The 144179-nt window shown below is 36.9% G+C and overlaps 2 protein-coding genes across 6 annotated transcripts; both read left to right on the forward strand.

The window, feature by feature from the left end:
* Positions 1-12698: 12698 nt before the first annotated feature.
* LOC144469471 (uncharacterized) lies at positions 12699-43330 on the forward strand. 4 transcript variants are annotated; one of them, XM_078179808.1, is made up of 5 exons: positions 12699-12852; positions 14688-14772; positions 23343-23474; positions 26165-26257; positions 40157-43330. In XM_078179808.1, the coding sequence occupies exons 2-5, from the start codon at positions 14691-14693 to the stop codon at positions 41560-41562; spliced, it is 1713 nt and encodes a 570-aa protein (XP_078035934.1). In that variant the 5' UTR covers positions 12699-12852; positions 14688-14690; the 3' UTR covers positions 41563-43330. The 4 variants fall into 4 exon arrangements, with proteins under 4 accessions (XP_078035934.1, XP_078035931.1, XP_078035932.1 ...); XM_078179805.1 differs by having other exon boundaries at positions 12700-12852; positions 40139-43330; XM_078179806.1 differs by lacking the exon at positions 12699-12852 and adding an exon at positions 12943-13283 and having other exon boundaries at positions 40139-43330.
* An 856-nt stretch (positions 43331-44186) lies between these two features.
* Asta-r1 (allatostatin A receptor 1) lies at positions 44187-118227 on the forward strand. Of its 2 annotated transcripts, none has more exons than XM_078179107.1 (6): positions 44187-45379; positions 51853-52661; positions 56951-57080; positions 63710-63982; positions 71266-71511; positions 117327-118227. In XM_078179107.1, the coding sequence occupies exons 2-5, from the start codon at positions 52243-52245 to the stop codon at positions 71509-71511; spliced, it is 1068 nt and encodes a 355-aa protein (XP_078035233.1). In that variant the 5' UTR covers positions 44187-45379; positions 51853-52242; the 3' UTR covers positions 117327-118227. The 2 variants fall into 2 exon arrangements, with proteins under 2 accessions (XP_078035233.1, XP_078035235.1); XM_078179109.1 differs by lacking the exon at positions 44187-45379 and adding an exon at positions 46504-46554.
* Positions 118228-144179: the final 25952 nt, after the last annotated feature.

Genomic DNA, 144179 nt, shown 5'->3' on the forward strand with positions numbered 1-144179 from the left:
TTTGCGAGAGGGGAACCGTGCGAGGACGCGACGGATTCCTCGACGAATCCTCGTTACACTCGATTTTTCCTCGCGTCTTCGACTGTCGAGTATCTATCGACTCACTCTCGTCGAAATTACGCGAGTAAATCGAAGACTCCGCGGGACTTTCATCGCGATGTCACGGTGAATGTTAGAGAGTTTTATTGCCGAGGAAATGCGCGAACTGAGGGAAGAAAGAGCGGAGTTTGGTGTAGCCTCGTGAATTTTAACCTGTTAACATGAAATATTTCGTCATACATAAAAGCGATCATCAGCGACCATCACGGAAATATTCAAGCGGCTAAAAGAGAGGTTACGACACGTTTTGGCGATGCAATTAACGAGAATGTCGATAGAGGTTGTCAAACAGATTTCTCCAATGTTTGAAACCTAATTATCAAATAAGTGCCTCATGTTCAGGTTCTAAAAATAATAAATAGATCAACAATATCTTTATTTTTTCATGTAATAGTATAATAATATAGAATATATTAAATTAGAATAGAATATATCTCAAAGACTATTTCAATATGATACCACAATTTAAAAAAGAATTTATTTGACAAACTCTATATTACAATAGAAGATAAGAACATTTATAATCTATTTATTATTTCGAAAATCCATTTTTTCCTAGCCCTGATAATAACGTACGAGACATTTCAAATTTTATATTAACAATTTCGTTACACTCGTCTCGTTGTAGTGGTATCGTTAACCTATTAACCGTGTACAACGAAATATTTCGCATAACTCGAATGCCATCATAGAACCATAATTCCCGGAAAATGGCCAGAAATTTTACGGTAAAATCGTGCTTAAAAATCGCTCGTTACGTTATTTATCCGCCAATAGCATTCAATTTTTGATTTTTCGAGCATGACGCGAAAGCATTGTCTCTTTGTTTCGTCTTTCCCAGATCGTTATCGACGTCGCAAGCCGAACACTTTTCATTATCAACCGCGACGACAGCGAAACCGTCAAGGGGCGTAAATAAATTTTATTTCAGGCCCGCCGCCGTTCTAATTCCGTGGTACAAATAACTCTCCGACGACAAATGGAATAATGAGAGCCGCGGTCGCCGATTTTCCTAGGCTAAAAGCACGGTTGACTTTCTGGCACGCCATTTACGCTACACCTATTCGCACACATGCCGAACGCGGTCGCGCGATCCTATGTACGTGCATCTACACGCAATTTGCCGGCTGGTGGAAATGTTTCAAACTAATATCGCGTTAGGTCGCAATCCTCTGAGCGCAGAGAGACAGACGAAGTAATTCGCTTCTTCCGCGGCGTTTTTTCGACGGTTACACTTTCGGCGTTTGCGACGGGGGTAAATGAACTAGGGCTCGCGCGTTTGTTTAATAATGGAGTTAGGCGGCGGTGAGACCAATTGTTTTATATTGGTTTATGGAAGTGACAATGAGACATTTTTTCTGATTTTTAACGACCGGTGTTGTAATATTTACTGGAATATAACGGGTAGGTTAAATATGTAATTTATAAATGCATCTTCACGATCTGAATAATCGTAAATTGAAAAAATTGTTGATCGTTATTTTGACGGGTTCGATAAATCGAATGTTCATACTGAAATGGTTGAGACTGAGTCCAGTTGGACCCAATTATAAATATTGTTATTTGATTATGTAGTTTCTTACAATTAATTAAAATTTCTGCATACGTCATTAATTGTCATAAAACTAGTTTGCCTAAAAAGAAATACGATATCAAAATTTATAAATAAAATGATAAATGATTCTAGCTATGATAAGATCTATTTTACATAGGAACACTTGTACATATGCATGTAATAGAAAAATCGTGATAATACCTGCAGTAAGAAATGCATACATTCGTATGATAAAGTTTTGAAAAAATTGTGCTAATTTAAACAGTGACGCAACACTTTCGTTATCCACTGTCTGTTATTTATTCCTCAATTAAAAATATCTTTTCCTGTTATTTCATATTTTTGAAATATTATATATTAAACAAGAGCAAATAGGAAATATTCGATGCAACCCATAAATAGCATGGAAAAGATATCGTTTCATGTATTAATTGAAGAACTGACAATGCTCTCAGGTTGTCATACTAGTCAATAATAAAAATGAATATAAAATGATTGATCAGTGACAATTAAACTTCGAATTCTATGCATTTCAACAAAAATGACTGGATCAATAATGAAACTGTATAGCCGCCAGAATTTCAGAATATTTATATGTCACAGACAATTAATTAAAATGATTAAAAGAGGAAAACTTTCATCTAACTTGCATATATTACAATTCATTTCGACCTTTTCGTTTTGCATAGAAATCCGCAATCTAGCTATAATTATCACCGGACACTAGTCGTCCGTATGTTAATTAATTATTCGCAATACGTTCGTACGAAATCGCATGCCCCGACGTTTCATCCGCCAATTTCCCTCGTAAAGTGCATATCACGGAGCCGGAATTTCGCGAGGTTCACGAGATCAGTATAGCGATACAAGAATCGTCGTGCGAACGTTATCCCGCGTCGAGTGGCTCTCCTGATTAAAATCGTGGTGCTTATATCATCGTTAGCGAACGTCCGATGCACCGCCGCGCCTGCATACTTTCGTTTCACCTCTGTCTTATAAAATACTTTCGTAGATTCCCGGCCACGTGCCGTAGTTTCATTGGTTCTACTTTAACGAACGAAGCTAATTCAATTCGGGATCGCATTATGTTGCCCCGACGTCGACTACGGTTCTTCCGCCAGTTCCGATCGCGTCGCTGCTTTATTAAAATCCACCTCCTCGGCTTTCGAATTTTCCTTCATCCGCCGTGAAAGGAGCGCACGCACGATAAATCAAGAGCCGGTTTTTCCCGGCGGTTAGATCTTGCGCACTGCAGTGGCAATTAAATGTCCCCGCGAAGTGCGGGAAGCGGCGGAGACAAAACGGGAGATGTTATTGCCGGCGAATCGCTCCAGGAAAATGGAAATCATCGCCCCGGACAGCCGGCCGTTTCTCTCGATCGAGCAGATTACGTCGGGGAGTTCTCCCCATCGAAAAATGCGACCGTGCGAACGCTCCGTCACCTCCGCTTCATTTTTACCAATTCCACGGCAGAACACGCGCGCCCGTACGGTAAACAGTATTTATTTCCGCGAGATCCATTCGCGTCGATTTAAATGTACGCTGAAGCATCGCGCCGCGCAAAGAGTCACGGCTCTCCGGGAAAAACGTCGTGTGCTGCACACTTTAACGAGGGGAGCCATTGCCGAGTAGTGCCGGGAACACCGGGATTTAATGCAAACTTACGAATAAAAACGGTGTAAAAAGCGGGGGCGACCGAGCGAAATGAGAATTTTACAATTTCAAAAGCGCGATCGCGAGCGTTACAACGCCCTCTCGAAACCTCGTATATTTTTAAACCGACGCGGACTGCAAATATATACCTAGCCAAGCCCGGCGTGTTCCATCCCACGGTTACATCCGTATACGGCATAATGTTTCACTTCCAATAAGTTGCTTCGACAAATGAAAGCTTTAACGATCCAGCTCGTTCGGTTCTGGTTAACACTCTGTTCTGAATGGTCCGACGATACGGTGTTAAATAAACCTCCGCGAACCTCGAACGGATTATTTTCCACCCGGTTCGACTATCGTTTACATCGAGTACAACCTAGCTCGCGTACATTCTTGAAATTCTGTCTCGCGACACCTTCGTTATCCGAATCGTTCGAGTGTCTAAAACGACGCGTACGCGATACACAGTTTATTATGCAAATCGCTGGGGATTTTATTTTAACGACTGTTCGCCGTCGAGTATAACGGCGTGAATGAGAAGCGGTTCGCGCGATATTGCAGCATTCCATGAAACTCCGCGGCACAAAAGAAAACTTCTTAACAAGCTCCTGAACCCTCATCGATCAAGATCGTATAATAGTATCGAAGAAACGGGATGAATGCGTCTTCATCGTTCTAAAAGATCGAATTCCCCGGGAAGAGTCGGCGCCGTCACCCCGTTCAAACGATTCCGAAGATTATTAATTTTGACAGACGGCTCGGAAACGAACTTCATCGCCGGCGCGATGACAAAAAGGAGGAGCTGTCATTGGACGGCGGGGAAAAAAAGAGGGCGGAGGAGCGGGGCGGAAGGAACCACCTGTGAGTGACATGGAAAACCGAACTTCAACAATTGGCAAGTTTTCGAAAGCCGGCCTCCGTCCGGTAATACCCATCGAAATACCTCGACGAAAATCCATTTGCAGTATATCATGGGGCTCACATATCACGCGAAAATTATCGACACCGGGGGGGCTGCTTGATTTACTGGGACTTTAACGGCGACCGGCAGCAGCAGGAACTTGCCGCGAGATGATTCAAGAAAAACACGCCGACCCGGAAACCACCCCGGTGTCGTCGACGAAAAACCGATTCGTCGATGCGCCGTGATTCGTTAGGGCCCGACGGAATACGATCAAACGATAGGATCGAATGCTGGTACGAACGCGGAGTGACGGAACCGCAACGACAAAAGTTCAACGTAAAACGGGACACCGCCTCGACAGCCCAGGACCGCATAAAAGACGGAATAAAATTCCACAGAGGAACGAATATACAGCGAACGACGAATATACGGTGAACGACGAATATACGTGGATACACACTGAAATGGTTTAATCTTCTTAAAACGACTAAAATCGCTTGAATTTTGTTCAATGTTAAAGGGACTGGTTTACTGTACCATGACAGAAATACTTTTCTCAATACTTTACTATTGCTTCGAATTGCAACAAGAAATAAAATCTCGGGTTTTATATATTTTTTTATCTGAGTCTGTGACTGAAATTTCAAAATGCGACTCGTATTCGTGCTGAAAATTCCATCGAAACCGGTTAACGCAGAGTCGTGCTACGAGCGTCGAAAAATGTTTAAAACTGCAGATGTCTGACGGTTATTGGTCGATAATATCAAAAATCGGGGCAAAACTGCGATCCTTGCGATCTTTAATTATTTGTAGCCCGTAACAACGTCAACCGATTTCGATGAAATTTTCTGCGTGCAAACAAAAGTTATCGAAATCTATGAAACGTATTTTTAGAATTTTTGAATGTGAGAAAACGTAGGATTTTTTCATTTTTTTGACACTCCAAGTGAAATTACAAAAAAGTATTTAATTTAGTCAATTTAGTCTTTTTAGAAAGAATTCTTTACGTGACTCGAAGGCTGATCAAAAGGGCTTACGAAGACAGCAGTAAAATCTCTAATAAAATTACCGCATCTGTTGCTTTCTTCTCATCCGTTTACTATGACATAATATTATTTTAAGGAAAAGATAAAACCTAATGAATTGAAACGAAAACCTGGCGAAAACTGAAATCTTTGATAAATGAAGAATTTCCATTTCGTAGATAAATGAGCCGGCTTAGACTTTCTTAAATCTTTAGTCATGCTACGCTCAAAGAGCGTCCACATATATTTACTTCTCACTGTAGACGACGAATTATAATTCTCTAATCCGTCTCCGTCGCTAAATACCTCCGTTGCCGAGGCGACGTCAATGCAACCGCAGAAGAAGAATATAATAGAACCACTTGGCGTCCTTTCGAATAAAGTATCGAGCCTAAACATTCGGCGCAAGATGTTGTTTGTTCCGCGGCTGAGTCAAGACGATAACCCCGGTGGCGAAACAAGTGGAGTAGAATCGATGTAATTCGAGTGATCCTGTGCACACAACGAGACAAACGACGGATGCGAAAGCTCCGCTGGTAGGAAGAGGAGAACGGTAGGTAAAGATCAACAGGGGCCGCGTAGGATCGAAGATTCGTTGACTGGCAAAGGCAGTGTTCTTCAAACATACCTGAAGTCTCTCGACGGGCCTTGTAACGCTGTCCCCGGTGTTCCTTCCTCAGGAAACAATCCTCTCGGCGAGGAGCGGTGCGACGGTCTGTCTCGCGCGCGCACCTACGATCATCCCCTTTCTTTCACCCCGTACGCTCTCTCGGCACCCTCCACGATCACTGACTGCAGCAGAGTCCACACGGCGCTGCGACACTCGCAGTACCGCGCTTCCTCGATCGTTAACGCGAACTCGTGCACCGAGAAGCAACACTGAATGCTCGGCCGAGAAGAAACCAGGGGTGGCACACACCCCCTCCACCCGTCGCCACCCTAGAACCTCCGAGAGGCGAAGAGGAGCGTCGTCGGCGCCGGCTTCCGCTGGCAACTTCGACCTCAACTTCGGTGATTCAACTTCGGGCTTCGGTGTCGGCTTTCGTTCCCGCGAGGAACGGACGTGCACCTGCCTGGAGGAAGCTACAAATTCGACTACCGGTCGACGCCCGTCGGCCGCGCAGCACCCTCTCGAAAGCGCGGCGAGACGCGCGCGCATTCACGCGGGAGAAACGCACCGATGCGATGCCAGGACGAGGATAAAGGGCCGAGCAACGGCCACCGAAAGCGGACGCCTGCTTGGCTACCAAAGTGGACCGAACTCGATGGCCCGGAATAAGCAAGCAGGATTTTCGAAGCAACGATTGCTGAACGCTTAAGGCGGTTGCACTCGGACGTGATTTATTTAAGAATTTCTTGGAATTATGCTAGCACGTTAATACGTCTTGCGTTTTTAAGAAACTTCCCTCTCTCAAATTCGATATGATCGACTGCAAAATTTCAAACTTTAACATTAGATTTACCAAATCCGCCAAAATCATCGAATCCCTAATCCTTATAATTTATTAAGTTATTTATTCTTATTTTTGTAAACTAGTATAATACAGATGCTTCCATTATTTCGTAAATCTTGTGCCAACACGTAATTTCTCTACGAAGGTAGAGAAGGTAGGTATCGTCTAAATATAGATTCTTTAACCTGTAAAAATTTACGTAACGAAGGGTTGAAGAGTGAAACTTTGATGAAAAATATAGCGAATTTGAGATGGCGACATCCATTAAAGTTTAAGAAATTTTAAGTAAGACGTAGATGACACTTATATCAATGCTAATCCTGTTAACCCTTGGGTCACATTTAATCTCGGAAGTATGTTACGCTCACTGAACGCGGTTCCTATCATTATTCACCGTAAGGGCGATGTGCTGCCTTAAAAAGTACTATTACGTGTATATACGTTGTGAAAATGACGAACAAAAAATAATTTTCCTGTGTTCTGTATTCATTGTATTACGTTACATATATAATAACTAATTAGCGGATTTTGTGCATTGATGAGCATAATGAAGATATGCAACATGGAAGCATGGAAATAGTTGAAGATTTCAAAGATACTACTATACTATTTTTAACTTGCTAAATGTATTAACAAAGGAAATATATATCTTCCTAATAATAGAAAATAATTATAACAGAAACACTATTTTTAAAGTATGAACTATTATGGGTTGAACTATTAAGGCCAGAATTAGCCTTCTACGTTCTGACAGAACCTCGCCCTTCCAAAAGTTAGCACACACCAGCAGAATTTCAAAATGTTTCTAAACAAATCGCTTCTGGTTGCAGCTACCTTAATGCGGTATGATGCGCCTAGATCGTTTCACAGAGACTGGCTCGCGATGATAGGGGTCGAGGATGCAGGCTCTAAGAATGAGATCAAAGGGTCGCGGAATAGGGGGGAGGGGGGATGGAAAAATCGAAAAGGAGGAAATTATTTCATGCGGATCGATTATGTCCTGCCGTGCGGCGCGCTTAGGGTAGGCGATGGAGTCGTCGAGCGTTGCCGGTCGTTCCTTGAAGGAAGAGATCGCGAGAGAACGGCGGTGTACGGTCGTTCATAGCTTTTATGCATTCATGCGAGTATACGGGACACGATACACGCAGTGGGCTCTGAAATATGGAATACATTGGATGGAAGAATGCTGATGGAGGGAGCGTGCAGTGTGCAAATGTGAAACTGAAAGGAAACAACGGGGAAAGATGTATATTAGAAGCATGCGTAAGCATGTGGGTGTAGAAGGGGTTCGGCGGCGGCGGCGGCGGCGGTGGTGGTAGGGAAATGACTCCAGTGCGCGTGACTGTGAGACTAACCACTACCAAACGCTCATCCAGCGAAACCGTCTCTGCGAAAATTCCCCCGCGCAATCCCCTCTCCCTCTCTCTCTCTCTCTCTCTCTGTCTCTCCATCCCACCCCGTCTCCGTTCCCTACCATCCGAGGTTTCCATCCCCGGTGTCGAACCACCGAAGACCTTTGCGCAGTCTCCAGATCGAACATCCTGCCATTGAAAGCACGAAAAGCCCACGTCGTCGACGTCGTCGTGCCAACCGACGCGGGCCTTTCCGCAGGGATGAAACGTTCTGACACGTGAGAGTTTGACGGAACTCCTCGCCGATGAGATTCCACGGCAGACGTGACTGCGGCAACCGTGCGGGATAGTTTGCCAACGGAGTGGACACACTCCGACCGAAAGTTTCACGGGGGAAACGTTTCCGATCTACCCCTGAATCATTACCCGTACTCCCGGCCTTTTTTTTATGGTAACTGCGGAACATTCCGAGCCAGTCAAAATATTTGTCGGGAAATATCTCGGATCATCGCTGGAAATTTCGAGCGCACTTTTTCCGATCTTTTCTTTGAGCGGACTTTTTCCGATCTTTCCTTCGAGCAGTTTTTTCAACCCTTATTCGATCGCGGACCATAAGACTGACCCTTTGATCTCGAGTGGTGATCCTAGGTCACCTAGGTAACATTGATATATAATAATTCACGAGAACTGTTTGTATTTAATCCGCGTACTGCGGTTGCCGGATTATTTTGATCCGGGATATTTAAATCATTCAGTTGATTACTCGATTTTCGGAAATTGGATAAAATAAATCGAATAAAGTTTAAAATCAGAATGGTTGTAAGCATTGACATATAAACGAGCCGAAAACGATTATGTAGATTACGAGGGAAAATTTACCTTAAGTTTAACTTAATTTTGAAAATATCGATTCTTTCGTTACCAAAATATAAAAGTGAAAGTAAATGAATGCATACAAGAATCGAAGATTGTCTGGATTAATTGGAGAAATTATTAAGAACGTGAAAGTGTTAATTAACATAGCACTGAAACAAATCATAAATCACGAGGGAGTTATGAAATAAATCAATGCTTAGTACTAGGTATCTTTAGCGTCTAAGACCAGGTACACAGCCCACTAGTTAACTAGTAATTCGTAGTCTAAGTGCTTAGGGCGCAGAAGGTTAATTAACTCTTTCCTCTACGATTGTTCTTTTCCAGTGACAGCGAGTGCAACTTCTTTGTCACTCATAATTTGCTACATGGAAAAGGAAATTGATGTCTATTGTATACATTCTCTGATGGTTAAATATCAACTCCTTCCACCATAATACAGTCTCGAACTCGCTACAAACAATTTGAACATAATCTGCTAAGTGTACAATGTCGTTCACTTTGTTCAAACAACAGAATCAATTTCCTCTCATGTCGATGACAATTAATACATGCACATAGAGATTATAAGTATTCTACTCATATAAATGACGAATTTATTAAGAAAAAATAAGCGCTAATTAACTTAACTGCGAAAGGAGTCATACTACAAGAAATTAAACGAAATTAATGCATGTTTAGATTATTCTGCTTTTGAACTCTGGTACGACATTTTAAAGACCCAAGTTGTTTCTCGGAGTTAAATTGATATAGGTAATGATAAGGATTCCATTAATTTAATTAGAATTCGCATCCAAAGTGAGTCCGAGATAAGTTCGAAGTGGGGCTGCTTACATCATTTACAATCAATAGCGGAACACGCTGTTTATTCAGTACGTGCAGGAACTGTGTCGGATTAACTCGAGGGAGAGAGGCGAGAGTTAATTCTTAAACTATGTATATACAATGTCAATAGGTAGTTGAATGTTCGGTATTACTTTGCTTGAATAATCAACAAACATTCCGTACTGTACCAGCGGTGTATATCAGATTCTATCAAGTTTGAAGATTCTGGCTATTCACCCTCTTGGGGAACTCCATTAAATTGCGCTTTTCAAGTTTAATGTAACGGAGTTACTAGTCACGAACTTCACCGCTGAAATTTTCTTGTCAACTATTAACAAAGGCTGTAGAATAAATTATTCACGGATACGTCAATTAAGAAACCTTGTCTACGCAACGCGGTAGAATATCAAAATCTGATCAATGATTTGCAAGTTTTGCACTCTTACCTACACTTTTGTAAAATTTACTATAAAAAACAGTCGAATTTATAATAACATTTATTCCGTAATATTTAACGCAAGACTGTGAATATCGAAATAATAAATTGTTTGACAATTATTTAATTAACAATATATTATTTGCAGAGCTGCATAATATTCTCATTAGTATTCGGTGAAGAAATATTAGATTATGAAATATTAAATTATCGCGTAGACTAGAAAAGATTCGGTATCGAAAACGTCAACAAGGAATATTAACGAGGAATATCAAGCAATAAAAAATAAATTCAAACGAACAACGTTGGAAACTGCAGGGAAATGCGACGAATTACACGGAGCATGTGTTTCGCATTATTCTTCGAACGATCAATACAGTGTCATCTTTATGGATCCAGTTACGGTGAAAACATTCCGATCCAGTTTAAATTCCAGAATTTGTCATTGGAAATTGTTTAATCACACAGTTCTTCGGTCAAGAAAAACTGTGTCGGACGAATTGTTTAAACGACATTTTAAATGATATTTTCACGTACATGATCGCGAGAGAGAACCGAATGGCAGAAAATCATTTCAACGTTTGCAATAAACAACGCGTGACCTGTTGCATAATTTGCATGAATATAACAGATAGGAATGCTTCGAGCAATCTTTCCTACTGTACTTGAATGAGATATATCGGGATAGATAACGCGGCCTGTAGATGACACGTACAGAAAACTACGTTATTGAGGCACGTAATAGAATGAACTGTATAGCAGATTAATACGTAGTAAGTGCGTTTCATAGCGCACACGTGATCCTTTTGCAATGTAAGATTTCTACGTTGTAGGAAACAAGAAAGAATAATTACGTCGAGCAAAATAGGATTAATTAAGCTGCTGAAAATAAGATCAATTGTGTCAAGAGAAATAAGAGCAATTATATTAACAGAAATAAAATCAAACTGATGAAAATAAAAATCTCGAGCAAAAATAAAAATATATATCGCGAGCACAATTATTTGTAATAGTCTTTTTTAAAAAAATAATTTGATGCTCCTGTCATTCATCATCATAAATAGAATGACATCACGAATTTGCAATGCCGACAGCTCCATGATTCAACGTGTACTTTGGATTTCTCGTTGCGATTAATCATCAGATAATTATTTTTTATTATCGGAATGTTGAGGACAGTACAATGCAGGACAATTTTGGACAGCTTCAAAGTATTTGTTCAAAGTACTACTAGAAGTATATCAATTTAATATCAAATTAGTCAACTGGAGAAGATGCAGGATTGTCTTATAATTTTAATTATTAATTTAATTCCTTTTTAATTTTTAATTCTTTAATTATTTTATAATTGTCGAGCCGAAATAGTGGCGGATGAAATAATGCAGATCTGTATAATTATTATCTATATCATTACACTATATAATTATAATCTTCATAATTATAATTTATATCATTATAATCTATATAATTATAATCTTAAAAAAGCCTCGCTCCATAATTTTTAATCCATCGTGCACGGAAAAATATGTACACAAGGTTATCACTATTCGATTATAGCGATGAATAACTCAACGGTAAGATAACATTAAACAGATTTTGTCGGAGATAGAGAGGCATTAACTATCAAACGAGCGAGGGCAAGATTTTGAAATGCAAGTTGTAGATTCTAAGTACCCGAAGGAGTTATCGAACTATTAAAAATTCGACGGCTTTTAAAACTTCGAAGTTGCCGACGATAACTTCTAGGGCTTTGGAAGATCATTGGGAATTTAAAATAGCGATTATCGCTCGGGATTTTAAAGAGCGTATGCATCAAAGGGGATAAAAAAAGCTTGAATTTGAAAAAATATCTATCCTGAAAACCTTTTACAAAACTCTCGTTAAACGATCCGTAATAACAAAGCCTTACTTCAGACTCTAATAAATCGATCGATCTAAAATTGAAAACAGTACTTATATTCACTACGTATTTAACTAAAAAAAACCAACAATAATGCAAAAATGAATACAATTCCCGATAACATAATTGATTCAAAAAGAAAAAATTCATCCATCAACCACCATTTTACTTTTCATCTGCAATCAAAGTTGCACGGGGTATAGCGTACACGTTAAAAAAAAACCAATTCTCTTGAACTGTTACATCACCGCCATTATTCGAGCACGTCCAACAAATTGTTCAAACGGTTCCTGTTAAAAGTATACGCTTTCGAACGGTGTCCAGCGATTGTCCAACAAAATGCAATTCTACACGGCGGTAGAGAAAATTTCAAATATAACCCTACTTCTGTCTGGTTAAAAACGTCGGTCGAAAAGAGACCGGAATTCGGCGGTCTAACCGAAAATGGAAACGCATCCTACCGGCGGAAAAAAAAGCAAAAAAGATAACGGAAAAAAGACGAGATTTTTATTTTCATTTGAGGTCAGTAAAGCGATTATATGCACTCACCGCAGCGCGCGTTCAGCTTCCTTTTACGTCACGTTCGCGCCACATAGTTCTCGTTCTCGGTATAGTTCCCCACTCTTTCTTTCATGCGCGCCTTCATTGTCTATCTCGGTCGGGTGCACGGCAACGTCAGGCCAGTAACGACACTGAATTTCACCAAGTGTTCAGTGTTCCGCTGGCTACGTAGTGGAGTAGTTGTTTCATTATAAAGCGAGCAACAATTTTTTTCGGTAAGTACCGCAGCTGTCACCGCGATTATTATTACATTTTGTGGAAAGCAGCGACGGGACGTATACAATCGTGCGGGATACAGGATAGAAATAATACGTTGTCGGCCGTTCGCGACGAACGACGCAATTCTGTTGTATGTGCTGTTTGCCAAGGTCAATCGATTCGAGCATCACGTTTCCAATGCGATGATTCCGGACGGTTCTCTGCTAGCCGTTTAAATGGATGAGTGCTCCGATGTAGCTCGGGAACTGTTCTCGGGGAATTAGCGTGTAGCCTTGTTGTGTTGCTCGACGCGTTTGAGGTTAGGCGCACCTGCTCCAAGGATTGGGCGACAGTGTGAAGTTAGACGGTGTGAGTGAGACAAGGACGAATCCGGTGAAAGGAATTTGGCGGTCGAATTTGAATTTCGGAGCGGTGCTCTCGAACCTTGGTACAGCGTACCAGTTGGTGTTAATTTAAATAGACGATTCGCGACAGTACGTCGCGATGCTTTTGCATAATTCAATTTCATTGCTAATTTTAAAATTGCTCTTTTCCTTGCAATTTTGTCAATATCTCTTTACATACAGCTGTTTCTGTTATTATCATTTATACGACGCAGTAGAGTATTTACTGTTAGTGTATAGATAATTTTAAAAAGTACTTTGTGAATTTTCTTTGTTTGTGTATAATTCACTTTCATTATTAATTTTTGAATTGTTATTCTTCCTCGTAATTTTTATAATTTCTTTATATCTGTTTTCCTTACTATTATATTTATTTAGCACGGTATAGAATTTAGTGTCAGTTGGAATCAACTAGTTTAAGCAGTAATTTATCAGCTGTCTTCGATTAATCAATGTTATTAATAGCCTGCATATTTTTATTTTGCTTGTAATTTTGTCAATTTCGGTACGGCTATTTTGGCTATTGTTACGATTATAACTATTTACGTTAGATGCATCTCCAAAGTGGAAAATTAAAGTGTGATTCAGTTTCACTATAATTGCACTTGTTTATGCGATTGATCCTTCAAAATAAAAATTCGCTGTATTTAATATTTCATTTTAAAGTCATTGAAAGCTCGCAACGTTCAATATTCGTTTCTATCATTTATACTGCGTAGCGAAAACTCGCAACATTAAATGTTCAACGTACAAATCGATACTAAATGTTTCCCGGTTCGGTAACACGCCTATTGTATATTTACGAAAGGCGCCGTACTCTATGTTATGATTTCCGTTAAATGCGATGTTTTGCGTGTTGCTTTTGGAATATAAATTTAATAATTGCAGTTTTGTTTGCGGCGACCTGGAGTTTGCGGATGTCGCGGTTGTATTGGCTTTCCGATGTTTACTTGCGCATTATCAATACGCTTCTTTATCGCTATTTAAATATTCACATTTCTGATCTGTGCATACGTTTATTAAGAGAGATTTATCCCCCGCCCACCATGACTCGAGTTCTTTATTAGATATTAAATTATTGAACCCGATGTTCCAGACATCCACTCCATTTTCGTTACTTAAATATTATGCATACCATTCGCATATTACAACTGCAAATATTCTCAAATTCGCCCCGAATTGTTATCGTTTCATAATTGCTTTGCGCGCGAAGTTTATGGTAATAACACAATATGATATTACTAATAACATGTTAGTAATACCTCTGGTAGTTAGTTATATCGATTAATATTTATAAAGCGCAGCATCGATTATTCAGGAGCAGACTGTAAACGCTTTCGCTGTCGCTGCTCGTTTCGATGATAATCTTTGCGGTCGTGAAAGATGAAATTAATTTAATGAAAATATACAAACTGTTTGTTATTAAGTGGACCATTTCTCTTTTTCAGAAAATGTTCTCCAGTTCAACGCTGGGTGCCCTGTTGGGGGTGATGATTACTATCTCTTCCATTCCAAATGCTACATCTTACACCAGTAAGTAAATAATATTATATTTATATTTATGTCTATATTTATTCCTTTTTATTATCTCCATCTATACGGTATTTTATTCATTTATTTCCTTGTTCTTTTATAAAGGCAAATATATTGTCTTAAATAGACTTATCTGATTATTTAATTATCAGAATGAACTGATTTAATAATAAAGGATTTGTAATTAAAATTCAGACGTACATTTTTTTATTCATTCATACATTTTTTCTCATAGAGAAAAATTATTATTTGAAATACAATTTATCGAAATTTTCGTGAATTCATATGCAAAATATCTCATTTAAAATCAGCAGTTTAGAAGTCAGTCATAAATTTAATGAAACTATTCAAAAGATTTAATAGATTTTGCTTATAATTATTTATACAGTAACAAACAAGCAGATTTAAATATTGTGCAATACTGAACATTTGTGGCTATCGCAACACAGTTTGGTTTCAAGAGTAAAGTTCTTGGACAATATAAGTCTATCGACCTTGTCATAAATGCTGTCCTCATCCTCTTCCGCTTCCTAATCTTGTTGAACAAGGAAAAGGAAACCGCTGGAGAAACCGACAGATATGGGATCAGTATTGTGCAATGTCAAATATCACTTGAAGACGTTTCCTTGTGACACGGGTAATGTTCTTGCTTTCCGTTCACCTTCTCAAAAAGAAAACCTCGATCTTCAACTATTCCAAGATTTATTAAACGGAAATCTAAAATTTGTATAGAGCTCTCTTTAAATTTCACAATTCATTTGCAATTTTATTGTTCGTTTGTATAATTTACTGTAGCCAGTGCATAGAGACATATAGCAATTTTTTATTCTACAATGAAAAATGTCTTTCTCCACAGAATACTATTAACAATAAACTGACGCTTGCAAAATAAAGTTAACGAATTTAGTGACAAATTGACGAAGAATAAAATTAAAATATATTCACTGATTAAAATATATTTCAATTGTATCAGTAAAATATAATATTAGTTGCATTGCTGAAATATATTATAGTGGTATCACTAAAATACAATATTAATTGCATTGCTGAAATATATTATAATCGTATCGCTACAATATTAATTGTAATTAATCACGCGGCTAAAAAATCGTGCATAACGCCGAACAGATATATTCCTCGACGCGTCGTGCTCCCTCGCGAAACATCCGCGACAGGGTTGTGCACGCACGGTGGCGTTAATTTTCTTCTTTGTTCCGACCGCCCGTATTTTTTCACGTAAGAATTGTGCTGGAGCATCAGGGGTTTTACGTAATCAAGCATCGTTTGTTTGAAGGCCGCGTACGGAGACACCTTTTTTCAGACGTATTCAAACTCGCTTTAACGGCAGAGGAATCTCGTTAATCGCTTCCACCGAGTTAACAATTATTGCTCCACCCTTTTCGTGCTATCATGCGATTTATACGCCGGGTTTGCGCAACACCAATAAAACTCCCCGTCTCCGTTTTTGTTTCTGTTTTATGCGCCGTGAATCTTCCGCGTGCTTTTTGTCTACGGGTAATTGTTTTTAAGTTCAATACCTGTGATTTATCCAGCCGGCTGTAAAACTCGAAATTCCAGCCGAAATAATTCAAATCATCTATAGTGAGACGCGATCGTGCGTGCACGGTTATAGCGATCTCTAGATTCACGTTGGCAAACATGCTATCTTGTTTTTGAGACAGTTTATTGGTTATATTTATTACAATAAATTAAAATGTCTTATTTATTTCGCCAAAATCGGAACAGAATTTTATTATCATTATAGTTAATCAAATAATTAATTGATGTGATTATAATCGTGGTCGGCATATTAAAATTAATTATTAGAAAATAAAGAATTGTTTCAATTATATTAACAATAATTTTCTTAATTTCATTGTAACTTAAAGAGGATATTTTTCGATTTTTATTTAATGTTGGTATTACTGTATTAAAATATTTTATTACAAATGATACAGCGTCCACATTTATAGGATATACTGAATAAAAACAGAAAAATTTTAGTTTCATCTCGCGATAATTCCTGGGATAGAGTTGCGCTAAATTAAACTGTCCGCGCGGGCATGTTCCTCTGAAAAATAAATCGTAATACAAAAGGTTAAATCGAGCGATAGAATTTTCCGAGAATAGAGCAAAATGTTTAGCGAATTTTTCGTCGATGCCGGCGATGATCGACGGATACCTGAAAATAATCGCTTCTAGATAAAGCGTCCCGTTTAATAATATGATCTGGGCGCATCTGTTAGCTCCGGTGTAAATTTGATGGCGTTAATGCGATATAAAAGATTAGAGGAAGTTTCGCCGGCGTGAATTAGTTGGCTTGGACCCCTCTTCCGTCGGAATCGTATTAAGTTCCCACACATCGGCTTTAATCTTGATCCTAATTAGCTTTTGTGAGGGGAACCAGGGGTGTTCCGTTGATCGCGAAAAAGCCCTTTCAAATGCAATCAAAACTTTGACCGAATAATTATTGGAGGTTGTACGGGTTACTGTATCGAGTTTCAAAAACTTCGTGCTCGCTCGTATGCAAATTATAAATGTACTGGCGGGATTCTGCTTGAATGAAATATGATGGAAATTGAATATGCTAATTACGTCGTACTTGAAGTGCTTCGACGCCTTTTTAACGGTCTCGTGTATCTTTTCTTTTTTTTTGCCGGACAGATCGGCGAATTTGTGCGAAATAAAAATTTTTCCGCGTCGGTTGCAAGAAGCGTTTCATCGATTCAAAAATGATACTGACATCTTTGTGTTTTCATTATATTTATTCGGAAATTGAAATATATTTCAAAAAAATGGGAAACAGTGAGCAATTATTCTAAATTTTAAAATAATTATAATTTCTGAAAATCTGTTTAACTTTAATCGCCCCTGCTCGTCTTTTATTATTCACGCATATAATGCGTAGTTTATAAATCATTCACCAAGTCAGATTACTGAAAGTTGAATTAATAATAATATTGGAATGTGTACAGTCGATCCGTGAGCATGTGTACGCAAATTTTCACGGTTTGTTAAAGTATTACGTTCAGCAACGAACGAGGTTATACGGCTCGAAACGGATTATTAAATGCAAATTTGTTTTGTACTAATATGCATAACTAGCATTTGCACGATATCCAAGAAATCGTATTATCTCTCGGCAACGCAGGTAACGAGAATGTATCTTGATTACAGGTTAATTAAAATTACGTAACTCATGCGATTCTCACAATGCCGCCATCGTTACTGTTAGCATAAACAAAGTGCTAATCCTTCCAAGGATCTTTTATTTGTCGTGTACCGTTCGCGCCGTTATCGTTTCGTTTCTTTCGATAAATTTGTTATTTAATTCGTTATAATTACCACAAAATTATGGAATCGAAATCGCGGTGTGTTTGAGTAATTGCATGCAATTAATTGCTTGACCTTAATTATGACAGCTAAATCAATATTGGCGCAAAATGTTACGATCGTAATGGCGTTTAGACATAACGACCGTATTGACAATAAATAATGGTATTGTGTTTTTAGGCGATAAATTGAATCTCCAACATAGAAGTTAATTGGCTGGCCGCGGATTTCATGCATTTGTAACAATAATGGTTGGGTGAAATTTCAAACTATGAAAATATTAAAAGAATTTTAGAACAGCTACGTATTGTGTTCAGTTTAATAAAACTATTAAAAGAGCAGAGGAATTTTTATTATCTTTTTTTTAATTTAGTATGCAAATACAATTTCGTTTTAGGCGTTTTTTATGCGTTTAACTATACCATTATCAAGAATTTCATTTTCTAGTTAATAATTTTGATACTGCTTTTGCAGTACTTATTTTTATGATAATTATTTTTACGATACTTTTTTTAATAGCATTTATTTTTACTATACATGGTAATACTTAATATTGTGTTCACTTCTACGTCACATTGGAACTGATCAATCTACGTGTAGACAGTTGCATTTTCGCAACTGCATATGGGATTAACTCGAAAGTTTTCTTGTCTCCATTCAAATGTAATATTTCCATTTTGATACTGTGAAACATGTCCAAATACAGCAGTATATAGACAATGCATTGCAAAATAATGAAACATGACGAACTATAACATATTTTAATTTCCCTCAGAATTAATCGTAAGACCATTAATCAATTCTATTGTCTAAATTAGGCGCCGGAAACCTATAACGTGAATTATTAAGTGACACATTTGATAATTTGACAATTATATTTGTTTTTCATAATAACTAGAACTAGAATTTGGAATGTCTATATTTAAAATTCAAAAGAATATTGTAACTATTTTCCCAATAAAATCTATCATATTATTCACTGAAAAACGAAATTGAAATACCAGTGATTCTATACGTTTTTAAAGTAATTATAATTTATTTAATTATAACCTGCAGCCAGAACAGATTGCCGACGCCAGGCCAATATTAATTTCACATCGTTCGAATGAAACTCTTCAAAAGTGCATTCGAAAAAGAAACTTTTAATATCGAGCGAACGATACAAATTTATTGCATTGAAACGATCGTCAAAGGTTATTTTTAATCTTTTATTCGTTAACACCTATGAATTGTCTCATGTATTACAAATTCTCATTATTAGCCCGCACAATGGGGCAGCATTGTGCGCATGAACGGCGCCGACAAAATTTTCAACGCGTAAATATGGAAATCTGTTTATGTCACATAGGCATCGCTGGATATTTGGACACCCTTTGTACACGCCTTCACGCCGGATTAACCCGGGCCGATTGTTCTCACCTTTTGTTGTCCCCGTATAGGATGAACCTAAAAGAGCTGTTCACGAGGGAATCATTAGACTAGCTTTTAATACACCTTCTTCGTATTCACACCCTTTTCTGCCTTCTTTGCCCGGCCGTCCCTAGTCGTGGGCGGTTATGGGTAATACGATGATGGGCGTTAACTCAGCGACTGCTCTATTCCTCTCCCTCTCTCATTCTCTCTCTCTCTCGCTCTATCTTCCTTTCTCATTCCCTCTCGCTCTCCCTTACTCTCCCTTCTTGACTCCTCTCCTTGCGACCTTCTCCTTCTCCTACTGGTTAGATAATTGAGAATCGATGGGGTTATATGGGGATGACACTGCGGTGCTCGAATAGAATTACGATTAGCGGCGTTACAGCGATGCGAGGATAACGCCAGCTAAATGCACAATAGATGCATCCAATCCGGTGTAAGAACTCTTCATCCTGACCGATACCAAATCGTTATTTAACTGCGTCGTTATCCGAGAAATATTTGCAGAAAGAACCTACTGAGATTGTTCTCTTAAGCCTTTTTATGGCTGTGATAAAGACCGAAGAAACGTCGTAAAATTAAATTCAATTAAAATCGCAGAGCGAAGTTATATGACATCAATTACTTTTTCAATATTTTTACTTGTGTTTTGTAACAAAATTTATATATTATTATTATTATTATTTAGATATTGTTTAAATTATTTTGGCACCCACGTTAGAGGCGACGACAGTGCTAATAATGTTAATTATGACACACTTTTTAACGGTGCAATTATGAAATATTTTATTAATAACATAAGTAATTGCAGTCTTCTTCTTTAAAAATAAGTAAATATTGCACTTTTTATTTCAACTCTACAAAAAACTGAATAACATTCATTCTTATCCTTAGAAATATCCATCACGAGTCATTTGAGATAGGTCAAAGGGTTAACAATCTTCTAATACGAGGTGGGAAGATCAGATGTTGTTAATAAAAGCTAAGCAAGCGTTTAATCACACGATCAGTAGTATTAGTTGGTAACGTTGACATCCGAGCTGTAATTCGAGTAACATGCGGATCATTAGTTGAGGTCGGGTATCGTATCCAGTAGTTCATAGAGTTACATTTCACTCGCTAAACAACAGGTTCATGTATATCAGTTACATTAGGCTCGTCGGATGCCGCCGCGACACTGCCTGACATTTTGCTCGGATCCTGCGTGGGCGAGGGTTCTTCATTTAATGTCACCGGAATGTAAACATATTTACCGCGACCAACAGTTTTACGTTACCGGGTCAATTAGCCGTACCTGTGCACTCGTGATTAGAAGTACGTACAAGTAGAATACCAACAATCCGGCACACGGTAATTCGGAAAACCCGATAATCCGGTGCGTGTAGGCTTTTCTTTGGTCACGTATTTGCTTTCGCTGCGAGCATGAAATCACTAGCTTGTTCTACCTTACATAGAGTCGTGTGCATAATTATAGATTCGATGTTACTTTTGTTAGCAATGTCTAAACGAAAACTTAATCTAAATATCATATTTGTGTATTTTTATTTTGTAGTTTTTCTAATGCATGTATATTAAAAGAAAAACTTAATTTAAGTATATTTCTATATTAGGAGTAATAGAAGATCGAAACATAGAAATATGCTATTTTGTCAACTTTTCTTTCATATATCAGATTTATCTCTCTATTTAAATCTCTAACTTTTTCATCATAGATTTATTTTCATTATTACCAACTTTTCGATTCGATTAAAATCTACAGATTAAAAAACGATTAGAAATAGGCGATGGAAAGAAACCATCGTGCATTAATTTAATAATAAATCTTCATGATCAAGTAATTTTTTAAACAAACAATCGAATTCTACGGAGCAGACGACTGTACATACATTATTTGGAAAAACTTGAATTACGTTGGACGTGTAATACATACGTTATTCTGTTGAAGAAATTGCATGTGCAATTGTAATCTGTATCCAATTGTTTTCATCGTTGCAGCCTGATCGACAAATGTAGCCCAGTAATCCGGAATATTCGATGATCCGGCGACGTTGAAGTCCCCAAGCACGCTGGTTAATTGAAATTTTACCGTATCATGGTGTCCTGTGCATACGAAGAAAGTGCGATACTAAACGACTGCATACTTTCCACTACATTCGCTCTCGTATCTTCGTGTACCAAACCAAACTTTGACAGTTTCTGCTCAACACTTGAACGTCACATGTTCGAACATCGCTTTCAAGTGTTTTCGGGTTACCGTACTAATAAAATGTTACATTAGCATCGCAATTAACTCGTTTATCATTCCCGACACTCCGCGCAATTTGTGTAATCGAGTTTTTCGCCGGTTCGCAGGTGTTTGACTCTGCAGCATAGACTCTAGTGGAAAATGGAGCTATAGCTCATTCCCTGCACTCTTTTTCTCTAGAACTCCTTCTAGAGAGCATAATGAAAAAGAAAATTTGAATATTTCAGACATATTTCACTAGCACGATAATCGATCAACGCGAGTCGATTTATTTTTACAGCTCTTCTTGTTAGTTTCATCCTGTCCCTTATAGTTCACCTGTGTGCACAGGATACGTCCAAAGGTTATACTTAATATTACACAATTTATAACGCGATCACGGTGGCGTGCCTTTTCTTTGAAAAGCTTCTACGACGTCGCACAAAATAATTCTTGAGCACTTATACCAAAATTCTTGCTTAAATGGCGGTTGCCTTAATCGCACTCGATTTAATTAAACTGCTAAGCTTTAGAGACTAATAATCGTTATAGCCATAATAGCTGAAAATGCTGAAATAGACGGTTCAAAAGCTAATCAGTGTGAGTCCACCTTTCTTTAAAAATGAGTTACGCGATAAATCAATACAGTCGGTTTCTTCATAAATAAACAATGAAATGGCAACATTTATACCGACCACGGAATAACTAAACAAGATTGTCCAGGCGGTATATTCCCCACAAAAAAATTGATATTTTTCTGTTATTTCTCTTCTGGTTAAGTTCACTCGTGCGTGATCTCAGGATAAAAATTCTGCTTTACATTTTCAGCGACGTTGTTATCTTTTTACAATGTATTTGCAAATTCCTTGTTTATCTGAAATTTAGGATCAAGAATAGATTAACTTCTGTAGCCGTTCGAATAATTAATACAGTAATATTCTCCAATGGTGTATTCACGCGAAAAGTTACAACAATTCGCGGATCGACGTTGTAAACTACAATGATCGGAGGATGCTAGTCGGGCATTAAATATCCGTGACGCATCCGTTGGATTCGCTCGACGATTTAAGTATTCACGATGAGTTCTCGAGGCTTGTTTGTACGGGATCGATTACGCTCCTCACCGGCACGCATAACAACCCGCGACAATCGAGAAAACGTTTCGCGGGGTTCCGCCGTTTCTAATGCGGGGGCCCGGGAAATATGGCAGCGTTTTATCGCGGCTGTATAAAGCGTACGGGGGGGAGGGGGGGGGGGGGGGCTAACGGCGCACAAAAGTCCGGCAAACTGTGGCCGCGGCCGCGGCCTGTTCCGGAACTCCGGTATAAAACCGCGATCGTGTAAATATCGAACGCGGCCACTTTACCGAGGCGACGCGTCGTCCTGTTATAGTTGTCCCGGGCCCGATCCCGGATTAAGGTATCCGAATGATCGAGCGCCGAAGCCGCCGTGCTCCGGTATAAATTCCATTTATGACACGCGCCTCCGCGGTGCGGCCGAAGTTTTAATGAACCGTATCCAATCGCGGGCCGTCGCGGCAACGGAAACTTTCGCCACTAAACGCGAACTCAAAAACGAAATCGCTCCTTTCTGCTCGTAGAATACGGAAGGACATGCAAGGACATCGGCTGCTTGAGGGACGAGGTATGCGTGATGGCCGAGGATCCCTGCTCGATCTACCAGCGGGATAACTGCGGTCGTTATCCGACTTGCACGAAGACTCATCCAGGCGGTAAGAATGCAGTTTGACCTAGCCATGAATACCTTTTTCATAGAAGCCGATCGAGAATGAACGCCCCGGGGATCGATACCACGCGCGGGGCGACCCTTCGTTAACACACTCGCGATCAATCGCGTGTATTTTTATATACGGCCGGCGGATGACGCGATCACCGACCGCTTTTTATAGTCGAAATCGAAGACCGATGACGCGACCGTGCTTACTTTTACTTACGCCGTTGTCTCCTTTTACATACGATGACGCGGGACTATGTCGTCTTTTTTACCTGTTATGACCGCCGTCGTCGCGTCCTTTCGTTTAAACCTGGAAACCGATGACGCGCGCGTTGGAAGACGAGACGCTGATGACGTGCTGATACGTCATCTGCCTCTCGTAACGGAGAACCGATGACACGGTGCGTCGCGTCTACCTGGGTCTAATAATTATAGCTGGTGAACTACGGATTCCGGTGTCGTCAACATCGGAATCGGGAAACGGTGACGCACGTGTCCGCTTCGGGGTTCTAATTTTATTAACGTCCCTAGGCGAGATGAATGATTGAAACTATTTTTCGAACAGTGCAGTATACTCGCACGAAATTAGTTCTTTCGTAGATCGTGCTCATCTCTTTGCAAATAGAATGAATGATTTTATGGATTTAATTCTGCTGAAATTAAGTTCTTTTTTTTTTGTAAATGGAATTCACCCTGTTTTGCAAATAAAATCAACCCTTTCCGCAGACCATAATTGTTCTCGCTTCATTCGAAAATGTAATACGAATTTGTATGCATATTTATGAAATACCGCGAATGTCATTTCATATAATCAGTATGCAATATTTACTTGTAAAACGTCATTTAATAATTAAATTTAATATGAACTTTATTGAAAATCATTACTCTTCATTAATCTTCCGTATTTATTCACGATATGTCACGAAAGTTTTCAAATTTAATATAACTTGTGTCACAAATTATCCATCTTTTATTAACTCCGAAATGTCATTCAATTTTTAGATTTAATATGAATTTTCTGTGAACAATATAACTGTTCGTTTGATATTCTTTGTACAGTAATTACTGCGGGAATATTCATAGTTCGATATCTGGCGAACTTTTACTTTCGTAATTGCTAACCAATATAATGCATTAGCCGGCTGAAATTAATCATAGAGCGATTGGACCATTGTATTTTGCGAACGTTGCTTTTAGTGTATAAATTATTGATTGCTCGACTGCCCTTCAATCAATTACGAGCTTATTGAATGTTAAACCGGTGTGTAATAGTTAACGACTAACCGCATATGAAATTATTTGCTCTCTGATCGATAATACCGATAAATAACGCGTTAACGTTTCGGCGAACGTAAAATACAACGCGTCAATTGTCGTCTTTGATTGTGTCGCGACGTTTACGGCGAAATCGCGCGATTTATGACCGTTACGGTCGTGAAATTAGACAGTCGATAGTAAGTATTGCCCGATGACGATTTTACCGTGGTAATTTAATGGAATCACTGACGGCGGTAATTTACATTCCGCGTTACTTTCATAAATTATGCATTCAACGTTTCTGTTCTTTTTGATTAATATCGTTTATTTGTGAGCTGTATTGTGTCGGGGAGATGCATAATACATTGCACATTATAATAATAACGACAATATTTGTTTCCAACCTTAAGCATTACAATGGTTGTTCTTTCTTTTACATTTTTACTTCTACATTTGGTATGTAGACGTTAATTGAAACTTCCATTAGACTGCACACTTTATGCAGTTGTATGCAACATGGAAGAGTGAAAATATTAAAGCATTTTATTTGTTAAGTATTAAAATTGTTAAAGAGAAGTGTCAATCTTTACTGGGTCCATGGTTCTTATAATTAAAGAGCATTTTCAGTTTCCTAGAGATTCACAGTATAATATTAATAACGACATGGATTTAATCATATAATTTGCACTGAAAGACCCTTTAACGACTTCACTGTACCTTAATAATGTTTTTCAATAATGACTTCAAAATAAATTCTTGTTTCTTCAGAAATAAACCTATAGAAAAAATAGACACATATATTTTTTAACAAACTGTTTCGTCTATCTTCATTATCAAATGTAATTGGAACATCTAACATCTGTTTGCTTTTAACAATTTCATGGAAATAATATTCAAATAGAACATATTTATTTCATTTAAAAACAGAATGATTCCAATTAGGTGTTTCAGATCGATATCATAAATTATATATTCCAAATACTTACACATTTGTAATATCAATGTGTAATATCAATATTTCATTTAATGGAGAAACAAATTACCATTTCGAATGAAGCATACACATTTACCCAGGTCTGGTTAAAAAAAGAAATTTAATAAGAACTTGATATACAGCGAAGGATTAAACAACGGAAGACATTTTTAACCCTTTCAAACGACGACTTTTTTGATTTCGTGAGGTAACAGAACGAGAAAATGTTTAAAAATGTGTCGAGTGTCTTGTATACAAATTATTTTAGTTTGTATGTAATACATATATAATTTATATAGGATTATGTGCAATTATATAATTTATATACAATTACCTTAATTTACATATAATACAAATGTAATTCATCTACAATTATATGAGCGAAACGCTGTGGCGACCGAGAGTCGCCTCTCGTACGCAAAGGGTTATCATAAATGCACGATTCCTGTGATTCGCAGAGGCGAATTGCGCGAGCACCGTCTGCGGGGAGAACGAGTACTGCAGAACCGAGAACGGCGTGCCGAAATGCGTGAAGAAATCGACCGCGATCGGTGAGTCTTTTCAGCACGCTCTGTTTGTCAGTATCAAAATCCATTGATTGTGCATGCACGGGACCCGAACGCCATGGAAATCGAAGGGCACGGGCCGAGTGTCGTCGAGCGAAACGCATGAAACTAAATCACATGGGCACAGGGAGGCCTACAATAGCAACGAGAACCATTGTACAACTAGCCGAATACTCTATTGGCACGCGAATATTATATTAACTCGTGAATATTACATATTAACTCGTGAATATTGTATTAACCGGTGAATACTATTATTAACCAGCGAATACTATATTCGATACGGACGCATTAGGGCATCGAAGTATTCGGGGACTGAATCGCGCGATAATTTACAACGTTCGTAGCTCGCGCCCGGCTCGGATTCAATCATTTTCTAATTACATGTCCCCGCACAACAACCGTGCACGGTATAATGCATGCCCGGAATCGTTTCGAAATCAGACTCGGCTAATTGAATTTTAAGCTATTGTACGCCTCCGACACGGACAGCTCTGCGCTTTGCTTCCTGCTGTTTTAATTATTTCCTCGTTTTTACGTATCCGCGCCTCGTAAACCGTTCGCGGAACGTTACATTTTCGGAAAATTATGTTCTTGAGTGGACAGGGGCTTCGCGACACTTTCGCTATTCTTTTGAGTTATATATTCACGGTTAGCATGTCGAACAGGTTAAACGCGATTTCTACGGTCACGGTAGGCTCCGCGGCATTGAAGAAGCCTGAAAATCACGTTGAACGCGAATTACGCTGATACGTGCGCGCTTTATTGAAATTTCCGGTGCACTTGATCTTGTGGAATCGGGGGATTCCAGCTGCGTATCGGTCTCGACAGATTTTCTTCCTGGATATTTACTGTGATTCGCCAACAGACAGATTTAATACGATTATTGTCGTCGTTGTTGTAGAAATGAATTTTTATTACCCAGCAGTTTATTTACCGGAATTATGAATTAATTATTCGTGGACTTATGATTACATTATAATTCAATCACATTGTAATTCGTTGAGATATTCGTTGAATCGAATTACAATGTAATTTCGTAGTTGCAACTGGAGTACAATTATGGAATAATAAGTAATTGGATTATATACATTGCGAAGGCTAATTTAATTGAATTAAAATTACGATTTACGAATGGGCAGTAATAAAGAAGAAAATACAAAGAAGAGACAAAGAACGACTTGTAATTTGAAGAATTAAAGAACTTTATTTCAATAATTCTATTAAAATATAATTTTAAATTTAATTTTAAATTTATTTCAGTCATATTTTATTCTAATTATATTTTATTTCACTCACCTTGTATTATATTTCGGTCAAATTTTATTTTAATTCTATTTTCTTTCACTTACATCGTATTTCAATTAAATTGTATTTCAGTCACGTTATATTTTAATTAAATGAAAGATTTTAATTATCTATTTGAATTACAACATAGTTGAATTGCTATGTAATTCGAATGAATTAGGGACGAGATTGTTTTAGCTTTTTTAATTCTTAACTATCATTGGATTGTGTCACATACATTATAGGCAAAATAAATACTGCCTGCAATGGCAATTCCTTTTAAAATAATTTTAATCAAGTTGAATTTCTGTTTTCGACGGTAGACTAATTTCTCCAAATTTGTAAATATATGTTTCCGTTAGAAAGTAAATCTTCCAAATTTAGTAATCAGATTTTCTCGTATTTTGAATCGATCTGCATTAATGGGGATTTTTATGGCGAAGAAACGTTCAGCAACATTTTATCGGACCGATTGCTCAGCGTTTACAGGAACCATTCGGAAACGAACGAGCAGAATTTCCAGCCCCGTATTTTGCCATAAACTAGATTTCCTTTTCCGGTACCATAAGATCTGGCATCGTGGAGCCGATCAATAAAACTGAATACTTCGCACTATTGACCCAGTACGAGGAATTTAATTTGTATGTCGACTTTATCGATTAAATCATTTTATTGCTGAATTAGAAAGGAGGGTGAACTGTATCGATTGAGGAATTTAAATTCTTCAAATATATTACCTTCTTTTTCAAGACAGTTTTCTTGTATAATTAAATAACAAAGAGTTTAAGTATTTCTCTTCAATATTTCTTTTTATTTCATAACGAACAATGTACGAACAACAAATCTTCTTGAAACAATAATCAAATACAGGGGTTACGATACTGTTAAGCTTATTTTAGATTAAAATTATTAAATAATCTTCTAACAAATAACTATTATATTGTAGCTGATCATATAAATTTTCCAGTAAATGTGCTTTCATTCCTGAAATACAATTTTGCATATCGTGCATTTTCCAAATTATAAAACTAATTAGGAGTATCTGCTGCCAATATCGAGTTAGCCATCTCATTTAGCCGAGCGACCATCGATAATGTTGTCGATGAATATCGATATGTTACCGATAATTCCATATATCTCGGTGATCGACAGTCGCATCTCTAATCTGATCTCGAAAGAGTATCAAAAACTCCCATCAGAAACGATTTTAATAAGCTCATCCCGCGTATTCTGATAAATAGGCATAGAAAGAAACAAGACACCTGCTTTTCTGTTATCATTATCGGCTAATTGTCAAAATTTTATTCCATGGCTTCGTTAAATCTTTAATAAGCGTTCGTAGCATACGAAAACACAAGCAAATGGAAGAAGGAAGAAATATTTAAGAAATGGAAAAATTAGCTACTTATAGCTGCGATTAATGAACTAAATCTGATATACATATATTATACACATATATTAGATTTGTTTTATTAATTGTAAACAGAGATTTAAATGAAGTCACAACGTTTTTCTCTTCTAGAAAGTCATTACCAATATGATACCCAATAAAATAAAAAAACATTGAGAACTTATAAACTAATAGGGTTTAGACAATAATTATTTAAACTAGAGCAACTGAAAAGCAACAGGATTAAATATATAAAAAATGGTTTAAATACCAAAATTCTGAGTACGAACGCAGAGTTCATTTCTTTGCGTTTTCCTGTGCTGCGATTACTGATTAAAAATTTAACGAAGCTGTAGCACAAAATGTCGACAGTCAATTTTGGCCGACGATGTCCAAGAAAATAGATGTTTCGTTTCACCGTGAGGCGTCGCCTCTGTAGATTCTTTTCCTAGATTCTGCTGAAAAATGGATTAGCAAAGCCAAGGTGTAAAGCGGGTTGTAACGCGTCCTCAAGATTTCGAGGAGCTTGTACCGGCGTCGCATTTTTTCCTCTTCTCAACATTTGCGAACACGACCTTTCCATTATCGTCCACCGCCACTCGCCTGCGAGAGCGTGTGTGCAAGCACGCGTACACCCACGCGACCGTTATAGAATATCGGAGAAATTGCTCTCGAACGTATAAACTTTTAACATCCCGCCGATATGAAAGCAACAGCGTATCGCCCCGGTCGGAGATGGAATTAACTTTTCGCGAGTGCTTTATGTGGCGGGGAATTAAATTTCCTACGTTTGTACTTTCAATTTCCAACGTATTTCTTCGGGAAACATTGTCGGCGTCCCGATTATTCCGTATTTTCATCGCGATACACGTTTCATTTGTGCCACGTATTCACCGATTTTTACCTTGGCTGTACCGTCTACGCAATCACTCGTTGATTTCCTATGTGCAATTTTCCGCGGCGATTGCAAGAAGCTGGTGACAAAGTTTCTTCGTGTCACGTTTGAAAGTCATTTTAGTATTGTCACGTTTGTTTATATTTGAAAAAACTGTGAAAAGCAATTCTATATGTATAAAACGGGTTATTACATGAAATGGAAATAGTTTATGTCAGGAAGACTATTTTGGTTTTTGAGTTAAATTGGCTTCGACTGCTAATAGTTAGACTTTTTAATTTTACAGTCTATGATTTAATTGTCGCACGATAGGAATTAGTGTAAGTTCGTTCATGTAATGCTACAATAAGTACCATTTTTAGTATCTATTATCCACATATTGCTTGTGGAACATAGGATCGGCACATTCTTCACATTGTATATACTATATTATACAGAATTTTATGAAATATTTTCTGCTGGTAAAATTAATAATTAAAATAATGAATTTTAACGCGTTCGTTATCATGCATCACGTCCACGATTTAGTATTCCACACGAAGAACATCAAATCAATTCTGTAAATGTAATTATTATCATGATATTAAGAAAATTGTTTGTACGACGTATTTAATACAGTAAACACGACAAATACAACTACATTTTATTCTAATAAATGAAAACTGCTAAACTGGCTGGAACATTCGTTCCGGAAGAGAATCTGACGACCGAACCTCGGAAAATGGGAAGATCTAGAGAACTCGCAACGGGTCGTAATATTAAAGGATCGCATTACCGTGGCTGCCTATCCAAGGTCCCGACGCGCATCGAACAACATAATTTTCCGGCACCGCATCAAAGGCATGATCGCACGCAGCATGGTCTTTCTTCCCGCTCGCCCAGACGCTTGCTTCCAACTTTTGCACACGTAACACAGAACGAAGTAACCGCACAATTTCGCAGCCGCGGCCGCACCCTCATTAAGCTAACTCCATTAAAACGAGTCACTTTAAAATCTCCAATTTCCCGTGAAAGGTTTTCGGGCTGGTACACGCGCCCGCGCTCGCGCGTACCTGTATGTGTGTGTGTAGACGTAGTTCGGATCAAAATCAACTGGTCGCGTTGGACTGCTGCTTATCATCCTGCGATCTCGCTGCACGGTGTACGATTATCATGATAGAACAATAGCGGCGGAATTAAAAGTAGCCCGCAGCGGCGACCAGTCAATTTTCATCCGCCCTTAGCCAGGGCTCCTCTCTCTCTCTCTCTCTCTCTCTCTCTCTCTCGCTCCCTCTCTATTTGCCCCGAGAATGTGTTTTCCGCAGGGGTTGAAAACAGTTATGATACCGGTTTTGATTTTTGAATTTGGCGGAGTCGCATAACTTGGCTGATTTTATGCGTTTATGAGAGAAGTTGGCAAAGATAACATACGAAACGGTGGAGACATCAGAAGAATTCTTATTTATTATTTATTGAAGCTATTGACAGGGGTAGTATATTTTTATTTGACTCTTATGTTGCAGTTTTCATTTTGCTTTGATATGGTAATCTAGTCACAACTGTTATAAACAGATGGCTTTGTGCAAAATAAAAGATTTTTACCCTTTTCGCAACAAGGAGGAGTTAAATCAAGATTTATTAATATAAATTATTGTATTACTTATTTTAGCATTTTTAATCAGTTGACAATAATCGAGTAGCATTGTTAAACTTTTCCTATGCAATTACTACGTGTTCAATCTGGTCAGTTTTCTCGTAAATGCATCAAATGTACAGTCTAAGATCAAAAATAGCCTCCAGGAGTAACAGGTAGCCCACTTTAAAATACCATACGAAGATACACGAATGAAATAGAACAACTCTGACTGAACAACCTCATACAAAGAAACAGAATTTTTATGAAACTACAGCGGAGCAAAAATAATAGAAAATTTAACTAAAAATCATAAGAAACCAACGAACGATGTTCACTTCTTCATTAACCTTAAAGTGGGTTATCTCTCTGTCCCGGACTGTGTTTTGCAACCGTTGTTTTCGGAGCCTTTTCAATCCCTGATTCTCCGAGTCCTTGACGCCTTCGCGAGCAAAAGACGAAGCAGAAGAGAGGACAACTCGTTTCAGGATACGACTCCGCTGGCGTCTCGTACGTGAACGGCCAGCGTGCCAGCACCGACGATAAGACCAGCAACAGCGCTAGCAACGTGGATCCGTACGCGAACGCGAACGCACCCCCCGCCCCCGCAGACCCAGCAGGCGGCTATCGTCAGGTGAACTCGGACCGGAACTTGGGCTACCCGGCGTACCCAAGTAACATGGGTTCGAATAGCGGTCTCCCGCCTTATCCGGGCAACGCCGGCTCTAACAACGGATATCCACCTTACCCGAGTAACACCGGGAGCAAAAATGGATATCCACCGTACCCTAGCAACACAGGCACGAACAACGGATACCCACCGTACCCTACCAACAACCGAATGCCCATGCCTGGATATCCTGCGAACTATCCCGGGCAAGCCGGCTACCCGCCTCAGCAGTATCCGGGTTACCAGCCGCCTCAGTATCCAGGATACCCTAACTACCCTCAAAACCGACTGAACCATAACAACGTCTATTCCGTGTACCGCAAGAGCAACGCTGTGACGCAGCACGCGTCTTTGGTCACCGTTTGCCTGGTCAGTTTGATCGCGATCGTTGTCAACAGGTCGTGATCAGCAGCGCCTTGAACTCGGACGCTTCGTGTTGTCGTAAATGGATATTGTACGAACCCTCCATTGTTGTACGCGAACCCTGGAATATCGAGGCATTACGAGAAGATATTTGTGCGCCGAGCGCGGCAGAGAATAGTACGCGCAGGGTGGCTTGGAAACGATGTGCTGGCCGAAATGTTTGGCTGCGCCTAAGCAGGGCGATTTCGGTTTTTCTTTAGACGTGTTATCATTTTCGGGGGAGTGCCGGGTTTTAGTTCATTGTCCAGGTCGATGCGGTTTGTTGTTCGCTGTTGGGTAATTACGGGCGGTAAATAATCGGCGGGTTATCAGCGGCCTCTGGAGGATGGAATCTGGTTGCTTCTGGTTAGACGAACTATCGAATTTGCGGGTTTGAGCGCTGCAGTACCTGATAAATAGACTGCGGATCTGATTTATGACGTAACACGGTTGGCGGGGGTTAACTCTTTGCGCTCGATGAGTCTTCTCGGATCTGTTACCGAAAACTCGGACGTATTTATTCGCGAAATAGGGTAGTAAAGTGAAAAGTTAATAACGTAATATTGTTATTTACTCTAAAGAATTTTTCTTTTGCATAATGGTCCGCAGTCTATCGATAAATTTTGCAAGCTCGATTCCTAATTTCAGAGCCACGTTTGGAAAATGAGAGACCACTGTTTCACTTTGACGTGTCTGCTCCAAACGAGGACAAATTTGACGACTGAATTTCCGATGACAAATTTTCAGAAAAATTTGATGTACTAATATTACTTTCGAGATAACAAATGACGGTTTGCACAAAACAGTTGCAACAAATGACGATTGCACTTAGAATTTTTTTATCTTTGGAGCAGATGCCTATCGCCTATTACAATTATTTGATTTATTCTTTCTCGGTCCTGCCAACATTTTCAAGTCAACCTGTATACTAACTAGCAGAATACTTCGATGACGTTAAGAGGGAATTTATTTATTTTTATTTTTTTTTGTATCGATTATTGAAATCGAAGATTGATAGGGAGGAATTTAAGAAAGTAATTCGTTGGATGTATTCGATTACGGTCAAACTGCAATTTTTGGTGTATAAAACCGTTGTTTTGGATTTCAATATACTCATTAAATATTAAGGCGTTAATATAAAGACAATTTTACACGGATGTATCCAATTTAACACGATAGTATTACTCAAAATCGTATACGTTGTCTTACATGTAAATCTAATGTTAACATTGTTTAATGTATAGTAGAACATTGCCAATATATCGTGCACAAGACGATTCTAACAACTGGGACAAACTATAGCTCGTATAATATAATTGCATCGCAAAGTCTTCCATTGACAAATGACTGAGAAAGAGGAATTGAAAAATATTTGTTTCTTCGACAAATGTTTCAAATGGAAGATTCGAGCATTTACTAGTAGCTTTTTCACTGTGCTTGCAAAATATTTCATGCAAAAAGTATCTTTTTAAACAAATATATATAATTTTAATCGAATTCGACGAAGGTTCGTCCGTACCGTATGAATATGCAAGAATATTAGTCAGACCCAGTTGTTAAACAGAATCGCAGTGTAAAAATCACACATTCTGAAAGTTCCAACATATTTTCATAACAATGCTTTAGAAACGTTATTTTTGTGCAACGTATACACAATAATTAATGGCGCCAGATAACGTGTGCACCAGAGTTGGCCAGCAACCGGTTATGTCGTAACTACTTTTCTAATTACTCTCGAAAAATAGTCACGGTAGACTATGATATCATATTTGGTAATTTATAATCATTGCTCGGAAATCTGTAATCATTAATTGTTGATCAACTTACAAATAGACCGAATGATATATTTACTTTCTGTTGAAATCGCTACATTATAATACCAATCTTTTATATTAATCATGACGCCAGTCTCGACCAATGGGAATGTTTTCTTCGATTATTCAAGTTATTCATGAATTGGTAATCTTTAACTTGGTAATCTTTAATCATAAAAAATGATTTCACGATCATTTTAACCCTTTACATTCCGAATTTTATTTCAACTTCGTTACCAGCGGCTCCCAACGCTTTTAAATATTTTATTTGATATTTATATAAAAATAAGGCAATTTAAATAAATAATGGATGAAACAAATTCACTTAAACACCGGTATTATTTACACTATTGTCATATTTTGAAATTTTCAAGAGTATGATATCTTTAACCTCGACATCTATTTATTTGGACATGAAATAATGTCGAGTGGGGACTCGACAATGGAGCGCCTGAGATAAAAACCAATGTCGAGTCACACTCGACATAGGAGTGCAAAGGGTTAATCGTTAATCATTAATCGAACGATCGTCCAACTTCGGTGCGCGCGAGTTCATCAAGGTTCTACAAAAGATGAAAGGTTATATTAGACTCGCGATGCTTTGTCGAAGCAACTGCTACGGTAAACCTTCAATTTGCTATAGTCTTCCACTCGGTTACGACGTCTAATGAATTACGCGAGTCCGATGAATCGCGCGATCAGTCGCGACAGAGAAAGGGAAGCGGTATCGTAGTCGGCGCCGGCGCCGGCGCGAAACGCATCGGCCGGCTCTTTGAAAGGGTCCGATCGAAACGGAAAGGATAAAGAGAACCACTTCCATAAACCGTCTGATTTGGTAGCCTGATATCGCGGGCAAATTTTATGGAACAGCCATCGAGTTATTTTCTATTTTATAGCTAGTGCACTACTATATACCTCGACAAAGTGATTTCGTTACGAGCGAAACACTTTCTGCCGTCCGATAAATCATGTTTTTAGCGATAATGAAATGTTGCCCGAATATACCCACGCGCATGCATGCTAACTCTTATTTATACGTTACGATGCAACCACTGTCTCTGCACCGGCATACATGCGGCCAACGCAAACCGATACAATTATAAAGATTGTTCACTCGGAATAAAGATAATGTTTCTACCGATGAGTCGATTTTAATGCTCGTCACTTATTCCCGTAGACTCGAATTCGTAGGAATCGATAACGACGAGTTACGTAATGTCATGTAAAGTTTGCTAATCTAACCCTTTACCGACCGGTTATTCCGCCTTAAACATGTCCCTAACATCGACTCTGATTCGGCTTAGCCTTTCGCGCACGAATACTTATGTACGCCTAAAGTACTTTTTATAGTATTCGCTTTCTTTTATTATAGCATATCTAAATCTACTAACATTTTTATATATTCATAACATTAGCCTTAAACAATATTTATTTTATCTATTTTAAAAAGCCAATTACTAGGTTAGTAAAGTGTTTAAAAATAATGCTGTTTGTCATAATTTTCAAAGAAATTTGTGCTTTAGGATTCACCTATTTATCATGGCAACAAGTGACTCACAAAAATAATGCAATAATACAAACACTAATGATAAGGAGAGAGCCAATGATCGGAACGTTAACTTTGGACTTTACGTGGTCAGATAGCACTGAATATAATCGCAGCGATGAGCCACGATCGGTGTTATCAACGTTATCAGGATATCCGTCCGCGGATGATCCACGCGAAATCAGTTAATCGCCCGAAGATTAAGCAAAATCGACCAGACGTCCGGCGATTCTGCTTATCCTTTGGTGGAACGGTTACGCCGATGGCTCTTGTCCTTTACCGAACTCCGTGGACAGCCATGGAGACATTTTACCCCAGAGCTCGGTCCCTGGAGATCCGAGATAGTCCAATACGTACGGTAATCAAAATCCAAGATTGGTGGACCCAATGATAGTACCCTGAGGGTCGCCGTCCCCGAAGACACCTATCTAAGGCAAGCATACGAGTGCTCACGTGTATACCCACGGGGAACTTCCTTTTTCCTTTCCCACCATTAGGGTATCAAATATTGATGATCTTATAATCAGTTCCGCCGAAGACGTTAGGCGAGGCCCTTGCTTGAGGTATTCCGGTGGTAATCCCTGTTTTACGAACGTCTCAGAACGACTCGCGTTAATTACGGCTAATTACCCGCCGATATGCATGCTTTTATGGGATTTTATGCCGAACGTGGTAATAGGAGCATTTGCATAAGTATAGACACTTGATTATCCTATTAAACGTCCTCAAATTTAATCTAGAATTTCGGTTTGCGAACAATGCGAATGTAGAACTTAATAACTAACGATGTTTATAACTATTTGTAAACATTGATGACGCTTGATATAATCCTAAAAATTAAAAATTTAGTTTAAAGAATGTGATTTCTAGAAAATGTATGATGATTTGTCGATTTAAATACACTCAGTCAATATGACTCCATAACCGGAGGGATAATAGAATGCGTATTTTAGGTATTTGTACAAAAAATGGCTAGATAAGATACTGAAGCGTACACGCGTGAGATAAATCAGAACATTGCCATGTTTTTCTTAATGTATTTAAATTACTCGTAAGAGACGTAGTGCGGTTTTGTTTAATTTTTCTTTCTTGGAATTGCATTGGGTAATATTTACTTCGTATATACATCTTGTAATTTAATAATTAACAGAATGACAAGCTGATAAGAGCACCTAATGTTTAAATAGAGTTGCTGGATTATGATAATCAAAATATGTTTCTAAATAAAGCTATTGTCACAATTAAACTATCTATTAAGAAGTCTTTAAAATATAGAAAAAGAAGATTTTAATATTAAAAAATTGAATATATATTCTTTAGAATTTGATTCGACTTTTGTAAATTCTGAATTATGCAAGTCTGTGAAAATAGAGGAATAAATATAGCGTACAAGAATTGCATTCTCAACGATAATTGTTTAAAGGGACTTCCGAATGCTTCGACAGCGTGTACTGTAAGACAGAATGAATTTCTTGCAAGTTTGTCCATCGAAAACCGATTGGTCTCGTTATCACGTCGAACCCTGACACTTCTTATCAACTCGGTCAAGCGGCGTAAACGAATTTTGTAGGTCGTACAGCGCAAGCGACGAACAAACTCGTTCTCATTATGACAGAAGCTCTTTAAACTGCTTTCTCAATTACCCGCTGTTCTCTAAATATTTCTTTTTCCAGTTCCAGCAGTAATAATGCGCTAAATAAATACTAATATTAATAAATGCCTTTACGATTATACAAAATCGTTCTCATTCTGACAGAAGCTCTTAAAACTGCTTTCCCAATTTTTCGCTATATTTTCTAAGTGTATCTCTTTTCAGTTCCAGCAGTAATACGCCAAATAAGCGCTAATATTTGTTAATACTTTTACGATTATACCGGCTTATTAATACAATTGTAAATACGATGTACAACTAATTGTAATTAAAAGCTGCGTGGCCAGCGCGTTCAAATTGAAGAGTGGAAGATCAAACTATAGAAAGCCCTATATAAATACGAGGAGACTAACAGTAACCATCATGCATGCTTGAAGAAGCCTAACAGGCAGTATAATACCAGCATGGGATATCAACTAACAATCAGAGTTGTGCAGAATTGTATTTGAATTACTAAAGGAATTATAATTATAAAGTAACTGAATTACTGAAGGAATTATAATTACAAAGTATGTAATTGAATTACTTAAGGAATTATAATTACAAAGTAATTGGGTTACATCATAATGCTATTATATTAATTACGAAGTACATTTTAATCAAATTCAATTTACAAATCATTCTATTTCAGTTACATTGTACACGAATTAAACTTGTGATTAAAATAATTAAACAGTTAAATTAATTAAAAGCTGTAAATTACTTAACTGAATAACAACGTTGTTGAACTACTATGTAATTGAAGTATAATATAATTAAGTTACAAAATTGAATCATTATGCAACTAAAGTGCAATGTAATTAAATTTCGAAATTGGATTACAATGCAATTGAATTACAATGCAATTAACCTGCGAAATTGAATTACTATGCAATTGACATGCAGTGTAATTAAATTTCGAAATTGGATTACTATGTAATTGAAGCACGGTGTAATTAAATTCCGAAATTGGATTACAATGTAATTGAATTAGCACAACTCTGCCAACAATTATACTAATGTGTCTTGTGGACACATCTGTAGCTTGTAGATGGTCCACGCTATTTTTGGATACGCGTGTACAGAGAGTATTATCTAGGGTGTATATGGTGTCCGTTCGGACGGCTCTGTGTGACAGTAGTTTTTGACTACCACTCTCCAAAATTTGACAGTATATCCGACACAAAGACCGAGCTGGAACAGGCCGACACCGCCGCCGCCGCCACCGAGATCCTCGTCCAACGGATACGGCGGAAGAATCAGCGGTAATTCGGGATCGAGGAATACTATCGGGAACGGTTCTATTTTCGATCGGTTGTTCGGGAACCGTCGTATTTCTGGACAGCGGGCTGATGCAACCACTCCCCGGAGCCGTTTGCAAGCAAGTGGCAGCAACGGCTATTACAACACCCACACGTCCGTCGATAACCAAGGGAATAGGATCTGGAGATTCTCGGGTTAATCGTCGTACCTACACGATCATGCGAAACCCGTTCCCCTTATGCTTAATTTCGATCGCTCTGGGACCGACGCTCCTTTCGCTGGCTGGAAGCAAAACAATCTGACGTGTACGGCATCGTTGAAATTTGTTCGATCGTTTCTATTAAACAGGAAAAAGACGGGCAGACATTTTAGATTTGTTGGATTATTAAAAAATATAGCGATGCTTTTGAACAAATTATTAATCTAGAAATATAGATCTGACGTGCACAGTATCGTTAAAAATTTCGAGTCGATCGTGTTAAATGTTAAAAGAGGTTCAAGAATTTGGATGAAAGATGCTCTGCGAGAAATTATAATTCGATTAGTAAATGCAAAGTATAAGCCAGCCTTGATTACTCGATATATTTAGTTTATAGAAAAGCAATGAGTTCATTGCCGTTTTACTTAAATTCGTTATGCATAAGTGAAGAAAAATGATTGTACTTAACAAATGAATTGTTTACTTATACAAAGGGCGTTTCGTGGAGTTTTATAACTGTGGGTTCTTCCTCAAAGTGCCATTTTACAGTCGCGCTAATCGCACACCGGTTATCCTACAAATATCTATCACAAATACGGTACTTAACGAGTACTTAACCAATATTACATGTAACAATAAAGAATACTTAAATATATAAACGAATCAGCATTCTATTTCTTTGCGATCCTCTAACCTCCACGCCAACGAAACTCGTTGACATCGATTCTGCATGACTCACACAAGGAACTAAATACTAACGATTATCCGAACCTCTCGACACACCCGTGCACGCATTCGGTACTAATTGATAACGGGCACCAACCGTGCCCGCGTTTAATCCTAATCCGTACTAAAACGCCAAAAACTGCATGCGATAATTACAAGACACACTGGAAACAAGTTGCTTCGCCAGGCACAGGCGTTATTAACCGACGTAGCTCCGGGAACGTGTAGCGTGTGTTGCGATAACAGCGGAGAAAGGCCATCGTAATTGGCTTGATAACTCGCTAATTGACGGAATAAAGTAACCAGGACGGAATCGTTCACGCTGCCGGTCAAAGCAACCGCTATGGCAACGAAATCGCGATGGATCGTGTTGGACTCGGCATGGCATGGGGTAGCAAAATCGGAGAACACGGCTAAACAATTAGGAGGTAGATGACGAATTGTTCGCAGAAGCAACGGAGGAAGACGGACGGATAATCGCTAGACGTCAGAGCAACAACGACGACGTTCAGTCAGTATTGCCGGATTCGTCGAGTCCGACGTCGACGAAAACCGGAAGTGGCGACGCTCCGAGCGGTTCTTCTGGTTATCCTTCAAGGAGCGGTTACCCGTCGAGCTCCGGTTACCCGTCCAGCTCTGGTTATCCTTCCAGAAGCGGTTCTTCGTCGGGATATCCGTCGAGAAGCTCCAGCTATCCCAGTTCCTCCGGATACCCATCAGAGTCTGCAAGCCCTTCGCAGAACAGTAACGATTATTCATCGAGAAGATCAGGATATCCCACTGAATCCGGCTCTCCTTCAAGGTCTGGATATCCGTCCAGAAGCTCTTATCCGTCCAGTTCGGGATATCCATCCAGTTCTGGTTATTCATCCCGCTCTGGATATCCATCGGAATCATCAAGCTCTCAGAATACCAACGACTATCCTTCAAGACGATCCTCTTATCCTTCGGAGTCCGGGTCTCCTTCATCGTCGGGATATCCATCTAGAAGCTCCTCTGGTTATCCGTCCAGTTCTGGATATCCATCACAGTCCGCAAGCAGCCAGAATAGCAACGACTATGCTTCAAGAAGATCTTCTTACCCCTCCGAGTCTGGATCTCCTTCTTCGTCGTCGGGATATCCTTCGAGAAGCTCCTCTGGTTATCCGTCCAGTTCTGGATATCCATCACAATCTGCAAGCAGTCAGAATAGCAACAACGATTACGCTTCAAGACGGTCCTCTTATCCCTCCGAGTCTGCGTCTCCTTCCAGATCCGGATATCCTTCGAGCGGCTCGTCCGGTTACCCGGCAAGCTCCGGATATCCGTCGGCATCCGGTTATCCTTCGCGCAGCGGTTCCGGTTACCCATCCAGCTCGAGTGGCTACCCTAGCAGTTCCTATCCTTCGTCTGGCTCCAGAGGCTATCCATCGAGTTCGGGTTATCCTGCCAGCGCGCCGGTGAACGAAGACAGCGTCAAACGAACCGGCGCCAGCACCGTCAACGCTGGATATCCTAGCCAATCTTCACGAGGCGGTTATCCAGCGCAATCGTCCGGATATCCTAGTCAGGCTGGATATCCTGGACAAGCTGGCCAGTACGGTGGTCAGGATCCTAGGTATCAGGCAGGTTATCCTCAAGGGTATCCCCAAGCGTATCCTCAAGGGTATCCACAAGGCAGTCCGCAGGGATATCCTCAAGGCTATCAGCAGGGATATCCTCAGGGATATCCACAGGGGTATCCTCAAGGTGGATACTATCCCTCTACTACTAGGAAACCGAATTTCACCGATCAGTTGACCAACATCGCCAAAGACATCACTAACAGAGTTATTACGAAGGCTGTACAAGACAAACTCCAGTCGATTGTGGGTTAGCTTTTCGCGTGACATTGTTAATTAGTTACTAATTAGTTACTACTAAGTTAGCTGCGGAGATGTGCTGTTAACAATTAATCTAGTAAGCTTGCGAAATGAAAGATTTGGCAAGAATCTTTCATTGAAGATTTTTAAAATTATGAAGCCTCTTTCATGAAATATTGTTGATAGATTCATAACAGTTTTGTGATCCAACAGCGTGTTTTACGAAAAATTTCTATTTTTTGTTGTTATTATCAGATGATTCGTTACAATACATTTTAGTGCAATACATAGTTATGGAAATAATAAAATATGTATTAATATAGTTATGTATTCGATATTAAACCTTATGATTAATACAATTAGAAAATAGTTAATTATGAGAGGAGCTTAATAGTTAATTGATCCTCCATCTTATTAAGAAAATGAAGTGAGTCTATCATTATTTAAGCAACTGTATGCATTCTAGATCAAGCACATATTATGGTAAAGAATCGCGAAAGATAAAAATTAACTGAAAGCATATGTTGATCCATTTTTAGAGCTTCATAAGTTGAGTGTTAATTGAAGAATAGATTTGCTACGTAGAAGCCTGAATATTAGTTTGGAGTAATTACTATTATCCACTTGTTAGAGACTAATCCGTATCAGCATATGTTACCTTGATAAGAGAAACTTTGTTTTACGATAAGTTTGTACGAAAAGTAATATCAATGAATCGATGACGCAGCGGCCGGTGCCAAATGATCGAACGAAGTTGATTGGCCGTTCACCTTTGGCGAAATGTATTTGACACAGTAATCTAATTTTATTGTCAAAACGATACATAGAATAATAAAGAACAAAATAATAATAATAAAGAAATATAATAAGAATAAAGGGAAACAAGTAATGCTAATCAAATCAATGCCATTTGCAGTTACTGTTTAAATCAAGATTTATTATTACCATATTAAGTTTAATCACAACTGTCTTCATCAAGTACACGAACAAAGCACATACTGTATAACATTTAGCGAAGCGAAATAAAAATGTAACGTAATATTAAGCATAATCGCATGAATAATTTATTGATTCGAATGTAACTTGCAGTAATTACCTGTCGGATATTATACGGTAGCACGCTAGGCATTTCACTAGTTCAAACGATTGATTAGCATCGAAACCAGCATATTCCGTTCCTTTATAATGTATCACAACACAATTGTGAACAAATGTGTACACGTACACGCAACTGAACGCATCGGTAGACCCTGGCATTACCTGCGTGTCCGATGAAGATATTCGTTGATAACGTACCCCTGTGGTCTACAGGTTAATTATCATGCGATGAGTGTCGGTGACACACCCTTTGTCCACGGGCCCGTGTGTAATTAACCAAATTATTCTAGATGCGTTTAACAGCTGATCGATCGTTGGTACGAAACTGGAAGTACTTGTAAATACGGGCTAATCTACAATTCCCACGTTCACAAAGGGAATACCAAACGAATCCGTATTATAGAATTTCCGTAAATATCATAGAAGTACAAAAGTATTTTCAAATACTGTACTTGTATTTTTGGCTTTTTTTTGTTTAGAGTACTTTGTTCAATTGAGATAGTATAAAAATTCGAGATGTTTAGGATAGGTACAATACGTTTTAGGACAACATTATTAGCTATTATAGTTCTGTATATTACGTGAAATACTTATTGGAAAGGTAATATCTTCTTAAGATGCTCATTTGACCTAGTTTATCATGCTTGAAATTGAAATGAAATAAAATGGGAATTCTATCTGAAAATCGAAATTGTACTTCTTTGGAATACAGTAAAGTGGATTACGTACAATGAACTGCGATAAAAATAAAATACAATAGAATGGATTACTATGAAATGCATTACAATAAACTGGATTACGATGATATACATCTATAGCATCGATGTAATCTATGGAGCTGGTCAACAATTTATGGAATGGTGGAGTTTGCGGAACGAAATATACAAATGTAAGTAAACTAACTTATAATAACAGCAAGTATAAACGTGCTATAATAAAGTTGCCGATTTTATAAATCACATCGATTATCTTTTCCAACAATTTTGCGAAATAAAAAAACATTGCAATATAATCCTAGTCGCCATATGGAAATCCATAAGAAAAGCTTCTTCTATTTAGTGCTCTATAATCTCGTGCTGAAAATACAGAATCAATTTCCAATTTTTCTGTATATATACACGATAATTTATTTACTCGATATCTTTTTACACGCATCTTTTTTCTTGGACGTATCTACGCGTAAAAACAGAAACTGCTCCAATCGACGATGTACCAACTGTTGATATCAACAATCGCCCTAAAACAGTTCGATTAGAACCGATTAAACCTCGGACCCATCGAAGGTCGTCGAGCACAGGCCTAATCGAAAAATCGTGTAAAATTAGCGCGACACGTATTATGCTAACAGAGGATCGTCACCGATCCGGCGATAACAGAAATTCGCGCAGCATTGTTTTACTATTCGACGGTACAGTCGCCTCGCGATATTAACGGCGGAGACGAACGAATCGATATCACCGCGTCGCGTGTTCGCCGGGGTGGTAGATGCCACTCGCACCCTCTCTCCGAGAATACTCTTCCAGCCACCCTATTTCTGGCGGCACTCGGCCGCCCGAGACTTCGTCTCGGTTTCGGCGGTCCGCACAGTCGCGCCGCATCCACCGCCGGTTGCGCACCTTCCTCAGGTCTCCGATCGCTTCGTCCGCACGCCGTGAGAACGTTGATCAGCCGAACGATCGAGCCACAATGGAAACACGTGGAGAACGATTCTCTCGTCCTGCAACACCAATCGACAACGTCCAATTCAATTAAAGCGACTACTCCACGAAGAAGATCGGTCTCACGCGCCGATTTTTCAACGAAATCGGGGCTGCTAAACCGCGGCGATCATGCGGCCGAAATCGCCGCTAACCTGTCAGAAAATCGCTTCGATGTCAATCGATCGCGCGTAAAGATCGCAAAGATCCGTTCACGGACGAGCAATTGTTCCGAACCGGACCGAGTTGTGTTCGATCGCCGCGATTTCGCCCGATCGATGCGAGAGTGTCCCGGTGGCAATCGCAGGAAGGAATCGGCGGCACGCGAAACGTGTCGCGATCGTTTCCTCGTTAACACCGGCCGGAATCGCGTCCGGGAGAGTAATTAGCAGGTACTTCGCGAGCGTGAGAGGAAAGTTTCCGGGAAGTTCGAGCATGACGTTCGAGGGTCGGAGTGACGACGGCAGTAGTGAAGGCAGTGCGAGAGGATCCTAACGGTTTTCATTTTTTTTTCTTCTCATCCGAGGATACTAGATCCTCCGATCGTGGTGCAGCTGGTCTAGTGTGAACGGCGCTCTCATTAAGCGAGAGCCCGTAGAACGGCGTCGCGCGAGGGGATCTCTGTGGAATCGAAGTCTCCTTTGGATCGGCCGCCCCCGTGCGCCGGATAATTAATCGGCGAACAAGATCGCCGAACGACGCGCGTAGCAATTAATTAGCCTGGACGCTCCCGGCGGAGAGGTCGGCCGGCGTTGAAAGGGCGGCGTTGCCCCTTCGGTACGGAAAAGAAAAGGAATCATGCGCTCGGATGTCTCCGGCCGGTTATGGTCGCGTCGCTGGCCGGGAAAGTGCGCCGGCGATATTTGTCGGGATCAGGACCGTGGGGCCGACGATCTGATGCGGCTGAGCCGCCAATCATGAATCGATCTACCTGCATCGGTTCGGCCTTATCAGCTTTAATCCGTTAAAAGGAAGGTCGGCGGGCCGTCGAAGTCCTCGCGCCTCGCTCTTGGATACCAGCACGCGAGGGATATAAGGTAATTACGCGACGATCCCTTTAACAGAAGGTAAAAGTATCATGAATGAAAGTATTATGAAACGCCGCGTAACTCGTTTCTTAAACGGAATAATACGATCGAAAATAGATAGAGCGTGTAACAATGAATCGAAAAGTTCTAGCCACGAGCATTGATCTTTCTAAATTCACTCGCGCGAGTGCTGTTGTGTAACACAGTAATATCGAACGTATGCGCATACGTATGTTTGCTGAGTAAACTGTCTGCTTTATAGCATTAATATAGAAATAAAGTAATCAGCTGTGAAAGATAATGTTTATTCGAGCACGCGTGTTTCTAAGCAGGAGCATACTGTTCTTTATTGTGTAATTCTAGTTTCTCATTATTCCGATTTATGGGGACGCGGTAGATAAACATTGTTTCGTAATAGGTTCATGCTCGCATTAGTTCACTCGTATTATTTTTGGATTATTTTTAGATTCTATATAAATATTTCAAAATTCATTTCGTTGTCTACGAACTTTCATCCATCAGTAATAGTGAAAATATTCAACAATAATACTTTTCAGTTGTAATAAAATTAATTATAACTACATATTCCTTGACAAGCGTTCTACAATTCCATGTTTTCTTTTGTTCAACCCTTTGCACTCGAGTGGCGACGCTGAGGCGCCATTAAAATTGTTATACCACATTCTAAAATTATTTTTATACATATCACCAAAGCTCAAATTTAAAAAGTTGTTGAAAATGCTAAATGTTGTATGAATTATGAGACTCGCTTTCACATGCATAAAATGCACTTTGTTATACAGTACGATAATGCTATGAGTCAGAAAAATTATTTTATATTTGATGTCGAAATGGCTTCGAGTGCAAAGGATTAAATGTCGTTTATGAACATCATGTATTGTTATACTCTATCTAACCGGTCACGTGTCGCACGGTGGCCAAGCTTGCGATCGCCGTGGATGAAAAGGTGGCCCGGGTCGGACGGCACCTCGGTCTATAGTCTTCTTTTGTATCGAGTCGATCCGCGCATGGTTTAGGGTCGTCAGAGGTGGCTAATCGCGTGAAAATTATGGGAGGGGCGATGTTTACGATTTTGCGCGACACGCGTTCCTTTCGCGGGAGGTTTTAAACGCGTGTGAATTTCACTGAGTGAAACGGTTCGAATAGTGTTGTGCTGGGGATGAGTAAGTAGGACTATTTGTTACAGCGTTGTGTAATTTTTAGACTACCGGCATGGTGCCATATGGAGTCGCTAATAGTAAATCGTATTTTGGAGATTAGGTTTTCTTTCATCTGACTCGATTTGTGAGAAAATGTATTTATGGTGTAGTCTACGTCTGATAACATACTAGCTTTTTAAATATTTTGTTATTCAACTCGCGTTAGATGAACTTCGCATACAACATGTATGCATTATGCATACGCATGATTTTTATGAATCGTGTTGCAGTATTTTATTTTCATTTCTTTATTGTATGGTCTATAAGCAGTACTGTTTGTAGATTCTGGATTTTTATGGAAAACAGAGACTTTTAAAGAGAAGTTTAAGAAACAGAAATTAAGCGAAGATAAACTATGGCTATTAATAATTTTGAGGAGTAGAAACGAATAATATTATCGATTCTTCTTACGTCTTCTCAATATTATGCGTCGAAGAATAGTATAACAATGTTATGAAATTATCCTCACGTCTTCACAATTTATACTTCAGAAAATTCTACAACACCACTATTAAATACTCACATATTCAGAATTTTATATTTTACTGTCATATTTAATTTTCCGAAAAAATAATCACGAAGCTTTCAATTTTTCCATTCTCTACAATCCAAACCAATAACGTCTGAACTAATAATAAGTAAAAAAAAATGTTTTATCAGATTAATTGAATAAATCGTCGGACGATTAAACAAAACAGTCACCGATGTTCGGCAACGGGAGTTCCGCTTTAAATATTTATATTTTCGCCGATATCGAATACGTACAAGCAACGTCGCGGTAACACACAAAGAGAGAGAGAGAGAGCGCGCAATAAAGCCGGCGACACTTTTTCGGCAGCTGCGTTTCCGCTGTCAAAGGGAGCGCGGCTAAAAAATGAAATAGATGCAATCGGTTTAAAAGTCCAGCGTACAGGGAAATTGAGAGAAACCCGTGGTCGCGGTGGCACGCGTTTCACAGTCGGACATCGGCCGCGTGACGTGTATCGGGGAAAAAGTTGGACGACGATCGAGGTATCGGTTATTGAAATCCCATCGTTCCTCCGCGGCCGTTTAATTATTTGGTGATTTGGTCGTCGTTACCAGCGATCCCCCGGCGCACCGTCGAAACCCTTTCCAGCCCTCGATATTTGATAACACACGGATCGGTGGATCGTTTCCCGTCGATTTCGGTGCCACCGCATGAAAGAGCACTTCGTTTCCGATGAACAGGAATCTGTTGAAGCCTTTCATCCCGCTTTCGATACTGCCGAACATCGAACAAAACGAACCTTCGGGGAGAAGGAAGTTCGAGGCGTCTCGGAATCGCGATGATCGATGGAACATTCGCGAAAACTGCTGAAAAACTTGCGAAATTCCTTTGGGTTCGGGAGTCGAAGAAATCGACTTCCCTTCGGTTCTCGCTCTCCAACTTTTCGTACGCGTCGAGCAGCGATGCTCGATTTTCTTCGAGAATTCGACTGGAATCGAAGAGAAAATTGTTTCGCGAGCGGAAGACTTTTCAGCTTTAATTTATTTATTTTACGTCGTGTCTGCTTAACAGCGATTAACCACTTGCGGGATTACGATCGGAGGGTCACGTGTGGACGTAATACAGTCGCGACGGAAAGTATGTTGACGGCTTTTCAGGTAGAATAATTAGTTCGAACGACCTGGATTTTTTTGACATGTTAAGTGAACTAGTTCTCGCGATAATGAGAATACAATATTTCTTTATAATTTTATTATATATTATATTTCTTTATAATATATATAATATTGGCTGAAATAATATAGTCTTCTGTTTGAGCGTTTATACATTATTTTCAAAATGCAAGGTGCAAACATAAAGATGTACAAATCTGTAGTTTTTTAATAGTATTTAGTCGAAAGTGTCGAAAAATGATATTAATTCTTAGATAAATAACCTATTTATTTCACTGTAGTTTATCAGGTTCATATTACAAAATATAAATCTTAAATATCAGTTATATATTTCTAAAATCAATTACGTATTTCAATTAATATCTTATTCAATATAAAAACTGAAAATAGATAGAAATATCGTTAATAAATAATGATATTTCTCAGTTGAATTATTTCAATCTAAAGTCTTCATTTCGTCACCTGTCACAGATTTCTGCTCCATTTTGAAAAAGAAATCGACCACCATGCGTAGCGTTATTTTTCTCGCTGACGCTTCCTTGAACATCAAGGCTCGCCTTATGATTTATTATAGTTTTTATTAGGTGGCCGGCGACTCTGAATAATACCGCGTTTAAGACCCTGTTCGCCGGTTTTCTTTTATGTTAGGTGTTGCATACAAAGCGGCCCGACCGCGACCGTAAATTTTCCAACGCTTCCGAGAATCTCGGCTCGGCGTTCTCATCGCCTTGGATTTCCAAGAGGGGGGGGGGGGGGGGAAATAATTCGCCGCGATCCTGTTCCGTAATATCGGTTTCGTATTATTTATATTTGCTTAACCGAGAACGAACGCTAAATGGAGCACTCTTTCAGCGGAGTCGCAGAAGTGAGTCGCACGTGCTCTCAACGTGACCTGAATTTCGATAAGCTTCGCCGCGCGACCAGTCAAACGGGTGCCCGAAACGGGTCAGTTTCTGCGTTTTCTCCCTTTCGATTCTAATTTTGATCGAGCCCGCTTCCCGGAAACGCGAGACGCCGTTGTTAAACAAATGCTCTTCCAGCCGGATTAGCCGGGAGAAATTCGGGCGGCGACTTCCTCCTTTTGTTCGGCACGTGGAGAAAAAGTAATATTGATCGTTCGGGCGGCTGAAATGGAACCGTGTCGTTAACTACTTCTTAATGAGAAATTGGCGCATTAAATATAGCACGGAAGTCGTAGATTGCTGGGAATGTTATCGATAGTACGAAACAATATCATCGTAAATTGTAAAATGTATAAAACAGCTGTTTTCGAAACACGTGCTGTTGGACTAAGTGGGTAAAGAGGCATAATATAGGACCTAACATTTCTTAATATCATTATTTTCGATTAAAAACATTTTTATTAGATATATTTACAATATATATATTTCTGTAGAATCGATTCAAAAATACAATAAAATATAGGTTTGTAATATAGGAGGAGAATATGAATTTTCCAGGAAGGCTTGTCAAAGTAAATCTTGAACTTTGTTGACTGTAATATACAATAGTATTTGATAAGATATAGTTAATATAAAATAGTATTTGATAATTAGATTTAATTGTTACATTATAAAAATTTACAGTACAATATAAGAAGCACAGGAAAATTGTTCAACTAGGCAGACGGTGAATTAAATATATCGAAGGCGGTGTATTAAATATATCAACGGCGATGTATTGAATATATCAAGGGCGGTGTATTAACAATGGCAATGCCATACGTGGCAATGCACTCTGGTTCTCAGAATTCGGCGCGGCATTCCAATTTAGCATAAGAAAGGGTGTCCGCCCTCTTATGCAGTCGTTCTTCAGCTGAAAGCTTTCTATTCTTATTGCAGCGATATATCAAATATTTCTCTTGCCAAGAGATTTTTCATGTCAGCAACATTTTCACATTGGAAATTCTCACGTTGCAATCAAAAATTGCAATTTTTTATTATTTTTATGTTTTTGCAGTTTAATTTAAAAGAATTTTCCTAATTATAAATCATTTTAATAAGCATTTAATATTTTAATTATTTATCTAGTATTTAACAAGTAAACTTTGCATAAACGTCTAATTTTCTAATAAAAAAGCAAAATTATATAAACATTTCATTATGAAATTATTGACGTAGTATTTAACGGGTAAATTGCACAATTATTTCATTCTATAATTCTTGATCTAGTGTTTGATAAGAAAAATTGCACCAGCATTTATATTTTCTATTTCTTGATGTATTATTCAATAAATAAAATTCTATAAATCAAATTAATGTCAATGAAATTAGAAAGAACAGCTCGAAGCCCAGATGTCTCAATAATGTCAAATGTAAATGCAAACATGGAATAGTTATCCACTTCAATTTATTCGCTGCTTCCATTTCGTTCGGCAATCTGCTAGTTAAAACACACAACTACACCGTCAATTCAATTTCTATTAAGGTTTATCTTAATTATACGCGTGGCGCACAAATAGAGCGCGGTACGTGTTCTTCTAAACGAAACAGAGCAGACGACTTCGCATGCTGGTTCGTGCATTTAAATCTCGAATGTCATGCACGGCAATATTTCTAGCCAACGTTAAGCATGCCCGCGCGATTATTATTTCCCTCTAATTAAGACATTGCGATCATAACGGGGCGGGTTTAAATTTGCATAAGTTTAAATTAGTCGCGTACAGGGCTCGGTTTCTCGTTCGTATATCGGCCGCACGAATTCTTGCGCGATTCGCGGATATCATTTTAATTAAACGAAGTAATGCAATTTCCCGGAGAAAAATCGGAAAATTAATTTCCAGTATATTATGCTCAATTGATGAAACGTTCGCTGCCAATAAAAAATTCCCTGCCAATGAAAAGCATCGGACAGTTTTAATTTGAACGCCGCGATATCATACGAGTGCGTAGAAAACGTAGAAAATACTTTGGTATGCGGAACGTAATCACGCTGGATCCCAGACTTTTGCGCATACGTTTGCTAAATGCGGATTGTATCGTCGGGGGTATGCGAGTCAAATGTAACAAGAATCTCAACTTATTCCGAACGCGCCGATGAATTTTTCCGTTTAATACTCGACTAAACCGTCGAACGAATTTGTATAGAAAATACTTCGACATATGCGGAACGTCATTGCTGGACTGCAGATCCTCTGTGCATTTATTACGTCCGGAATACCGTAAGGTATGCGTGCAAGATGTATCGAGAATTTCAATTTCAATTTTCAATGAAACCATTTACACTGAAATACGAATCAATCGCCTCAGTAAATCCCCTTGTACAGTATAAACGCATCTGAAGCGCATTCGCAGTCAAGGTTTCAGTATTTTCTACTTATTCTCAGTGGCTATACTAATTTTTTATTTATGCTGTCGTAACCATCAAGTAGAGATTACTTTTCAATTTTTATTACATACGTAACATTTACAATATTAAGCTGATGTATACGTAACATGATAATTATAATATATACAACAAAACATTAAGTGGTAAAAATATGAATGGGGAAATCTCGCAATTGATGCAGACAATTTTTGTTTTCCATAAAAATCCAAATCTTCTTCATTCAATGCAGAAATATAAATTAAATTAAACAATTTTAGAGGCAGTTTTAAGAACTTTTGCTTGTTGAATTTTCAGTTGCCTCAGCAAGCGAACGATTCGTTTCCTGTTTCGCTCGGAGTTCGTCGAAATCCTGACCCGGTGGAGGATGCGGAAACAATCGGAGATTGCCTGAACAAGGAAACGTCGTCGCTGACAATGTCGCGCTCAACCGAAACGCGGTTCGCAGGCGAACAAAATGTCCCGGCGCGATGACACGGCCGCGTTACTACACAAATCTGCCATAACTGTCGCGATAACTGGCGCGAGGGATCGAATACTAATCGAATTAAATGCGGCAGCAGTCCGTGGTCGAATCGACCGAGGAAACGAGACCGAGATCCAATGAAACGCGTCCGCGGAACTGATCGACACCGCTTTGGCAGCTCCGCGGCAGACTCGGGCCGGTTCATTTGGCTGTGATACACGATGCTTCAAGAGATGGGGATCGCGCTGGAGAACGCGATGATCAACGCGACGAGCACCGCCGCTCCGTTGTACGACGACTCCGACGATTACGGTTTCGATCGGCAACAAGTGCAGAGGATCGTCGAGGTCGTTGTGCCATTGTTCTTCGGCATGATCGGCATACTTGGATTCGTTGGGAATTGTCTGGTTGTGACCGTCGTCGCGGCGAATCCCGGCATGAGATCGACGACGAACATTCTGATCATCAATCTCGCCGTCGCTGATCTGCTATTCGTCATATTCTGTATACCGTTCACCGCGACCGACTTCGTGCTGCCGTTCTGGCCGTTCGGCAACATCTGGTGCAAGATCGTCCAATACCTCATCATCGTCACCGCGTTCGCCAGCGTCTACACTTTGGTCCTCATGAGCCTGGACAGGTGAGTCGATAGAATCGTATTTTTATACCTTCGCGATCACCACGGTTTAAAACGAAATATAATCAACGTCAACTTTAAAGCATCGCTATTTTCTATCCGGAGCGCGTTTTGTCTAAATGTAAGTTTATTACGTTTAAATGAAAAATGCACTAGAAATACAGTAGATACATTCACGTGACATACAAGTCACTGTGCAACTTTCTCACGTACCTTAAGTCGTTTTAATATCATTGGTTTATTTCATATTTAAAGTGCTATAACTTCGCGAGAAAAAATCGTTTTGACTTAATTCAACCCTTAAATTAAAGGGCAAAGTCCTGCCTTTAAAATGTTATAGAAGGCGAAATTTATTCAATTATTTTGAAAGTGTCCTAATACTTTTTCAAACGAGGTGTAAGTCGATTTTCATTTCAGAAAAATTTTCATTATACTCTTTAGGTGCTCTCTTTTCAAGCATTCTCTTCAAATTTTGCTTTCATTTTCCGCAGACGTTTACACAAATTTCCCAAGTCAGAGATTGATGGTCACGTGTATGAACAAGTCACTTGCGTTGAAAGACGTCTGTTAACTTCGCCGATCTTTATGAATATTTCCGAACAAAACTAATAAACATGTCAAGTCGATACTGCATCTTCCCATTCGGTAATGTTCGGCGAACATGCGAACGTCCACTCTTGGAAAATTAATGATTCTGTCCAAAGTTATGACAGTTCTGGCAGCATGCCTCGGGAACATTTTTCCGAAACTTTCCGCGTGCCGGCGGGAGAATGATTTTTGATCCGCGTGGGCGTTTCATCTGGAATTGATCAAAAACGTCGAAAGCGAAAAATACGTCAGGATTTGCAAGAAACCTGATTTTTGCAATTTTTATAAATTAAACGAGAATTGACTTGGTTTCAATTTAAACTCGAAACTTCAGTTCTCTGATGCAATTTTTTCAAATTTATTATCAAATATAGAGACTTTGAAGGAACGTCTAATTTTAGTTTCAAAAAAATTGATTGAAAAGGAATTATTATTTTTATTGTTTTATATGAAGAAAGTATTCTCTTAAATAGCTGTATAATTTATTATGAAATTCAAGAAGAAATTTATAAACTATGAAGACTTAACAAATTTTTTAATTGTAAAATCTTAACAGAATCTCTATAGTTTTCTTTACTAATTTTACATCTTTTAAAATTACATTATTTATACATTTATTTTTCAATTTTTATTCAAGATTCTTCGATCGACCGCACTATGTGTTTGTTCGTATTTTAATTAAGTTGAAAGGTCACGTAACGGCTGTTTACGCGATAGAACAAAGAAATTTAGTCACGGCTCCACTTTTATTTTTCCCGCGGTTGTAAAAGTTACGAATGCATAAAATTTGCAGTCCATGCACCGGGAGGCGAGGCCGTCGCTTCACGACGCTTTGATCGCTGCCAATGCGATAGAACATACTCGGAGAAAGCCGCTGTATAATAAAACCCGATCCTATACGTGGCACGTGAAGATGTAACCCATTCTGGACCCGTAAATATCAGCAGTATTTCCGGTTGCATTTCCCCCCGCAGTAGAATCACGTGCTCTGCCTGTAAATGCCATACGTACGGAAAGAATCTCGACTCTTCCCCCCCGGCCACGTGACACCTTCATTTTCTATTATGTATCAGAATTTCCGCCTCTGTAAAATTGCGTTTCCCACCGGTGGATTTTATTTCCTCCATCGATATGGTCACCTGTTTTATTGTTTGTCTGTCTAAAATTATTTAAATTTTCAAGTGAAATGATGTACTTTACATTTTTATAGTATATGTTATTTATATTATATATTGTTTCAAGTGAAACAGTATTTTCGACAGTACAATCATTTGTATTACTTTGCAACAGTTTTTAATGGCTTTTAATATTTTTTAATTGCTTCTCATATTTTTTTATGCTCCTTAAACTGTTTTCAATCGTCTCAGTTTCTTATACACGCTTTTTTATAATTATATACCTTCCATATAATTCAAATAATAATTTGTTTTCTAATTCTTTAAATTATTTCCATTACCTTAAAATACCATAAATAAATAAAAAAGCATATTTTGAATGCATTAAATCGTAAAACTAATATTTCGATTACTTTCTTAATAATTTGTATTTGATTCTAATCAGTTCAACTTCTTTCCGATTATTTTTATTCATTTATAACTACCTTTATTCGTTTATAATTATTTTTATACGTTTACAATTATTTTCATTTGCCTAAAAGCATCTTTTCCAAATTAAAACACCCTAAATGAATAAATTCGTCAAATGCCTGACTGTGTACGGCGTTTTCCAGTTGAACTGCCCTCGACACGTAATTCGAAACTAACTTTGGTCCAGTTCGTCTCGTCGCTTTCCCTTTTTTGCTTCGTTATACATGCAAATCGACGCTCTCGCGTCGAGAAGAGATTGAAATTAGAAGAATCGCGTTTCCTACGGCGACAGTATCCACTAAATTGAAGGCGAAATGAAAATGTATGAAATTCCCCGAAGATTCGTTTCAAAGCCCCCCGACCCTCGATTGGTGTCGTTAAGTTGAAGACGAAACGAAAGTGCACGAAACTCAACGGACTCTCTGGCTGAATCTCCCGAATCTTTATGGCTGTCGTTAAATCAAAGATAAAACGACGATTTTGCGAGATTCTACGGAATCGAAGCATCGAATTTTTTAAGAATTTTTTTACTTCGCTCGGAACAAGTTTCTCGTTTATCGTGTTTGTATTTACCGTTGCCGTCGACGTTGTATTTTTTCCCGATTCGCAATGATGCAATTCAATTTAGTATCGCGAATTCTATAACGAGAGTGCTGCCTGTTTTTCGCAAACATCGCGCGCAAATATGTCGAAAATATTCGCCTGATTTAATTAAAATCCGTGTTACGATCGACGGTGGATTGTTCTCTAAAAGTCGATTACAATTGTGCAGTAATTTAATGTGCATCTATCTCTGGTCTTTTCTATATCGAGTATACGTGAGCACGCGCTCCAGCGGAACATTTAATCGCGAATCCATCGAATTAACCGGATCGCAAATCATTCGCATCAGCGTTATCCCCGATACAGCTTTCTTACCATGAGCTTGCAATTAACAACTGGGTTAATCGTGATTCCCCCGGTAACCTGCATAATTCAATCCGCTGGCTTTTATCCAAGTCGATTACCATGAATCATTGTCCATTCATTTCGCCGGGCAGAGGATACGTAAAACATTTCCGAAGTAAACAGGTCCGTTACAGCTAATCCGCGAATTATTTGCCGCAACGGCTAAAAATAGCAACGTCCGCCAATCAGCCGCCATTAATGTCACCGGAATTTTCACGCGTTTTAGCCCGTGTATCATTCATTTTATTCGTAGCCGACAAACCGGTTCCCCGCGGCTTCGTTTCTTTCGGATCGCAGCTTCGGCGGACAGCGCGCGCGGTTCACACAAATATTAGTTTATCTTCCCACCGTATTAATATTTGGCCACAAATGTTTCACTTTGTCGTTCGTATCGTATTAATAATTCGCAAATATTTCATCTCGTCTTTACATCGTGTTGATATTTAGTCGCAAATATTTTATTTCGCCTTCGTGTCGCATTAATATACGATCGCAAACATTTCATTTTGCCTTTATGTTTGTTGCACGAGCACCACATTTTATTGCCTGTGTAAACCTGAAAACAATTATGCCGTGATATTTTACTTAATTTTGTTGTTCAGAAAATTATGAGCACTTTGCTTCTTATTCTATTCAATTGGATTAATTAGTCGCATTAACGAGCATATTAATACAGTTGTATACAAGATATGATTGTAACACCCATTGATTTAATTTTTTTAATCTTTTGCAGTGATTTCTTTTTCAATAAAGCTCCCACTAAAAGCAGAGTTGTACATTACTCGAAATATTTATATTTTTAAAAATTTTTCTGAAAGAATTATCCTAATGAATTATTTTTAGTTCCTTAGAATTAATATTATTCATTATTTTTTATAAATTGTTCTGGTCATTTTTTCGAATAATACTTTATTATATATATAGAAGAAGTAAATCGATAAACTATGAAAGACACTTTATATTCTATCATTTTTATTCAGATCGATTATTTTTCGCATGACCTCCTGTATGAATAAAATCGAATAAATTTGTATCTACATAAATCTTTATTCGATTCGATCTATTCGATGCTGTCGAATTATACAAGATAATTTTGTCCAACGCCCATTGAGGTTAGGAACGTCGGAGCAATTAGTATCGATAATAATAAATATATATTCATTGTTACAGGTACTTAGCAGTGGTACATCCAGTCACTTCGAGGTCATGGCGGACTGAAAATCACGCGATCCTTGCTATATGCATCGCGTGGGCGATGATCTTCGCGATCTCAACACCTGCCCTCGTTATTCACGGCGAGGTAAGTCATTTACACGTGTTCAAAATAGTTCGTTCTACCAAGAAATATGCCAAGACAAGCAGATTCCTTTTGGATGGCATAATATAGTTATCCCGTCATCGAAATCCCTGTTTTTCTCCGTGACACTGCCCTCCGCGTTCAATCATTACCTGATAATCATTACCTGTGGATCTTTATGCGAAATAAAAATTTATTATGTCAATTATAGCTTCTTCTTTTAATAACATAAAAATCACGAACTTTAATATTAACGTGATTTTTATTTAATTAACATTGGAACCGAGGTTCTATTTTTATACAAACTTGCAAGATACCAATATAAATACAAACAATTTTATTTAGAAAATTTATGGAAATATAGTGTAACAAAGTGACAGGACATTAAATTAAAAATTATGTATAATAATAAATCAGTGACTGAGATTCGATAAGCAATAAATTAATAACTGAGATTCGGCAAGCAATAAATCAATGGATGATATTCGATGAGCAATAAATCAGCGAATGATATTCGTTAAGCATTAAATCAACGAGAATTTTCATTTTGTCGCGCCATATTTCCATAGAGAAATATATTATTTTTAAATAAAATGTTTAGACTGTCTACATTAAATTCTATTTCGTTACAGTATTTTTAGGATGGTATTTTGCAGGTTGTTTTATTAATAAAAATCATGTCAACTTTAAAGCGTGCCATCTTTTCGTCTCTGAGTATAGTGCAACAGAGATCTTCAATTCTTTGAATATACTGAAAGACTTGCGTCGCGCCAAGTCACTTTTGTAACGAGTGCATAAAATCCGCAGTCTAATGATTATTTGCAAAACTAGGTTATCTCGAACGCAGATCTACCACATTGTGAAAGTAGCTGCTAATACGAGCTTCGTTAATCTCACAACAAGCACTGTTGTATTTAACGCGACTTTAAATAATTTTTACACGGCTTATTTATCTTCTAAAAAATCTAAGTTAAATAACCTTCGATGCCGCGTGCATCGAGAAAACGTGAATTCATTATCGAACATTAAATCCTTCGCGCACGATGGCCGTTCAATGTCACATTTTACGAGGCTAATTAGTACGAAATGAATTCGCTTTGAAATATTACCGTTCGCGGTTACGAATTCGACAAAAGTTACATAAATTTTCCGGGTAATTGTATTAGCGGACGTTAAAGCATGCTTAATCCGGAATTACGCGTAACCAACCGCGTCGCGGTGCCATAATTCGAAGAAAGGTTAATTGCGCCCCTTCGTTGGCCGGGCCACTCGTATATCCAATTCCTGATTCCGGTATTAATTGGCCGATGCCTCTCCTGACTTAACCGACTTAACGCGTCCGCTCAATTAGAGAGATTAATTCGGCTGCCTGTAAGTAGACTCCGCGAAGAAACTTGGTAACGTTCCTTTAAATATCCTTTAAATATGTTGAAGCGTTCATTATTTTACTCGAAACGATTTATCAATCTGCGAACGCTGCGTCGGTAAATTAAGGAGAATAATTAACTAATTGAGGGAATGCTGCACCGTTCAAGCACTTTCTCTTTTAGGTTAAATATCGAAATGGTCATGTCGTCAGCACTGTACATGTTGCTTAGCCACAAAATGTTAATATCAGAGTTGGACATATTTTATTTAAATAACGAATAGCGAGTAAAATTTTATCGTAAGCATATATAATATATTACATATATTATAATATAATGGTCCAATAAAATTTTATTCGCAGTGTTTATTCGATATATTATTCCATTAAAATTTTATTTTTAAGAATTTATTTCATATATTATTGCAATAAAGTTTAATTCGAAGAATTGATTCTCTATATTATTCTAATAAAATTGTGTACAATGAATTTATTAACGTTATTATTCGAATAAAATTCTATTGGAACAGTTCATTCGAAACGTCGTTCGAAAAATATTTTATTCGTATAATGCCCAACCCTGGTTAACACTACGCCCGAGCGAGCAGCATCGCACAAAACTGCAGCGCATAAACCAGAAATTCTGAATTCGTAAAAAAAAAAGTCTGCAGTAACAAGTTCTTTTGAAATACTATTTCCTAGTTCGTTCTGCTCGTTAGCGTGTGAACGAGGCTGCTGTCACAATCGCGGCTGTTGTTATCGAGAGCCTTCGGAAAGAGTGGCGGGGAAATGGGCGGGACAGGTAAAGCGTCGAATGAATTCGATTCCATGAAATTTCGATGGCCACTAATTCGGGCAGGCAACGCGCTAATCACGACCGGTGTTTCTCTCTCTCTCTCTCTTTTTCCTTCCGCGATCGAGCACCGTAATTGGGGTCCACGCTCGCCGGCCCAGGATCACTCGGAAGGCTTTTCGATTCGGTTTGTTCTCGGTATGTCGCGTGAAACGCGAAAAATCCTGTCCGGCGCGCGCGTTGCAGCTCTTTTGATTGACTCCTTCAATCCGGTTACTCGTTATGATGGATCGCGTTCACACAAGGCCGGATTTCGCTACCGTAAAATCGTTAAAAGCTCAATAGACCGAAAAGTGCGCCATTCGAGGGCGCTCGGCTTGTTCTTTGAACTACCCGGCAGCCTCGGTCAAAAAAATATTCCGAAAGATAGAGAAAGAGAGGGCTGGTGGAAAAATGGATGCGTGCTCGGTGCATTGAGTTAATGAGCATTAGGAACAACATTCGTAACTCTTGAAGTATTTACATGGTTTTTAATGGAGAAATGTCAATACCGTTTTATAGAGAATATGAAAGGATATTAATTGATGAAGAGTACCTGAATTATTGGTTAAATGAATAATTTCTCAGAGATTTGTATCATTGCAACTTTATTAAAAATTTCGCTCAGTCACTTATTAAAAAGTGCGCTCAACTCTGTTTCCAATTTTATCTCTGCTGTAGAACACGTTCTTAAAGTATACTTAATTCTTAAACTACACTCAATTCTTAAATTATACTTAATTCTTAAACTATATTTAATTCTTAAACAATATTTAATTCTTAAACAATATTTAATTCTTAAACTATACTTAATTCATAAACTATACTTAATCCTTAAATTATACGTAATTCTTAAACTATACTTAATCCTTCAATTATACTTAATTATTCAATTATACTCTTACCAACCAAAAAGCCGATCCACCGATTTTTAGCCGCATAACAACGCACCGTGTGCGAGTTCGCTGTCCGGTTGATAGAGGGACCGCGTGGTTCGTTTATTTCGCTTTCGTTCTAATTAATACTTTCGAAATGACCGGGAAGAAAGCGACCGGCAAGTTGATATAAACCCAGTTTAAATTGGAGTCGATGGGCAGAAGATCCGTAGATAGTATCTATCCCGTAATTCCCCAATGACCGTTCCAGCCGTAATTACCTTCGAATGGGAGGAACAAAGTCAGCCAAGAAACTAAAATCGTTCGGGCTACCCGGAGCCCTGTAAATGCGAAACTAATACTTACTAATGGCACTTCCCGCGGCCAGGAAATGAAATTCAAACGTTTTCATAACTCGATGAATTAGCTTTTCTCCCGGCAAGGTTAATTGTACGAAAACTCAATTTCGAAAAATTTTGAGTGTAAAAATTCGTCGTGCAGTGTTTTTGAAGATTGCGGAAGCTGATAGGGAGCTTAAATTTATTTGAAGAAAATTGGCTGGTGAGATTACGTCATTGTATTAATTTATTTATAGGAAATTTATTGTTTAAATAAATTCGTTATAGTAATTGTAATATCAGAGCTTGTACCTCGAGCAAATTAAAATCAAACTTCATAATTTTGTGTGCTGTCTATTTACATTATTTATTAATAAATTTAAGGAATGCCGCCATTTCTTGAGTCAAAACTATTCAATTTTAAACATTGAATTAATAAAGCAATTATTATGTTACTATTTCGAATGAAAATATTATAGTATATTTAGTATTCCAAAAATATCTTCTAGCAATTTGAAACAAGCTTCCCTTGTCGTTGCAAAAATACAATTAATCTTACAAACTTATCATAAATTTCCTACAAGTAACAATTCCAACAACAATCGCTTGAATATCATTTTTTTCACTTGCTTTCTCTTTAGACAATCGCAAATAAATAACTATAAGTAATTAATTCTTCGATGAAGCATTTATGAACTCGAATTGATAAAAATGATGTAAATTTTTTTGGTGGATTCCTGTCGCTGCTACAACGCGCGCGAGTTGGTTTCCGATCCATGATCAGTACAATGACAATTAATACCTATTGTGCGGGCATAATCCAGACACGTTCGGGATACGTGGTTGACAGTAACGTGACAAATGCGAGCGTACCAATGGCTCGGCTGTTGCGCGTTTTCTGCGGATATCATTCGATTCTCACTGAATGCAAAGCACATTGTTTTGCTTTATACGGTTCTGTGACGCTCCGTTGACAAGAATAGCACGAAGAATGTGTATATACTGCTCGATCGTGATCAGTCGGTGATTATAGCCCGATCGTGTTACGTATTACGCAAGTTCAACTCGTGGTATTCGATAGCTCGATGATAGTTGACACTGACACCTTCCCTTTTATTCAATATGTAGGAAGATATTTAATAACAAGATCGTTTAAAATTAGAGAAACTATAGACTGGAGTAATTAATAGAAAAATATCGAAACTATGAATATGATTATTTTACAGCTTTTAGGCTTTTTTACTTTTCGACTTTCAGAACAACTCTTTGATTTTTTTACACTTTGACTTTTAGAACAACTCTGACGTTCCTTTAAATAGACGAAAACCATTAGTCGATCTTCGTTGTTTAACTGTTGCCATCGCAAGCATAGCTAACAGTCTATATTGTCTTAAAAGCTACATTATCCTTAGAATCTAACGCTTGCCTTTTGCATTTACAATACTATAAATATAGAAAATTATATCGAGATTATAAAAGAGTTTTATCTGTAGTAATGACCATAACGCACGCGATCAAGCAATTAAGTAATAATAATAATAAATAATAATAATAGTGACATAACTTTGTAGCAAATTCTATATTAATTCTATACAATATCTATATTAGGAGTTAATACTCTTAGTTGCTATATTAGTGAAAATTATATTCTTTTTACTTTCATCTTTTTAGTTTTTTGTATCTGTCATAATATTTAAAGAAAATAGACAAACTATGATTTTATAAATATTAACTCGTATGAGAATATTTTTCATAGAGTTTTGGTCAAAAAACGTATCTCCGTTTGCATGAACGTATAATAATAACGTTCCCCGGAGAATCATTGTAACAACGGTTGGTAACGAGGAGCTGAATAACGTATTCCGTACAATGCGTACAATGTGTTAAGTATCGTGCAACGATTTCGAAATTATTTGTTGTTGTAATATGCAAATTATTATACGCCCGTGCATTCCTATGCAGCACAGATTGCCGAATGACGAGGTACATAGTTTCGCATTTCGCAAACTATTATATCCGTATCGTATGCATAAACGAAATAGACAGCTACAGTTTCATGAAATTCAGCCCTGATATTACGAGCGCGGCGTCGAACAGTTTCGAGTCTCATTTTATTGCAACGGAAGACTAAATTACACATGTTCAAAAAATTTTCTACTAGAAAAGAGAATATACACGTTATTTATTAAATAAATATAAATCGTAGTCATCCCCTAAATAAAGCGTTTTCATTGATTTATTTTAGAAGCAGTTATACTGAAGTATTTATATTAAATTTTATGCTTGAGAACTGCAATTGTTTCTGCGATCATTGTCGAATATTGAAATTACAGACGATGTTGCAAAAATTCTCTACTGGCAAAAAGAATATACACGTTATTTATTAAATGTATATAAATCGTAGCCATCCCCTAAATAAAGCGTTTTCATTGATTTACTTCAGAATCGTTTACACAGAAGTACGATATTAAATTCAATGCTTCATTTCTCTACTAATTAAATGAATATACTGTCTCTTATTAATCTGTTTACCTAGCTTTGACAAATCATGACTAATTGACAACATTTTCTGTCACAAAGAAACGTCAAAAACAACTACCACATTAAGAATAATGTAACATTGTCGAGTCATGATGAAATGGCAATATTGTCATAAATAAACGTCAAAAACAACTAACATATTAAGAATAGCACATCATAAATATTTTTGTATTAAATTATATACTTTATAAAAATTTCGCACTTAAAAGGAAAAAAAATAGAACATGCGCGGTATAATAAAAAAAGAAAAAACTGAAACAATTCTCAAAGTGATCGTAACAGCTGATTAAATAAATATTAATTCTGTATCATCTTCTACCAAACACGCCTATCCCCTGATTTATGTCCTTGAACCGAAACACATTTCAGCCGAAAATATACAAGTACAGTTAAATTCGGTGTTTGGCAACAGTTTTTGCGATCATTCTCGAACCTTTAAATTACGCTCGGTGTTCGGACGCGCTGCGCAGTACCCATAAATCCTCAGGCGTCCGAAAAACCGTCGCCCTCTCCATTCGGGGACTGTCTCACGTTCGACAAAGAATGTTTCCCGTATTGCGACCGATTCGATCAACGATCGCGCATAGCTTGCGCCCAACACGTCCGCGACGCGCTATCCGTTCCCACAGGGGGGTGGGGGGTGAGGCTGCTCCCCTTTATATATGCAGATTCCGCTTTAGTTTCAGGACGTGGACGACGCGTCGCCGTCGTCGGAGAATCTGACGGCTTGTCGAATCCTACCGCAGTATGATTGGCCGTTCTTCCAAATGTCGTTTTTCCTGACGAGCTACCTGCTGCCACTGATGCTGATATGCTATTTTTACATTTGCATGCTCGTCAGGCTGTGGCGTCGCTCCCGCGTCAGCGCCGAGAGTCGACGCGGAAGGAGACGCGTTACGAGGCTGGTGCTCGTCGTCGTCGGCGTTTTCGCTGTTTGTTGGTGTCCTATCCAGGTTAGTATCGTTCTCGCATGTCTAACGAGGGACCTTGATAACTATATCCTCTCTCGAGTCACTCGTTTATGCGATTTTCAAACGCTGTGTTTCGCGTTCACTATGCCTGCGTGTTAGTCACAGAGAAAATATTTGAATAATATAATAATATTTTCAATGATAGGTTTCCAAATAGTAAATCAAAGGTTTTAGTAAATTTGATATTTTATTATATGTTGTAATTATATTTTTATATATATTTCTGGCAATTCGCGGCCAGAGCGTCAGATATTTTATTTTAATAACGTAAAATGAAGTAGTCATTTTAAAAACATAAAGCATTGAATAGAATACTTTTTGTAGTTATTTTCTTAAAATTTGCTATTCAGAATATTATTTTACCTATCTCACATAATCGAAATAAAATTGAGAAGTTAAATTGTATAACATTAATATTTTTGTTATAACAATATAATTTTGTCAATATCTTTACCTTGCACGGGTCTTAATAAAACAGGTCCTTTTTAGGATAAAATTAAACGAAAACTAGGTTATCATAATAATGCATTATACACATAAGATATAATATATTAGCGCTAAAAATTAATATTAAAATCTAACCTAAGTATGAGCGACACGGAAATCAAAGTGTTAAAGTGAACATATTTAATCTACACGATTACTAAGCTTTTATTATAATAACTGAAGAAACATCTTGCAAAATCATGGTCGACTTGTGTATCCAAGTTATCCAACGTCGTCTTTTAGTACTGCCACATGAATTGCCAGAACAGTTTAGCACTAAATATAAATCGTCGCTGAAGCGTGGAAGCAGAATTTGATACTTTTAAAGCGTTGCAATTTCTATGATAAGTACGCCACTTACTTGGTAAATTCTGTACAGAGTGAATAATGTAACGCAGTGGTCTTGAATAATTCCGCTATTATACCACGTGTGAAAATACGTCCACCGGTTACCGTTTACGTCCACGCCGCGATCATACTTTGCTTTAAAAGAGAAACTATATTGCCTTATAATTTATTTCGTGATTGAGGTCGCTGGCGCATATTCGGTTGCATAAGGGTAACGTTCGTCGGTATAAAATAATATTGCTCCTTGAATTGACGTGGACTGAAATATTCACACGTTAAATTCCCTTTAATGGTCTCGCAACCTGTTCCGCCACATACTATGTGGCAGCGAGTTAATTTTACGGCCGCTAACGGGATATTAACAAAGTAAACCACGATAAAAAATTCTATTTCGAGTATAAACAGATTTAGTATATTCGATATACTTTTCTCATTAAATGTTATTCTTTTTAATATCACAGTCTTTCGAATGAATATACGAGGAGATTTTAATAATATTTTGCATAATACTGTTTGCAATGTGTTTATTTCGTAAAAACAGTTACAAGCGGTTAAAAAATTAACAAGTGTTGGCGATGGTTCGGGTAAATGGATGTTGAAAAATGTCATACTTTAATTAATTTCATTTTCGAACGGTTTTCTCACAGAAAAATTAAACTGCGGATTTTAATGGAAAATGGAAGTTTTATCTGTATCAAACGCAAGATATAGAAACTAAATAACAAATTCGTTATTCCTTCGATTTAAATAGATTGCAAATAATGCATTAAAATTTTTCTTTATTATTTTAAATTGTACTTGCTCATTTTTATCAGAAATTCATATAAACCACAGTCTGTACCTACGTAACTCAAAATAATTGACAAAAATACAGAGTTTTGAAAAAATTCTACTGTTAAAACTGTTCGTGTCATAAACAATAATACAACATAAATAACATTCACATGCAGTAAAAATCCGGCATTGCATACGCAGCTTCCTAATATAATAAAAAATGCTTTCACGGTTGCATTTAATGGACGCATCTGAAATGAGAGACCATAACGAATTTAGCATAAAATATAAGATATACATACAAATGAGGAGAACTTTTATATTTTTGCCATTCGTATCTAAATGTATTCATATACTCGTACCTAAATATATTCATACATTCGTATCTAAACATAGGCAAAATATTTTTAAGCACTTGTTTACTTTAGCACGTTTAACAAACTCCGTGTCGTTTCGAATCAGATATTAAAATTTCGTTGTTCGAAATGTAGGCCACGTGTCAACGTTCTTCTTGCCACTAGCGAGTTAAAGTTTCCGCGGCGATATTTCTCCTTTTGTCCATCACTTCGGAAAGTTTCACTTTGTTTCAACCAGTTTCCCGACGTATACGAAAACAGCCGAGATTTTTAGGTATTCCCATTCATGCGACCCATTCCTGCAAAACTTTGATACTTATGTGGAATACTTATTCCGATCTCGCAAGCTACTTTCCTTTTTTTTTCAATCTAACGTTGTCTTATCCTCACAAATATTCAAAATAACAGGAAAAATATTCGGTCTTTTGTAATGTCGTTTTTCAAAACATTTGCACAAAGATGTTAAAAATTCACTTAACCCCTTGCACTACAATAACGAGTCAGTCAGACTCGTGGTGAAGATTTTATGCAAGCTCTACTAAATATGAATATTATTAATTTCTTCTAAGGTAAATAAAGACAATAAAAGAAATAAAAATTGTCTGGTCCTATTAGGAAAATTATTAAGTCCGATTAAGTGCTAATCGTCATAGCATGAAAGGATCGATAGTGCAAGGGGTTAATTGAGTATACTAAAAAGTGGGACTTCTGTGAGAGTAAGATTTCAAAGTTGCTAGAACAATATCAAGCTTCTCTTCTTTTTTACTTTAAACATTTCAAAAATCCAAGAGATCATAGAGAGAAAGAGAGAGAGAGAGAAGAGCTTGAGTTCATCAATTTTACCAAACTTGAGATATTTTTTCGTTATTGAATAATTTTAAGTCAAAAATGATACACAGATATTCTAAAATTCTTTTAATATTATTATTGCATTAAATTACACTTATTCAGTTATCTCATAAATGCATAAAATCTGCGTAGTAATTATTAGTCAAATTCTACCAAAGACTCAAAGCTCCTCCACCACATTACAATCTCTTTTTCAAAATTGCCTGAAGCTGCTTACCTTACTTTATCCTGCTGTGACAGCAGCAGCTATTTAATCTCCGCACCGAAGTCTTTGAGTTTCAATTATCTCGTTACAGAATCGTCTCGCTTTCGCTAAAAAAAAAAGAAGAAAACAATGCAAGAGAAAAGTAATCACTGCAGCTTTCAGCTATAAAAGCCCAAGCGATATTTCCAGCCTTTAACGTCGTGCGATGTGTAGCACACGTGTTACGTGATTTCAAACATTGTCCACGCGTTCCAGCCGCTCTTTAACAAATTACGAACCGTTGAATCGGCGCAACAGCGTGCAACGAATGGCTTTATGATACACACAAGCACCGGCGAAAAGTGCAATCTGATGGAATCGGGAAGCGGGCGGATGCGAGAACCGGTGGAGAAATGGGAAAAACGTCACCGCGCTAATGTGATCCCAACATGATCATTTAAAGTGAATATATTAATGGTTGTATTTTCGTTAAAAATGTGTCGTTTACGAAATATTCAGATTTAAAATTTTCGAATGAATATCATCCATAATATATGTACACGGTGATGCATACAGCTTGTGCTATATTTTATATTTTATACTATGCTTTTTATATCAGGAAAAATATCGAATTTTGAACAAAAAGATATCGACTTTTATTTGCCCTAATAACTAATCATTAATTTTGCTTTATTTTTCCTAATATAAACAATTTTCAAATCAACATCGTGCATAATGTATTTATATACAGGATGGTCCATGCAACTTGTGCTATATTTTATATCTTATTCTACACTTTTTATATCAGGAAGGATATTGAATTTTGAGCAAAAAGGTATCCATCTTTATTTGCCCTAAACCTAGTAATTATTAAATAATGTTGCTTTATTTTTCTTAATATCAATTATTTCCTAATATCAAATTGAAAATGCAATTTTATCACAGATTTTTGCAGATTAGCAGAAAGAGAAGAAAATATTTAAAAAATGAAGCGAAATTGCTCGCTAAGTATTAGGTTTAGAATTAACCCCTTGCTGTACTTTAACGAGTCCGACTCATTTTTAACAATAACCTGTTAAGTATGAATCTTATTTCATCTTCTTAAGTCGAAAAAAAATTCTGCCTTTCTGCCACTAATTATTATTATTATTTCTTCTATTATTATTATTTCTCCTCTAAGAAATTATTCCAATCGAAAATTATTTAACCATTGTAACTGCGAAGATAAAAGTACTGCAAGGGGTTAATAAAAGTCACTAAAGTATATAGTTGCACCGAATCACAGTATTTGAAACATAAAGGCCCGTTTCGAAAAACCATATCAAAACTTTTCGATATTAAATATGAATTGTAACTATCGCCCGCTTTCAAAAGCGATTTCAACGATCGCCGTTGCGAGCCCATCGCGATTGTACGTGTTAACGACAGTTGTTTTACCACGGTGTGCTTCTGGCCGAGCCGGTCCGATTTGCAAGAACGTTCCGCGATGCGTTCTGATTGCACGGTGACGCGCAAATAGGATTAAGTCCTCGACGATGTACACAATAATCTGTCGGAGTTATCGCGAGCTCCGGTGTCACGCAAACCGCTGCGGAGCTCATTGAGAACTGCCGCTTGGGGATTGAAATGTGTCCTCTCTGTTCGAAACGTTTCGGGGAAGGCAGGCGGCGGTGGCGGCCGCTCTGGAAAAATTTCGCGGACCATACCGATGCGATAGCAATTAACTGCGACCCCTATTCGCGTTAATGGTGACGGAAGATAAATTGCGGCAAGGAAATGGTACGGCGAAATTCAGTAATTAGCCTCGGTTCGCTGGTAATTGCGATCGCTTCGCTGATAATGATCCTTTATAGGGACAACTTAGTGCGCATTTTAAATGCTGCGATGTCACTATGATATATTTGCAAATGCATTGATGGAACCCGTTCAGTGAATTCTCGAATCATTTTTCGCTTCACTTCAATTTTTATGGCTATTAATTCTCACTTTTCTTTTATCTTAGAAAAATTGAAATTGATGAATAACTTGAATAAATTCTACGAATAAAAATACCTTAAATAATACTAATTTCACACGTTAAAAAATGATTTCTTTATTTTCTCGTGAAGGAGAGAAATTAATCCCTTGCTCTTGAATGGTGACTCTGATGTACCACTAAAATTGTTACGGTACATTCCAAAATAATTTTTATATTATGAAGAATTAAATTAAAAAAATTATTAAAAGTATAACTGTTGTTGTATGAGTTACAAGATTCAGTTTCATATCCATAAAAAACATTTTGTCATATAAAATGCAAATGCAATATGTCAGAAAAGTTATTTTAGGATTACAGTAAAAATGGCTTCGATTGCAAAGGGTTAATATCCGAATAAGTCAATATATTAATTTCTCACGCCACTATTATTAATTTCTCACACCTCGAATTTTTGACACCTGCCCTATTGATCCATGGGGTTATGCAAACTTCACCAAGAAATTTCGATTGTTTCGTGTGGCCGTGAGAACCTGCGCGCCATAATGGAAGGTGAAGTGTCAAAACGGCAGTCATGGCGCGGAGAAAAATGCGTTGCGCCACGTAATCCCGTGGCTGGTCCATTTATATTAATGCAACTTTTTGTCCTTTTGTTCCGTGGGAAGAACGCGGCGAATATTTGCACGGAATTCGTGCGATTTTCTTGCTGGAACGGCGACAAGCTTACAGCGAGCACACGTCGCAGGCGAACACACCAGGGAAACGAGTTTTATCGAGTCGACTCGATGAAATGTTTGTCCCCGGGAACGAGATAAGAAGTTGCCCGTTTTATCTGCGACGGGAAGTTAGATTTTGTACATCGCGATTCCGTCTCTGGTCGCGTCGTTAATCCTTTGACGTACCATTTCCTCACAGTTACTACGATTACGAATTTTTCAATTGACATAATTTCTTAGAAGGGACAGACCATTAATATTTATCCCGTGCCCGAATTTACTTGTATGCTTAAATATTAATAACAAGGGATTAGAATTTTATTCCAATTTTAACCCTTTGCACTCCGTTGTCCCCTCTCAGGGGACATCGTAATTCTGGTATATGACTGAACATTAAAGCGATTTGCAACTATTTCTCGATGTCTACAAATTCATATAAATCGAATATTATTATAATAATTGAATATTATTATAATTGTTCATAAGCGCTGGTAGGTAACCTCCATGATGGCACGGAGTGCAAAGGGTTAAAAAACAGAATAACATCCATACTTAATAATTTATTACTAGTAATTTCCATCGCGAGTCGGACTCGTCAAAGTACGGTAAGGGGTTAAACAATCGAATCGTACCGAATACAACATTTTCTCCGGTTTCCGTCAACGATGTAATGAAACCGGAGCGTAATTGACGGACGCGTTTATCGGAATGCTCTCAACGAAGAATTGTCCTAATCGAATGGAATTCTGCACTCGTGTAATGCCGTCGCTTTCACTCGGAAACAGATCTGTGATGTCGCTTTTACAATAATCATCCACGGTGGAGTACCGCGGTGAACGGTGTCAGTCAAATATTTAAACCGTAATTAATCGGTAGTCTCAGTGTTTTAATTTCTGTTCGCGTAGCGTACTCGAGTTAAAAGCATCAGTCGTGCTCGGTTGTCGAGAAATACCTGGCTGTTTTGAAATTATGCAAATAAAGGAGAGCAAGTTTGACGTTTCGCCGGAAAGTATCGAGGAACATTTTGCTGGAAATAGAGAAAAAAATAGAGGACGCGTTGAAGAGTTTTTAAAACTGGCAGATGATAGATTCTTCGTTTTATAGTTTTTAATATTATACCGATAATTTTGTGCGCTATTTCTGATTATATTTAATTAATATATAATTTTGTGATAAGAATAGCACGAGTGGAAATGAATATGGTTGCTACTAGAAGACAAGACAAAGCGAATTACTTTAATTGCTCCATGGTTCATAAATATCAATTTAAAAACCAGTAATACTTGTAATAGCGCGCTGCAAAATTAAGGTGACAGTTAAATATTATAAATTATAAAACTTAATTTTATAAATTCACTCCTATAAATAAAAATACCATAAGTCAAAGGCTTTATTTCGAATTTAAATTTTTATAGAGTTTGCAAATGGTTAAGCTGCATATTTATTGCGCACTTTGAAAAGATTAAACAATATCAAAATTATAATATTGAGTTTCCGTGTTCGCTCGTCTAAACTATATATCTTGTTATAAAGGTGCAATAATTAATTAATTCGATGCTTTTGATGTTTTGCAATAGGTGATCCTGGTGACTAAGTCATTAAACGTGTACTCATTGACACCGACGACGATAATGGTGCAAATAGGGAGCCACATTCTGGCCTACATGAACAGCTGCGTCAACCCTTTCCTTTACGCGTTCCTCAGCGACAGTTTCCGGAAAGCATTCCGGAAAATAATCTACTGCACACCACGGTCGGATCAGAACAGGCAGGGACCAGTGACGAGGACTACGAGAGCTTCCAGTACTGGCGACATACCCTAAGTGAGTGCCATTTTTATACTTCTATACTTTATTAAGTACATTATTCAATATTAGATCAATTATTAATTATTAGGTAAATTGCAGAGCTTTTATTCAAACAATACGAAAGTCTTTGAATTAATTGTTAAATTATCCAACGTAAATCAAACAGAAAATTACAAAATAAATTGATTTATAGATATACGTGTTATTATACTAATTAAGTTAAGTATCCTAAACGACTTTACGATGAATATAGTTTTGTTGAATTATAGTACTGCCAAACGTGTATTTGCAATGCGCAATTATTAATACTTCATTACAAAATAATGAGAATTTGGAGTAGCTAGGTTTCATGTAAATTGTCAATTTAAACAAGTAACTGTAATAATTAAATTCCCTAATGTACAATTAATAGTCTCAGTTGCAAAACTAATCCTGTGTTATGTTCCTGATGGTATGAATTATTTCTAACAATGATCGCGGAGATTATTCATTAGAATTTCGTTGTATTAAGCTACACGTTAATCGCTTACTGAATTTTATTACTAGACTGTAGAATTCACGCATTTATAAGAAAAGAATATCAAAAAAAGTTAGGAGTGTCAATGCTTTAAATCAATCTTATTAAAATTATTTTAAAAGGATCTATTTACTGAGTATAATATATCACAAGTAAGACTCATTTAACAATTATATTTCTTTAGATAGATCCTCGACCATTTTTGCCTGCATATAATTACGATCACTTTAAAATGTCTTCTACTTTGAGATCATAATCAGTACGCAATATTAAAATGTGCTGGATTAATTGCAAGCAACATTTACTAGATACCCATTCAATTTTTACTTTAATAATTTCTATAATTTACAAATAGTATGTTAATACTTTCCAAGTACTTGAATCTGTCCACTGCTCAAAATGAAATCTGTATTAACTTTATTGTAAATTCATAAAATCCGCAGACTGAATATAATGTACCAAATAGTTCATTCAGCTGTTAAAATGCAACAGATTCGAATAAAATCACAGTTCCCAGGGTTCCGCATTCCAAGTTCCACGTTTACCTCGCTTTAGCGTCTCACCGGAGGTCCGATATTTTCGCGCCGCGTTCCCGGATAGGATTAATTACTTCGGAGGCAATTAGCCGTTCATAATGGCGACAGAGTGAAACACATCTTTTTACCTTATTCGCTCTTCGACCTCCCGAAAAAACTTCCTTTGTTTCCTGGACGTGCCAGAGGGCTTTGAAAACACATTCCCTTCCTCCTCTCTCTCTCTCTCTCTCTCTTTTTTTTCTCTCCACCCTGGCGCTGCCTCTTCTCTCCGAGCGCTACTTGTGTCGCTGTAGGCGTAGAGATTCTCAAGTTGGAAATCCAAGGCCATCCGGGACCCACGCTCATAGGGATCGTCCAGCCTACCCCAGTGGCCTCGGCAACCGCCCCCCTCTCTCCCGCTGTAAATTACACTCCTCGCCTCAGCGCAAGTGCAATTTCCTATATTTTCCATCGCCGCGCCGCTTCTGCGTCGGACGATTGCCGCCGGGAGTTCCGTCGATGATCCTTTGTAATCGCCACACTGATAAACAGCGTCCAGGAGGTACCGCCCATTTGTTTTGCCGTTAACCCTTTCAATTTGTTGCCGAAGCGCGGAGCCCGGAATATTGCATACTTATTTCGTGTTTATTTAGTCACCCCTGGCGTGAAGTGTGCGAACGTCTTTAATAATACAATAACTTTTGGCGAACTGGACTAAATAACTGTATAGTTTATTGTAGAGTGGTTAAAATTATTTTATTACTATTTAGAATGATAGTTAAAAATTTAAAGTTCTCGATTTTTAATTTTCTAGTTGGATAATTTATATGCATACTGATAGCTTCAATGGCATTGATCTTCGCACTGGCATTTTTATGACCTTTAATTGTTTGTAACTTATAACTAGAATGCGTATTTTATGCATATAAAATGTATCAATGAAATAGAGAGCAATAAGAAGTTTTTAAAAATTCTGTTTAATTATTTTTACTATATTAATATCATTACAAGAAGAAGTACATTTTTATCTAGCTTCTATTTTATATAGCCGATAAAAAACACTTTTATCTTTCATAATAATCATAAAAACATCGACCGATTTTTATTATATATTCTGTATCTAAAAGTTAAAATTCGAGAGATTTTATTTTTACTATCATTTTAGGTAAACTATTTCCCTTGACATTAAAAAGAAATCAGTCTAAGGCATCTCAAATTCAAGTCATTTCCTTCAATTCTAAAGAAGTTATTGTATCCCAAAAGGTATTCTAATATTAATGAGAGTCGCTGTGGTTAGGCCCGAAGCTATCTACTCGAAAAACTCGCAATCACTTCGTCATTTCTTAAGAGCACACCAGCGAGATTTTCACGACGCGCACAGGCAGCCCCGGTGAATTTATCGGGGCAGCTGAGCGAAAAAGAATCTTCGTGACTCGGCGCAATTCTTGCACCCAAAAGTACAATTATAAACGTCGCTCTGTCCTTCCAGTAGACAATGCTCGTGAGTATAACGCATTCGTCTTCTCCAAAGTTGTTCGAGGTACAAGCCCGGAGTGGACTAGTTTCTTCCAACTACTTTTCCTTCGTTCTCTCGCATGTTTACCATCTTGTTCTACCGAGCCCACCCTCCCGCTTTCTTATCTCTTTGGCGCATTACGTTCTGTTCAAGCGTTGCGACGCGGACGAGTGCTCCTCCGAAAGACGTTCGAATTTCCATTCCTTTATAGTATCACGTGAACAATTGTCTCGATGGAAAGTTCAATTTTAGACGCGGTGAATTACCTTTTCGTCGACCGCGGGGGAAGCGATTGTTAAACACACAGATTTTTTGGTTTTATTATGGTCGCGTGTATGAGATAATACAAAATATATTTATGCATCTATGGCAGGTAGAAATTTGCAAGAAAATGTATGAATTAACAAGGGCTAATTGTAATTTTATTTCTTTTTTACAATGAGTTATATTCCAGTTGATAGGGGACACTGTTGGTTAATTTTAATTTCTTGACGATCATATGAAAAAATTAGTATTCCCATAAAAATCCATAATCTAGTAATTACTCTTGAAAGCAATTAGATTTCTATGATTTATAATTTACCTCCGTCACATCACTTCCAATCAATCTGCTATATTTTAGCAAACATAAATTTTCAAAAGTCAAAATACAAAAGTTTCACTAATAATTAACACAACCTCAATTTATTCATAATTTATTAAATCTAAAGAACTTCAATATAATTTCCAATATTCTTCGATTTATTTGAAAGCAAATAATTAATGAATTATCAACGTGGTTCGAATTTTTGCATTTTTCGTTTTACATAAATTCTAAAAACAAGTCCTATACTTGACAACAATTCGGGGACACCTTATACATGCACGAAAATCGCGGCGCGGAAGTTTCTTCCCTCGATTTTCCTGCAACTTCGGACGACTCGAATTCCCGGAGTACTAATTCAAGAATTTGCTGAACAGAGCGAACGGGTTAATCCGAGTTGAATTCGCTAAATATTAATTTAAAAATCCGCTGATCTCGCAGAAAGGTCAATCTAAGTTTCCCACCCCTCCGCGCGCGACAGAAACATCGCCGCGAATTACTTTCGGCCAGATTCTTCCGTGGCGATCGTCACGATATCGATCTTCCGCGAGATTTTCGCGATACTGGGCGACTTGCAAGCACATTGGTTCCCCTTTCTCCTCGGATACTGTACAACTTCTTCTTCTTTTCCTGCAATGTGTTCCTTTAAGTTGGTAGAACTGTATCAGGGATGATTGGAGACATGAATTTTTTGTATATCGAACGAGACACCTGTTTCATATTTTTCACTGTGATTATACATCTATACTTCTTTAGAAACCTCCTTGTAATAAATAACAAATGAAATTCTATTCTTTATATTTATTTAATTTATTTAAAATTGTATAAGTAGCATTTTTTCGAAACTTTGTTCAGATAAAATGATATACGTAGAATTTATTCAAAATTTTATTCGTAGAATTCATTTGAGTTTTTATTTAGATAAAAGTTTATTCGAAATATTAATCGAATTAAACTATATTCTAAATATTAGTCGAATACAATTTTATTTAAAAAATTTATTCGTAGGACACAATCGAAAAATTATTCGAATATGATTTTATTCGAAGTAAAATTGTCCATTAAATAAATCAATAAGTCAGCTATTATAATTATTATTAACATACAAAAATAATTAGTATACACATTATTCGACACAGTAGAAATTATCGACGGTCATTTTCCGTCCACTATCATCTCCTCTACGAACTCATTTTCTTCGAAAACACGAAACTAGAGACGATACCAAGTAAGTTCGTGGAGTTTCCAAGTTTTGTTATTCTGGAACTGTACGTCCGCGCAGCCCAGCCATTGAAAGTGAGCTTATGTATACTTAAACGAAAGCTTATTTAATGCAGAATTTAAATAGGAAGCATTAACTGATTTAACCGTCGAATTGTTGAAGCAGCGCATCATTTCCGCAATTGAAGATTCTAAAATCGATAAGTTGTCGAGAGAAAGCTTAATACACTGCTATAATTTATTCGAGCATCATATATTAAAATAGCCTCCAATGATGCCTTAACCCTCTTAGTACCGGCCAAAAGAGTCTAAATCTGATCGAAATGTTTAAATCTCGTTTCACGAAGTTTGATCAAGTTTCGGAAAGAAATTGCAAGAATTTTGAATAGCCCTTTGTTGTTTAATAAAAATATTAAGAAAACTATTTTTCCAACAATAGCCAACAACAATATATCGTTGTTCAGTACTAAGAGGGTTAAGATGACTTGCACGTAATCTATAACATATATCGAAAACCATAATCTCCAATTTTCATACCCCTGTCTCAAGAACAATGAGAATCTAGCGTTCACATTGTCGCACAAAGTGCAGTCACATTTTCTCACTGATCTAAAAAAAGCGTCTCTAGGCGCGTCGCCTGAACTCTAAAGTTTAGGCGAGCGACATAAATAACATCGGAGGGAAGTGCTCCCTCGGGTTTAAGAAAGGGCGTGTTTATGGTGGAACGAAATTAAAAGCAAGGGGGAGGAGGCGAGAGAGACTTAACCGAGCTCGGAAGCATTTGTTAAACGACGGGACATTTGTCTTCTTACTCGGCGAATTACCGTCGACAAGTTGTGTCGCGATCATTCGGTGCGTCGAATGGAAAGCCGGGAAACCAGAAGCTTCCGCTTATCCTCCGCGGCTGATAAAGATCCATCTTCGGGAGAGTTTTGTTAGCCTGTTGCGCGGGTTCTTGCGAGTCTCTTTCGGAACGCCGCCGCCGGCATTGATTAATGATCCGGCGCGGTACCTGTGTTTATGATCCGAGGAGGGCCCATCGTTTTTTCCGTAGCCCGGTGTCGGGTCTGTTAATCTGTCGTTAATGAAGTTGGCCGTGGATCGGATATGGTGGCTCTTCGGACCTAATTGGCGGAGATTAATGGGTAATTAAGTGACCGTGAAGTGGGCATTTGGGTGATGATTAATTGAGAGTTGGTCGGCGGAGGACGGGGTTGGCGTTCATTTTATTTAGATTTCGTGCGTTTAGAAATTATTTGCGGAGGCAATAATAGCAGATATTTTAAGAGAAAATGTTTATGATAACCCAATTTTTGGGTAGATGGGAAGGAATTTTTATTTAATTAATTTCAGGGATTTTTCAGGGATTCTTTTAATGAAATGCGAGATTTTAAAACGAATAGCAGAAACTTTGTATCTTTTTCTGATAAATATGGTGTTCTTTTGTTTTAAACAATTCTTCTTGATAACATAAATGCGAATTAGGTTTTATTTAACTAGAAAATTTATTTTGTGAATACTAATTCCTTGGATTGATTTATTAAGAGAAAGAGTGATTATTTGAAATGAATAACAAGAATTTTGTCTTTTTCTGAAAGATATGATATATTTTTTACAGAATTTTGGACAATTCTTTTTGAAAAAATAAATGCCAAAAAATACAAATTTTCTTTAACTAAATAATCTGTTCCAAAGAGAAGTAGTTGCTTCGAGAATTAAATAATTGTTCGGATTGTTGAGGGGAAAGTCTCTAAGAATTCCTCTAAACACGTGATTAGAGGCAGACAAAGGCGCAAATAGGATGCAAATATCTCGAACGCGTCGCGTCTGCATGTTAATGCTAATGCAGTTTCTCGTACGAAGGGATTCGAAACTTTTTTCATTAGGGCATACGCGACTGCTTATAGGGCAGCCAACTTTCAATGGAAAAAGAAGAAACGGCCGAAGTGTGCTGACTCAATTAACGTGTCTGAAGTGAAAATGAGGGTCCCGTCTGCATATTGGTAGAGAGGAGAGTTGTAAAGGCGCCGGTAACAATTTAATGAGATTGACGGAAGCGACGATTTAACGAGACAGTCCGTCTATTTTATTTCTGAAAATCATCTCCTCTCTTTCGTTATTAATAAACTTTGTTCTCCGCGACACGATTCTTAATATTTCGATTTTATATTTTTACACGATGAGCAATAATCTATTATTATTGTCGAGCATGGAAAATTTAAAAATTACTTGACTATTTTATGCGTCCAGCGTCTAGTTTTGTTATAAATAAATTACCAGAATCAGAAGAACAGAGACAATGTTTTCATGTTAAACATGTTTTACCTAAATTTAAATTCGAATTATTACTAATATTTACATCAGTATTATATTGTATACTATATTATATATTTTAGATTATATTAACATAAAATATTATTTTCTGGTAGAAGCTCGGCTTCTTCAATTTTCGTTTTACCTTCCCCAATTTTCATTGCAAGATTAAATTATCGAACCAGCCCATCGAAAATCTAAAATAAAATTCAGTTCGTTTCGCGGCTGTCTAAAATATACTAGGCTATACCATTTCGTAGCATGTTTCATCGAAATTCATCCGGAACGAAATGAATTTCGTGATCTTCGATACAGAGTCGTGTATCGATTGAACAGCTTGCCGCAGATTATGTTCCCCGATCGCAACGGAACTACCGAAACGGGTATAAGAACGGCGAATTTCGGATATCTGGCAATGATCAAAAGAAGCACGGTACAAATGGTAAAAGGGTGCACCGCGGGCAAAGCATAAGTTTAAACGTATCGAGAGATAGCGGAAGGGATCGAGTGTACGAGAACAGTTCCGGAGTTCCGCCTTACCGAGTTGATTCCACTCGGAGGACCGTTGCGGCTTAAAATACGATGCACTGTGGGTTATCTGCACCCGGAACGCGGGAACCAATATTTTTTGAATAAAATCGTATATTCGGGTGTTATCTTCTTATTTGATATCGTCGGCACATAGATTTAGGTTCCTTTGGGTACGAAATGATTAAAATTGGTTATTTTAGGTTTAATTATAATTATATCGTAAATGTAATCAATTAAACTTGATTGTTATCGTTTTATTTATATAACTTATTAGTTAATTGTAATCTTCATTAGATATTTATGAGGTTGTTAGGGTTAAATTTTTATGTTGTAAGAATTTTCGTTTTCGTAATGCATTTATTGTATATACAATAATTATAAAGAACAACTTTTATTCGTGTAAATATATTAATATTTTAACGTGTCAATATTTTTAGTTAAAATTGCGAGAAAGTTATTTTTGCAAAATCAAAAACGTTTACACTCTAGTTAGTATACTTCACATATTTTAGTTTACTACACATATACATATAGTATACAGTATAACTTAGTATCATTTTATTTAGATATAGATAGTATCAAAGTACAATTTGATACAATTCAAATACATACTAGTTATAATTAATTCCACCACTCATCATTTAATATTAAAAGAAAACATAATTACGAGCGACGATTTTAATTTCCAATGATTAAAAATGGACGAATGTTAAAAAGAACCATTCTACTTTATTAATCAAATATAAAATTAATTATTAATGAATTAGTTTCTTCATTATGGCAATACTTTTATGCAATAACTTTTGTCCGCTTTTTCGTTGAAAATAGACCACATAACCAAGTCGCATAGGAAAATAGACCACGGTTCCATGTAATGACCGTGGACCATTACGCGTAAATAACAATTTTCGATTGTTTACACGTGGGTGGGAGCTATTGGGGCGGAAAACGGCCAGGAATCGAACCGCGTTTACTTTGCTGCCAAAGGAACGAGGTCGGGCCATAAATCAGAATCAGACCGACTACTTGACATCAGATTACGCTAGAAATCTGAAAAACGAGCCGTAATTGCCCGGGAACGCCTCGAGAATCCGCGCTAAAACAATTTCACGCTTCGCCCAGTTCTTTTCTAACTTCCGGCCAATAAATTAAGATGAATAACCCTCCTCTTTTCATCAATGAAGGCTCGGCCGTAAGTCTCAATAATCGAGTCTTCGTTTATGCGGGGGATCACGTGCAACGGTACTCTTCCGTTAAAATTTATCAGTCTGTAAAAACTGATGAAATTATTACACTGTTAACCCTTTCCACTGGAAGCTATTTTTATTTCTAAGTTCAATATAATTTCTTTGATCTGTAGTAATTATAATATTTATACTATTTATTTATTCGACATTTACAGTATTCATTTATTTAATATTTATATTGTTATTATTTTTATAGTTTTTTTTTAATCAATATTTATTTTATGTTTTTATTCAATATTTACAGTATTTATTTATTCAATATTTATAGTGTTTACTTATATTTTATATCATCTATAATTTTAATAGTTTTTAACAATATAAATAAATTTGATAACGTAAAAGTTATATTAAAAATGATATAGAATAACAAAAAGCGATATAAGAATTTTAGTAGCACCTCAGAGTCACCGCGCAAGTGCAATAAATAACGTTAAAAACTCGTAATAATTATACCAGAGTATTGTCTGTTTTTTTTTTAATAATCTGTCTATGCATCAACGCGAGCTTGCATTTGCAAGGCACAATGTCGGACAAGACGGCGACGAGGTCTTAACACAAAGACGGTTGTCGCCGTGTACTAATTAAATTCGAATTCTAAGCAGATTAAACGCAAACTTCAGTCTCGCTTGTTACACGTGCAGCGACTGCAGCTGTGTAAGTAAATTAGCATCTTTAAGAGATGCTTTGCTAACAGAGTCATTAGGCTCGAGTTCGGTGCTTTTTTTCCTGCGGTTTTCTTACGTTGAGAGTCAACTAAAATTGCTAACCCTTCCTATTCTATTTTTGTACTTCGTAACTTCTTCTGTTTAAACTTGATTTTCTTGATTGAGAACTGTTTGATTTGATTGCATTTATCGATTTTAAATCAGCTTTGTTTAACAGGGATAAAGTTAACATAATTTTCCAGATGAATTTTTAGTTCTAGTTAATATGCAATAATATTTCGTAGACAGTTTAATTAGAAAATTTTATTGCATGTTTCAAAATTGATCTACGCGCGTATTTGATTATTAATAATGGTTGTGGAATCGTGTCAGTGTTACATTAAACAATTTTCCTGTTATCACATCTAATGCAACAAATGTTCATAAATAATTGCAGCATAATTGCTGAATATTTAAAATTCGTCAACAAAAGTATCTACTAATATTAAAATCAATATTGAAATCATTATTAAAATTACAGTAGAAATTATTATCAAAATCGTTATTATTGTGAATAACGTATATAAAGGTAATATAGAGTTACTGTTAACATCGTTACGAGAAAACAATCGGTGAACGCGACGGGTATTTCCGTGATTCGGGTATTTGTCTTGGCAGATCCGCGCCGGTGTATCGTGTAATTGCGTTGCAACAGTGTTCCGGTCGCGGGCGTAAAAACGATTTGTATCAAAATGGCTTGAGCGACGGTAATAGGATTTACCATGGAGGAGTGCAACCACCCAATTTCGTTTCACGGTGATGGACGTGAGAAGAGATTTACTCCGTTGCGGGTAAAAACAGCGAGGCGGTTCGAATATGCGAGCGCGGACGAGGAAGAACTGGAACGAAGCGCGGCGATAAAAACCGAGGGACCCGGTGAACCCGTCCTGCACTCAGACGTTTCGGAAAAATTAGCGTCCCATTTATCCTTCAGACACAGTTCTCGTCCTTCCTGCGTCGTTTCTCACGCTCTCCCTTTGTTTCGATTAAATCTGACTAATAGCTTCGCGCGAACGCCTCATCGATTTCTTCGCCAAATTCCACTCGATAATGCCATTCGCGTTGACGAACCTTAACCCCTTGCCGTACTTTAACGAGTTGGACTCGCGATGGAGATTTATAATAATAAGGTATGAATGTTCATCCGTTCCTTTGAGCAGAAATTAATTATTCTCTTGTTGGCAATATTTAAATATTAAAGTAGATGTGAGCAAATAATAAATATGAAATTCCTTTTTCATCGATGAAATTAGTGCGATGGACAAAATTCGAATCATAGTAATTGTAAAGAAAATGGTAGGGCAAAGGGTTAACAAGGTAAAGACACCATTCCGATCGCAAGACGAATTTTTACAATTCCGCAAACGGGATTTCAAACTTCCGATTCGTGTTTGAAAAGCTTTTCCGAGACGAATTTAGCGAGACGAATTTAGCGAGACTATTTGAAAATTCGATGTTCTCCGAGCAACGGCAGAGGGACGCTTCGTACTTTTGATTCGGAACCGTGTCGAAGTAATTAGTTCGTTCTTGTCGGACATTTCGAGCGACTTAATGGAGTTTCTCTGTCTTCGGAATTATGTAGGTATCTCCTCGTTCGCGTCTCTTTGACTTCATTGTTCCAGTTCCAGTTTACCGTTATACGGTGTGCAATGCGATTAGCCGACGAATTGCTTTCTGAATTGTTGTATCCCGGGCCGAAGACTCCCGCGCTTTCCTCGTTTAGGATTTTTTTTTTAAATCCCATTGAGGCAACTCTCGTTTCGCCGACTAGGAAATCCATTGTTGGGAACGCGAAGCTAGGAAAGGTTGTTATTCCTCTAATAATACAAACGCTCCGCGGTAATTCACGTTGACGTTATAAGTGCACAGGGATCTGCGAACTACTCGTTACTATTTTTCACCGTTATCTTCGCTGTAAAGGTAATACGTTCGGTATGAATACTGTTTCGGCCTTCTGTTGGCAAACTGGCGTCATAATGGAAAAATCAATATGATGCAGGGATACATAACCGAGTTCGTGAATTCCTTCTTTTAGAAGGAAGTGTAATATTGGGGTTAGCGTAAGCTTTGAAGAAAGTTATTTAGATATTGGAGATATGAATTTTATTTATCACTTGTTAGACACAGGGAATAAATACGAATTTGCTTTACTACTTTTCCTATTAATTCCGTCCTCCTTTTCTTATTAATCGCCTATTGATATAAGAAAATGCCAATAATGTATTATTATTAAATACTCTCTAATCACTATTTTATCATTATTCTAAATCACTATTTTAAAATGCATCATGTCCATAATGCACTAATAAAGAAAATGTTAAATTGCAATGACATTTACATACGGGTTGATATTTTTTAAAAATCTAGATAATTTGTAAAAATATATATCATCATTCCTGTATACTGTTAATTGTCTCACTGCTTTTACCTAACTCGTTATTATCATAAATACGTGAAATACGTATTAATAATGCCATTCCCAACAACAGCTGATCAAAATTCGTTCCCAAAACAATCTTCTCTCCGCAAAGTATCGAGATCATTTCTCCACCGCGCGGAAGACCACGCCTTGCGCGACCCCCTTCAAACTCCCACAATTTTTCATTCGGTAAAATTAATTCACCGAAGCGTGAAGACTCGTGAGAACTTTCCTAGAATTCTGCGAGAATCGTTCGGAAACGGAAGATTAATGGCTCAGATTCAGCAAACAATGAATCCGTAATTTCGTTGATTCCCGAAACCGATCCCTTTGAGCCCCCGGGACTAATACACGGTCATACATCACCGGCGGGGTTAGGGGTGCTCGTAGAAATGGAATACAGTCGACGCGCGGAGAGAGAGAGCAATATCATGGCACCCTTATCAAAGCCGCGCGATCGGATCGGTTGTGATTGATCGCGCGCGACGAGCGGAATGCGAAAGTGGAAGTGTGTCGACTCTTCTGGACGACGGGGAGGATGAGGAGCCACGCCGGGGGATGATGATGATACCAGGTCAACCTCTGCAATCCTGCTTTTGAATCCGCAAGCCAGGAGATAATAAGCCGTGGCGGAGAGGGATGAAGCCGGCTAGAGAATGGTGCTAATTTTAGAAGTACTGTTCGCCGGCTGCTCGGACTTTTCACCGGTGAGGTCGCGGGAGAGAAAGAGGAATGCACCTATTCGCCGTCTTATCTGTTTCCTGTTGCGGATCTCTCGGGCCCGCGATAAGCTCCGCTCTTTCGCGATTCGTTAGAACGTTGTCGCATTCACCGCGGTTAATCGTCGGAACGACCACACTTTTCGCGATCGGCTCTTGGACAAACGCTTCGTTGTACATACTTAGCTTCGATCAAACGTCGCCATTTGCACGAGTGCCCCGCGTCATTTCGTGATTGCGTGTTGCTCGACGAAGACGCCGGAAGCGGCGAAGGTCAGACATTTTTTGATCGGTAGACATTGTGCGGTGTAACGTTGCATAATGCAGAAGAGAATTTGATGGCGCTCTCTTTGTAGAAGATTACGTATTCATGTGCTAGAATATTTGGATGCTGTGTCGCTGGTTCCATAGCAATTGGAGTATAGCCCTGGGAATATTATAGAACGACTGCGTATTATGTGCATTTATTAAGAAAATTAATAGGTGCAATTGGAGATGGTATTTTAAAACGATGTATTGTTCTGTCTGACTTTTTTCCTTTTCAAATGAAGCACATTCTTACGTGCTCAACACAATTCTTATTTATCTGAATAATTTTAATTTTGTTTAATATAGTTCTTATGTTGTCTAATACAGATTTTTATTGTGCATATATGCAGATCTATATCGTATATCTATATTGATGTATTTTTGGTTTTTTATTATCTAGAGAAATTCACGTTATTCAGAAAATTAATTCGGTACAATTTTTTCCAATTTCCACCGGTCTGCAAATCATCAAATATCAACTTCCACAAGCTAATAGCAAAATAGAATTTCAACAGAGTTTTCTTCGTGCTATTATTAGCTCTATTACGCCTGAAAGAAACCCGCATTGTTAATACTTGATAAGCTTTATACAAGTGAAGAAAATTCGCAATCTAATGAACACAGTACCGTAAAGAAACACGCAGAACTTTATACCCATTATTAACCCTTATCGGACATGTGTCGCGCCCCACGTAAGATCATATATTAGGTCTGGATATTACATGTTCGATAAGGGTTAACTTTAAAATTACCGTGCTTTAAACGTGACTAACGCAGATTGTAGATGAGAATAACCACATTGGATTTATTCAAATTCCATGCAATTTTTATTGTAATATATGCTCGAGTAAAGGAAATCGATAATTTTCTCTTTGAAATTGTCTTATATCAGGATTTGTAATGGAAAAAATTAGGAAGCAGTTATTTTTATTGGTTTGGTAGTTCTACTACCCTTGTTAAAGTATTGGAACATTTATTTAAAGGCAATCATTTTTCCAAAACTGTTATGATCGCTTAAAACTATTCTATTAGTATTTTTTAAATTTTGCTATTCGTATTTTTGCTATAACTCTAGTTTCGTTAGTATATTTATCTAAACCTTGAGAAAAAAATTGACAAAATGAGTTTATTAAATCTCGATAATTGATATACACACTATTATTAAAAAATAGTAGTATTTTTTTAATTTTGCTATTACTTCGTATGTTTGCCATAACTCTCATCTCGTAACTGTGTTCATTTAACCCCGGAGCAAAAATTGAAAAAATAGGTTCATTAAAACTCTATAATTAATATACACACTGCTACTATTTTTAAAATTTCTCTAATCGAATTTTTGCTAAAATTCTCGTTTCGTAGTATTTATTTAACCCTGGAGCAAAAATTACTAAAATGAGTATATTAAATCTCGATAATTGATAAGCATACTGAAACACTCCTGGAACCAGAGTATTTTATTCTTTATATATAATTTTAAATAACAGCGAAATTAAAGAACATCTAATTATACACTAAACCTTTCACATTAAAAAATATCAAGTCCTTTAGCCCTGTCCTAGAAAAGTTATAGCATTTTAAAAGGTGTTCCAGTACTTTTCAACGCAGGTAGTAGTTTTCACCTGCCAATTACGGCCACCAAATCGAAGTGTCCCCGACTTCGTTTCCGTCGCAGTTGTTGTCACCGGATCCTCGGCAGTCGAAGTATCGTCCAATAAATCGGTTTAAGCCCAGCGAAGTCCGTGCTGTCACTGATTCCATAAATGATTGCTCCACTCCGGCTGGAATGAAGCCGCGGGGATCGACGTCGCTATCCGCGTTGCACGGGCGCAACGTCGTTATTTTTAGCTGCGTGGTGAAAATTTGTCACAGGAAGTGGTCAGGCGGTACGGATTTGGCGGCGGGGCTTAGCGTCCCGACGCCACGCCGCGGGAGAAAGCGTCTTCCGTTACCTTTTATCTCTCGTGCTCCCCCTTTTTTTAACCCGAGGCCTCGTAGGCCTCGCGCGCGCGCAGCCTCCACATTTCAAGCGTGTGCCAGCCTCTCAATTAATCATCTCGATTCCCGGCGACATAATTTCCTCGCCCCGAATACTAGCTCGTTTGTCAGATCAGTGGGACACACGCGGCGAACCCTGTTGATTTACACGCTCGAGACGCTCCGAACAATTTAAAAGAGTAACCAGAGTTTATGGGGTTTTTATGGCCGCTGCCTTGATTATGGAATTGAATCTGACAGGGTCGTAAAATTTGACATGGTTTCTTAAATGTTCTTGTGATAGTTCAAGGATCAGTCATCAGATTTATTCGGTGTATTTCGATTGGAGATTTTTTATTCGGAATGAGGACAGGAAAAGGTTGAAAGTGTATTAAATTGATTTTATTCATTTAGACGCATTGCAATATTTTATTAATTTTAGGCGAGTACGAAGAACATCATTATATAAATTATTTTCTTGTGCACAGTGCATTTATTTTAGCTATTTATAGAGTTACTTTGCCTTCACTGCTTTTGATTCCATGTATGAAGTGCCATTTTTGACAATTCCAAAGAAAATCGTTCACGATGCAAAAGTTACTATTTATTAATTTATTATTGATTTAATAAAGCTAAGCTTTGTTCAATATTCCGTATAAACCATCCTAAAGGTGCGTATAATACATTTTACAAAATAAAGTACCATTTGTGGCGTTTTCAAAGAAACTCACCCCCGATTCAAACGTTATTAATTATTAATTTATTATTGAATAAAAATTATTGATTAAAGCCAAATTATGAGCAATGTTTCAAACAAATCCTTTCAAAAATCTCTATAATACATTTTAAACGTATTAACAATACTACTTACGACAACCTCAATAAAGTACCATTTATCGTTACTATCTACAAATCTGCTCTTTTATTAAATAAATCTAATAAACACATGCATCCATATAAAACCTTTCGAACCATTTACAAAGTTCACTTCAGCCTCCTTCGCGTAGTGACATTTTTATCGTTCGCGAAGGAAATCCCGCACAATGGCAGAAGATTCTATTTCTGCCTTGAAAATCGAGATCGCGAGCATCGCTGTCACCGGGGCTTGTGGAGTAATCATAAATTGCGTTTGATCACGATCAGACACTCTCGTTCGAGGCATTGAACATCCACAGGATGACGCGCGAAACGTGTCGACGTCGACCAACGGTGGTGACGTTTCCGCGTGTGGATGGCGAGTCGCGATATCGATAAATCGATGCAGAAATCCTCTCTCTCTCTCTCCCTCCCTGGCCGGCCTTGATTCGCGGATTTTCGTTCGCGTGCTTTGTCGGCGCGCGTCGCGACGCCGCAAAACGTAAACCTTCCGCGTTATGGATCCATTACCGGGGCTTCAAACTAACAGCACCAGATAACCGTGCGCGCCGTTTCCCCGGCCCCGATAAACGGCCACGTGTATTTCGGTTCCGCGCCCGTTGCGTTTTCAGCTAAATAGTTCGGGGATTTCGCGGAATCCCGAATTTCGGCGTAACGGGCTAACCGGGTTCTTCCTTGTACCCGACGTAGTCATTTGGCCGGCGTTACATCGACGACCATATCGTCAGAAATCGGCGTAAAACTAATCGCACGATGGTCAATTTTTTCCAAAATGAAAATGTAATTTTTTTAATTATTTTATTGCTTTGCGAAAGTGTAATATTATATTTCACGTAGAGGCGCAGTTATACCAAGTGTCATGGATTATTTCAGAAGAGAGTTGAGCAATATTCAGATTGGTTCGACTAAATATTTATCTAAAATAATGATATCTATATCTGAAATAATAATACATTATTCATCTTAAATTATTCTATTTATTTCTAAAATTCTTTAGAGTTTATTTAGAATCCTTCTAAAACTCCTATAATTCGAAAAAGTAATGTAGAAGAAATAAATTGTCTGAGTCACCGTATATATTAAAAAAGAAAATTAACGAAATTTCTATTTTCTATTATTTCTAATAATTAATGAAATATCAAACCTATATAGTTTATATATTAGCTATAATTATAGTTATATTATAGATTAGCAATAATATAAAATAGGAATATATAAATATGGTATGTTCTTTAATTCCAGTCCTTAAAACACTGCTGACAATATAAAACTCACTTCGAATCTATAATTATGCACCCCGCCGTATACTTTAGTTACGCGACTCTCGCAGTTCTCCGTAACTGTTCCAAGAACAGAAACCGATATCGCAACTCCATTCAACTCTTTGATACGACCCCCTCCGGGTTTTCATCTGGAATTTCATAGCTGACCTGCCCACCTCAATTTTCATTCAACGATTCGCCAAGACTTTCGCTCCGGATATACGATTTAGCCCGACAATCGGCCGATCGAATAAGTTTATATTAACTTGGCAACTTCATTGGGCCCCGTTAAACTTGCCTGACCGCGTGTGCTTGAGCAATTTCCAGTTTCGCGAAACTAATTTGTCGGGGTCCGCTTCGGAATTGATTCTAAGGAGATTGGTTATCCAAAATGCGACCCGGTAATTGTTCGAATGGATTCCGCTGTCGGGGGAAATTTGTTTGACGAGCTGTAGTATTAGAGAATTTAGAGTATGTTGTTATTTGATGTTGCCTGGGAGAAAGTTCCTTGACTGTTCTCTTTTTCAATTAATTTTTATTCGAAGGTCTTTACTTGTGCAGCAGAGTTAGAAATAATAATTTATCCAGACGAGTTGTAGTATTGTAAATTTATAATATTAACAAGTTTAGATTATTTTGTTATTTGATACTGTCTATGCAAAAGTTCCTTGATTGTTCTCTTTTTCAATTAATTTTCATTCGAAGATTTTTACTAGTGCAGTAAACTTAGAAATAATAATTTATTCAGACAGGAAAATTCTTTCTATTTCATTGATATTAAAATGTCTTCAATTTTACTTAATTATATTTTTACTTATCCTGGTGTCCAACTTATTTTTAAACATTTTCAGTTCTGTGACAAAGTAATATTATAGTATGATCCATCTATTGTATTCTGTGTTACCAAAAGATCATTGTTTTATTGTTAATACTAAGTTATGAAACAAGTATGGCGAACCAATGTACATAAAACTCGTAACAAATTGTGCAGGCCATTTAATCATTAATGTTTAACACTTACTACTAGGAGAATAGACTTTGTCCTCCGGGTTGTTATGAGAACATCGCGCACAAATCATCGAAAAATGAAAATTTCATATTCGTCTTTGTTCAGTCTCTTCGGCCGCCGAAATTTATGGCACCTCTTTGGAAGCAAACGGGGGAGCAACTTTTGCCGAAAACAAAAGAGCCCGCTGCACTCGAGCTTTATGTACTCTGGTTTCATGGGAGTCGTTATCGCTTAGGTCACCCACCGCGACGATAAGTTCTGCCGAGTTGTTGAATAGCTGGTAATCCACTGTCGTTCGATATTATTTCGCCTAACAAGCTCGAAATTAATGAATGCAATTATTAAATCGAGAATTTCAATTCGAACTGGTTTAAACATTATTTTCTTTGACGATCGTTTCATTTTGCTGCTTCCGCTAGAATTATTTGATTTGTTTAGCAGTCTTCATACTATCATATTAATTATGTTATAATATTCGTGATATTAATTTATATATAATTTTCGCGATATAATTAATAATTTCGGTATATAATTTTCATTATTTTCTTCTAGTTCTGTTTATGTGCGACAAAAATTATAACTTTTACACTGATTAATCTACAGTGGTGTGAATAATTATAGATCTAAAATAATTGCTAAATTTTTTGTGATATTTGGTGATATTTGTTCACTATATTTTAATGATATTTGCTTTACAAAATATTATATTTGTACACTACTATACTAGAAATAATAAGAAATAAAAATATACAAGTATTGTTTCAATATTGATAAAAATATCAAAATTACTTTGATTCTATAATTATGCACACACATGCTTAGATAAAAAATTTAAATGTCATGACTATTTTCTTGTGATTTAACGCGATTGCTATTCTTGCAAACTTCTTTTCTATCCATTGTCTAGTGAGCCACTCCTAATATCTGAATAAAGATTTATCTGACTTGGTCAAACTTGAAAAAAGTACACGCGAAGCGTAATTTCAACGACGACGAATGTCGAATGCCTAATATCAATTAGCATCCACTTCATTATCCCGCCTCGTCGACCGTAAAATCAGATTGGCGAGCACCGAATTTCTCTCGCAAGCTGAAGAATCGAACGAGACTCGTACGTCGTTAGAGTTTCCTGAAATTGCTGGCAAACCTATACGATTCGGTCGTTCGAGGTTTATGCGTTTCGTGCCATTGTCAAAATTACATCGCTAAACAGACAACACACTTTAATCAAACCCGCATCAAGAGAAATGTGTCGATTGATCGATACTCAGAACGGTACTTGTTTTTTTTTTTACCATAAAACTAGTGAATTGGAATCATAGTGACGTAAGTCACATTCTCGAAAATTTTAACTCATGACTTGAAATGTAATTTGTATGCATTAAGTGTTAAAAACTCAAGCGAAAGAAATTATAATGTTACTGCAAATTATTTTAATTCTAAATTGTGTGTACAGTGAATGTGATCATTCAATGAGTTTATACCATGATTCTCCCCAGTCAGATTCATGATATCAGTATTATACAATTTTTCAATTTTTTGGTTTATTATATACAATACGATTTTCTGTATAGATATAATATTTTCATATACTTTGTTTATTTCGTAACAAGTTGAGTACAGAAAATCAATACCAAAAAGACGGCACATGTTTGAACTAATTTAATTACTGAAACTGAATTAATAAAATATATATAATATAATTAATTAATATAATATAATATAATATTACATTATATAATGTATATACGTTATTCTTCCGATGTATCTATTTCCCAAAACTGCACGTGGAGACGGCGATGTCGACGCCCATCTGTCCCGTGTCAACATGATCGATCAATGACAAACATGATTAGTTCCGATTGAGTTTACGCGTTTAATTCCTCCGAATTCCATCCCTGATACCGCTCCGATCGGCCCAATCAATCACACACCCCCAAGGAGAGAGCTCGCCGCGGTCACAGATTTCCTTTTCGCGAAAAGTTCGATCGTGTACAATTGCTAATCCGAATGGCATTATTGCTCCTCGTAAACTTTCGCGCGGCTTCGGCTCAATTAAAAGTTATACGGCGACCATTCCGAGCGCGAAGAGTGCGAATAATTTCATTCGGCCGGAACGGTTAAACCGTGAACGTTGACGCGGATTCCGCTGAATTACCTCACAAGTGTCATCAAATTATAGTTAACCGAACACGTCACAGTGGCGTGTAACAAATTTTACAATTTGTGAGAGGGTTGGACAGGGGTTCGAATACATTTTTCGAATAAAATTTTATTTGAACATATATTGAATAGAATATTATTACAGAAATATTTTTAATACAGTTTTATTGGAAAATTTAGAATAAAATGTTTCTGAGACATATTTCGAATAAAATTCTATTAGAGAAATATTTCGAATAAGTTCTACAGATATAATTTAACTGAGAAATATCTCTAATAAAATTCTACGAATATAATTTTATTCAAGAAATATTTCGAATAAATTCTACGACTAACATTTCATGGAAACCTAGCAGTATTAATAAGCTAAACTAATAACCATTATTGCTATTACCTATTATTTAATAACAAGTCTTCTAAAACAATAAATACCTAATAATAGAAATGAAGAAATAATTGTGAATTACGCTTAACTGCTATAGAAATCGAAGTCTATGATTTGCACAAGGTACGATGGAACAGCGATGCTATTGACCAACTAATCCATCACCGGGAATAATTAATATGCTAAATAGCAATTTGCCGGAAATAACTGGCGAATAGCCACTTCCGTGTTGACTCGTCTTAACAGCCGCATCCGAGATTCGTTTGGCCGCATCCTCCGGAACTTCGCTAATTAACTGTCCAACTTCTGATCGAGTTAAGATTTTGTCGTTGGCTTCCCAATCTTGCGAATGCTGGAAGACACTGTCATTGTTAACATCTCGTTATTCGAATTATTCAGATATTCAGTGGAGAATTTTATTTGTTCTCTGCACTTGTATGCTTTTTAATCCTGAATTAAAAATAGTTTTTTTACCCACAGTGTTTCCATTTTATATGACATAGTGTATTTTTTCATGTCACGTACAATATTTATGCTTTTAATATCTTTTTTTAAAAAATATATATATATATATATATATATGAGTAATGGCTTAACTCGATTAAAAATGGTTAATTATTTAAAAGGTTTCCACGTTTAAACAATTTCCAAGCTGTACCTACTTTCGAGTGCAAATGTTCTCGAAGACATTTTTACGTCCCACGACGAGATTTGCGATTGCATAAAATTGTTTCAAGAACGCGACTGTGTGCGTAATGCTGCTCTACTCCAGATCCGTCCAAATGTTCAACTTCTGCGTGTTCCATTGTTGAACCACGCTCCCGCGAAAGAGAACACCGCGGATACGTCGGATTAGGCCGAGCAGCGGGAAAGGTATTACGCAGGAATACTAAAGTTGCGTCTTCGAAAACAAACGTCTCAGGTTTTATGGTTTCTTTTTACTACGACCGCGGAGCATTCGCTGAATGGAGCTGCAATAACAAACCGACTCGTGGATCTTCCATTGCACACTTGAACTGGATGCTAACCTTTCTTCCTGTACGTTGCACCGTTTTGCACTTCTCCGCGCCTTTCTCTCTCTCTCTCTCTCTCTCTCTCTCTCGCTCTCTCTCTCCCTCGCCACGAAATGGAACATGCATTCCATTGCGGTGTCTGAAAAGAACATTCTTCTACAGGAATAACACCATTCGGCCGTAACACGCGTTCTAAATGTATCGACTATGCTTTCGTTAGTCGATAAACATCGCAGTTTTCTTTTACTGTGGCCTATCTTTAATTCCACTTCTTTAGTTCAAAGTGAATAGCGAAACTCTCGATTTGTAGTTTTTGATACTTGACTTGGCTATTTAGTCTGCGATAAACATTATAATTTTCTATTTTCTATTTTTTCTATTTTATATTGTTTCCATTTTCTATTTTTCATTTTCCATTTTCAATTTTCTATTTCCATTTTCTACTTTCTATTTTCAATTTTCTATTCCCTATTTTCTAGTTTCCATTTTCAATTTTTGTCAAGTTTTTATTTTCTATTCTCTATTTTCCATTTTCTACTTTCCATTTTCTATTTTCCATTCTCTGTTTTCTATTTTCTATTTCCTATTTTCTAGTTTCCATTTTCAATTTTTGTCTAGTTTTTATTTTCTATTTTCTATTCTCTATTTTCCATTTTCTACTTTCCATTTTCTATTTTCCATTCTCTGTTTTCTATTTTCTATTTTCCATTTTCCATTTTCATTTTTAATCGAGTTTTAATTCTCTATTTTCTATTCCACTTTTCATTTTCTTTATTCCTTCTGCTTTTCGCTTTTAGGTCACGATATAACTATCAAAACACGTAATGCATTCGATACCCGCTGCGACTGTGTTTTGGTTCGCTGATTTCAGTTTAGTGGTACACGTGCATCCAATAGCACGGTGGTATCCAACAGCATCAAAAGGTAGCACAGTGTTATAACTAGATTGCTGACTTTACGCATTTATAGTGTTTACGCTCTACTAAATCTCGGTATAGAACGTGTTGAATAAAGTTTCATGGGATTTTCATCTACTTTCTAGTGCCATAAAACAGAATTCCGCTGAATCTTTAGAAGAAACAATTCTTCTTTTACGTCCGTGAAAATTTCGTTGTGTCCCCCCACAGTTCCTCGTCCGAATTTTATCCGTTCTTTATGCATATCCGTTCGAAGCATGAAAAGTCTGTCAGTGAACTATGCTAAGTTAACGATCGTTACGAACTATCCGAACCGTACAAACGCTGTCACTTTTCCTTTTTTATATCGTTTGCCTTCCGCGCGCACGCCGCTATGTCGGTCAATGGCAGCCGACGCTGAGTAGATTGCTCATATTTATGCAAATACACGCTTTTATGTGCTAATTTACGGAATCAGCAAACAAGCAGAAACATGTTTGCTCCGCCGAGAGTTTTATCGACTTTTTAAATGGCGGAGAAGCCCGAGCGTACTTTATTAAATTCGTGTCTTGCTCTCGACAACTCTTCGCGAAAATTTCATCGTTAGCAAATTGTATTAATTCCATTCCAGTGTTATTCACCTTAACAATTAGATATTTTTATAAAAAAACATTTCACAACTTATAAATATTGAGTCGGAAGGACTAGAATCACCAAATAAATTTAATACATCGCAATACTGATTAATAATGATACTGTAAATATGATTTTGTTGACTATAAATGATACGGTAAAATATTTGCACGAAAACACGATTCAGTTTTCTTTTAAGTTAGAAAATAATTGAAAATTCTACGGAGACGCGGAAGTTACTCCACCCTCCTCGTTTTAACCTGAAATTAAAAGAAAACACATTTATCCTCGCCGACAGAAAATTTCGCATTTCTTCGCCGATAAAAAATGTGCAAAGCTAACAATATTTCAGCGATATCTACTCATCCAGTGGATTTAGGCGGTGTCTGTTATCCGCGGGAACTTTCTTACCACGGGCCCGTTGTCGCATCCATCACGCGGATCCGCAACTTCTTGCCGTAAAATCAATTTTTCTAATTTCACCGTGAACAGAGACGTGTACACCGGGGGCGGGCGAGCAAGTGGCGCCGTTTGTCTTCTAAATCGCCCGATATTACGGTGCAACCGTAAGAAAATGGTTCGACATCAATTTCAATCGGATGGATGTTTTCATTAATAAAGGTAGCCCCGGACGGAACAAAGCACGGGACGGCGCGCACGGCCGAAGATTAACACTGCGTATTTTTTATCGGGCGCCCATTAATCTTTGGAATAGTGCCGCGCGCTGTTAGTTCTTATCTAATGGTGTTTTTGCGTCGGGGAATTGTCTCGCGCGGAGGATCCCGGGCTGATGAAGAAATAGTGGATCAATTTTTATGCTTGAATTTATGCGCGCAACCTTAATGGACGTTCGAGGTAGATTCAAAAGGCGATTTAAAAAATTGTAAAATTGGAACCCACCTCGAGAACCTTATCTTCATTTTTACTCCAAACAATTGCAATTTTTTTTTAAATTTTATAAACGTAGTCCAGTAATAATATCTCAACAAAATACTTGTCATTTCGTCCACTTGGAAAAAATTTATTCTCTTTTAAAAATAATTATTAATACGTTAAAATTATTTAAGGAAAAGAGAAATGTTTCTCTGACACTTAAACACTTTTTAAATTAATTATGAGCTATAAGTGCCAGAGAAACATTTTTCTCTTCCTTCAATAATTTCAACAAATTGACTAATCAATTTTATATAAATATCTGTTGCATGGTAGTGAATATTTCAATCACCTTTATTAATACTGTAAGGAAGTAGAATTTTTTAAATTTTATTTAATTACTAAATGAATGTACTAATCACGCTGCCATTAAACACGATGTCAACATGATCGACCGCACCCGGTCGCAAGAAGCTCGACAAAATGCATTACGCTACGATGAATCTTCAAAGCGGCGGCAGCGGAATACTTTTCGTCGGGCAACAATTACTGTCACTCCAATTATTGTAGCGGGCGCGCGCGCGCGCCGCGGAAAGTTTTTTAAATCGTGAAAATATCGCGTTGCCAAGTATCGTGTTCGTCGCAAATTTTAACGGGACGGCGGATATCGTGTTCTTAAAATGTGATATTCACCGCGACGAATTTTTCTAACGCGCGGGTAATATCGTGTTCGCAAGGAAATGTTTTTGAATGTAATGTATCAGCTTGCTCGAAACGGCGACGTTGCTGCATAGAAATGGCGACGGGCAGGGCCAACCGTGTATTTTCATGCAAATGAAAAAAACGGATTGATTTTGCGCAACATGATCGTTATTCGGTGGTAACACGCAATCCTCGATTCCTTCTTTCCATGGAAATGCGATCATTTTGTACGTGACGCATATTTATGAGGAAATATTAGTCCCCCCTCCCCCCTGCCATGGAATCATCGAATAGTGAATGGAATTTCCATTCATTCTCGTCGCGTATTTCCAAGGCTCTATTAATACGATATTTCTACTAGCATGATTTCAGGACTCTATTTATTTATTTCGTTTCTAAGCTGGTTTCTGTCTATTTATACTATATTTGCTGAGAGTTTTGTAATTGTTATTTTAAAATCGACGGTTCAGAAAAGTTGTTAAAAAACTAATAGTCTCGTCACATTATAATTATAATAGAGAAAGATAATGTATAATACTCTTCATTACGATTACAATAAAGAAAAATAACGTATAATATACAATACTTCATAAATAAAACATCATAGATATAATAACTTTATATATAATTTGTTTTATATATAATGAAACTATACATAATATGTTTTATATATAATAAAACCTTATACAACATATTTTATATATAGTAAAAAAATATGCAAATTATTTTATATATAGCAAAAAAATATATAATTAGTTCCACATAAAATTAAGGAAATGTACAATATTTACCAAATTATTTAACACAGTTGAATATAAAGTAGCAAATTCTTTCGAATCTATTATCAAATAATAACACTTAACAATACTTTAATAAATCATTAAATAATAATTAATAATTCTAAGTTTCCTTACTATTTTAAATTTCGTGCCGCTTCCTGCTCATTTTTGCAACAAAATGTCAGGCCATGCGCAAGACGCTACTTTCGGAACGACGTTATTCAGTTTCCGCGTCGTGTCACTCTTCATTTGTTTATGTCAGCGAATTTACGAAGATTTACTTAAAAATGCATTTAAAAGTATGAATAATCACAAGACTGCGGATTTTTACGCGAGCTAAAAATTGTCCGGGCAATTTATAAAACGTGGGAGACGCGTGGGAATTTATTCATTTCTGTAATAATTTCCAAAAGTTGAATATAATATAACAGTGTCTTTGAATATTTTAAAAAATTTCTGCTGTGACGTAAACTTTAACGTTATCCTAGATTACTTGCAACGATTTCTTAAAATACAATACACATCTTTTCAATGCATTTTTACAATATACAATCGAACTTTTCTTAATTAATTGATCAAATACATATTTCAGTTCGAAATTCATTTTTTAAAGAGATATATTTATTTTATAGAATTTATTTTCTCAAGAAAACTTCTTTCCTAAAAGAATCAAAGCGTGCATTAAGCTTCAATTATTCGTCTATAGTTTCATTTCACACCGTTTGATTATGCGTATCAAAGCCTGCCGTAGTCAAAGGGTTAAACACGAATGAACGAGCAGAAGTGCAACTTCTATCTACCCAGAAACAATGAAACTATGCAACCATCTCCTTATCGCGCCTTTACGAAAATGCATCGACGCCGTAGCACGGCATCTTCCAAACGCCATAATGCAGAAACTTTCGTAGCATTCGACAGATTATTACCTCGCCCCGATCGCAAAGAGCCTAGAATTTCATTTAACTTCATCCACTCCCGGACTCGCCGCGATAACGAGCAATTAAAGACCGGTCACATGCACACCGCCCCTACCTCCTATTCAGCCAAGTGCTTCTCGCGTGGAACGAAAACCCCGTCGGAAGTGTAGTGATAAACCCGGCGACGCGTCTTATAGTTCATCATTCACAGGCGACGGCGTTGCCGAGAAAAAAGGAAATTCGCGGCAGGCACCGTCGTCTTTATGGGACCGTATACATTTCATAAAAGTTTGAGCGAAGTGAGAGAACAAGGCCGATGCATGCGGAAAATTGTACCGCGGCCGCCGGTGGGGTTTTTGCATCAGACCGGGGGTCCTGCCGCGCCGTGTATGGCTCAAAATTCATCGGCGAAAATTGCGGAGCGTGCTCCGCGGAGCGTATAATTCGCGGGGATGCTTCTCCCGGCGAACGACGTTCCGTCGGGGCTCCTTTAAACGCGTCCCTATGCGTATTTACGCTCACGTTTTGCTTCCTTGAGGGGTCGCGCATATTTTCGTCAAAGTATGCCGTAATTGCATCGCCATTGGAATTTCTAATTAATTAGCGATGCGCTCGTGGCGCTTCCTTCGCCTGTCTTGCCCCGCTACGAAAATTCGGCTTTTTGTCGAAGCGATCGAACACGACTGCTTTGTAAACTTTGAGGCAACTTTCGACGATTTTAAGACGCGACTTTTTTAATTATAGGGTGGTTATCGTCTTCCGCACGTTGAAGAATCTTCGTAATTTTTGTTAATATAAAAGTATGTGTCATGATGACTTAGTTTAATGCTAAAAATGTGATTTACGTTTTTCTTACTCAGATTATTTTTTTCACGGACGTTATTGCTATATTTTGCACATTAACCCATATTTTTTATAACGCAGCACTGTGATGCATATGACGGAAAATTCAATGATCTTTGACATTGTGATCTTTAAATAATTTTTTAAAAATAACGGATAAATAGTGCTATTAATGCGTACTGTAATTAATATCATTTTGATTGTATATTTTTAATGATGGTCTATTTTTAATAATTCTATATTCTTAATAATTCTATATTTTTAAGAATTCTATATTTATAACGATTCTATACTTTTAATAATTCTATATTTTAATGATTCTACATTTTCAACGATAATTTAATTTCTGCAGCGAAACATGTCTGCCGCACCGTCATTAATTATGTGTAACGTACAGGATCGAACTGTTCGTCGGTGTCTTATTTGAGTTTTATTAAAATCACGAATTACATAAATTACGATATGCCGCATCAGACGATTCTGCAAAGTGCAGTACCAGGAAATGCATCTTCTCGCGGCGTATGTTTACCGACTAAACTCAGAACTGCAATTAATTTTCACTGCAATGTTGCAGCATTTTAGTTTCGCGTTTCCACGACGGAAATGCGTGCGCAAAAATATTCTCAAAGCACGATTGAAATTTTTTATCGAACAAAAATAGACCAGCGACTTGTTCCCGAATGTTTATCGAGGTCAGCGACTAACGATTGAAATACCACTGTTAATTGCAATTAATGATTACACTTGTTTCCATTGAAATCGCAACTCATATAGTATTAAACGTAATCGCAATTAACGATTGAAATATTACTGTGTATTATCGTTAATCGTAATTAAGGATTGAAACATTACTGTTGATCGACAATTAAAATTAACGACAATATTGCTAACATTCGTGATTTAATTTCTTACAATTGTTAGTCGTGATTTCTAAAGCAGTAATTCAAAAATATAATAAAATGATAAATATGATAAAGGAAATTCTTAACGCAATTATATCAAAATAATAGTTAAATTTTATTAAAAAATCAACAATTATTAATTGTCTCTTTTAAACAACGATTCACGATCAGTTTCATCAATTAATTAATTTAATCGTTGATTTTTCAACAACGATGCCTTTAATCGTTATCATCGATCACTGACTGAAATAAAACATTTTAATTGGCTGACGTCTAATACCGATCGAGATGACGATTTCCCCCGCAAGATAAATCCACAGCCTACTCACCAACCATTAAAAAACTAATTAATTTAAGTGCGCGCGTGCATCGACGTGAATTATTTCTAAAATTCCACGCTTCGGCCTGAATTTATCGTGCCTCGCATTATCAGAAGTCTCTTATCTATGCAGCGGCGAGGCCGTCGAGTTACTCCCGGTAATTGCGGATAATCGTAGTCCCCGTAAACAATTGTGACGCCCCCCCCCCCCCACCCTCCCCATAATCGCGGAAAAAGCTCCTCCGGCGCCGAAACCTGTCCCACGGGCGAAAACGTATAAATCGGCGACGCGGGCGGCTTCGTTTGAATACAAATGCAGGCTGTCAGCGCCTGGCAAAATGCATCAATTCATTTGAAATTGTGGCTGCATAGTGACGGGTAACCGCAGTCGCAGACGTAAATTGGCCTGGGCTATTTTCTACGATTCCCCACGCGAGAGACATCGAAGACATTATGACCGTGTTGGTATCTCTCGACAGTTCCACCGTAAACAAAATGAGCATCCGCCGCCACTGCGGTCTGGAAACTCGTTGCCTGTATCCGGAAGTCGATTATTCTAGTTCTATGCAGCGACTGACAGTTCTTTTGCTATGAAATGATAACCGGAGATGTTGGTTAAAATAAATATTTTATTTAGGCTATGTAAAACGTGAAATAAAATAGGTTATTTTCGTGATATATAGATAGAGGAATTATAGTTCGGTTTAATAAGTTAAAATATGAAGTAAAATATTTTTTATTTTAATAGTAGATCGAATAAAATATTATATCTTGGGTCGTACAATCTATCGATCGAATAAAGTATTATATTTTTAGATATACACCCTCTCGATCGAATAAAATATTATATTTTGAGAAGTACATCCTTTCGATGAAATAAAACACTATACTTCTGAAATACATGCACGATCTAAACGGTGACATTTATTTACCGATAGATACGTGCGCCGGCACAAATCGAGCCGCAATTCCCGGCTCCCGCCATCCGCCCCGTTTAATTTCTTTCATCCGCGATATTTATGTTCCCGGAAGGGAAATAAAAATCACGCGGGGCTGGAAAAATGAGCAATTTTCAACGGAAATGGAGGTCTCTCTACATACACCGCGCGGGATAGAATGTCGAACGATGGAACACGTGGAACAGTTAATTACCCCTACGTCCGTGAAAATCGATTTCATTTTTTTAAACCGCACTTCCCGTTCGAAGAATTACTTTATCGATTTCCCGTCGCCGGCTGAACCGTGTGTTTCGACGCGATCGGGCGGACTCGGTCGCGTCTCTCGTCGACGGAATTTCCGAAACACACACCGGTGATCGGCACAAGTTTCGCGACGCGGGTTGATCCTGTACCCTCGACGCCACCGCGGCAATTTCGTGGCGTATCGGTGCCTGGCAGGCGCGCTCTCGCGTTAGCTCGCCAGCCTCGTTTACTTTCTTATTTTCACGACGTCGTCGCGGGAGCATAACGCAGTTTTCCCTGGGAAATGTTAATCGAGGGAGAGGCGAGAAGGAATCGCGGGCGCCGAGGACACGGGGAAAATAAATTAGGAACGCGAGAAGAAAGGAATCGGAGAGGTGGCCGGAAAGGAAACGTGAGAAGAAAGCGAAGGAGAGGGCAGAGGTTCGACTGACTTTGGCTTTGATAATGCTGTTCCAGAATCAGACAGTTTTCCATTTAATTTATTAATTAACACGATCCCTATTTGGGTGGTTTGGAATTTTATTTATAGCGCTTGGCGCGAAGAATATATTAGATGCGTTTTACAGTTTAACCCTTTGCTCTCGAAGCCATTTCAATCCTAATTTAAGCATAAAATAAAATTTCTGGCTCATGGTATTTCCATTCTATGTAACAAAGTGCACTTTTATGCATTACAAAACTGATTCTTGTTACTCATACCAATAGTCTCATTATTTTACAATTTCTTAAATTTCAGCTTTCTTTGTATAAAAATTATCTCGAAATGTAATACAACAATATGTTAAACATGTTAAATATTGTGTTAGAACCTCGGATGCAAGCTCGATTATAATATAATATAATCGGAGCTCGATTATATTTTAGAATCTGATTTATTTTAATACGTCTCTTATTACAACGTCGATTCCTATGGTTAACTCGGAAACTATAGCGCTGAAAGATTTTCTAAAGAGTGTCTTGGAAAAATTGTTGAGGGTTCTCACATCCTCGTGTTTTGGAAGAGGGGGAAAAGACGGGGTGAGAAATGACCATTAGCTCCTTTTACTAAGCGACGTCGGTCTCTAACCCATTCGAACTTTGTGCATAAAAAGCAAGAGAAAAATGACGAGTAACCTCGATACTACCTAAATTTACCCGTAGTTTAGGCGTTCCGAGTCAGGATCATCCGGTTATCAGACGCGGAGCTTCGTCTCGTTCCTGACAAATGAGCGACGGTATCATCGTGCCGAGTGGATTCTTTCGGATATCGGTGCCTCGCGTACGAATCTGATTTGTCAGATTCCACGCGGAGCGGGTCTCGTGCTTCTATTACACACCCACACACACACACACACATGGCATACGAGAAATCGGCGGAACCGGCCGTGACGCTCGAGATAAATTTCACCTGCAGAAAAGTGTTTGTCATCTGACAGGATTTAGATTACATTGTACGGTTTCATTCAGTTTGCTCGGGCACACGTGTCGTCCCCCGGCCGTGGCTATCTCTGCACGGGAAAGGCGAAACGTATGCGGGGGAACAACCGCCAATGAAATAACTCTGTCCGCGACGTTTCAATGAGAAATGTCCACGGATGAATATTCAAATTTCCCGATGCGAGAAAACGTTCGAGCATGAGGTTAAAAAGGAAAAGATCGAACGAATCGTCGCCGACTGGTTCGATTCGACGGTGGCTTATCGGGGATTGCCGTGATCTCGTTACGACGCGGCTATTAACCCTTTGCGCTCGAAGACATTTCGACAGCAAATGTGAAATCATTTTTCTGACTCATAGCAGTTTCGTACTGCGTAACAAAGTGCATTTTATGCATACGAAATCGAGTCTCATAATTCATACAAATTGCTCTAAATTATAGATAATAATTATAGATTCTTTTGTAATGGCTATAATATTGTATATAAATTATTCTGTAATTTTTGTGCTATAATAAATCTTATTTATCGATTATTTTACTATGATTATTATACATTGATAATAATTCTTCCACAATAATTGCTTTATGATGACTGTAACACATTTACAATGGTTTTTATTCCAATTACTTTTCCGTACAGATTACTTTAATTATTATACTACCATATTATTATTTTCTACAATAATTAGATTTACAATGATTAGATTTTAGAATAATGATGCTGAAATAATCACTATACAATAATTATTCTAGGAGAATTTTGAGATTGTTTTATAGTTATTATATTATTATACACTTACAATTTTACAACGATCATATTAAAGTAATTATTATACAATTACTACTGTACGACTATTTCACATTTACTCGCAACATCTATTCGCCAACCAACAATTCCACGATCGCTATCTCCAATACGTTTCATTTGCAAGCAGGCACCGCACACAGCGAACGTAAACGTTGGAATACTTTCGCGAGCGGGCCGCATCTCTGAATGCGCAGTTGATTAGTGTCTCGTTGACAACGGGGCGGATAAAAGTGCAACGAGACGTCTGATGCTCGTTGACAGAGGGGTTCACAGTCAACGAGCATTCCACGGTGGATGGAGAACGTTGTTGGTGAAAATTCAAGGACGATTATTATCGCCGTAGCGGAATACGTCGGTGTTCCGTGTTGGGTTCCGCGGGCGAACCTTAATCAGGTCGGTGTATTCTGCGAAGATTGACGCAAACGGAAATTCAATTAACCATTCTACGCCGATGTACTCGTTGCAGGGCAGGCCGATGTCAATGTCGGTGTTAGGCTGGTTTTTAGTACGGAGTCACGATCGATTTACTCTAACCGTACCAGCGATAAGGGAAACTGGAATTGCGGGGGCTGTCTTTGCTCGCCCCAGAAATCAATTCATCGCCGCTGACGTTCTAATGACTTATTCCGATCAGACGGCTCGTGGCAATGGTTAAATCTTCCGTTTATGACACGTGTATACTTGGCTCGCACGGATTATTGCTCGCGTTTGTCGTTCGCAATTTTTAATAACAGCGGAAAATTCTGTATCGTGTTATGGGTGGTCGATATGTACATAGTAATATATAAAGGTTGACATTTCTTAAATTTGTAAGGATAAAGTAGTGGAAATTAAATTCTTATATTTCTTAAAATCAGAAGAATTAAGTACATGTACAAGATCTAGAAAATTAAATTCACGTATAAAATGATAAAAATGAAATTCGCGTGCAAAATAATAGAAATGAAATGAATATACAAAGCAGTGGAAATTAAATTCAAACAGAAAATCATAAAAATTATGTTCATGGCACGTAATGATAAAAATTAAGTTCATGTATGAAATGTTAAAAATTAAATTTATGTACGAAATAACAAAAATGAAATTAATATACAAAGTAATGGAAATTAAATTCATATGGAAGATATTCAAAATTTAATTCATATGTAAATTTATAATAAAAATTCAATTGATATATGTCCCTTAGCTTATCCTACTTTTAATTTTGTGTGTTTCATACAATATTTTGTGTGCATATTGATTTCTTTGGAAATTGTAAATATAACTGCGCTACAATAAAATTGCAGCTTCATTTAATAGTAATTCAATAGTAATTTAATAATAATAGTAACAGATGAATAGATTAATAATATAATAAAGTATATTAATAAATGAACGTTTCATACTACGATTTTCATTATAAAACCCTGAACAGTGTTTCAGTAAATCTCCATTTCACAGTAATTATCCTTCTTGAATTTACAATTAATTAAATCTGTAATATGAACATACACCATAGAAATGAGTTACTCGCTTTTGAAATTATGTTTGTCGAGATCCACGAAAATTGATTCAAAAATTGACTAATTATCGCGAAAGTTTTCCATCGTCGATCCACCAGGCGCAAAAATAATTATAACTTCGAATTTTGCGCTGGTCGAGATGTGTTTATTGGATTATGGTTTTAATGGTATAATTACATTGACGCCAGTTCATTAATGTGCCGCGATTGGTTGCACGCTAACACCCCGCGGGCAGCGTAAATTTTAATTTCCCGCTCGGGAAAGCTCTTACATCGTTACGCAATCGGTAATTTCGCCATCGGGACAATTTCAAACTTTCTCTCTCTCTCTCACCCTCTGTCTCTCTCTCGCTCTCTCGACCAGCTAGTAGCGCCAGTTGTGCAATCTATCGGAATAAATTGACCACTTGTAACAGCCTACGTCGCGTTTCCCACAAACTTATATTCCAGTGTTACGCTTCTATTTTACATAAAGCTTTTACTCCCTTCTTTTTAATATTACATAACATTATATTTGTTGATTAATGAAGCAATTGAAATTTATTGGAAATGCATCTACAGTAGTGGACAATTATATATAGACACTTTTAAATGGAAAATTATTTCAAAATTGGACCAAAGGGGTTGAATTTTTGTATCATGTTTAAAAGACTAGTTTACTAAATAATGTTACAAATTATTGTTACAAATAATTGTCAATTATAGTTATAAATAGTTATAGTATAGTGAAACAAGTAATTAAGATACAAAAGGAGCTTGAAAACCTCGTTCTACAATTTCATTTAATCAAAGCTATTAAACAAAGTATTATATCCTCGCATAACTTGTATTCCGCACAGTCTTTGCACACAACTTTTGCATAAAACTTCTTCGTACAGTTTCAAACATTCCTTTTCATATTATCTTCCTCGTATTGAAATAATACGGGCGCTCGGTTGCGCAATCTATCGGAATAAGTCGACCACGAGAAACCGCCGCGAGAATAATTCGATCACTTCAATTCAAGATAAAGCCGTGTTCTCATCGAATTCCGAGACGCGCTTCGTTCGAGCACGAAGGAAACCTGCAAATATTAAACGCATTGTTATTCTATTAAGCTCGGCGAGCCGAGAGAGCCTTCTCATTTTTCAGTGTAATACAAATTTCATTATCACGCCGCGAATCTGCCGCATTTAAAACGTCCGCGGATATGCAAAATTTATTAAAACGCGGAATTAAAATAATAACCGGGGAAAGCTTTTGTCCATTTTTTTGGGACAATGCGATGAATGTTTGTTTAATTACGGCTACGTTAAATTGGCAAGCGGAATCAGCGGTCGCATAAATATCTGCAATCTGTGTGACGCAGCTTTGCGTTCAGAAAAAATATTCCATCGTGCAGATGTTAAATTCGACAAGTGTCCTGTTATGCGAAACGGTTGAATTATTTAATGCGATAAATATTTGTATGCGACGTTTAAAATCATTTGTTACGTATGAATATCTAATATTTATTGTCGTAGATATTGTACTACCTGACACGTTACAAGATAATTTTTCTATCAATAAAGCTTAGATTAAAAATATTATTAAATAGTAAAACTGTTGATAGGAGCCACAAGAATTAATTTTTATAATAATGCATTTTATCATATAGAATGGAAATACTATGAACCAGAGAAATTATTTCAAATTTACGGTTAAAATTAATATTTTCATAATGAAATGTTTTGTTCGATATTCCAATACGATAAACTATAAATTCATATTTATAGGATAGCTGAATAAGAATGTCAATAATCTAACATAATCGTTCTATTTCAAGTAAGTCCATCATTTCCCGCTGCAGTAACGACCCTCGTTAAGCTAGAATGTACCCTATCCATCAACCAAGGATTACTGTTACTTAATTTCCAGAATTATTATGCATAGAAATACATTGCACTAAATTCGGATGCTCGCGGACTCGGAATTTCAAAGGGCTGTCTTGTTTAGGGTGCTTTGAGCTATTTAATGTCTTTACGTTGCTTGAAGGGTTCTATATGGTCTTACAGGTGATAAGATTATGTGTATAATTATGTAAAATTGTGTAAGAACATAAACGTTATAAATGTTTAGGAAAATACAAATTTATAATAGAAATTAAATTCATACACAAATTCATAATAAAATATATATAATAGTTAATTTATATTACAGATCTGTAGATGAGTTTCATTTCCATTATTTTTATGGGAGCTTAATTTGTATTACTTTGCATGTGAATTTAATTTCTATTGTATGAACTTTTCATATAAATTAACTTTCTATTATAAAGTAGATGACTTTAGCTATTCATTCTAATAGAATTAAATATTTATATTTCATACTAAGATATCAATTGCGTAGAGTGTACATAGGTTACAGTTTCTTTTAAAGGCAAGAATTTGTCAATTTCGTTCGGTTTACTATCGTACGTGTAACAATAGCACGATTCAGATTATCTGGCACACAGCATTCGAACATTTCGCGCGTTATTGGCGTGCTTCTCGAGAAATATAAATTCCCGGGTCCGTTCCTTAATGGACCATTCTCAAGTTGCTTGGCCGCCGAGCAGGAATTTGACCGTGCATTGCGGAAAGAGTTCGCCGTGTTGTTTACAGACTGTAGTGATTTACAATAGCCGCTGGTTTGTAACGCTTTAGGCGGGTGCGGTGCGAAACGAAGGCGGTCCATTTGCATTCCAAAGGGACCACTTTCGGTAAATGGAACCGGACCCGGGTCCTCGTGAAAGGGAACAGTAATGGTGCTTTTAAATAGTCTCAAATTACGTTTAATTTATTCGCGGAGAAAGTTACGCGGTGATTTCTGAGTAAAATTCTCCGTACCTTATTGAAACTGTATTGAACGTGACGGAATAATTATGGAACTTTATGATTCCGTTTTTCTTCCCTTTTCCCCGTTGAAATTCAATCTTTTTTGCGTCCACGGGACATCGTTTATGAAGTGCATTTTGTCCAGAGTCGGGCAAATAACAAATAATGTAACAAAGTGTAGCAAATAATGTAAGAAAATGCAACAAATAATATAACAAGATATGAGAAATAATATAACAAAATATAACTTATAATATAACAAATAAATATCAATTTACAAATTAAATGAATATTTCTTTTGCAAGTAATAATAAAATCTTTCACTAAGTTAAGAGACCGTCGAAATTGTTTCGCAAATAATTTGATTTGATCTATATAAATAATCAGTAATTATTTCTATGTTTTACTTAAATTACTTAACAACAAATAATTTTTATTTAAGATTCTCAATTCTGGTTTCTTCTGTTGGTTATATTTTTTATATCGAAGTTCTTCAATCTTCGTTTATCTTCGTTTATCTTCGTTCTTAAAAGACTTCACCTCGAACTATATTTTATTTTTGTTTACTACGGAAATGTCTTCGTTATGTTAATTTAATTCGCCCTGAAATTGAATTGCTCGCGTTCTCGTGATTTTAAAATCACTTCATTAACAGGCTCAGGTACTAAAGCGTAGTTAGCGAACCCCCTGTGTCAAGTTTTAATCTATTGACCACAAATTGTCTAATTAGAGTTCGCCTGTAATTACCCGTGTTTCCATTATACTCCATGTATATAATAATTTTTATTGCTATGTCAACATAGCAAGTTACAGAATTTTCGCTGCATTACATTCCATTTTTCACATCAACGCAATAAATTTAAAAAAAAAGGAATATTCCAACTTATATTATAGAAATTTTTATTTCATTTTGCAAAAGAAACGAAGAAGCTTTAAAATTAATCTATAATAAAGAAAATAAAAATAATCGAAGTTCAGTAAGAAAAATAAGTTAATTAAATTGTCAATTGACCCAAAATTTTTTGCTAAACTCACTTTTAATAACCGAGTAATTATAGATTAACAGACAATTTAACTATTTCTCCTACTATTTTACACAATAACAATATCTTTTACTTAAACATAATGCAATTAATAAATTATTTTTATTTTAACTTTTCTACGAGTAATCTGCGTTATCAAAGCATCGAATCGAGTTGGTCGAACCGATCGCAGAGGCGTCGACGTTAAAATGATTGGATATACCTGCTGCATTTTATTTTCCAGGGACGTAGCAATTTATCAGCCGCCCACGCTGTAGTTCGTCTCCTTATTTACGGTTCCATTCGCGCGACACATTTTCGCGGATGAAAAACTGTCAACCGCACCGGAAACCAGCCCGTGTCCGTAATGCAGTGTCACCTGGGCCCCGTGCCGTTGGTCGTAAAGTTGTCAATGATAAGTCAGACTACCGTAGAGACGCGATTGCGCAATATTCATATATCCCGAACATCAGAGCCAGTGTCATTAGCTAGCATCGGGCCGGGAATACCTTTACGTAGACGGCTTTATGTAGACACTACATTTGTCTTCTGCCCGCCCTATTATCAGCACTGTCAACCTGTGTTCCTGTCAGCTTCCTTCAGCCGTCGTACATCACTCCCGGGGTTCACGTCGAAATAGATGCCGCGAGATTAAAACATACAAACTCAGGATCCCGTGCATTAGTCAAAAACAATATCGTCGGCGATCGGAATCGTCTCGACCAACTATTTTTTCTTTTATTATTATTAACGCAGTTGCAACTTCAAAGAGGAAATTATTGCGCGACGTGTTTTTTATTCCGACTGTTGACAGTTTTAAAACATTATTAAAATTCTTATGACAGACTGCGTCACCGTTTTACACTCGTTTCTTCTCGAGTTTTATGCTTCATAATTTTCACGAAGCTTTTAGTGTCATTTTATCAGTATTAAATTGTTTCTTTTTTAACAAGATAAGTGATATGATTGATTTAAAAATATTCTAAAGTTGATCTTGAATTAATATTTTATTCATACAATATTCTCCTTTTTCTCATTTTTTATTCATTTTGCAGGTACGAAGAAATTATATACTTTTTCTAATAAATTGTTACTGTTACTGTACATCATGTATATTAATGTCGTAACAGTAGAAGTAAACGAAATAAATCATACTACGACAAGAAGACAGCCTGATTTTCAATATTAATAAACTGGTATACGAAATTGTTATAAATATGCTGCTACATAAAATTGCGAAGACACAAGAGGAATTTAATAATTTCATTACACTATTTTCACCTCATTAAAACTATTAAAAGAAACGATTTATATTTTCCCATTTACTTTATCAATGCTATAATTTATTGGTAGCGTTATTACATTTTTATTTCATTTCTGTTTCTTAGAATTATTTTGAAAATTAGTGTTTTACATGAAGATCCAGAGCGCAATTATTCAGTGTTGGTAGCTGAGTAACATTAATAATTTTTAGTCGCATTAAAATTACGTTTATATATTTAATCAATATATTATATATAGATAATCAATATAGCTATATTCTTAATCAATATATTATATATATATATTTAACAATATAGTTAATGAACATTTAAGTTAAAATAGTCTCAAAAGGCAATTATCTCACATTATACAGCTTACGTTACAACATCCTTTTTCCATCAATAACGATCACAATGTATAATACAAAATTGCACTGAATTCACCGCGAAGTCGATCCTATCTCTCGTATTTATAAAACACGTAACGAAAATTCCCGAGATTCGACACAGTTAGCCGGGTAAAAGCGAATAGCCGTGGAACAATGTCGTCTCGAGGAGTTTTCAGGAAGCAGGTTAACGTGCGATTGGTGTCGCTTAAAAGCAACCCGAAGGAGTGCTAAAACCTGATACCGTTCCAATATTGAATCGTCTCGAATTGCGCGCGAGAGTTGCTCCGTAATCATAGTACGATTTCATCCTTGAAAGCGTCTTTGGCTGCCGGTAAACAGAGCCGGCCGAAATAGGGGCCAGAAGTTGGACGACGAACGACGACGAACGACGGCGACGACGAAGCCGGCGACGGAGGAGGAGGAGGACTTGGAAACAGTAAACGAATTCACATGGAATTAACGCTGAATGGGAAAAGTAGGGTGACGCTTAATGGAAAGTGCTTGTACTCGGCGGTCGGCTGCCGAATGAGTCATCGGCGATACCTAAAAATAGATTTAGACGTTCACCTTGCTTTTGTCGTGACTTCCGGTGGGAATTAGCTCAGGCACACGGTTTATTTTTCTAAAGACCTCAATCAACCGATCCCGCTCCTCTTCGCGCCGTCGACGATTCTCTTTTTCTACCGCCTTGAATTGCTTCAGCTTCCAAACTTATCGAGCCCCCAAGAGCCGTCGTATTGTTTTATCACGAGATTTAATTTATCTCGAGCTTCGTCGAAATATTTCAGTCTTTCGAAAACAGAGACTCGATTGTGCAATTAAATATTTGTTGGAAATGACTGTTTCTCATTAATAATCATTTTCTTATTATTTGTCTAAAAATTTATGAAATATTTATTATAATAAAATAAATAATTGATTACAGTTTGACGAAGAATTTATTGTGATATAGCAAAGAATTTACTATAATGAAATGAGTAATTTAATGTAATAAAATTAATACAACAATTAATTATACAATTTATTAAAATTCAACGAAGAATTTATTGCAATGCAACAACGAATTTACTATAATGAAATGAATAATTTACTTCAATAAAATGAATACTTTAATACAATTGAACGAACAATTAATTATCATACACTGATGAATTAATTATAATAAAGTGAAGAGTTTATTAGAATGCAATCAATAATTTAATACATTATAACCGTTGAGGATTGCAATTAATAGCTCGACTCGATCGTACAAGTTCGTTTTAATAAACACATTCGATTAATTCAGCAAAGAGTACTTCAGTTTCCGAGCAGCCTCGTCGATTTCCCTCGTTTATAATATTCGAAAAAATTTTATCGCGGATATATTCCTCGTAATCACCCAGGGCTGGTCTTTTGAAGCCCGTGAAACATGCAATTACTCTTGAAATTCTGCAAGTAACGTTCAAAGCACCGTGCAGAAAAAGAGGCTGCAGGGAATTATGGCGATGCATTCCATGCCTGCGGGACCGTGCGCCTTTTGTCTGATTGTCTGGGACGCAATCGATACGATTCTTTATCGCGCGAAACCTCATGGCGAATATGTGGGGTAATTCTCGAGATATTGGTTGCTGATGTTCCGTTATTTTTTGCAAAAGGTGTTCAGGGAAGAATAATAATCGTTGAAGTTCTAAAATTTGTACAGTTCATTTAAAATCATATATAGTCAAAATCATATATTGACCTTAAATTTGTATAGTTACCTTAACATCATATATAGTCATGTACGGTATAGTAAAATCATATAGTTACCTATTGAATCATAATTAAAAATTGTTCTATGATATCATTGAGAACTAAAAAGATTTAGCTGTAATTATGTTTTCTTAAAGTGTAATTCGAGTGGAGAATAATGTTCTTGAATCTAGGACATACTTTTTTACTAATTTCTGTTGATGATTATTAATCTGTCTATTTTTATATAAAATAAATATTATTCGTCTTTTAAAATTTCTTAACAATTCCAACAAGTTAAAAATAATGCAACGATCCGCGTAAATTCCTTAAACGCCTTCACCGCTTCTCACTGAAACAATCAATTTTTCTCATGAACGGATAATTGATAATTTATTCAGTGGATTAACCGGGCATCGTCGAAATTAATAAACGAGCCCATCGGGCGCGTAAATCGAAAAAGGGCTAATCGAAAACTGTCCCCGTCAATTTCCACTCGACACGGCCGGCGCACGCTCGGGCGGCTGATACACCCCTAATCTGCTCACATCAAACACGTTGCGAGACTAATTACGGTTTCAATATGTGACAATATTAATTTGCCCGGGGTACACATCCATCCGCGCCGGCGTATCTAGGCATAAGGGCGGAACTACTTGATCGCGTTAATTACAAACCCTTCGTTTACCCGTGAAATATTTGCCCTGAACACCGTTGTGTATCAACGGTGGCCGCGCGGCCCGGCCACGGTGTCCCCGAAATGAATGTTCGGCGACCCTTTGCCATCCAGCCGTTTGTCTTCCATTCAATAGAGAGCTAATTTAAAGCACGAGTCTTTATTTTACCGGGTCGGTCGTTCCTCGGTAACCGCCCTTGCAGGGTGCCCAACGCGAAATGAATGTTTACGACGTCGGATCAGAAAGACGTTCCATGGTGTCGTCATCCCCCTTACGACGCCGTAGTGACGCCATACTAATGCTATAATGACGCCATTCACGTACCACCTAGGCATCTCCTTTTCCCTGCGCGTTTCTTTTCACGATTCTCGTCGAGTTATCAACAATTTGGAACATTGTACACCGAACATTTTGCAACGACAAATTGAGCTGTTCAATTACAGTTCTCATGGAGAGAATGAATTTTCTTGTTATTATTTGTTATTACATTTCTTGTTATTACATTTGAGATTGAATCTTTCAACGTCAAAAAGTTGAAATATTTTCTTGATATTTTAACCCTTTGCACTATAATAACGAGTCAGACTCGTGATGAAGATTCCATGCCAGATTTAATAAATATGAATATTATTTATATAATATTATAATATAATATAATTATATTTTATATAATTTTTCTTCCTTGCATTGTCTATTTATTTCCGTTTCTAAACTTTGATAATAGAAAAATTCAAATTGATTTCGATTTAGAAGAAATTATCTGGTCCTACTAAGGAAAATATTAACCCCTTGCACTCTGATCTCTTTCGTGCTGTGTTAATTAGCATTTATTTATTCTTAATAATTTCTTTAATAGGAATAGATAATTCTTGTTTCTTGTATTGCCATTTACTTTCGTTTCTATACTTTGATAATAGAAAAATGAAATTTGCTTTCGATTTGAAATAAATTAGTGCTATTATACTGCAGAATCGTTAGTATACTATAAGAGTTAGTATACTATAAGACTCGTTATTATACTGCAAGGGGTTAAGGACAGCCTTAAAGTAATCTTTTACATTATTAATTTAGAAAAAATGACAGATAAATAATTAATTGAATTTGAATAATTTAATAGGCCTTATTCGATAATTACAAAGTGAATTATGTTTGAGAAACGGTAACTACTGGTTGTAGTATTGGTTTTTTTTCTGATCGGCGCCAAAAATGAAGCGTTTAGCCCCGCGAAATGATTCTCGTCCGGTCGGTCCGGCGATCCGTCACAGTGCGCGACGTGTCCACATCGTGGTTCTGGGTTAGGAGGCTCCTCCGAAGTAGGCCAAGCCGTGAAACCAGCGGAAAACTTCGCTCGACAAGTAAGAGGGCTGTGTGCAGCTAGCGCGCACCAACCCCCGCCTCAGCCCCGGCCTTGTCCGCGCGACGGTACCGTCTCCGCTTTCACTCTTCCCGCGGAGTCTTCAGTCTCTCTTCCATCTTTGGCCGGTTATCTTTCTTGCGCCTCCCCGTCATCGATCTGTGTACCCATCATCGGGTCTCTGCCCACTTTTCCCGACACTTGCGTGCTACTTTGGCGATACGACGGGCAAAATGGACGCTGAAAATTGTTCAATCGGCCGCCGCCTGCGCGCCGACCCTCCTTCGGAATCCAACCTCTCTGATCCGCTATTTTCAGAACGGACCGCGGGTCCCCTCGAATTATTTCCGTCCGATGGGAACCAATAATAATTCGTAATGGCTCGCCGGCTATTTCTGTTTCGAATTCCCGTGGGAGCGAGCGCTCCTCTCTCTCTCTCTTTCTCTCTTACTCTTACTCTATTTGGAAGCCGCCACCGTTGTCTTTGGTTTTGGGATTGTTTTGATTGATGCTCGACGGGACTTTGGCTGTTTGACCACGGGACGTTGCCTCCCTCTCTGCTCGATCCGGGACCGTCGGGAATGTTATTTGTTGACGCCGGAAGTGCTGCCGGGAATACTTGTTGCGCAAACAATGCTTTCGTTGGGAAATATTCGGCGAGCTGGGCAACGGGGAAGCAAATTGCCACGGATGAAAGAAAAACGCCGGAAAAGGAAAGGGAAGCGGTGGCTCGGTTTAATTCATTTATAGGGTGCTCTGGTTGAATTTGCTAAATTTTTCAGTTTTGTTGGTGCGGACAAATGTGAGGATGTTAATAACATATTACCTCATGCTGTATTACGTAATACAATATTAAAAATTCGTAATAATTGATACGCGATTAGATAATTGAAAATTGCCTCATCTTCGTACAAAATTTGTTGGACATATTACCTTTACTATTAATCCTTTGTACTCGAGTGGCGACACTGCGGCGCCATTAATATTGTTGTAACACGTTCCAAAATGATTCTTATCGCTAAAGTTTAGATTGAAAAATTTGTTGAAAGTGTAATTGTTATATGAGTCATAAGACCCAATTTCATATGCATAGAATGAAATTTGTTATATAAAATGGAAATACTAGAAGCCAGGAAAATTATTTGAGATATCCAGTCAAGAACGCTACGAGTGCAAAGTGTTAACAGTTACGTCAGAGTTCCACGGTAAGAACATGTACAACGTAATCCATTAGCTTTTACGATTCCCGAGTGTCTAACATTATTCCGGCAATAGAAACTAGATGGCAAAATATCTGTAATAGATGTTATAATAATAGTTCAGCAGTGTTCCTCTATGGTTTCGCTGGAAGTTTGGGTGTAATCCGAAATAGCAGCCGTTAAAGCACACCCTGTAAATACCGTTTTCCCGTCAGAAACGAATGCACTCTTTGTCGGGCTGTTAAACATGTGCAGGAAACGCAGCCTCCCATGCAACGCGGTTGTTCAAGGTTCTTCTCCTTCTCGCGGCAGCATGAAAGAGACTTGTTCAACGTCAGGAGAGTCACTCTTACAGATTATTCCGCACAGGCGTTTCCCCGTTCGGTGCCTTTGCGACAGCAATAAATGACGGGAATCGTTATTTTCTATTCCCTCTAGACCTTTTGAGGGACACAAAAGCGGGGGCGGATTAATTTCTGTTTTGTTGCGAGGGGGGGGGGGGGGGGCAGTTTCCGCGACGTTTCCCCGGCATTTTTCAAACCGTTTGTTACGCGATGTCCTACTTTCCCTTTGACGCGACTTCCCTCCCCTACGTTCTTCGACTAAAACATTCATTTGTCTTTTTACTTAACCCATTAAGTGGAAACGACGTGTCCCGACCGCGAAAAATTGCTGTACCAAACTCGAATTATGTCGACGACGTCCATATTTTTAAATGATCGAAAGTGATATGTATTTCTTTCGATCATTAATCTTTCGAGGGATACCGACAAGTGTACGCTTAGTTTTCTTAAAATTATGGTTATTTTCAGGATAAAGAAAATGAGAATCAGATGAAAGACTATTCGCTATATAATTTAACATATTTTTGAATATTTAATATTTAACAAACCTTTAGCAATATCGGAAAAAACTCATCGAACGAAATGAAACGGATGATAAATAAAATAGAAACAGTTAAGTAGATTGTTCTCTAGTATGAAAAATTCATGCCTGAAGAGGTTGAAAAAGAAATTATTATAACATTTACACATTCTCTTGCATGTTTTTTGTCTTCAATTTTGTGTCATAGTTGCAATGGATGATTAGAAAATAAATAATATTAAAATATATTACAGAATATGTACTATATTTTTCCTTAATTCCATTATTAAGAAAACTACAAAATTAACCTAGATACATAGAACTTCTCTCGTAATAAGCTCTAAATAATCTTCCTTTCTAAAATTCTCACAGATATTAAGTAAATTTTCGTTCCGTACCATAATATCCTAAATTAAACATAGCTCCCTTTTAGATAGTTTCCTTTTTTAACTTTGGTAACATGATCAGGAAACTGCGCATTATACTTACTGCGTAAGGAAACACCGTATACGAAGTTGCTTGAGAATCGGGAAGTTTCCGTTCTCGGGGAACTTGGTTACTAATAACCTAATTTACATGCAGTTTCATGCGAAATATTTAGAATTAGGATCGTGAGAAGATTGAAATTAAAAATCAATTCATCGAAGAAGATAATATTAGTAGATTGCGAATTTTTATGTAAGATAAAAAGCATTTTCAGCGATTGCAAGCGATTGTATATTTTATCAATTGTATAGGCATTCATTTGTTTTCTTAATGATTTTATTAATTTGAAAATGGAGGAACAGTAGTTTTTAGATATTTTTGTCATAAGCGTATAAAATTCGTAGACTACTTTTTACTTTAAAAATTTATAAAACTACCATAATGTGACGTGCCTTAAGATGACAAGAAAATAGCAATTTTTAATGTTTAACGTTGGCAGAGAAGTGTTAGAATATTGCGCAATTAATATATTTCTTTAATTAATATATTCTCTTTCGTACTGCAGGGAGTCTTCCATTTTGTTTTACTTACTAATAAATATACATTAAATAAATATACGAATCACGTAATATTTAAATCGTTAGATGAAAAACCAGCCATTAGATGCATTATATGCATCTATAGCAAAATTGTATAGATGAAACATCAAACAACGAATATTAAAAAGATTAAAAGAAACTAACTTCAATTTATCCATATTATCTAAAAAATACAACCAAATGCAACTAGCTCCCACATTTTGCAATTGATGCACACAATTTTTATTCTACACAAAGATCAACAATCTCATTCTCCCATAACCAGCTATCCTTCAAAACTGCTATTTTCTACGTCAGCTATACCATCCTGCCCCCCAAAGCTTTCTAAAAAGAAGAAAAATATCTGTTCACCGCCGGGCGACATGTCACCGCGTTCCAAATATCAACCAAACCGCCACTAAATCCGCGAATTTTATTCTTGTTTCAGATTGCGAATCCTGTGGCAGCGAAATTCGTCCAAACAAAAGAGTATCCTCGTGGTCCGTGTGCGAACAGGTCGGTTTTCGAGCGGCGAACAAACTCGCGCGCCACCCGACAAACCGATCCGCCGTTCCGCGAAACATTTCTGGTGACGTACGTTTAATATTCCTAATTAGCGACCGTGACACTGCGATTAATACGAGCGCGGAGCCGGCCGATTTTCGAAGGAACGTTTTGCACGACGAAATCGGCGGATGCCATGTTCTTGTCGCGCGAGACGTGAACGATTTTATAGTCATTAACGCTGTGGAACTTACGCTTACGCTGTAAAGAGGACGGGATCCTGTACATAACGCTTGTGAAAGAGAGAATTTGAGAGATAGAAAGAAAGACAGAGAACGAGAGGGAGAGAGAGAGAAAGATATATATATAGAGAGAGAGTGGGAGTGAGAAAGAGTACCGAGCGAGAATAATTTAATTAAAACTAAATAGGTTCGAGAAGTGTGGTTACTAATCTAGCATTTAGAGACGAGAGCTCGGCTCGCCGCTTGTCCAGCGGCCGTGAAGAAAATGAAAGAGCTTATCCGCGGCCGATCGGCCCGCGTTCTGAACGATTTAACGTTTCAATTACAAGTTCGTTCCCGCGAAACTACGGCGGCCGGTGTCGCTCGGGTATTCACGGATCGTGACAGACGAGTCACTGTGCTCTTTCCGTGATCGCCGGTGTATCGGCCGAATGGGGACGCGTTTCGAAAGTAACTCTATCCACGATGTAAAAGTTCGTTTTCCAGTGAGTCGACGTAGGTTTAAGACCGTCGTTAGGTTTCAACGAGACTTCGGGGTTCCTACGGGAACCGTCCGGAATGCAAATTGTAAAGTACGCATGTCAATAAAGACGCTAAAGCGATACGTGTTTCGAAATTCTTTCGGCGATTATTGCGCCTACACGACCGGCCTCTCATTTAGAAACGCTCTTAGAAAAGGTATATTGCTGTTAAATAAACAATCTGGATTGTCAAATTGTGGGTCTTTGATTCTTTGACTGTCGCGTTGAGAGCCTATAAAATTTTATAAAATTACAGTATTTTATTCGAGCTTTGAATTAACAAATTATGTTCTGTGACGTAAATTTCCTTTGTGACACTTTATATTTTGAAAATTGTAATAGTTGTAATATATATAAATAATTGTAATAGTTTAGTATAAATATTAATTTTTAAATCTGATAAATAAATTTTGTCGCATAAATATGAGTCACGTGACAGTCAAACTTTTAAAATTTCTGTGTTCGTTTTATAGAAAATAAAATAAAAGACAATTTAGTATCAGTATCAAAATATTATAATTACAAATAATATTTTAAATCTTCAAAATCTATTAATCACTTTTACTTAAATGAATTTTTAAATATTCATAAATAGTTCTAAACTTTTGGTCGGTGGTGTATGTGTAACTCAATCATGTTCAAATTATTCGTCGATCCTCTAGAAGTATACCTCAAGCTTCGTTTACTATCTTAGATTTTCTAACATTAATTATAGTGAACGAGTTAAACCTAACTTCCTTTTAAAAATACTTATAATTGACTCTTCACTTTCCTTTTTGCGTAGTTTACTTTCGAATGAATTTCATACAAGATTTTCCCGCGAATCGTATTTTTTATCGCATAGTAAAATCCATTCTTTTTTCTCTAGGTTTTTTTGTTTATCTAAGCGAACGTTCGGCGTAATGTATTTTATTTCTACCATTACTTTTTAGTTCATATCTCTACTGCCAGATCGGCCACCATCATATTTCCAGCTTCAATGTTACGGTCAACGAGGCCGGAGATTGTTGGCGGGGTTCCAGCCAATGAAATTCAGCGAAATCGTGACCACTACTCTCTATAATCGCGTCGTCAGTGTCGAGGAACGCGGAACCAGGAAACAAGGTAAGTTATTTAACCCTGCGCGGACAATGGTCGTATTAATTCTCCGCTCGTTGTTAGACCGAGACGTATTTTCTAAGTCGTGGCAAATCCCTTAAATGCGTCTATATTTACACATTTTTAACTGGCGGATGTTTAAGAACAATTTTTGCCACGTAAATCATATTTTAACTCTTTATTATACTTTGAAGAGTTTGACTCGTGATTAAAATTACAATAATAGCTTATATAAGTATATTAAGTATGTTAAGTATATTGTTATTCTGTTCTTTAAAATTAAAACAAAATTTTAATCACTTCTTATCAATATTTAAACATTCAAGGAAATTTGAGCACAAAATATATATCAAGTTTCTGTTCTGTTGTAAAGAAAATTATTGTAAGAAATATGTTGTAAAAGAAATTATTACAATTGAAAAATCGAAATAACTGTAAAACAAATGGTACGTCAAAGAATTAATGTTCAACGTGTCCTGTCATAGATCTATAGTTAGTGCAATACACTGTATAAATACACTAGTAGAGTCTTTGCATTTCCAACCAGACTTTTAAAACAAAAATTTTATTAAAAACGTAGCTGCAAATTGAAACTGTCGAATATAAATATCTCCTGGTCGCAGAGTAAACACGCGCAACGAAAAATAATGTTTAACATAAAATAGACCGTGCAGCTCATGTATTCGCGAGCAAGCTATAACATCTGTCACAGATATTACAATGCTGCTGGCATAAAATCTCGACGCAACATTCGCGGATATAAATCTCCTTAAAAGCGTCATAGTCTGTCGCAGAACGTTCGTATAAACACTTTATGCATTGGATTAGTCTGAGGGCTCGGATGCGTTTCACGATTACTTTAACGAATTATATAACATACATTGATTATACCATGAATTCACACTTACATCATTTCTTGTTAAGTTATTGTTACAGGGAATCACAGCGGTGTTTTTGGTGCTTGTTTTTAAAATTTCTTTAGAATTGATAACTAAATAGATATACAAAATTGGTATAAATGATTAAACATTGCATAAAACTATTTAGTATCTTTGAATATATGCAACATTAAAGACACTTTATAAACGTGTCATTTAACTTAATTTTGGCAATGGCGAATTGCGCGAAAATTTACAATAAATTACGAGTATAATTTTTAACAATAGACGGATAAATTTAGTAAAAACGATGAATGATATTAAATTAGGTACATTGATTAATATCTTTTGATAAAAATAATTTATGATCTAAATACTTTGGGTATATCAATATTGTACATTTTTATACATTTTACATATTTTATACATTTTTCTACTTTTATTGTACATTTTACCGTACATTTACACTCCGAGGTGACGTTTCTGTTTCGCTGCAGCAGAATCCGATTACTTTATTACGTCACACAGTTGCACGACAGAGAAATTTAGATGCGGAATGGAAATCTGTTTCTCTTCCACGTTGCAGATCTTATAAGGTCCTCGGGTTTTCGTCGCCGCCGCGTTACAATGTCAGCTGTTGCCGGTGGAAGACATTTTTAATTTTCGAATTTACATGCCCCCGCCGGTTTCTCGCCGGAGCGGCAACCGGAATAAAGCACCAGACGTACGTTTATTGCATATCATAGTTGCACGAGCCGGGTCAGCGAAATGAACCCTTAAGTACGAACGACAGTTCCATTTCGCCGCGGTTCAACACCGGTAACATTGTCGTTTTAACATAATATCTTAGGGAGATTTTCCTTTTATCGCCGCCGCGACGTTCACCGTCGCGAACTGAAACTCGTCGAATCACTATTTGCGAAAAAGTCACGGGTCTCCCCGCGATATTCATTGTAGAAGTAGTAGAGCTCAATGCTTTGCGTTCGACAGTGAGAAACGTGATTTATTGTATCGCAGATTTAGTTTTATTGAGATTTTAATTTCGAATTTTTAGAATTAAATCGACAATTATTACTTCAAATGAATATTACAGACTTCGAACTATAAATTTATTTTATTTTATAATATATAGACAATTTTCTAACGTATTAATTATTTTTTGCGTATTGAAATAACTTACGAAATATTTAATAATGTTTATCGATTTTTAAAGACTCATTTTGAAGTATTAGATAAATTCAAAAATTTACCTATTTATATTATTAATTATTTCCTGCCTATCAAAATAGTTTACGTCGTATTCAATAATGATTTTGAAAAATACATTTTCAAGTATTACATAAATTGAAAAATTTACCAAATTCTTAGATTATTTACTTAATTTTATTATTTCATTCTATAACTTGTCAAATATTGCACGAACTAAGCTAATTTTAAGTGAATTACAATATAAAGGTCTTATATAATTTTTCTAAATAATTCTTCACTATTCACTGTACCTCCTACAGAAATGTTAAAAACAAGATCACCATGTCCTCGCTCTAATTTCGTTGAGTCCGTACACATTCCCCTATAAGGTAGCGGAATTTATCTAACGATTGATTTTTACACGGTCGGTTTAGTACAATTACTTTCTTCTGCTCGGGAACGGTCGAGTCACGTTTGCGGAACGACTTAAATGCGTGTATCCGTGGAGATGAACCATTCATATAGGGAGCTACCCTAAGTTTGCAGTAAAAATTCATTTTCCCCATGATTCGACAGAATTCACCATCCGAGGGTAGCCGGATCCAATATACACACACAGGGTGTCCTGAAGTTAACAGATGATTTTTAACATCGAGTTCCCTTGTCCAAAACACGCACGTGACTCTGCACATTTAAATAAACCGTGAATTTACGGCGAACTTTTATTTTCTCATTCAGTAATCTATTATTAACCCCTTGACGTACCATTTTTTTCATAGTCACTGTGATTAGGAATTTTTCAATTGGCTCCATTTTTTAGAAAGGACAGAACATTAATGTTTATTCCGCGCCTGAGTTTACTTGTATATTTAAATATTAATAACAAGAAATATTAATTAATATTAATAACAAGAAATTAGAATTTTAATTCCATTTTTTAAGAACAGAATAACATCCATATTTAATTATTTGTTACTAATAATTTCCATCGCGAGTCAGACTTGTCAGAGTACAGGAAGGGGTTAAGAATTTTGTCTCGGATCAATCTCCGAAGACGTTTTCGACGACACGAAGCCATTAGCTAAAATTATCTATAGAAATTGGTAGTTAGCAGATAGACAAGCGTGCTGTGGGCAAACAAAACGCGCCGTCGTCATCTGTATTCATTACGAGTAGGAACAATGAGTGATGGACGGACGCATTAGTCAGCCGCGTTGAGAATCGTGCGAGTCTATCAGAACTTCGCTTATGATTTTACCGACACCGTGCAACTTCGCGTTATCTAACTTTATCGAATATTTCCCCATTATACCAACAGCAGAGTTCCTATTTGTTCGCACAGCTTGCCACATTCGAGATTGAAAACAGCGAATCAACCCTTCGTCAAACAAAAAAACAGAAAAAGAATTTTTGAAGGGCAAAATGTCACCTTTCCAACGAGCATAAATCTGAAATTTTTTAATCGATACTTTAACAGATATCGATCACTCTAGTCGTCTACCGAAAAAATAATGGATTTCTTTTTCCCCAATCTAATTTAATTACTCGGTGTCCTTCGTAAATACAACGTAATTCTAGATTATAATGGTATATTTGCATAACCCGTTGGATATCTAGCCTCGTCGGTAGCGTCGTATTGCAAAATAATATCGCAGGAAAACAATGCGGAATTATGCAAATTTTCCGACCGGGTTGAACCGTTTTCCCGAAGAAATGCAATTTCCATTCTTGTTTCTTCGCCGGGACTGCGAGGCAATTTTTTTCCATCCACTTTTGGTTCTTCCGGGAATGAAAACGTCCCTTACATATTAATGCTGGTTTTCCCCTAGCGAGCATATTCTCTGAACAACGGTTCCTCTAACTGGCTTGTTCCTCTATAAACGTTCAATGGCTTTGTATGCGCACGTTAAAACAGTTCAACTAATTTTCTAGAAATTTGCTTGAATAGAAAAGCAACCGTGCATCAGCAGCGTTTTAAACGCGTTTTATGAATTTCACGCTGCTCGAGAGCTGTTCAATTTTCGTTCGTACAATTTTTTCATATTTCTCGCTGCTTGACGAGCTCGGAAGCAGCAGGTGAAATTGTATTGTAGCTTTTTTATGTTACAACGTGATATGCGTTGGGACGGTTAAAAATCTTCAACAGTGTCAATTTATTATTTTCAGAGTAATATTTTCAGTTTACTGTATTAAATTTAGTGTTTTTAACTCAATATATTAAATTTATTATTTTAAATTTAGTATCCTCAATTTAGTATTTTTAACTTAATATATTCAATTTAGTATTCTCAATTTAGTATTTCCAAGTTATTATTTTCAATGCACCATTTCCAATACATTATTTCCTATCTATAATTCTCAATTCAGTATCAAAATTTATTATCATTACCCTAAGCTTCCATTTGATTTCTATATCTCGCAATCAAAACACACAGTTTTTATTTTTCAAATTGTCAAATCGAAGTTCGCTCGCCACATTTCCTTCACCCTTTCACTGCCAGACCCATCTCCGCTGACAGGCAAAGGGTTAAGCAACGACGAAAATACACACCTGTCATTTGAAACTTCAAGCTATTTGTTCTGTAAATTATAGTGCGCCGAGCAGATTATTTCAGTAAATACACGGTGTACCATAATATACCGACAACTCTCTGCAAAACTGTCGCCGGTACAGTCATCGACAAAATTACAGACCGTGGCTGATCCGATCAAACAAACATGCTGGATCGGCACGTGAAACAGTCTGGTTACTTGTTGCACACGGTTGAATACAGCCTGCGGCGGAAAACTGCAGAGATCCGGAATCTCTGGGGACACCCTGTGTATAAAGCGGAGACTTGGTCCATCCCCAGGCAGCAGCGGATCGTATCAGGCGAAAACGATAGCCGGTTGAACATGGATAACAGTGCCATTTCTCAGTGTCTCGGTCCCGCATCGTTAGCCGAAAGTAATATCCATACGGGGAACCCTATGGGCAAGTATCCTAACGATAAGGTGACGGTGCCACGGTTCCGCTGGGAGGCAAATGGCCGTTCGATCGTAATGGAATCAAATCATTGCTGGACGATTCTAATGTCTTGGAAATCAGAGGGGTCGACACGTGATTCTTGGCTAAGTATAAATTCAAATTAAAGTATAAATTCGAATTGAAGTTTAAATTCAATAAATTCAAATTAAAGTATAAATTCAATAATAAATTCAAATTAAGGTATAAATTCAAATACGTTTATTTGTCAAATAGATATTTGAAGGTTCGAACATCTCATAACGATCTGCAATAAAATTTTCTCGAATGATAAATATTCAGAAAATTATAATATTAATGTTGTAATTATGAGCCATTTTCTTCCTTCTCTCTCTCAATGTAATATTTGTGACATATTATATATTTTTATAACATATTGCTTTTAATATATTTTCTACCGGTGATGATTTCATAATTTTCGAAAGTCTACAATTTACATCTAGAAAGTTAGTATATTTTTTAGTGCACTAACTATTTCAATCGTGTAGCAACATCCTCATTAACAAGAGTAAAGAAATTCCTTGGATTTAGTTATCATACTAATTATAAGTTCTAGCAAATAAGGTTCCAAAAATCGTCACGAGATTTACTTTATTTAAACATATCACAGTGAAAATTCTTTTCGAGAGATAGTTATTAAAATTAATACCGATAACCAATGCAATAACTAACAGAACAATTAATACAATCAAAAATTGAAAGAAATGTCGTAAGTAAAATTCGTGACTTATTTATGATTATTAAAATATTTCTGAAAACAGAAGACATTTATCAAGGTTTCAAATCGATTGTTATTTGTACGCATTCATGCATGCTGTAATATTAAAGTGGGCATCCCGCAAACTTAATTTCACCGAGCGGTTTTTGTTTTCGTTGTTTCGCCAAATCCATTTTAAGCTATCAAAGCGAGCACGACGAACGTTCAAGTGATTTTATCGAATTCGTTTAAACGATATAAAGCCGGGAAAACTAGTCGGAACATTAATCAAAGCAACTTCCACGGTACCGTGGACTTAACGCGTTTATAACGTAGAAAGGAGTAAGGTGAATACAAACAGCAAAAAAACACCAAAAGAGTTTATAAGAATCTTATTGTGCTGTTTTTTAGCTTCTAGGAATTATTCAAAGAAGAAGTTGATTACTATTAAATTCTTGTTTTTTAGTTGACAAAAACAAATTATTAATTTTACTTGTCATGATATTGATTTGACATGTTTATTTGATATATTCAGTATTTTACTTCATCTACGCAGATTAGATGATACGCATAATTTCTTTTTAATAAGATGACATGGATACTAGCAATTTTTCTTCAAATTTGCAATGTGTATTTTAAAGTAACATATAGTTAGTTAGTGGTGGAAAGCTACGATTACAAAATTAGATTTACTGAAATTTTATATGATTATCATTATAATTAAATTGTAAATTTGTATCTAATATAAAAATCGCCTAGATTAATTATCAGATGCAAGAACTTCGTAGTCATTATTAAATATATTTATATTTGTACTTATTATTTTAATAGATAAATATAATAATTTCTTATTATAACAATTATTAAATATTTCCTATTACAATAATTAATAAATATGTTCTATTACAATAACATCTTCTAATATTCGTCTAAAAAGAATTCGCATAAATTCAAAACAGTTCGAACACCGCCGAATACTGTTCCAAAAACTTCGAAAGAGCCGCGTCACAGACTGTTAACGAGAACCTCGGAAAAATCAGCTCATTATCAGCACCATAACCCAGGCTCCTATCAAGCCCCCCCCCCCCCCCAATGATCGCCTTGATAAAGCGTACCGGCGCCGTGCAAAAAAACTGTCATTAGCCAGTTAATCCCCGGCTCGCCGAGCTTTCGGTCCCATTGTTCGCGACATGGAGAGGCCGATTCGATCGTTTGCCCAGACAGTTAAGCCAAGCTATTGCTGTTGCACAGATTAGACTGCACAGTCATGCTAGGAAAATATAATGTACGATTGAATATGCATCGCGGTCGTTGAATATTAACCCTTTGCACTCTAGTGGTGACATTAAGGCACCGCTAAAATTGTTCTATCGCGTACCGAGTCCATAAAAAAAATTATTAACCCTTTGTGCTCTGTTGTCTCTTCTTACATGACATTGTGGTTCTAGTATATTATTAGATATTAAAGTTTATTAGCTAGTATGGGGAATTAATTTATTATAGTGCAACTTTTTGAGAATCAAAACAGAATATGATATAGTTTGAGAAAACAAATCAGAATATGGTACAATTACTGAAATATGTAATTATATATGTAAGATATAGTATAATCAGTTGAGAATTGATTTTTGAGAACAGAGAATATGTCCATGAATTTCTTTGATGAACAATAGCTTGAATGATATATAAACTATTCGCAATGTGGGAGGAAGAAAACAGGATTGTATTGCTTTTGCTGACAGAAGAGTACAAGACGAAAAACGTTAATTAGATCATTATTGTAAAATATGTAGTAGTCAGCTTGAAATGCGTTTATTGAAATGCTTTAAAATTTATCATACTGCACGAAATTATAACAAACAAAATGTTAATCGGCAAATATTCCTCGATGTCTAGAAATTTATATAAATCGAATATTATTATAATATCATATTTCGTTCCAAAAATATACTATATAATATAAAGATTCACAAGTGCTGGTAAATAACATCCATGATGACGCTGAGTGTAAAGGGTTAAATAGCGAAACTATTGGTACGACTCACAAGAATGAATTTCGCATGCATAAAAATGCACTTTGTCACATAAAATGGAAATGCTCTGATCCAAGAAAATTATTTCAGATTAACACTTGTTATCGCTACGAGTGCAAAGGGTTAATACGACCGCGACGGCACAACAGATTTTACAGCTCGTTACGAACAATAACGTTTGCCACGCGTGAGATGTTCGGCGTTTTTTTCCATTTTTTTTTCTACCTCTTATCGTTTGTACACGTCCGGCGATTTTTGTTCTCGGCAGACTTAGGGGCTTAGCAGGCCTACTAGATACAGGACGTAGAGAAATACGGTTGTTTTATCGTCTAGAATACGGTGCCACATTTTTTACCGGCTTAGCGGGCCGGCGAATGTGGAAGAAGGATTGTTACAATATAAGGCTGTATGAAACGGAAGATTTGCTGGAATGCGATACTGCGTGAAATGGCAGAATTGTTGCGATATAATAATGTGCAAGATTTGTTAGAATATAATGTTGCATTAAGTGGAAAAGTTGTTGGAACGCGAATAATATGAATGGAATGGAAGATTTCTTGTAATATAGTACTATAGAAGGGGTAGTACTATAGTAATATAGAAATGTTAGGATACAATACAATAGTGTACGAAATAAAAATTTGTTACAATATAATATTATATAAAGTGAGAGATTTGTTGCAATATAATATTATATGAAGTGGAATATTTGGTGAAAAAATGATACTGTATGAAATTACAGAATTATTATATAGTCCTAAACAAAATGGAAGATTTGTTAGGATATAATGTATGAAATGTAAAAGTTGTTAGAATGCATTTATTAATGAATGGAATGGAAGATTTTTTATAATGTAGTACTATAAAAGATGGAATACATGTTACTATATAGTACTATATGAAATAAAATTTGTTATAATATAATATTATATTAAGTGAAAGGTTTGATGAAATACGATACTGTATGAAATGATAGAATTGTTATACATATAGTAATAAATAAAATGTGAAATTTGCTGAAATAAAATACTGTATAAAATGGCAGAATTGTTACAATATAGTCTTACACAAAATGGAAGATTATTAATGGAGGATATAATATTGTATGAAATGGTAAAGTTGTTAATGTACGAAGTGAAAGATTTCCTACAATATAGTACTATAGAACCTGGAAGAAATATTGTGACATATTACTATACTAAATAACGATTTATTGCAATATAATATCACACGAAATGGAAAATTAATAACAATATAATACGGTATGAAATAGGAGAACTGTTGCAATATAATACTGCATGTAATAAGAGAATTGTTATTATGCACATAATAATGTATGACATGAAAGGTTTCTTACAATATACTACATTAAATATAGTATTACAAACGATACAATAATTATTACAATATGGTATTAAATTGTTCGAAAAGTTCCTTTCAAATCTTTAATATAAATTCATTGAAACAATATAATACTATACAAAATAAAAGAATTATTGTTGCATATTATGAAAATGAAAAATAAAATAATGCATAGAAATGAAAATAATTATTATAAGTTTATAACGATAAAGATATTATTTTCCTGGTGATATTAAGGATAAAAATGGTCTTAGCAACATTTTCAAAATCGTTTATCTGGAGAGTGGCCTGCACTCCTACTAATCTCTGATTAATTACTAATAGCACCTCTTCGTCGGAGTTAAATATTCAGTGCTACGAAATGTTCGCCGTCGAGCATCATGCAATTTTCATTCTCGATGCTGCTAGAAACAAATTCTCTTTGACGACCCTCTGCTGATATTGTCGCTAATCAAAACGTCGAATGGGACCATGATACCGTGCCGCGTCGCATAGTGGTGCACTTTTAAAGTATATGTACTCTGTTCGTGTCACGGATCAATGGTTGCTGTTAGAACCAATATTCCGGTCTCTGTGCGGGGTTTAAAATCTATAATTGAATTAACGATCACTATACCAAAAATCAAGTGGTTGAAACTTTCTCAGATTTAATGTTAGGTTAGGGTACCTTCTTCTAAGATGTAAGATTGTATTTATTAACTTTTTAATGCTTAATTGCGGTTGGAAGTATCAACGAATTTATTCTTCGTTAATAACGTATTAAAACATAAGAATATTTGGAAGATCATTTATTTAATAATTACATCTCTGATTAATTCGCTTCTCTAAGAAATTTTACACGTGTAAAAATCTGTGTAGTGTTAATTTTAAACAATTATTTATAGATCCTCGCACGTAGAAAAATATTGTTACAATTAACGCGGTTGTGAAATATTCTCCTTCTTTACGTATTAAAGACTTTTTCACGTTGTTTCGGTTATTCGTCGCAGCAACGAAAGATCACCACGACGAGGCCGCTAATGAATTTCTTCCATTACTAATAGTCCTATTTATAGCGGCGTTATATCGAATGGTGCGTGAAAACCATCGGATTCCGGCGACTCGTCCGACATCTGTCAATTAATGGCGGCCATTCGAATCGTGAGGAGATTAAAAAGAAGGTTTACGAGGGGGTATAAAATTAAAAGGACCTTACGGTTTATGGCCGCGCCACCGAGCTCATAAATATTAATGTTTTTATGGACGCGCGCAACGGGAATACAAAGCCGCGATAATTTGACTGATACCGACCGGCGTGGCCCTACATGCGCGCCGTCAGAGGATTTCACGTGGGTGACACATAAGATAGACATTATTTCACTGAGAATAGAAACGAGTGTACCAAATATCCGATACAAAGCGACACGACAGAATTTCGTTCCACGAGCCGTAGCAAAACGAACCGGCATTCCAGGTCGGAAAAAATCATACATCGTTCAATTCTACTCGGAACAAATTGAATTATTGTTCTGGTCGTACAACTCAATTTTACGAAGGCAGGATCGTTTAATGGAATAATATACATGTATAACTATACACGAAAATAAGAATCGGCCAACGTTACGATTTCATAAAAACTTTAAAAATAGATAATTTAAGTTTAATTCTAAAGGATTTAGTTTAACTCTAAAGGTTACTATAAACTTAATTTTAGAATTATTGGTGATTATTTACAATTATTTATAATGATATCATAAAACTGCTTCGATTAGAAATTTATGGATCTTTCTTTGTTCAGGCATACAGTGTCACAAAAATTGTGAAAAAATTAAATAAATTACATCTTACAATTTTCATAAGACAACATATACCAATCACTAAATATGTTTAATATTGACCCTAATACTGACACTGCTAAAATGTCATCATACTCATTGCAGCACAATTTTTAAATACCCTACTACGCGCGTCGCTCGCGGTTTTTAATAAAAAAAGAAATCGTTCCTTCTCCGCAGTGACTTTTATCCGCTCGAAACGCTCATTCGTTCCGCGGTTCAGTGGTCAGAAAATCGTTCGAGTTCCCAGTTTCGTCGTCGTAGGATAAATATCCGCGAATAAAACGGCTTCTTCGAGAATCGATCGTGCGGTTCGGTGTTTACCAGGAGGTTAATGGTTATTTCGCGAGGGGAACATAGCTCGTTGGTCGACGGGACCGGGAAGCGTTTATCGAACGACGACGACGACGACGATGACGGCGTGGCGTGTCGATCACCGAATGTCTCGGATCGATGAGCCGATTGCCAGGATACCGGGAATATCTCTGATCCTGTCGATATTCAGCTGATGCCCCGAGTGTTCCGTAGCCGCAGCCCTGAGTGGAGGATGTCGCCTCATCCATTATAAGGTTACCCGCCGGGAGAATTTTCAAGCAATGCGGTAAACCGAGTACGAGTCGAACGGAAACGTACGATCAACAATATACTGCCGGGCTGAATACTAATGCGGATTTGTATTCTGCAAACTCGGCCTTATCGATATAAGCGCGGATCGATTCCTTTTGAATAACATCGCCGCCGCGAAGTGTACGGTTCAACACTCCCCTCGGGAAATCAAAGTTACGTAACAACGCCGTTGATGATGGCGATCTCGGAAATACTTTTATTCGCGTTTAGGCGAGAATCGAATATTGAACGGAACCGATCGATTGTTACGTATCATCGCGAACTATGCGTTTATTTCGTCAATTGGATTTTCAAGATTTATATAATATATTGTATAGTATATTGTATATTGAGTATATTTATTATAGATTATAATTATTCTGCTGTTTTTAGGGAAATTGATCTCAGATTTTATGACTCAGATTTTATGTAAAATTTTATGTAAAAAGAAATTAATTTTTATAAGTTACAAATGACACAAAAATATTCTAAAATTCTTCTCGTGGATTTAGAATTTTTATTTCTAACCTAGTAATTTTTGTTAAAAATACTTAATATTCGTAGCCTATTTATCATCAAAGAAAAGACCTGTATAATACAAGATCTATTTGTTATACAATTGCTGCAAACTTACACCAACAACCACGATCTCCATATCTAAATCCCACATAAAATCTATTCCACGAATCGAACCAAAAAGAAGTAAAAGACCCGAAATAAAATCAAAGAATAAACTGCGAACGGGGCTGAAAGAATAATGGGATTTTCGGCGGTCAAATTGAAAAAGCAACGAAATGAACAGGCGCGCGGCCAATGGGAATCGGTGTGCTCGTAATCTCGTTTAGCGTAGAACCGAAGGATAAAAAAAGCCGACGGTCTGGACGATAGTGAATCACTTTGGAGCACGGATCCAACAGACGTAATACCTTTATCTCACATTTTACGGGGGAGTTGTTCGCACCCGTGCAACGACGGCACACTGGAGGAGATCGAGGCTCTGATAAAACAGTTCCGATTCTATTGACATTTTCTGGGAACAATCATCCGACAACGTCCAGAATGTCGGTCACAACGGTGTCGCGCAAAGGTGCCTGTAAGCGTGGATATATTTGTAGCGGTCCGGGAATGTGGGCGGGGGACGCTCTTTATGTCGCGCGCGTCGATACCGATCTACATTTTTGACGACGGATGCGGGTAGAATGTAGATGATTCGCCAGGCTGTCGTTCCTGAAAATGGTCTACAGGAATGGATGTCGCGTGCTAAATCTATATCGCCGCTGTGTATCTCTTTGCTCATCCTATTTATCTGACAATACGCCTCGGAATTTTATTGGGAGAAAGAAGGAGTTTTTTAGAACGGAAGTGAATAAGGTAAATATCCAGAGGCATCAACATTTTGTTATGCGTCTTTTGTGCATATAAAAGATTACACAGTTTTTCATTTCTACTTATTATTAATAACAATGAATAGCAAAGTAAAGTAGTAGAGTAATAAAAGCATTAAAAAGTCTGTTTCTTATCCTTTTCTAGCAGTTTATACCGAAGCACTTATTTTTTATGAATCTTAATAATTTTTATAAATTTTTCATGATTTTTATGAATCTTCTATATTCTTTACAAAAAAGTAATTTTGCAAAAATTCGAGATATCATAGGTTCACTGCCTGCGGGCGGTATCAGCATATGGATATCTGGAGTTTACTTGCCTAGTTTTGCATTTTTATTTCAAAAACTTTCGACCTGTTAGTATTTTTATCTTTATTTTAGTATTCATAGAATTTTCTCTCTGCAAACTCGATTTTAGTAAAAAAGTCTTTAATACTTTGTTTGTCTACCTATTTCCAACGAGGACGATTAAGTGTCACGTGCACAGGTAAGCATCAGTTTTAATGCACTGTTCTGTCTTACCTTTTTGTTTAAATCATTCAAAATCAAAGTAGAAAGATTGATAGCGTTATAATCTTTTAATTATTTTTACATTGGATTATTTCGGCATCGTGCGAACTGACACCTGCTCGGCGCGATTGCACGAAATTCGCAGGGCAATCGTTGCTTCCATATTTATTTAGCATACATCAGAATTGCTGATTACGTAAAATCAAAGTGAGAAACGAGCTTAGCGTTCGGTGTCCGAATTAAAATCGAAATTTTCGGTATTTGTAATATCGGCGGCGTTGAACTTTGGGGCGCGTACATTAATTACTCGATTGAAATAATGATTACAAAATATTCGATGCACGATTATTGTAAAAGATTCACGGACACTCTCTTTTTATTCATCGAAAATTCTGCTCCAATTTACAGGAGTTTGATTTAATTTAATTTTTGAGTTACATTTAATTTAATTTATATTTAATTTAATTTATTATTCAATTTACATTTACTCTGTTCGATTTTTTAATTTATATTTAATTTATATTTATTCGGCACAGATTTACTGAATTCGTCGAAATGATCGCCATAAATTTATTAATTTACGATTATTTATAAATATGGTAATAAAAATAATACGAAACAATACAGCAAGTGTTACAATAACGTTACTTAAAAATCAGACTAAACGTCTTATCGTTACTTCTATAAATAATATAAAACAGCTCGATAAATCTAGTGTTAATTGGCGAAAGAATAATTTTCTATTAAAAATATAATTATAAATATTAAATGTAACATGATTTTTACTGTGATGACAATGCGATAGTACAAAAAGATGACAAAGTGAGTACTCAGTAGTACATAATAAAAAGTAAAGCCGAAGATATTGCAGAAAGTAGAAAAAAGGTAGCCAAAATAATGACTTCGAATTCGAATTAATGTTACTCTATTTCTTTGGCCGAGTGGACGAAACTTGGTAACATTAGTTTCGCCGAAGGCGATTGCCTGCGACAGAAGAAGAAATGCTGTTGAAGCTGTTAGCATGATACGTCCAGTCTCGGATAGAATGCCGTAATTACGAGTACAGCAATTTGAAGAAAAAAAAAAGTCCGACTTAAGTGGCTATTCTTGGTGCTATCAACCAGAAGGAGTTCGAGGACACGAAATTACAACAGCTGCCGGGCTGAAATCAAACCGAAAGGAGGCTGTAGAACAATTCGCAACGATCCGGGAATAAAGTACGGATCCATGCATAAAAAGAGCAGGGGATCCATAAATAAAATTTAAATTTCGTTTAACTCGCCAGCCTCCCTTAATTATCTTCCATGGTTTTTATAACCGGCCGTAGTGACCCGACATACAGAAATATAAAATTTTACGGATGTAATAGGATTTATGCGGCTCGCATTATTTTTACAGAGACAAAGTATGGTACTTATTTATGGATCGTAAAACTGATATCAAAAGTTTTCTTCCTGATAAGAACCGATGGGGCTTACGAACTCGTATAGATACGACTGATAAACATTTTTATTCAATGCACCCGGGAATCGATAAATCTGTTTAAGAGAAGTGCAAACAAGCATTTCCACTTTTACAATTTTTTGTTTTTAAATTTCTAGATAAATGCTATAAATCATTTAATACAGTCGAAATATGTTGTTAACAGTGATGAAGTTTTTACAGGTTTTCATAACTATTTATTGTACTCGAAGCTATTTTAACTGTGCATTTGAAATAAAATTTCTGGCTTATAATATTTTTATTTTATATGTAACAAAGTCCACTTTTGTGCATACGAAATTAATTCTTATCATTTATGCCAATAGTTTCTCTGTGTAACAATTTTTTAAATCAAAACTTTAAAATAAATAAAATTAACTTGAGACGTAATAGAACAATTTTAGTGACGTCTCAGAGTCACCACTCGGGTGTGAAGGGGTTAATTCGTACATTGGAACTTCAATTTTTAATTTGAAAGTGGAATTTAAATTTTTAATTCGTAAGTAAAACTCGATAAAATGTAATTCGCTCTGTTGGAACAGTTTACAAATTCAAATGCGACTTTCACTAATCAATTCGAACGAAAATTATTAATAAAATTTTCAATAAAAGTTATTAACTGTACACTAAAAATAATAAGAATTTGGATCGCTATCCTAGAGTGCAAACAGAACACCGTCGCAAGAAAGAACATCGTCGACAGTGCATCGCGATCGATCGCGGTAATCGCTTGGTAATAACGCGCGGTATCAAAAAAATCGCATAGAACGCAGGGCGTATAGTGCACTATATCACAATGATTGTCGCGTAATGACGCGGCACGTCATAAAAACGGCGTACTATCGAATGTTTAAATCATTACTGCACACTGGCCCATAAAACCGCAACGGATAGTGCACCGTCAAGAAGACCATTGTATCGCGACACCGCAACGGCATCGAGAAATGCATTGACCGTGATTGGGTCGAATTTATCGAGCCCTTACGCGCAAGAACGCAAAACCAAAGACAAAGGAAACAGGGAATTGTTCGACCATCGTTGGAAGTATGCTGGAATTCAGACGGATTTGGCGATAAGTTGATTCGACTATTGAGATGTACGTGGAACATTTCCTGTATGCATTATCATGAATTTCTTATTGTTGGTCGAACACTTTTGTTTTTAAATCGATCAAAGCATTGCATGTCTTTCTTTGTTGTTGTCTTACTAGTTAAAATTGGGGATATTTTACGATGTAGATGCAATTGTTTTCTATATACTTTATTATATATTATTTTCTGTTAATTTTGTATTTGATAGACGCGGTGAAATTGATGTGACGGGTAATTGAAATTGCAATTTATTGTATTATACGAGAAATGCACTTTTATATTTGAACGAAATTAATGCTTTATTAAGCTAAATTAAGCTTTATATTTTGTATTTAAAAACTGCTGTCATTAAAAGCCACTTTCACAGAAATTGATTGCATACAATACTTAATTATATAGCTTATATTCGATGGAAAATGACGTCAATCGACATAAATTCAATCTTTTCAGTCTTATTAAAGAACACGTGTCAGTCACTTTTTGATATTTATAGGTCAGTGCTAATAAAATTCAGATTTATATTGTTGGAACTTTACACTTGTCTAAATATTTTACACAATTATATTTATTAATTGGTAACTGGAAGAACTACATATATCCCTAATTTGTTTCTTAAGAAATTGATTTACTTCTTAATATTTACTACTTGCAATATTAATTAACCTTTTTGCATTCAAGACTATCTTAACCTCAAAATGGAGAAATTTGCTTTAACCTACAATATCTTCATTTGGATATCTTTGTCTTTATTTGTTACATATGAAATTGAACGTGTATGCATAAAGAAGACTACTTTATTATTTGACAATTTATCAAACACGTACTAATTTAATAATATAAAATTTTATTTAAAAATATTGGAGCAATCTTTGTCGTCGCCACTCGATTGCAAAGATATAAATTAGATTTTAAACGCACGTCTTACTCAACCCTTTCTTAAATGTACATAGACAAGCAGTCGTTTTTAACAACTAATTTATTAATAATTTAATAATACGATATATTGCAAGAAATATGAATTTTCAAGATTGATCAGAAATGAATGTCGCCCATATTTGTCTAACGCGGCGCTCAACCTTAATACTTTAAATAAAGAAAAAAGTAAACCAGACCCATCCAGCCCCCAAAAATTATTAATTAATTAGCGTCTCAGTAGTCCAAACACGTCAGAAAGGATGCATAGATCATGATTGCGTCGAATTCGTCGAAGCCTTTCGGCAGTGGATGGCGGATTCGGAAGAAAATAGGTGGCGGAGGGTTCGGTTCTGCTGGCTGGAAAAAGGGGAGACAGAAACAGGTTGGGCAATAACAACGTGGTCCCGAAGAAGCATAAAACAGAAGAGAAAAAGAGAGAGAGAGAGAGAGACAAAGAGCGAGAGAGAGAGAGAGAGACAAAGAGCGAGAGAAAGAGAGGAAGGCGGCAGGACGAGACGATGAGTAGGGGTCGGAAATACCCGGAAGCGTTTTTCCCGTGGAAGAAAAGACTGCCGCCCGTCGCGGTGGGACTTTTCTGTTTCGTCGAAAGATCGATGAACTCTGTCCCTCTCGGACAACAAAAGGGACAGAGAGAGAGAGAGAGAGAGAGAGGGATGGGGAGGTGCACGTCGCGCCGCTGGATGCTGGCCTACTCGGGGGGCTGGAAAGCAACAAGCGAGCTTCTGGAACGGAAGGAGGAAACAACCGGGCGCGCACACACCCCCGGGGACGGTTGTACCGTGTACGCGGCGCTTGTATTTATGTTGGCTCCCCCTGTGTGTTGTACTTTACAGACACCGTTACAAGCTTCTTTCGTGCGGCTCCGATAGATTTCGGATCGCAATAAAACCGGCTGCGGAATTCGGGTCCGTGTAATTATTTGATGCCGGCGATTCCGGGCCGCTTCTGACGCCGACTCTATCTCGGCGGCGCAAAGCGTTGCCGACGTTTTAACATTGCAAAAAAAGGACTTGATAAGTTCTATCAGATGCCGCATCGCTGTTGGTCGCATAATTGTTTAGCTGTTTTGTGGAATTGGCAAATTTTCGTCGAATGTTGCACAATGTGTGACGAAAGTCATTTGGTGAAAGGTTGACACCATTTTATTGCGTTTATCGCGGTTTGGTTTATTTACAATGGGCTGCGACGCGTCTGTTAAATGTTTGTTACTAAAGAGAAAAAGAATTTATTTATTATTTTTTACTGATTATTACCTGTTTATTTTAAAGCAGAGAAATGTCAGCGTTAAGAACAGGTTTCTTCAAAATAGGCTTGTCAATGTGTTAAAAATTGCAGAAAAAGATTATTGTTATACTTAGGCAATATTTTTATTTATCTTGTAACACTGTAATGTTCATATTGTATTAAAATTGTTATATTATGTCGATTAATATTGTAATACTGTGTCGATTAAAATTGCAAAATCCGTATTACATATCCCTGGAACAGTAAAATATAGTAAACTGAAGAAGTGATTGCTAGAAATGCAAATAATCATTAAACATATATCTTATATAACAATTTCATTTATCACTTAATTCTTTATATCGATTAGTTACTACATTTTTCTTAGAACTACGTAATAAATAATTATTTAAAAGCCATTCTACAGACTGTAAAAGTATAAGCATTCACTGTTCCTTTCAAGTTATTGTCTTTCAGGTTCTTACACGAATGGCAAATAAATGGTGAAAAATTATACCTGTCATAAACCGACAGTTCGTGCTTAACAATGATTACAAGGTCAGTGCGTTGCGCAAATGAAAAACTCGCAGGCCTTGTGGATTCAGTAAATTACCTGCGTTCAAATGACTTTCGACAGTCGAAGTGCGTGGATGACACAAGTAGTTTGAGAAAACGAGCTTGGCTTAAGTACGACTTTGGTTATTGTATGGATAAGTGACGGTGACAGCAATAATGATAGTGATCAATAGTGACAGTGACAGTGATGAGATTCGTGTAGTTAAATGTTGATTTCTAAATTTTATTGTGGATCATTGGCTGGATTTTTAAGAAAATATATCAAACAGTGAGTGTTAATTTTTGCATTAAGATTAAATCACATCATGGATTAATTAAGTGCCACTCATGTCGCAAAATAAGATTTATTTAAAAAAAAGTAATGAGGACGGCAGGACCAATGATATTAATTAGTTTCATCTTTTGTTAGCAGAGAAAACTCAAATACAAAGGAAAACTCTTCGTACTTTTATAATGTTTCTTGATGCATATTTATTAAAATTAAAATATTGCATTATGTATAGACTACTTCAAAAACAGCAAATTTTGTATGCCAATGAAATTCTAATTACTTTCTTTGTAAGGAAGTTATTCTTTAATATCTTGAATTTATGCATACATCTGGTATTTAAAATATTAACAGCACACAGAGTTGAGTCAAAATTAAAAAATTGATACTTTCAATAGTAGAAGACACATTTATTGAATTAAATTGATTATTATTGATTATTACTATTCCATATAGAATTCTATTATTAGTAATAAAAAAAAGCAGAGGCTTTAAATTATATTCGCAGAAGAATTATAATTTTTAGTATTGTTATTTAAATATAGAAAGATTAAATTAATATAAGTAAAATATAAAATTTAAATTGGAACTCATTTTAAATTCATTTAGATTCCATTTTAATCGTATATTCTATTCCGCATTAACATTTATTGTAACCCATTTACCGTACAACATTGCGAATTTACTGGAGACGTTAATAAAATTACTCGGCGGAATCGGAAGCAAGGAATATTAAAAATGCAGCACGGAATAGTACCGGAAGCGTCGGTGTTTGAACGTCGAAGTTCCCGCGTAGGCGAGAAAAGTGCAAGAATGGCATCCGTGGAACCCGAAGGGATGCGTCATTTCGCATGCACCGGTAATTGCAAGCTGTAAAAGGAACGGCCGTAAAGCCTTATGTATCAAAGGTGAAGTTTAATATCCACCGCAACTCCTCGTAGTAAAGAACTTTCAGTAAAATAGGAGAGGGCCCGCGTGAATATTCATAATAAAGTTCTATTAGCCCATAAAACTTACCGAAATATATTAACAGATATACGGCCGCGTCTTACAGTCATTGTTTTCCGACAAGGATTAATTAAAACAGCACATACAGTCAGTCCCATAAGTATTCGTGCCATCAATGCTTATAAGAGAAATTTGTTGAAATCGAGGGACGCATGTAAGATTTTGCAATAAACTTTTTGTTATGAATGAACACGTGCATAAAGTTTATTTATACCAAATTATAACAAAATTGATTAACTAATAACAATATATTGATTTTACTCCTCGTAGTACGTAATAACAGTCCACAAAAGTATTCGTACCAGTGTAGATTTCGTCAAAAAATCGCATATTAGAGTAACTTTTTTACTTTATATTAATTTTCTAGTATTAAGTGGGTTGGGTCCACAGTAGTAGGCTTTCTCCAAACTTTTCCTCTTCCGTCACATCCAAAAATATTAAATTAGATAATAAAAAGTTTACAGCAAAATTTTACATGCATCCCTTGATTTCAACAGATTTCTCTTATAAGCAATTAGGGTACGAATACTTATGGGACTGACTGTACTCCGAAATTTCGGTAGGCAGCTGCAATCTTGTAACGCGAATGCAAATGTACGATATTGCATCGTTATGCAACTCTCGCAGCATAGAAATGCAACTTGCGCGCATCCATCACGACATTTTGAGACTTGTCCATTGAAAATATTTCCCGACGACGCGCAGCATTTCTTTGCGCAGTAAACACAATATTTTCCATAGAATTTGTTCGACGTATACTACGAGTCCGAATTTATTGCTTCTCTAGGGCGTGACATCTGTGCAGCTTATCGAATTCAAAATCGACACCGTTCACATCGTCGTTTGCAACCGAACAGGGTAGATATATCGATTGTCGCCTCGTTAAAGATTTGTGCGAAATTCAACAGCGGAAATATACAAAACCTTGTGTATAATATAAGAAATTCACTAGCTTTATTATATTATTTAATATTTTTAGATCTTATATCTAATTTGCAATAGAATGATAAAATAATTCAAGCATTTTTACTGTACATATATTTATCACGTTTAGTGTCATTTCTGGCTACTTTAGAAATTTATAGTTGTAATAAACAGATTAAGGATTTTCTTTATTTATAGGACAAAGAGTGAAATATAAAATAGTTAAAAGATTTAAAAAAATACTATGTATGTCGATATATTAATTTCAACTTATTAAAATTATTTAAGGCAGAAATCATACCAAACCAGCAATTGTAGAACATTAGCAAATAAATTGTTACTGTCTATTACTCACAAGCAATAAACATATAAATCCTAACATGTAATTCTAATAAAATCTTAAATAATACTGAACGGATCAAAGTAAGCGTGACCACCTCACCTCCCTAACTCAAATCTGCCATCGACAAATCATCGAGCCGCTTCGAAAGCAAATAAATAAGCCGCATAGCCGCGAAAGAAAAAGCGAAACACGAGCAAAGGTCAACAAAATATAAAAGAATTGCAGTCGAACGCCATGGGACGTCTGTGCACACATTTTTTTTTTCCGCGACTACAACAGTTCGCGAGATAACGGTCCATTTACACTTAAGCGCGGACACACTGTATATGAGCCGGCCGTTTTGCGCCGGTGAGATGAAGAAACGCGGATTGTAAAAAAGCGAGTAAAACGCTTAAGAGTAGAGCGCCGCAGTGAAAGGTTACGGTCGCAGGCCGGTATAATACCCGCCTCTGCCCTGGTATCATTCGACGAAACGAGATATCCACCTGCTTCATATCTGCCGAGAGAGAGACCGTGAGCTGAAGCATGCAGCCTAGCCCCAGGGCCGCCGAAGATCCTACAGATCCTAGAGATCCTAGAGATTCTAGAGATTCTACGGATCCGACAGTCGCAGAATTTTTGTGATTTCATTAAGGTTGCGAGAGTAATCCGTGGAATCGTCGCGGATTTACACGCGACGCGCGTTCTGCTTTCATTCTCGTACGTAAATCGGGTCGAAAGATGTGGCCTTGGCTAATTCTATTTGGAATATGCAATTATTGCTCGAAATATATTTAACACTAGGTTGACGGAGATTTCTTATATATTTATGTAGTATCGTAAATGTAAGGAGAGTGTTAGATGGTAAGGACAATGTTGCTTTTAAGACAATGTAAGGACCAAGAGGCGTCATCGCGACATTAAAGACAGCGAGCGGCATCCGCCGTTAAAATAATTTTTGACAAATATTCGTCTTGCGAAATGAATAATTGTAAGTACGTGTAACAAGAGATAAATCTAACCAAAATTCTCTATGTGAATTTGAAACTGCGTCTAATTAACGCGCTTCGTTCCACTCGATCCACTTTAAAATTATAGCTATTTTAAATAACAAATTATTTAAAAGACATGTCGCTAAGTATGTTTTACAGGAGTAATTTGCATTCTGCAAAATTTATCGCTAAAATTTGATTATGAGTTCAAAGAACTCGACAGAAGATTATCAGAAATCGACAGAAGATTATCAGTATTCATCAGAAGATTATTAGAAGTCGAGTCAGCCGAAGGCCGGTGAAATGTTAACGATAAGTTCGATTAGTTTTCCGGCGAGGTTATTTTTCGACCGGGATAAGCTCGTTCGAGTCTAATCGCGAAAATATTGGCAAGGATCGCTCTTCTGTCGCCGAGTTTCTTTCCCAGAGGATTATTCCTCATTACACTCTCACCAGATCTGTTTAGTCTGTAAGGCGCGCCGTAGAAGCTAAATTGGTTTTGAAACAATAATGGCGCGAAGTTGTAAGTAGATTCGAATTCCATTTAGATTGGAAGTTACATCCTCGCTGGTGAATTCGGAGCGCCGGATTAGCCCCTTGACGTGCCATTTTCTTCGCAGTTACTGCGATTAGGAATTTTTCAATTGGTATAATTTCTTAAAAGAGACAAAACTTAATAAAATAATATACTTAAATGCTTAAATATTAATACAATAACAAGGGATCAGAATTTTATTCCAACTTTAAAGAATAGACTAACATCCATGTTTAATTATTTGTTACTAGTAATTTCCATCACGAGTCGGACTCGTCAAAGTATAGTAAAGGGTTAAGGCAAACGTCGATCGCTGTGTCAAGGGTTTCGGTAGATTAACCCTTTGCCGTACCATTTTCTTTAGAATTGCTATGACTAGAATTTTTCGATTGTACTAATTTCTTAAGTGAAAAAGGTATTTCATATTTATCGCTTACATATACTCGAATGTTTAAATATTGGTAATGGGAGAATAAAATTTGATTTCTACTTGAATCAGAGCTAATTATATGTAACAATATAACTTATTGTCATAAATCTCCATCACAAGTGTGACTCGTTAAAGTACGTCAATGGGTTAAAAGATCTACGCAAGATCGACGACATTTACAATCTTTTCCCGATCGTTCCAACGTTCTCCGGTTTAGGTCGATACCTCCGTTGAATATTCCAATTTACGAATCGCGTACCGCGTGGAGAACTATTTGCAATTTCAAGTTGCTCGGATCTTAGGAAACGCGGAACGCGAGCAAAAGAAATTATGAATCGTTCCGCGGCCGGTAATCCGAGAAAAGTTTCGCTGCCGAGCGAATAGTATTAAAAAGGAGAATTAATGAATAGAAACTTTATTTAACAAACTGCTGTTACAAGCATCGAGTGCGCGCGGCAACTTCATTCTCCGATTGCAACTCTTTTCTCCTTTTTTTCTTTTCCTTCCTTTAGTTATTTAAACTTCCGTTTAAGATCGCGCAGGACGATACGCGCTGTTAAGCATCTCCGTGTAGCCTCTTACGTAATCGATAATCCGTATTTATCGCGGAGAATGTTACAGATATGTAAAACGCCAGCGCGAGGATAATTATTTTAACGAACGGTAATCGGTGGACTATTTATGCAAAATTTATATGTCGAAGTATGGAAAATGTATGCAAAACTAATGCAAACTACATTCGGGAACATGAAATATAGATGCTGAAACTATGAAAACTATATGCAAATCGTTTTATTATCTGCGCTACTCGTTATTAGTTATTACTGCTACCGTGCTTTCTACTGTTTACCGTAATTTGCATTACAATGTGTTGAGACTATTTTTTTCATATGCGGTCTGTCGATTCGTGCTTTTTATCAGATCACTATTTTATAACGATACATTTTTTCCAATATTGTGCTTTTTACCTAGAAATTCAGGATTTCTTTTTATCACATATTTACATTTTTATCTTACTTCTCCTCGATAAATTATATAGAGAACTTGATTTAAATTATTAACGTAATTCGAAACTATGTTAATTGCATCAGTTAATAATAATATAATCGATTCTAATTTTACTATAGCGACTGATAAAATACGCTTCGATGAAAACGAAATTCGCAGTAATATATTTTCATCGTTGGAAAAAATACTGATTCCCCGATAGGGCGGTATGACAGCCGCAACCCTAAGTTTCGAAACTGCGTCGCAGCTTTTGACGGGCGCGGGACAAAACGTATACAGTTTCAACGGGATTATCCGACTAAACCCGTCGAGCGCCACCGTGTCCTTAATTCACGTCGAAGATAATTCCCTAGCGCGAGTTTCAACTACAGGTCAGAGGGGCATAATTTATGTCACAGCCGTCTGGCATGTTCGAAATATTCTAACGGCACTCTAACGTGCCATTAGTCACGGGAACGGAAAGGGGGCGCCCTGTTGTGTTGGCCTTGAAATTTGCTTTATACGCGCTGCCTACGAACCGGCCCGAAAATTTCACGAAAGATATACGGAACGTGTTACGTTAACACGTTGTCCGCGCATCGGACCTTGTTAAGGATCGTTCCGCACGAATACCGCCGACTTCATGAATCGCGACAGCCTGCT

This window comes from Augochlora pura, chromosome 4 (assembly GCF_028453695.1).
Source record: "Augochlora pura isolate Apur16 chromosome 4, APUR_v2.2.1, whole genome shotgun sequence".
NCBI classification, from domain to species: domain Eukaryota; kingdom Metazoa; phylum Arthropoda; class Insecta; order Hymenoptera; family Halictidae; genus Augochlora; species Augochlora pura.

Bases quoted from the DNA above. Each gene is read 5' to 3' on its own strand.
- LOC144469471 (XM_078179805.1), top strand. From the start codon at position 14,691: ATGTTCTCCAGTTCAACGCTGGGTGCCCTGTTGGGGGTGATGATTACT. The intron at 23,475-26,164 runs GTAAGAATGCAG...TGTGATTCGCAG, and splicing joins CACGAAGACTCATCCAGGCG to AGGCGAATTGCGCGAGCACC. The intron at 26,258-40,138 runs GTGAGTCTTTTC...ATTAGGAGGTAG, and splicing joins GAAGAAATCGACCGCGATCG to ATGACGAATTGTTCGCAGAA.
- Asta-r1 (XM_078179107.1), top strand. From the start codon at position 52,243: ATGCTTCAAGAGATGGGGATCGCGCTGGAGAACGCGATGATCAACGCG. The intron at 52,662-56,950 runs GTGAGTCGATAG...TCATTGTTACAG, and splicing joins GTCCTCATGAGCCTGGACAG to GTACTTAGCAGTGGTACATC. The intron at 57,081-63,709 runs GTAAGTCATTTA...ATTCCGCTTTAG, and splicing joins CCCTCGTTATTCACGGCGAG to TTTCAGGACGTGGACGACGC.